The sequence below is a fragment of the Lontra canadensis genome, unplaced genomic scaffold (genome assembly GCF_010015895.1).
Source record: "Lontra canadensis isolate GAN:19392208 unplaced genomic scaffold, GSC_riverotter_1.0 scaffold38, whole genome shotgun sequence".
Taxonomy (NCBI): domain Eukaryota; kingdom Metazoa; phylum Chordata; class Mammalia; order Carnivora; family Mustelidae; genus Lontra; species Lontra canadensis.
In genome coordinates, this window is record NW_022631032.1 from 1,020,256 (window position 1) to 1,163,003 (window position 142,748).

Here is a 142,748-nt window from a genome sequence, read left to right on the forward strand (position 1 = left end):
CTTGGTCCCCGCTGTCACACTGCAAGAGGGCCTTCATGCGGGCAGACAGGAGCAGAGTTGGCGGCGGGGGTGGGGGGGGGGACCGACGGTGTCCAGTCTGCACGGGCCCTCCAGGCCTGGGGCCCATCACCGGTCTGAGTGATGGCTGAAAGCAAATAAGCTGCCATTACCCACTTTTTTCACAACACCAAGAAACTGGAAGAAACTCTGAGTCAGTCCCTATGTGTGTATTTCCACTTAACCCGCCAGGAATCTTCTGCCTCACTTTATGCAAGAAGCTATCATCGTCGTAATCAGGAATGATAATTTTAGCAATGATGGGTAGGAAAACCATGCTAATTATGTCAAAACAAAACCCACATTTTTCAGATTTTCCTCTTCTCATTCAGCAACCTCTTCTAAAAAGAATCAGAGAGTCAAATAACATTAGCTGGTTCTTCCTCATTTTTTAGGACCCCTCGACAGTTGGGGGGTGCCTGGAGGCCAGCCCCGGGGGCCTCTTCTAATCACCGTGTAGCCCCTCCCAAGGGGGCCATGGATCCAGCCCCCTGACTTTCCGGCTCGTCCTGTGATTGTTCCCAAATGCCTCTCCCAGATCCAGACCACCAAGTACCACTGACATCCATCACCACACGCACGTCTAAGAAGAAAGCCCTCCCTCACATTTCCCTCACCCTCCCTTCCTCAAAGCCTTTCCTCCTAGCCTCTTCATCGCCCTAAGTTAGAACTATTTCCAGCTGCTCAGGCCTCACACCCTGAATTCATCCTACATCCTTCTTCCACCCTCACTTCCTATCTAAACCATCAGCAAATCTTAGCTTGTTCTATTTCCAAAATATACATTCCTCTCCCCTCCCCCCTCTACCATCCTGGGGCCAGACGTCATTATCTCGATTCTGGAGGGTTCTGGGAGGTCCTGAGCTCACCTCCTCAAGTCTATGGGGATCCTTTTGTGACATGAGTCAGATCAGGGTGCTTCCCCTCCCCTGACCCTGGCCTTCTCCCTCTGCCCTGCCAGCCGGCCCCTATCCCTGACTCTGCTCCAGCAGCTCTGGCCTCTTCCTTGAACAAGGCGGACACATTCCAGCCTTGGCGGAAAACTGCTGGGCTGGAGCCCTTCACTTTCTTTCTCAGTGTCTCCACTGAGTATCACCTTATCAGAAAGACCTCCTGGTAAATCACGAAGCCCACACCCTTCAGATGTCTCCTGCTGCTTATCCTGTCATCCCTCAGCATTTTATCTATTCCTTTGTTTGCTGATTGTGTGTCAACGAAAACCCCAGCCCCAGCCCCAGAATATAAGCTCAGTGAGAGGGAGGTCTTTGTTTGCTGCTAAATCCCCAGAGCTTGGCACTTAGTAGGTGCTCAATAAACATGTGTTAAGGGGGATGGAAAGGCCCTGAGGTCACTGTGGCCAAATGGATCACTTTACACACGAAGATACCAAGACCAAAGAGGACACATGTCTAGAGAAGGCCACTTAAGGAGATTAATAGCTGTGTTGGAACAAAGGCCCAAGTGTCCTGATGAGGAGTCAGCTCTAGTATATTGAAGCTCACAGCCAAGAGGCATTCCTACACGAATAGCCAAAACACATGTGTCTGTGTGTATTGTGCGCTAGTTAACTTTAGTGTATAATAGACTCCCATGCTCATATTCTGTTCTTACTCCATTTTGTGAAATTTTGTGAAAAATGCTGACCATTAATTGAACTCCATGAACTATTTCTGGGTTGTGACCTGGACTTTGAAACTAGTACTCCATGCTGCAGAGTTTAAAAAAAAAAAAGAAAGAAAGAAAGAATGAAAGAAAAATCTACACCTTCTCCCATTTTTATAGTACTAAGATACATGACCAATGCACACACTCTTTAGTTTTAAAACTTTTAAAAGTGCTGTAGGAAAACGATCTGACAGTAATTCCATAGTGGATGTGGCCATGCAAAGCCATAAAAGAAACACCTAAGGTCTGGTGTCCTGGCTCTCCCAGCTCATGTATATTAATCTCAAAATGTCATCTGATTCCTGATTCTATCGCTGTCAGTTTACAGTTCTGAATTTCATGCTATGCCGTGTCATATTCATTTGCTTGGTTTTGTGTCTTGTTTTCTGCAGCAACTCAGGCTTGTAAATTGCTGCTTTGTGTTTGCAGTCAGAACAGTGCATTCCAAAAGGGAGCAGGCAGAATGGCGAGGGTTTTCACATAGCTGACTTTGTTTTGACAGTGATGGTATCTGACGGAGTGGGAACTGATTACAGCCCGACACCCAGTCGCATTGTACACGCCTAGTCACAGCTGCTGGGGGTGGGAGTTACACAGGAGTGTGGGGGCAAGAGACTGAGAAGCTGGTCAAGCCCAGGACAGGGAATACGCAGTTATTCAAGGCATGGAGGTCAAGGTCATGTTTAAAATCAAGTCTTTAAAATAATTGGCTCCGGCATAATAACACTCTGGTCTAAATTTATCCCCCTCCTAGCTCTCACAGGACTGACAGCAGCTAGTGTCACCAGTCAGGAAAAATGGAGAACAGGGTCCAAATCTGTGTCTAAAGGAAATCTCAAATGAAAGACGGAGAAGATTTGACCTGGCTCCTTCCATGTTGTGGGATGCCCCCTGTCATGGGATCTTACTGCAGGAGTACATGGTTATATAAGACTCAAGATAAAGTCATGATAAAGTCACCTTCATATTTATTGCTGTCCTCAGCCACGTGGCTGGGAATTTCCTTGGGAGTGTGCCCCCCTCCCACTCTGCTCCAGGCTCTTCTCACATTGTTGGGGAGAAAGACCATGTGAGATATGAGACCGGAGTCCTCGATATTCTCCACCTGTCTCCCCATCCGTTCCCTGCCCTGCTCTGTGCCCTCTGTTTGCTGTGTCCTCTGTTAACTGTCACACCGGGCTCCCTGTTCCTCTGGCTTCCTGTTGGGCTCAACCAATGGGAGGCACTGGCAAGACATTCCAGGTCAACTTGCTTCCCCCGCTGCCTCCCACCACATCCGCACTGCTTTGCTCCCCACTGGACTGCTCTTCCAACAACGGTCACGGCCTTTGCTGCTCTGGCTTCTGTGGGGAAGCCCTTCTGTCATGGCTAAAGCTGTCAGGCCTCAGGCACACCATCAGCTCCCCTGATCCTCTGGGTCTGGTCCTATTTCTGGGCACCTGGCTATTCTGTGTTAGTTCCTTCACTCTAGCCATACCTTTGTAAACAGTTCCTTCATGAAGCCCTTATTCTCCCCACTTCCTCTAGTTCAACACTTCTGAGTAGGCACCTGCTGCCCGCTGGGACCCTGATGGGATGGGCTTGCTCTCATATCCATGGATGCTCTGGGCCTTGCTCGTGCTCTGGATCTCACCGAGGTCCAATCAGGCAGAACACTTTGCGACCTTGAAATCTGACATATGCTCCCAGCACAGGCCTGTGGCTCTCCCTCTGTATCTATTCAGGTCCTGCTTTTTTTCGCTTTCTTTCTTTCTTTTTTGGATAGTTATCAGCTACTAAACACCCAGCTGAAGGAATCTCTTGATTTTGTCACACAACTTTGGGCAGGATCAGGTTGGGTCAAAGCTCACGGTGGTCATTCCAAGTTTTTCAGGCCTCGTTCCTTTCCAAGGGCTGGGGAGAGCTGGAAATGTGCTGGGTGCAAGCTAGTCCCTAAGGAGAAGTAGATTCTCGGGTCTGGAAAGAACAGGAAAGGTCATCTGGGCCAATCCACTCCCTCTGCAGCTGGGAAAGTAAGATCCAGGAAGAAGAGACACCCTTGAGAGAGACAGGATGGGAATTCAAAGCCCCTGAATATTCGTCATCAGATCTCAGAGTTGGAAGGAGGACTAAAGGTTGTACCACCTGGCCACAGTCAACAGCAAAGTTCAGGGCTCTGCTGGTTACAAAGGGGCACTGCCAGAGCCACAGTGGCCCCTGGCACCCTCCCAGACTGTCCCTAACCAAGGACAGTTCAGACAGCGCTCTGGGGTGCGATCTGCAGTGAAGACACACCAACCATGTCCCCTCTTCTGGCAGGGCCCTCTCCCTGCCTGCAGATCGGCCCCCCCAGTGCAGCTCAGGTGTGGGCAGCACAACCTCCAGTTGTGGGGACTCAACCCCAGGCTGTGCACTGGCTATGTTCCCGACCCAGACTCACTTCCTGGGTCCATTTCTAAACCAGCTTTCCCAGCTACTGGGGGATAGATGGGGCCTTGTAAATCATCCTTACCCACAGAAACAAGTGAAAGTGATGGATCACTGCCATCCGTGGTGGTGGGGACAAAACTTCACTTTCTCTTCTGTCCATCTGGCTGGAAGCAAAGGATTCCAAGATGGTGAAGTTAGCAGAGGGGTCCAGCCAGGATGCCGATTGAAGTCTCTGGAAGAGAGCTGTGTGGGAACCCTTCCCCAACAGCGCCACCCACAATTTACTGTTAGAGGAGTGGGAAATAAATAAGTCTTTGTCGCCCCTAATATTGACATGAGGGGTGGAGGAAGGGTGGGCGGCAGCTAGTGCCAAGAGCCCAGGCTAATACAGAAATTGAGTCACTTTCCCGGTAACCCCTCAGTTCCTCAGGCTTGATCTTTGAGAGACATCTTCAAACCCTCCTGTCTGCCCCTCATGGAAGTCTCATTCCGCGGTGTCTCCCTCCCACCTCTCCTCTCCCAGCTTCCCCTCTCCCCTGCCGCTACCACCTGGATGGCTCAAAGGGCCTTCTAGAGGGTGGTTTGCTTCCCTTGGAAGCTCCCTCGAACTCTGCCAGAACCATTTCTTTATGGGGCCCTCTGACCCTCTTCAGTCCTCAAACAACACACCTAGTTTGCTCTGGGAATTGCCTGGATCCCCATGGTCATCTCTCGGCCAATTTTCTTAAAGCAAAGTTGCTGGTGAACAGCAGTATTCTCTCGGCAAAAGCACACAGAAGGCTCCATTAGCTCCTTTATTGTTTTAAAGGGACAATCATTTAGGAGCACTATTTACAAGTTTTTGATAACAACAACAATAATAGCAGTGACAGAGATGATAACCCCACCTTTTTTTTTTCCATTGTAGAAACTTCCAGTCATTCACCCTATCAACCCCTTAAAATAGTCCTTCCTATCTCCACTCTTCCCTTTTGGGACATGACCTGGGTTTCTACGTCTAATCTCCAAGATCCTAGGGTGGTACCCATGTAGAGATTTTTTTTAATTGCTTCAGGCCATAGGGGAATTTTCTGCTGAGAAGACAATGAAATTTGTGCTTTTTCCCACCCTTCTGGAGGAAGAAACATTTCAGGGGGCACCCCACCTAAACATCCTGGGCATTTCCAGCAAATCTCAGCAGATGATGAGATGGGGCAGGGGGAGAAAATAGGACGGTTGAACCTGTAATATGGTAGGTTTGTTTTTTTTTTTTTTTTTTCAGTCATTGTAGGTGGCCAATTACAATAGATTAGCCTAGTCTTTTACTAGTTTCTCTTGACTAGCTCTTGAGTTCTTAAAAGGGCAAAAATCTTTAGCGAGATGATTATATATGATTATGGGATGGTGCCTTAGTGATGAGAGAGGGAAGGATGGAGTCAATTATTGACTAATTATCCACTGGCCTCATGGTCATGTTAGGGTCATAGAAAGCGGGCTTGCCAGAGTCAACAGACCCGGGCCTAAGCCTCAGCCCTGACATGTGGTGTCATCACTCATAAAATGAGGAGGTTGGTCTACACTGGGGCTTTTCACGCTTCTGTGTGGACATAGATGGCCTGGGGATCTTCTTGTTTGTTTTGTTTTTTAATTAAAAAAATTTTTTAAGATTCTATTTATTTATTTGATAGAGAGAGAGACAGCAAGAGATCGAACAAAAGCACAGGGAGTGGGAGAGGGAGAAGCAGGCTCCCCACTGAGCAGGGAGCTCGGTGCAGGGCTCAATGCCATGACCCCGGGGTCATGACCTGAGGTGGAGGCAGCCGCTTAACCACTGAGCCACCCAGGCGCCCCGAGATCTTGTTTTAAATGCAGATTCTGATTCAGCAGGTCTGGGATGAAGTCCAGGTTTCTTCACGTCTATCAAGCTCCATGTGACGCCAGTTCTTCTGGCCTGCAGGTCACACTTTGAGTAACAGAGGTCTCAATGGCCAAGGTCCCTTTCCTAATGTTCTGTTTTTGACACATGAGTAATCTATTTGTTCACCACTCAGCTGCCAAACTCCTTATAAAAGGTAAGTTTATTTGACCCTTCGGTGGCTTCCGTATAATTCAGAAAAAATCCAATTTTGGCAATGTAGGCCTACAAAGCCCTAGATGATATGATTCCCCCCACCTCATGACTTCTCTGACCCCATTTCCTATCATATCTTCCCTTCGTTTATATATATACATATATGGGCCAGCCACACTGGCTTCTTTGCTGGTCTGCTCTAGACTCAGAGTTATTGTTTTTTTTTCCCAAGATATTTAGAGAGAGAGGGACAGAGAGAGCAACAGTGGGCACAAGCAGGGAGGAAAGGGAGAAGGAGACTCACCACTGAGAGGGAGCCCGATGTGGGGCTTGATCCCAGGATCCTGGGATAATGACCGGAGCCAAAGGCAGACACTTAACCAACTGAGCCACCCAGGCACTGGGACTCAGAGCCTTTGCATGTACTGTTCCTTCCACCTGGAATACGTTTCCCCCAGTATCTGTATAGTCTGATCTTTGCTCAAATGTTGCCTTATTAGAAAGACCTTCCTGATCCCCCTACAAAAATTCCCCCCACCCTATCATTCTGTAACTCCTTACCTCACTTAATTTTTATTCATAGCAAATATGGCCTTCTAATATCTTGCATATAGGTTTTTCAGTCAGTCATTGTCTTATTTATTCATTGGCATATTTGCTTTGATTTTTGTGTATTTATTAGGCTATATGTCTATTGTTTTCCTCTCCCACTAGAATGTGAACTCCATGAGAGTAGGAATTTTATCTACTTTGCTCACTGCTGTCCCCCAGGACCTGAACAGACCCAACCATCACTTTTATTTTTTTTTTATTTTTTTTTTAAAGATTTTATTTATTTATTTGACAGAGAGAGATCACAAGTAGATGGAGAGGAAGGCAGAGAGAGAGAGAGAGATAGAGAGAGGGAAGCAGGCTCCCTGCTGAGCAGAGAGCCCGATGCAGGACTCGATCCCAGGACCCTGAGATCATGACCTGAGCCGAATGCAGCGGCTTAACCCACTGAGCCACCCAGGCGCCCCCAACCATCACTTTTAAATAAGTAAATGAATAGATGAAAAGTGAGATAAGGATAGGCTATTAAAAAAACTAGGGTCCTATGCTGTCATTTGATCCATCGGCTCCCTCTTTGTTTGCAAGAAAAGCTGTGAGTCCCCAAGACCCTGGAGACTGCCAGAAAGAAGAGAGCCGTCTATAAGGAGAAGGGCTTGGGGTTCACCTTAGCCACAGAGCCGTCTCTCACCTGACTTCCCTTTGCAACCCCTGTCACCTGAGACGGGTCCAGCACCCTGGTGTGGGAGTGACTGCAGCAGGCCCCCATTCAGATCATCAAACTAACTCTCATTACTCTATTCTAGGGGCACCATTAGCCTCCTGATTTCCATTTGACTTTGCAAGCAGACTCCCTAAGGTGAGAAAGAGCAGGCTGGTCAGGCTGACCCAAATGCCTGCTTCACCTGGCATTTATACGTCTCATTATAAATTAATCATTTGGCATTCTGCTTGATCCCCTCTGGTCTCCTCTGAGTGAGTCAGCTTTCCGAATCCCATGAACATTGGGCCCTGAAGAGATCAAGTTTCTCAACCTTCAAGGCCAGACCCTGGACAGCGGCTACTTCTACACTGGGTTTCTACCCTGTGAAGGTGCTCAGCAGTGGGCCAGCTGGGCCTTCCCAGGCACCACCCACTATTCCAACAAGATTTGTTTAGCATTTTTCCACAGACCCAGCACCTCCACCTAGAGGAGTTTGTGCCAAGGAGAGAGTTGGATAAGTTGGAAAAGGCATACACAGAACAATTGTATTGCCATCCGCCTTCTTCCTCAGCTACCGGTGATGGTGGTGGTGGTGGTGGTGGTAGTGGGGGTACATTTGCAGGCCACGCGGTCCCCAGAGTGCGGGTGGGTGCTGGAGCCCCCCAGTGCCTGCCTCAGAGAGCACCTGTGGGAGTTAGTGGATGTGGTGGTATCTCTCACTATAATTGTGAGGGGAAGAGTTCGTGACAGAGTGGCAGTTGTTTAAGTAATCCGTACCCCAAACCGGAAGTGAATGAAACTTTGGCTTCATTTAGTGAATTAAGGAATGAGGTAGCCACCTCGCTCGCTGGGGCTGGGAGCGGAGTCCCGATCATGCAACAACAGCTGGCCTGCCTGAGCTGAGTCCTGGGCCAGGCACTGGCACCGTCCTTGGTTCTGGCTGTGGCTCTGGCCATGGCGGGGGTGGGTTAGCAAAGTTAGATGGGCTCCAATCACTGCCCTCTCCTTGAGGCCCCCACCTGGAGCACGGTAGCTTCTCCAGCGGACCAAAAGCCCCCTTCTATTCCCCTTCCCGGTGGGGGGCTGAGGGGGAGACAGTAGCACCAATCCCCCTCACCCCCACCCCAGCCCTCACTCTCTGAGGAGCCTTAGTCCCACACTCACTCTCCTCACCACTGGAGAGGAAGCAAGCTACTTTTAGTTTCCAAACATGATTCACCCCCAAGGGTGACCAAGATGACCTCTCTCCCTGAAGGAGGAAATAACCCCCAAGTTAGCAAAAACCTGGGAACCACTAATCCCTCAGGCAGGGTCTGGTTCACTGTATTAAGGTGTATTCAAACAGCATATTAAGGTTTATCATGAAACCGTTAAAGTGAAAATAGAGATCTATACAAATCATGAACAAAAAAAGAATGTGACAGAACTGCACATTCTTAGATTCTCGTCCCAATTTTATAAAACTGTGGATATACAAGTGTAAACAGACGTGCTGGAGAAGTAATTGAATGATGCTTCTTAAAATGCTGACAATGGTTATCTCTGGGTGGTGAGATTTCTGGTAAGTCTTTTTTTATTCATCTGCATTATTTAAAATTTCATAATGAGCATGTTTATTTTATAAATAGGAAAACGACTCTCAGTTCACAAGAAAAAGCTTCCGTTCAATCTGGAATACTGTAACATTCAAAATGCTGGAGCAGCAGCTGGTATGTGGTACCCCGGAAACGGGGCTGAGGATGGCATTCGCCCTGCCCCATATTTGCAGGATCAGCGTGCACTGATCAGATGACCTCCATGGTAGGTCTTCCTATTTCAGGAATCTGTGATTTGAAGACGCCAAACAGTATCTCTAGATCAAAACTATTTATAAGAATCATTTCCTTCATAATGAGCTGGAACTTCCACAAACTGCTTGTATGTTTAGATGACATCATCTCTGAGATTTATGTGAAATGACTCTTTTTCCTTGATGTTATCAAGGAGCTTCAGCAGTTGAATTCCTTATATTTCTTTGTGTTTAAATGATATCCGAAGTAGCTGTCATTTGTCAGGGTTTAATTGTTTCCATGATTTTTTTTTCCTGGTAAGTTTCCAGATATTGCTGAAGAGATATTATGAGACCAGCAAAGATGTTGAGAGGTGGAAACTCCCTCCAGGTTCCAGGTTCCAGCCCAGCTCTTCCACTTTTTTTATTTATTTTTTTAAAAATTTTATTTATTTATTTGACAGAGAGAGAGAGATCGCAAGTAGGCAGAGAGGCAGGCGTGGGGGGTGGGGGTGGAGCAGGCTCCCCGCTGAGCAGAGAGCCCGATGTGGGGCTCGATTCCAAGACCCTGTGCTCATGACCTGAGCCGAAGGCAGAGGTTTAACCCACTGAGCCACCCAGGCACCTCAAGTTTATCCTTTCCTAGAAGGAAAGCATCAGCTGAAACCTTCAAGGCAAGCCACACAAAGCCACTTTCCTGGGCTGGACAAACTCTTTGCTTGCTACTCGTCTACCAGAGGCGTGGCGGCCGGATGTACTCTGTGACTTTAAGTGAATTTCGAGCTGAGTGGGAAGGGGTCGTGAAATCACAGAAGGGCTTCAGAAATGATTCTCCGCTGAGCAAAGCTAAAAAGAAATCTACATGACATCGTGGAGTGGGACGGAAATAGTCTTCTCGCTCTTTGTAAACAGCCATAAATACGCATGCGTGGTGATACGCCGAGGTCTGCAGGAGCCAGCATGACTTTGGAGGGTGGCAGGCTATAGTTCAATGCCAGGGCACCTCGCAGCTGTTCTGCTGACCTACAGGACAACTGAAGGCCTTAACGGTTTTCCTTCTCATCCCCTCCTACGCACCCCCCACCCAGAGGGAATGATGCGGGCGGGGGGCAGCTGGGAGAGCTCACATCTGAACACGGGGAAGGAGGCGCTCTCTCTTCTTCCTGGGACATCCAGGGGGGAAGGAGCCACGCAGGCAGGCATGCCCCTGTTCTCAGTGGAGCTCACAGCACCTGAGCCCTGCTGCTTCTCAATAGCTCAGTCAAGGTGAAAAGGAAAGAAACAAGGGCTTCTGTTTCATTGACGCAACCTTTGTTCTCATGGTGCCATATGACCAAGTCTACTTTCCACCTATAGCTTGTTCCTCTGTGATGATAACATCCAGCTTCTCTGGGGATTGGAAACATGGTTATTAAGTGCAAGAGTCTGTGGGCAGAAGTGTTATTTTAAAAGTGATGTCCCCTGGCTTCCTCCAGCATTGTGTGGCATTAAGGCAGGGTCAATGGCTTAGGGGCGGGACACCTGGACATCTGCTTCCTTGGCCTGGCTGTGTGCCTGGACCCATTGCTCCCCAGGGACTCTGCCCTTTAAAATAAGGGACTTGACCTCTGTACAGTGCTGTGTGCTCTTGTCTTTCATGACTGAGTCCAAAGGCTGGAGTGGCCCTGTGATGCATTGCAGAAAGTGAACCAAATGGACACCTGAGTTTTTACCCAGCTTTTCAGGGGAGCTCAGAAATGAACCTGTCCTCCTTCTTCACCCTGACTATATACGATAGATCTCCTGGGGGACCTTGTAAACAATACCACTTCTCAACCTCATGCGGACCAATTGATTAAGAATCTGAGGGTGAGGTCCCTGCTTAGGTATTGCTTAAAAAACCTCCCCAGTTGAGTTGAATGTCCATAGGAGCCTGAAACCACTTAACCCTTCATGACAACAGGCCTCAGCAGAGAGACCCAGTTCCCAGCACTGGACTGTTAGTTGGCAACAGAGCTGGGACTGGAGCTCGAAGCTTGTGAACCCCAATCCTTGAAAAGGACTGAGAAGTGATCAATGGAAATTTTTATATTCCCCATCTATTAAAACTCTTGGGTATCCTCAATAAACATCACTCCTAATCCTAAAGGTAGTGATGCAGGGACATCTTCACAGGGGGAGGGCAGCTGGACTTATTTTCTGAGTCACCTTACCTTTGGTGACCTCAGTAATCACAGGTGCTACTATCTCGCTGGACAGAGGAGCCCTAATTCCCAGTGAAGTAGAGCCCAGCTAAAAGCTGAGGGACAACGGATAGGAATTAGCCACGAGAAGCCACATCTTTTAAGAAAATCTGCTCCCGCTTCAGCGCACTTTTCTTCTGAGAGGGATGTTGCTTGCTTCCCTGCCTTAGGCCCAGGTGGAAGGCCAGCAAGTTTCTGAGGCCCGTGGGCAGTCGGTGGAGCTCAGAATCAGAGAGAAAGGCCAGCAGGCAGTGTAATGTCCATCCCCTACGTTTGAGCTGCTTCTCCTGCTAGCTGACACATGGAAGGGCCACCCAGCCTCCAGCCCCACATCTCCCACAGCTGTGAAGCCTCACCAGGGCCCCACCTCCCTGTCAGGAATAGGAAGCTGTGGGGTGGTTTGGATATCCTCCTTCATCTTTTCCAAGCTAAGAGACCCAAGATCCTGTCACGACAGAAGAACGGCTGGACCTATAGTCAGCAGGTCTGGTTGGGGTTTTGCGTATTTACTTTACCTGCTAAGACCTTGGGTTGACCCCTTCATTCTTCTGAGCTTTTGGCAACTCAACTTAAAAATGGTGATCTAGAGGAGCGGTGGGAGGAGGAGGAGGAGGAAGCGCACGGAGGAGGTGGGCACAATGTGACAGGGGAGGGTCATTAAAAAAAATGGGGACCTAGGGGCGCCTAAGGGGCTCTGTTGGTTAAATGTCTGCCTTTGGCTCAGGGGCTCAGGTCATTATCCTGGGGTCCTGAGATCAAGCCCAGCAGCTAGCTCCCTGTTCTGCGGGGAGTCTGCTTCTCCCTCTCCCTCTGCCCCTCTCCCTGCCCTCTGCTCCTGCCCATTGTGCATGCCCCCTCTCTGTCTCTCTCAAATAAATAGATAAATAAATAATCTTTTTAAAAAAATGGGTATCAAACTCTGCCCGACTTACCCCTCAGAATCAAGACAAAGATCAGCAACATCTTTAAGCTACAAAGACTGCTTGAGTGGGGGGCCTTTATTTGGGGGGAATCGAGGCTTGGATGGGAGTACAAATACTCAGAAGGGCTAATGTTGCAGAGAATGAGGCATTTCTGCCCAAACATCTGCAGTTGGAAAATGGCTTCAAAGGATCCTTGTTTAGGTCTGACCCCATCATCGTATTTATGGGCTCCCTGAGGGCACACCATGGGACTGACTGAGAGAGGCCCAGCACAGGCCCTGTTTTCTCCTAAATGTCCTAGAGCCAAGGCCCTCCAAAGGAAGGCTACACGCCCCTGTGCTGTTGCTAAGCAAATGTGATGCTCTTCACCCTATCATTATTGTGCCTGGTACATGGAAGATGCCAGACGTATTAATTGAGTGAACTGATCCCAATATAAGGTAAAGCCCATGCTCCTCCAATACTCTCTTGAGATCTGCAGCTTGTTAGGGCAGAAGTCACAGATATGACTGAAGATTAAATTAATTGGGGGAAAAAAAAAGATAGCCAGGGGCGCCTGGGTGGCTCAGTGGGTTAAAGCCTCTGCCTTCGGCTCAGGTCATGATCCCAGGGTCCTGGGATTGAGCCCCACATTGGGCTCTCTGTTCAGTGGGGAGCCTGCTTCCCCCCGCCTCTCTCTCTGCCTGCCTCTCTGCCTACTTGTGATCTCTGTCAGATAAATAAAAAAATAATCTTTAAAAAAATTAAATTAAAAAAAGGAGAAATAACCAAACAAACTGCTCCAATTATAGAATAATACGTATGTATCTATTGTGGCGAAGGAGTAGGTATTACAGGTATGTACTACACATGCACAACCAAAAGAAATAAGAACACAATTCCATTGCAGAAGACTTTGCTAGTGACAGTTATTAATATGTGCCTCAGACAACGCTGGCCTTGGCTGTAGGCAGGACAGAGAAAGAAATCATCCGCAGTGTTACAATTGGGGTGAAAGACAGGATGGTACCTGGGGAGACCGGAAAGGACTGGAGGAGGGGGAGGTGTTGGAGGAGGGAACTGGGAGAACAAGCAGGGAATCACGGGACAAACGGAAACTCTAGGGCACATGCGATTAAGTCCCGAGAGCCGCTGCTTAGCGAGACTTTGCTCTGTGTAAGGGCTAAACGCTCTGCATACACCATCTTATTTGCTCCTCATGGTAACTCCATGAGGAAGATATTTTTATTCCCATTGTACATGTGAAGGAACTGGAATTCAGGTGGTCACAAAGCTAGTAAATGGCAGGAACAGGATTCAGACTGGCCTGACTCCCCCCAGTCCTTGCCCTTCTGTAATCCAGCAAGAAGGAAGGAACTGCTGTTGCAACAACATAATGGGAGAAAAGACAGGATGAAAACAAATCAAGGAACGTTTTGTTTATGGATTCTGAGGTGCCATGAATTAACATAGAAGCTCAGGTAGGGGTGGGAGGGATAGAAGGAGGAAGAATGGAATTAGAATTGTGTCATTCTGGTGGCCGTCGGGAGGGTGGACAAGAGATCAGTCAGGAGGCTGTGGCCATGATCGGGCTCAGAGCGAGAGGCTCACTGCGGGCCCTCAGGCTTTGCCACTTAGTCATGTGGTCCGGGGGCCAGCAAACTCTGAGTCACATAGAGATGGTCAGAAATGCAGACTCTGAGCCCCACCCAGACCTAGTGGTTTAAGTATGTTTTAACCTGATACCAGCCAATTTTAATGCACATTGGAATCTGACCAGCATTGCCATGAAGGACAGGAGCTCCGCCCGGCCCTCACGCTCCTCCTAGAGGTACACATCTTTTTTGGATGGTAGATCCCTTTGAGAATCAGAGGAAAGTCAAGGATCCTCACCCTTGAAAAAAGTGCTGATGCATACCAACCGTAACCTACAACTTTAGTGGTGTCACAGAGCCTGGAAGAGAATGAGGACAGCTGCTGGTTTGTAAGGAATCTCTGATTCTTAATTCATTGATAATTTAGGAGTTTGCAGCTAAAAAAAATTCAAGTCTGAAGTTATGGGTTGTCATCTTAAGAGACCTCTCCAGAGCCTGGACCAGACTTCCGGCTCCACGGCTGGGGCCGAGACTCTGTTCCCATCATCCCCACCCCCCTGGCATTGTTCTCCAAATCCCACGGGTGATCTGAGCAGATACCCTGGAGCAATGAAACCAGGTCCACCCCGGCTTCCTCGAGCTGGATGGGGCCTGCCTGCCTCCTTTTCTTAAGTCCCAGAAAAGCCAAAATTAGCCTCACTTTTGTTTCTTTTCTCAGGAGCCTCTACATTGTATCTCAGGAAAGGATTATTGTGCTCTGGGGACCCTATCTTATCGTGGGGTGTGGGGGAGGTGATGAGTGAAAGGAAAATGGTCTTTGACAAATTGGTTCAGTGTGGCTAATCACGTGACTTTCTAGCACTACTGCTCCAGTGAGTGTATTGTTTTGGCTCCCAAATATTTAGCCAAGCAGGAGCCTGGGAAGGTTGGGGAGCGGTCAGAGGCTTGAGAGCACGATAATGCGGGGAAAGGACTGATTTGGGTGACCCTCTGGCATTATGTGGAGAACGGTGATACCCGGGAGGCTCTGGTCCCACAGCCCGAGTGCCTTATCACTCCCTGAGTTCTTCGGAAAGGTCACTGAGGGTCACTGCCTGAAGGCAGAGAGCTGGGGGAGACCCCTCCCGAGGAATCGGGCTCTGGAGGCTCCTCTGATTCAGTAATTAACCTGCTTCCTGGCTGGACAGGCTGCCCGGCTGACTCCTCTGGGGCCCGAGGAAAATACTCTTTTACCTCTCACAGTGCACAGGGCTCAGAAAAACAAAACCATGCCCAGCAAGGCAAGGAGCAAATGTGACTTGAGCTGTCAGAGCTAAAGGCTTCACGCAGAGAATTCAAGACCTGACCAGGCATTTGCCCTTGTACGACTTTTCCCCAAAAATGCCTGCGTCTCCAGGGAGAGAACGTTCCCGCTGACCTCACTCTGGCTCACTCAGCCTGACATCACGGGACTTTCAGGAGATGAGGCCACAGCAGCACGTGACAATGTGTGTTATCGATGGGGAACACTTTTCCCCCGTGCTCATGTGGTCATCTGTTTGATATGCCTATGGGTGGAGGTGGGCAGAGGGGAAGGGAGTGTCCGGTCACCGGCGACAGAAAAGAGCCATGAGGTCATCGGAGCCCAAGGCTTTCCTCACTGACCAGCGGCAGCAATTGTCTTCCTGGCTTGCTTTCCCAGGGGCTCACCTCCGCTCTCATGGAGGGTGCTGATATTGGGGTTCCTGCTTTGGACATACATTGTCTTCCATCTGAAAATATGCTCCAAAAGCCAGATAGGAGATATATTATTTGGCAAGAGATTTAAAATTTAGCTTGGAGAACTGCACTGTTGTTTCTAGGTCCTGATGCCCATACTCTGTTGGATTCTCCCTGGGATGCCCCCCTCCGGGGCCTCGCCCAGCACGGCTGAGTGGGAGCCTTCCACCCACTTTGTCCACACCCTCCTCTCACTAGGGGCCTCTCACTAGTTTGGGATTTCCCCCCAACTCCTCCACTCCCAGAGCCACGGACTCAGCAGAATGTGAGAATGTGTATGATAAGCAGACCCCCCCCCCCCCGATGATTCTGCTGTGCACTGAGTTTGGCCATCATGAAGTCGTCTGATCTCAAAGGACGGATTTAGCTCCGATATTTTAGTATCAAAATGTTCTGAGGAATGGCAGCCTTCAGGGAATAAGCACACAGCCATTGGCACGGGTGAGTTTTAATAACCATTAGGTGTCAGTCTTCCTATTTCAATGGTTCTCTACCTTGGCCGCATATTAGAAATACACGTGGGATTTTTAAAAACTACACATAATATGATTTTGAAGAAGAGATTCTTTTCTCTTCTCTAAGAAGCAAAAAAGCGCCTCAGGATCCCTGGCAGTATTTCTGGTAGAAGGGGGCCTGTTGGGCACCTGGTAATCTCTTGGGGAATCTTCCTCATGAGGGTGAATAGCTTGGGGCCACAGAGAACAGACAGGCTTCTGAACAAAATGGGGTGTGGGGACCCCAAGACTCACTCTGGTAACTTCTTTTGAAAGAGTAGCCTCAGGGGGCACCTGGTTGGCTCAGTGGGTTAAAGCCTCTGCCTTCAGCTCAGGTCATGATCCTGGGATCAAGCCCCACATCAGGCTCTCTGCTGAGCAGGGAGCCTGCTTCTTCCTCTCTCTCTTCCTGCTTCTCTGCCTACTTGTGATCTCTGTCTGCCAAATTAATAAATAAAATCTTAAAAAAATAAATAAAGAGTAACCTCGGGGCACTTGGGTGGCACAGTCAGTTGAACGTCGGACTCCCGGTGTCAGCTCAGTGTGTGATTTCATGGTCGTGAGATCAAGCCCCTCGTTGGGCTCATGCTCAGCACGGACTCTGCTTAAGATTCTCTCCCTCTGCCCCTCCTGCTCATGCGCATCCATTCTCTCTCTCTGATAAATAATTTATATATATATATATATTTTTTTTTAAGATTTTATTTATTGATTTGACAGGACAGAGAGATCACAAGTAGTGAGAGAGGCAGGCAGAGAGAGGAGGAAGCAGGCTCCCCACTGAGCAGAGAGCCCGATGCGGGGCTCGATCCCAGGACCCTGGGATCATGTCCTGAGCTGAAGGCAGAGGCTTTAACCCACTGAGCCACCCAGGCACCCCTATATATATTTTTAAAGATTTTATTTATTTACTTGTCAGAGAGAGAAAGAGGGAGAGAGAGCACAGCAGGGGGAGCAGCAGGCAGAGGGAGAAACAGGCTCCCCGCTGAGCAAGGAGCCCAATTCGGGACTCGATCTCAGGACCCCGGGATCATGACCTGAGCCGAAGGTAGATTCCCAACTGACTGAGCCACCTAGGCATCCCTAAATAAATATTTAAAGAAAAAAAAAAAAAAAAGAGAGTAGCTTCATTGGGGAAGGGGATAGGCTCGGATCCTTAGAGTCCAGGATGGTCACAGAAAAGCTGTGGGTGCAGATGGGTCTCCGTGGGGAAGAGGGTGGGAGAATGGAGAATCTGGAGCTGCCAGCTGCAGGGGCTGGATCCGGGTCTGACTCAGCACCATGAGGCCAGCCAGTCTCCTGGGAGGAGGCTGCGTAGGTGAGCTATTTTAGGAGACCAAGTCAGGGTACCCTCGGCCACTGGTAGCAAAGGGGGAGGCAGCTGACCCTTCTGGAAGGGCCACAGCTGGGCCTGAAAGGCTGCCAGGACCAGGGGGCAAGCAGCAGCGAAGTGAGAGGCTCGGTGTCCAACACTGACACCACGAGGCCACAAGAGGTCACGGCAGAAGTCACGACAACGGCTAGTCCTGTCTTTGGTGCTGTTTGCCCCGTGTTGATCTCACTGCCTTGCGCTTATTCATTCATTTAATAATAGCCAGGAACAGTTCTGGGAGAGAGTCACAACCACCCCTATTGTACAGAGAAGGAAACTGAGGCACGGAGGTTATACAGAGAGTAGCTGGCAGGCTGCGAACCCGAGAGTCTGGCTCCAGAGCCCACTCCCCTAACCGCAGGTAGCCATCATCACTGAGCCCTCACTGTGTGCCCTTATGTTCTCTGAGCTCCTTTAGCCTGGCTTACGAGGGAAGAACTGTTTTTATTCCCATTTCACAAATGAGGTTAAGTGAGGCACAGGAAAGTTAAGTGGTGGACAGTTCATTGCCCATCCTCTCCCTTCTGGGAATGAGGCCCGACTAGTGCCACCTAACCCTATCACAGCTCCTTCACTTTGGGGACCAGCTAAGCCTTTAGGGTTCTCGGCACCCCCAGGTGAGGTGGGAATCTTTTCTAGGCAATGCTGAGCTTCCCGCAATAAAACGTGTGCGGTCCTTAGGGAGAGAGTGGAAAAGCAAAGTGGGTGTGACGATATTTCCACCTCAGTTTTGTGAGAGCAGACTGTACCAATCTCAGGGCTCCTGTCCCGGATTTACTGAATCAGAAGATACAAAAGGTGGGGCCAGTAAACCTGGATTAAAAGAAAACCCAAACCAAACCCCAGGTGATTCTGGTGCATGGCCAGGTTTGAGAGTTACTGCCTTGATTTCATAGTAATATTTTACAACCCTTGGCAGCAGTGATTCTAGGATACGCTGCTAGTTTTCAGATCGTCTGGCTAGAAAGAAGCTGCCTGTAGAAACTGAAGAGAGGGGAGGAGCTGGTGAAGGATGGGGGAGCAGAGAATCAAAGTCCACGGGCCTCCAGACTAACCCACATAAGCGCGAGGTGGAAATCATCTGTTCTTCAAACATAGCCTCAAATATCTGGTTCTCAGTGAACACTTCCCCTGTCTGGGCCCCACTCTTCCAGCCTTGTCCCCAGCCAAAGGACTGCCACCCTGTGAGCCCACAGCTCAAGCTTCCCTGAGACCACTGCTCCCCTCATCCCTGTCCCCGCTCGGGGTTCTCCAGCCCCAGGCAAGACACACAGTCTCATGGCATGGGGTTCGCGCACTCCCCCAGCTGCCTGGCAAGATATCTGGGATGCAGAATCTCTCGGAAAGTGCTAGCTGAGGGAACACAAGGGAAGGAAGAAGGGCAGAGTAAAGACAGGAGATAGAAAAGACTCAAAGAGTCATAAGGGTCACCATAGAAGGACGATGGCTGGTGAAATCTGATTTAGTGTGCATCCCTTGAGCACGTGTGACCTTCGCTCTGACCCACCGCAGGCACTCAGCCTCTCCAGGCATTCGTCAGCCCAGAACTGGGGACAGAGTACACAGAGAGAGGGGAGTACATTCATGATTTCACCAGGAAGCTCATCTTAGGTCTGCAGATGCTTATAACAACTCTGTGGTAAGTTGGGTAAATGTTAATAATCCCATTTTACAGCTGAGAAAACTAAGGCTCACAAGGCTAACAAACATGTCCAAGGTCACATGGCTAGTGAGCAGAGGACGGGTTAGTAGATTCTTAAGTCTGGAGGAGCTCCGGCACATCTCCCGATCCAAATCTCTGGGCAATGGTGCATCTTCCCCAAAACATCTTCGAGGAGGGGTTGGAGTGGTGGTGGTGGAGCTGGGTTGTAGTCATTCTGGTGTCTGGGAGCTCTGCACGTATAGGACTCACTCAGCTCAATCCTTTCCCACTTAAGCCCAGTCAAAGGCTCTGCTCTCCCTCCCCCAGGAAGCCAAGGCCACATCTCCGACTTAGAGAAGGCCCGCTTGCCCTCCCTTGTAGCTCACAGAACCAGGGTCAGCTCAGCGGCTCCCTCTCTCCTCTCCCTCCCTCAGGCCAGCGTGGGAGAGTCACCACTTGCCGGCGGGGATCTATTTTCTGGTGAAGGGGTATCAAACGGGTGACATCTTCTGCTCCTCTTGGTTTGCTCCGGAGAAAGGGAGCATCTCAGAGTATCTCAATCCAGCCTCCGCAGAAGTTCAAAGAAACTTTACTCATACAATCTCAGAATAAAAGTGCAGTCAAGGCCTAACTTAAGACAGGTGAGGTGGACTCAAAAGGCAGGGGGCAGCGACAAAACGAATTGCTTCATGCCTACAAAGTCATGATGATAACTGATACTTCACTGGCCTTTAGGAGCTGAAAAGGCCATTCATGGTCAGTTTGCAGTGTGTGGCGCCCAACGAGGAGGCAGGTCAGAGAGGAGTGAACTTTCTTAAGAAGGAGAAGAGCAGGAATCAGTCTCACTGATGAAGGTTTAGAATAGAGGTGAGGTTCAGTGGGGTGAGGTCCGGAGCCGATGACCAAGAAAGAATTCCTGAGACATCTTTGGTGCCAGACAGCGGGTTATTAAAGCACCGGGACAGGACCCGTGGGCAGAAAGAGTTGCTGCTCAGGGGTTGGGAGGGGTGGCAGGTTATATACAATAGAGTTGGGGGAGGTAAGAAAAAAGGGAGGTTTCAATAGAACATTCATATGAGGACCTACAAGATACCCAAGGCCTTCAGGCCTTGCCATTGTCAGATTAAGGTTGTTTTCCCCTCTAGCAAGGTATTAATGTTAAGATAGTTGGGAGATTCTTAAGGAATGTCCCACTCAGGAGTGGGGGTGGGGAAGGTTGCAGGGTGTCCGCTTCTGCTTTGTCCTCAGCCAGCCTTCTGTTCCCTCATCATCACAGCCTGGGAGCGGTGGGACCAGGACGTGCCTGCGGGCCTTCTGTATCCGAGGTCAATGACTTTGCCCTGTGGCAGGCCAGGGCAAGCCCTACTGGGGACCTCCGCTCAGGCTGCTCCCGCTGGGATCGGGCGGCAGCACTTCTAGGCCTGGTCCTTTATTGTGTATTATCTTATCTCAATAGGAAAAGGCAATTCAGGGGAAGAATTTCCTTGTCACGGTGCTCAGGGCTTTCCATTGTCCAGCTTTCTTAGCTCCGGTTCATCCCCAGGGTCTGACAATTACTCATGTCCCTGGAGGCACCTTATCAGGGGTGTCGAAGATAGAAGACTTTTTTTTTTTTCTCAGGACCAGACAAACTAGAATCTGTCCATCCCCTGTGTCAGGACATCATCCCACAATTAGCGGGCTGTGACTCCAGCCACACAGGGAAGCTGCTTGAAAAACAGTCCCTAGGAATCCGCCTGGTTGCTTTGCAAAGCCCGGAGGCTTCAGGGTCCTCCACTGACTGGCAAGTGGGATGGACAGCTGGACAGCCGGACAGCCGGACAGCCATCTCTTGGTGGGGCTAACTATGAGAGGCTTTACTCCTGTACCCTCGCTGCCCAACTTTTGATGCAGGAAGACTTCAAACCTACAGAAAAGTTGAAAGAATCATACAACAAACATACACACTGTTCACCCCTATTCACTCGTTGTTCAGTTTATCTCCTTTACTGTATCTCTCTCTTTCCATATACATATACACCTGGAAATACATACTCCTCACTCCCCTCAAGCCATTGAAAAGTTGCTGAGTCATGATGCTTCTCTCCTAAACAGCTGGGCATGTGCATCCTAAGAATAAGAATTTCTACATACACACAGAGAGCAAGATAAAAATGCATGCACAGGTGTTTATCAACTTGGAATCTACAGCCAGGGAGTTAGATGTAGAAAGAATCAGCCTTTATTGAAAAAAAAAAAATGCATGCACAATATACAGTACAGTTACGTAGGGATTTCCCTTTTTCTAATGTTTATGCAGATTTTTAAATTTTTTATTTATTTTTTAAATTTCTTTTCAGTATTCCAGAATTCATTGTTTATGCACCACACCCAGTGCTCCACGCAATATGTGCCCTCCATAATACCCACCACCAGGTTCACCCAACCTCCCACCCCCCGCCCCTCCAAAACCCTCAGACCGTTTTTCAGAGTCCACGGTGTCTCATGGTTCGTCTCCCCTTCCAATTTCCCCCAACTCCCTCTCCTCTCCATCTATTTGGGGGACCAGATATGTATTTATAAGTTTCTTTATTTTGTCTAATTATATAATAAATATATACTAATTGAAAAAATGTAGAAAGCATTAAGAGTATAAAATTCATAAACATATCCATGACAAAGTTACTTATACATTTGTGAGAATGAGCAAGGCATTCAGGCAGTGAACTAGATGATTTTAAGGTAATTCAAGGTCTAATACTTCAGGCTGTGGTTCTCCAATCTTTCAAGTTTTTGTTGTTTTTTTTTTTATCTTTTAGATTTAATGGTGAAATATCATTGCTTCATTGAAGTTATGTCTAATCTGTCCCAACAGTGGGTACGGGGACTTGACAACTTTTTAATTTTTTTTCTGTTCTAAATAGTTTTATGAGAACACCTCATGCAAACAGATCCGTTTTAAAGTAATTTCCTTAGGGCAGTGTTTCTCAAAGAGTGGTGCTGGACCATCTGTAATGGATTCAGTCGCTTGTGGAGCTTGGTAAAGATTCCTAGGTCTTGCCGGGATCTAGGAAATCACAACGGGGTGGAGCCCAAGAGACTGTACTTGAACAGGTGCCACACATATCGGAGCCTTGGAATAGACATATTCACCACGTGCAATTACTAGTTAGAAGGAAAGGCCTATGGACAGCTCTTTTATGGCCAAGATATCTCTGGGAAAGGCCAAAATGGCTGCAGTAGGTGAGGGCCCTTTGTTCAGTTGTGCGTTTTGAAAATTCCTCAAACTTGCGCTGGAGATGCTTCAAGTGCTAAGTCAGGGATGGCCGGGGGAGGTGTAAGAGGATGAAGGGGAAAGGTCAAGTCCAGAGTACAGGAGTGGAACTTGCCAGCCTGCCTTGAAGGAACATGTGAATTGGCTCAGGCTGGATTCAGAAGCTGGAAGCTGGTTTAGGAATCACCACGTAACCAAAGAAGCTCTGGCACTGGAGGCTGATCCCATATCAACCCACAGGATGTGAAGACAGTTCTTTATACACAGTGCTCAGTACACACGTGAAGCTGCTCTTTCCTATTAGCCCGGAATTCGTGCAAACTGGAGATAATCCAGCTAAGAGAAAAAAGCATAATCTTAGAATCTGAGAGTCAAAAAGCGTGTTTGAAATCAAACCTAATGAGAAAACTACAAGCAGCAGGTTAAAACTGGTAGGAAGGGGCGCCTGGGTGGCTCAGTAGGTTAAGCCTGTGCCTTCCGCTCAGGTCATGATCTCAGGGTCCTGGAATCGATCCCCACATCGGGCTCTCTGCTCAGCAGGGAACCTGCTCCCCCCACCCCCTCCACCCCCGCCTGCCTCTCTGCCTACTTGCTATCTCTCTGTGTCAAATAAATAAAGTTAAAAAAAAAAAAACAAAACCCTGGTAGGAAGAGGGAGGGGGAAGAAGGAGGAGGGAGGGGAAGAACGGAAGGAGGGGAGGGAAAAGAACAGAAGAGAAAAAAGAAAAAGAGAAAGAAAAAGGACGGTTGCTTGAGAAGGAGGGCTGCTGAGGGCAGAGGGGAGGAGCAGGGCACTGTTCTTTTTCTTCATAAACATTTTGCTACAACCTGATTCTTTTTTGAAAACAAACATTACCTGCACTATCTTTATTTTTTTTTTAAATGTGTATTTAAAACACAAGACTGATCTACAGTATACCGTAAAGGATGTCAAGTGATGTCAACTACGTTAGTCACGGTAACATCTTCTCAGAACGATTCCCTTAAAACACCAGAATGGCGATCCTGACACCAGCAGCCCCTAGGCGACCCTCCCCAGTCCTCGCGCGGTCGCCGCGAGGCTGGAAACCGCGCGCGGCCGAGCCGGAGGGAGGCGGTGGCCGCGGAGTGCGCACGCGCTGAGCCGCGCCGCACCTCCCCTCCCGGAAGTGCCCGGCGGTGGTTTGAGCCGACCGCGGGACGCTGGGGTTTGGCAGCTTCTCCGGGAGGAGGTCGGCAGTAGGAGGCAGGATTCAGTTCTGATCGGGTCCGCAGGGGTTGAGGAGGGGCAAGCGCCCCTGACGGTCCCCCATAGGGGCTAAGCCCTGCTGTAATCGCAGCTGCAGACCCCGAGGACCCCGGAAGAGAAGAGCAGGGCTCTCGACCGCCAGTGCCGGCAGCCGGTAGAAAATGCCTGGCGGAGTCGGGAGACGGTGATGCGTTCGTTCTCCAAGGAACAGATCAGTTTGCAGTGAATCTGAAGGCACTTAAAAGCTAACGCGCTGTTGACGTGTCTGACCCAGAAGAAGCAGTGCCTGGTGCCTTGTTTAGCTTTCAGAGTTTGGTAAGGAAAAAGCAAAGCCGATGTTCTCCAAATCATTCGATTTAGCACCATTTCTTGAACTTCTTTCTTGTTTAAGAACGTCCCTCTCACCTGATGGTGACCTTTGGATTTCTACCGGCAGGATATGTAAGCTTGAAGAGATCTGCGTCAGCCTTGCGCCGTATCTGGGCTTGTTTCAAGGCCGAGGCTTCTCCGCCAAAGCATTGACCTGAACATGGGGCGGTGTGTGTGTGTGGGGGTAACATTGTAAAGTAGGAGAGAGTAGACCAATGCCCACATCGTTGGAAAGTGCCAAGAATGATCAAGTAGGCAAGGAAAAAGAAGTGGAGACAATCTTGAAAGTATTCTGAAGTCAGTCTTGAGACACTCCTAAGACATCAGTATCCTTTTTCTCAGTGATTGAGCCAGTTCCTTTTTCTCACACTGTGGAAAATATTTTTCATATTTCCTTCAATATAAGACATGGTTTAGCAAGAATGTGACTTCACCAAAATAAACTGCCAATAATAGAGCCTCTTAATAAACTAAATGAACTCACCAGAATCCCCAAGTTTGGAAGCAAGGTGGCATAGTTTTTGGTTTTCAGTATTGAAAGGAATCTGCAAAATTTTTAAATGTCAAATCCCATGATCCCTTCATGTTACAAAGACAAATTTTATCTTCATTGGATAGCAAAATCCAAACAGAACTATGGTTATATATTGAATCCCATTTTCTTTTTTCTTTTTTTTTTAAAAGATTTTATTTATTTATTTGAGAAAGAGACAGACAGACAGTGAGAGAGAGCATGAGAGGGGAGGTCAGAGGGGGAAGCAGACTCCCCACGGAGCTGGGAGCCCGATATGGGACTCGATCCCAGGACTCCAGGACCATGACCTGAGCCGAAGGCAGTCGCCCAACCACTGAGCCACCCAGGTGCCCCTTGAATCCCATTTTCAAAGTAAATCTGAAATTTGTCTTAAGAGAGTTTATAAAGATGTCCATCTTCTGTGGAAAACAAATTCACCAGCACATTCATAGAAGGGAAGAAAGCAAGCTGGCCTTTCATTTTACAGATGAGCAAACTGTGACCCAGAAAGAAAAATGACTTGACAAGGATCATGCCAAATCAGATTTGGGAGTTAGAGCCCAGTGACACGCCTTGCCGGAGTGCCTCTCCTTACTCTGTAGGGGCTCATATCCCATGGTAACAAACATGATGTGTGGCCTCAGATGTTGCTCACAGGAGATACGGAGACAGTGGTTTTTCAGGATCTAGACAGGATTTTAAGAAAGTCTTAGTGATCAGAACTCTCCCTAAAGGATACAGACATTAGAATATACAATAGTGAAATCTCTCTCTTTCTGGGAAGATCTTAAGTGGAGGCTACATAATCATTTATTAGGGTTGTCGAGGGGATTCAACCCTCTGAAGATCATTCTATTTGTGAGTCTGATATTTTTTGTTACTGACAGCCCTTTGAGCACCTAAGTGCCCAGCAGGTCTAGGGAGAATGGAAACTAATCCCTTTTCAAGGTTACTTTGAGAGTTAGGTATTGTGTTATGCAGTTCATGTATGTTGATTTACTTAGTCTTCACAACAGGCATTGTAGATAGGTATTGTTTCACTCAGTTCACAAAGGTTAGGTAGCATGCTCCAAGCCATGGAGATAGGCAGCACAACTGAGGCCACATTAAACCATCACTCACATCCAGATGAGTGGGCGAGAGAAGATGATGACAGTTTGTTTCCCAGCCTTTTCCCTTGTCCGTAACCCTTTCACTGCTCAGTGAGTCTTCAGGGCAAGTAACTCCCATTATCCTCCTGGTCCAACAGGGATGAGGCTGCAATGGAGGCCCAGGACAGGGACACTCCGACTAGGAGAAAAGAGTTTGGGTTGGCACCTCTTTACAAAGGCTCTGGAGTTCCAGAGCTTTGCATAACAGACAGGTTCTTATTGAACAAGGAGGCCAAAGTTTGCTTCCAAAATTTTCAGTTTAATAGTTCACTCTGGGTGAAGAGACTTCTTCAGGATTCAGCTTTGAGACAAGATTGGACCACAACATGAGGAACTGGTTTGTGAAGGAAGGCTGGGATGATGGGAACTAGGGAGACAGACAACATCTGGGACTCAGGTAGTTTGTGCTGCTTAAATCAGCGAGACTATTTGATGTTCTTGGGTAAATGGCCGTTTCATCAAGACTCGGGCAATTTCTGGTACCCCCCTGGGAGCATGGGCCAGCCTCCTCTTGAGAGGAGGATATGCGAAAGGTAAATTCCAGAGATGGCATCCTATCCCTGGGCCTTCTTGCCTTTCTAAAGATGAGCCCACCTTCTGCCCTGCTGCTATCGCTCCAGTTAAATATGTTCTCCATGTTCATACTGTGCCCATGACTACATTTCTGCTTCCTGAAAAGCTGTGGCCTACCAGAGGCATGTCAGTCACCTTCCTACTCTAGTACTGGTCACGGCTGCCAATGAGCCACAGTATTAAGTGCTAACTCCCTTGCCTGTGTGGTCTGATTCCTTGCCAGCCTCATTCACCACCTAGCCCAGATTGCGCCATCCATTCTGGCCACATCAGCTTCCTCTTTCCTGGACTGGATTCCATCCCTCCCTGGGTCCAGTCCTCTGCAGGATTTCTTCTGGAATGCACTCTCCAGCCCATCCCCCACTCAACTCTTATCTCCTCTCCAAGAACAGCTTCCACGGTTAAGAGCACAAAGCAAAACTGGCTTTGGCAAACTCCCATTTCAAGACACCAAGGGATCAGAGCAGTTGGATAAAAGGGATAAATAGGGTGGCTTTAAGTTCACTTCTAGCTCAGAGGCCACTCAAAAAATTGAGATCTCCGCTGAGGTCTGTGGAATCCCCTTGCTTTCCTGAGGCACCCCCTTCTTCATGCTGTTGGGATTTAAACTAACCCCTTTGGAGAAACTGGGTAAGTGCAACTAAGTCACACAGGCTCTGAGGGGCCAGCCAGGAGCAAAGCTATGTTTCTTGACATGCCTTCCAGTTCCCTTCATGGCTGGCTTTTGTGGCTGTGGTGGGATTCAGCCATCTCTGCACTCCACAGTGAGATGCTGCAACTCAGTCATGACTTACTCACTCCAGTAAATTTATTCAGTCCCACCTCGGTCCCATTCCCTCCAACCTTCCCTTCTCCCGTGATCATGGTATCAAAATAATGCTAAAATGAGAAGACTGTGCTTGAATTTAACACCTCCCACCGTGCCTCTTTCATGTTAGCTCCTGAAGCAGACAGGCCCGCTCACCTGCAAACCCTGCCCAGCACACACCTTGGCTGGTTGGAGCAGCTCCTGGTACCTAGAGCAATGAACTTAGCTTGCCCTTTCAATAACCATGATCTCACAAACTTCTGGCCGACCAAGCAGTCCCATCTCCAACTTCCAGCAGAAAACTCCAGAAGCAGAAAACTTTGATGGGAGCCAGGTCCCATCAGCACTGGTGAGGGTGTCCTAGATCTGCATATGGGCCCACCCTTCTCATCTCCTGGGGGTAGCCAGGACTTGCAGAATGGGGCTCCGTGAAGATCCAAACATAGGAGCTGCCTGTTAGATGAACTCGTTCCTGGCACCTAGCAGAGATGTGGAGGATAGCTGAATCGGAAGAGGGCCCAGTGACCTTTAGATGAAAGTTTCTACTTCAAAGAGTGGTCTGTGAACTTCTGATCTTCAGACCAAACTGCGCATGCCCAGGTCTGTCCACGGGACCGGGAGTCTTCGCTCTGTTCTGAGCCACAGCGCAGAGCAGCCAAGCTCAGTGACCACACCCAGCTCCTCACTTTCATGAGCCACCTCTGCAGAAGCTGAGATGCCTGCCATGGGGGTCACTGCAGGTTGATCCCTGCTCCGTTCCTGACAAACGTTTGGCTGAGGGCTCTGAGCTGATGGCCTTGCATTAGGTGTTCTTCGTCAGACATCAAGACCACTGGCCCCATGGAGCCCCTGTGTGCCTGGGATCCGAGCATGTCTACGTTGTCTTTTTTCCCTTCAAGGTTTACGTCTTCAGGGTCCCACTGTAGAGAAAAGACACAAATGGTACCTGGATGGAACAGGTGCTTCCCATCTCTTACAATGCGCCACGGCTAACAACAGCTCCAGTCCTAGTTCTCACAACCCAGGCACAGACAAGGAGAAACAGTAAGGGCAGGTTAATCAGGCCTGCGTTTCTAGGAACTCATGGGACACATACAACTTTAAAGCAAGGAGTTAACGGACAACCACCCAGAACGGACAGACCCACTCCCCACCCCCCTCTTTTCCATCTTTACTCTAGTGAGAATGAGTCATGTTCCTTTTATCCCAAGATTTCCCACCTCCATGCCTAAGTCATTCCTGGAATAGATCAGGCAAATTCAACCCATTCTTTATGGCCCAGATAGGTAACCTCCTCTTCCAGGAAGCCTACTCTGACTGCTTTTACCCATTGAGCTTGCACACCCTTATTTCTTTGTATTGCCTGTACAAGTCATTTGTAGCTGAACATGGGCACTGCCTTGTCCTTTTAGGTAGAGGATGAGTTCCTTATGAGCAGAGCACCAGTCTGCCCTTGCCACCTGGCCCTCCTCCCCACCACGCCATTTCCTCTAAACTTGAGGCTCAGCAGACTTGTCCAAAGCAAACACTTAAAACTTGATTGAGAAGGTGGTCACTGCCAGTGATTATTCTATTATTCTGACTCACACAAGTATGGAAAAGCTTAGGAGCAAAAGGCTGAGAAAAAGAAGCAAGTCATATAAGCATTGATGATACATGGTTTGCAAAGTCCTCCTCTTGTTCTCATGTGACCAAGGAGAGAGAGAACTTTGCGTGGGGCCAAGAGCAGGGAATTCTTGGGGAGTCCAGCCACGGAGGCAAGCGGGGGTTGGACTCAAGTCTTCCTTCTGCCACTAACTTGCTTTCTCTTCTTTGGGCCTCAGTTTCTCGATGGGTAAGCTGGGGTGTTGGATCAGCAACTAAATATGATCTCTTTAATTTCTGAGTTTCTATGACTGATAACTCGGGAGTGACAAGGTCACATTTGACAGTATCAAGAGACCCAGGAAACAACATAGGAAAAGATTGTGTCTGCCTAGGCCAGATGATCTAGCCAGGCAAGGAAACAGCCAGTCATGGCATGCCCTCCAAGAAAAACACTCTGCCAGCTGCTCAAACTTAAGTTCAATCCAACAGTCCAGTCCTAAGGGTCCTAGATAAGGTCTGTAGGGCTCCCTGAGCTACTGAGAGAAATGCCCGCAGCATGCCAGTTATAAAATACAAAATGTGGCTTTGTTTGAAATAGGAAGAGCCCAATTCAATTAGTGATTTACTGATAACTGAACTGAGTTCCACTACTTGGTGCCTAAAAAAGCATCGTGTTAAAAAGGCCACCTCCTCCCGTAACCCCGTGGGCCAAGGACTAAGCTGATTGGGTTGTTGCAGCTCGGCCCCCCACCCCCGCCCCGTACCTGTTTGGGACTGTGCCAGCCACTTCAAGCGCTAACTTATCGGACTGTGCCAGCCACTTCAAGCGCTAACTTATCTATGCTTGATTGCAGACATGGGCGGGAGATAACAAGCAAATCACCAAAGAGGATAGTGCCCAGGGGCGGAAGTAGGGGCCTGTTCCATTCTTTGAGGGTGGATGGTATGCTTTGTGATGAATGCTGATTTCAGGCTCAGGCCCACGTTCCAGATCACAGTTCTTGGAGCGGGCTGTGATCAACCTCAACCAAAGCGCCCAAGGTGCTCATTAAAAAAAAGACGGATGCCGGGCATCCACCCTCGCCCCTCTCTGGTTTGGGACCTAAGGTTTGACATTTTAACAAGTGCCTCGGGTGACTTTTAGCCGCCGCAATATTTCAGAATCACCGCTCCAGCTCCCGAAAGAGCTTCTCCAGAGTTGTTCTTTGTACTCTTGACCAACTCAGCGGCCACCAAACAGCCAGCCTCTTCGATCAAGTGCACTCTTTGAAGTGGGTGAAGCGTCTGAAACATTTTAAATCTCTTCCTTCCGAATTCCTGGAAGAATGCGTTTTGAAACCTCATCTTAAGCAATGAAAACATTGCTGGAATCCAGGCCAAAAGAAAATCTGAGCAAAAGATGATCTCCACCCTTACCAGAAAGAATCCTGGGAGATGAGCAGCACAGGTAGTTGTCATCAGACAAGCTCAGCTCTCCCCTGCAGGCCAGGGAGGCATGGACACAGCGCCAGCTGCCCAGGGTCCCAGAGGGACGGTGTGGGGGGATGCAGCCGGCCCCCAGCAGCACCACCACCACCACCGCTAACCTGCCGCTACTCGGCTTGTCCATGGGCTTGTCTGCCAAACCATGCTTCTTCTGGGGTTCCACATCTTCTGAGTCCCTACCTGATGATTTGGGGCACAGCAGAAAGTACTTGGAACTGAGAGAGGCTGGAAAATCCCCTGATCCTCAGACTTGCCTCTTGTTTTCTTTTTTCTTTTCTTTTTTTTTTTAACCTAAAGGAATGTGGCATGGCCCGGCCATCCAAGAAGGGCTCACAAAAACAGGAAATGGAATCAAGCCACAGGACGTCCCTTCTGGAATAGAGAGAGTATGATTATCCGTACCTGCTCCGAGTTTAGGGCTTCCCAATACTTCTGCTGCAGAATAAAAAGAAAGATGGAAACAAGTGTTGGCGAGATTTCGCCAGTGTCACAGAGCAGAGCAGAGCAGGGCTCAGCGCCAGCACGGTCTGCCCAGTGAGCGAGGCGGCAGGGCCCTGCAGTGATCTGGGGGCAGAGGAACAGAGGACTTGAGCAAGCAGAAAGGCAGCAGCTCCTGGTGGCTACAATCTAGCTAAATGATCAATAGGATAATTGTGATAATTACAAAGGGCTGCAGGTCCTTGGAAAAATTATAATCTGTACTAGATTTTAAAATTACTATTATTAGAAGTTATTATTATTATCAGGCATAATAATAAATCTTCCACTTATTAACCACGTGGCTGAGATGAGTCAACTCAAACCCATAAAACTAAGAAAGACGCAAATAAAATCCCCTTGAAAATACAGAGTATTTTCTAGCACCAAGATCCAGTTTTAATTAGCCTTTACTGCATGGGTGGTTCCACCCCAAGGCTCGAGTATGTCTGACTCAGGTTCTGGAAGTTTGCAGGATGGTCTGCTCTTGTTCATCCAGCACCTCATGCAGTGCCTGGGAGATACGTGTTTCCGACATAGAGTTATGAATCTGCAGGTGTCCGGCAGACTTCTCCGTCCGTCGAACAGCTGCCTATCTGCACAGTCCAGACGTTGTAGCTTTGTCACATTACAACAAAGCCTCTACTGTTCAATTCTTTTAAATTCCATTAAAAAAATTCTTTTTAGGAACATTTGTGTAGCTCAGTCGGTTAAGCATCTGCCTTCAGCTCAGGTCATGATCCCAGGGTCCTGGGATCGAGTCTGGCTTCAGGCTCCTTGTGCTGTAGGTGCCTGCTTCTCCCTCTGGCTGCAGCTCCCCATGCTTGTGCGTGCACACACTCTCTCTCTCTCTTTCTCTCTCTCAAACGAATAAAATAAAATCTTTAAAAATTTTTTTAAATTTAAATTATTTTTAAAATTATTATTTTTTTAAGTTGAAGGTCCAACAATTTTTTTTTAAAGATTTTATTTATTTGACAGACAGATCACAAGCAGGCAGAGAGGCAGGCAGAGAGAGAGGAGGAAGCAGGCTCCCTGTAGAGCAGAGAGCCCGATGCGGGGCTCGATTCCAGGACCCTGCGATCATGACCTGAGCCAAAGGCAGAGGCTTAAACCACTGAGCCACCCAGGCACACTAAACAACTCTTTAATTGTAGATTTTCAACCACATACCAATAAAAGAATACCTAATGAACACCCATGGACACACCCTGCTTTATCTGCTCTAGCTCTCCAATTTTTTATTTGCTTAAGTATTTTAAAATAATTTCATCTGTAAATATTTCAACATGTCTCTCATAAATAAGGACATTTTCTAAAAAATCCTAAGAACAGTGCATTATTAGACCTAACAAGATTCGTGATAATTCCTGCTGTGGGAGGGAGACATAAACTGAAAAAACAAAACAAACAAACAAAAAAACAAAACAGAATTTTAAAAAACCAGGGTGAATTGGAGAAGATATGAAATTACTAAAATGATAGTTCAACATACTGCAAATGAAAGAAATGTTGGGAGGACGCAGGGGTTGAAAAGTGAAACAACTTCTACAAATGAAACAGAAATAAAAAGAAATGAGAGGGGCTCCTGGGTAGCTCAGTCGGTTGAGCCTCTGCCTTCGGCTCAGGTTGTGGTCTTGGGGTCCTGGGACTGAGCCCCACATTGGGCTCTCTGCTCAGAGGAGAGCCTGCTTCCCCCCCCTTTCTGCCTCTCTGCCTACTTGTGATCTCTCTGTCAAATAAATAAATAAAATCTTAAAAAAAAAGAAATGAAAAGTTGCTAACTTTTACCTTTCCTTCGAAAATACAGTTGTTCATGCAAAGTAGCAATAGTAATCTGATTTTACACAGTGAGGGGCTGTGTTTGTTAAAAAAACATTATTAAATGCAGAAGAATCAAATGCAGAAGAAAATACGAATATTAATGGGAAAACTGGTAACCTCCAAATAAAAGTCTGTAGTTTACTTAATAGTAATGTACTAGTGTTAATTTCTCAGTTTTGACAAACAGCATTCTTGTGTAAGATGTTAACATTACAGGAAACTGGGCAGAGGCGCACAGGATCTTTCTGTACTACCTATTATTCCAAAATTTGAAAAGTTTATTTAAAGCCAAGCAAACAAACAGGACTAAGAGCCCCCCAACTGGATTGGTAAGAAAGCTTGAAATTTCCTTTCCCAAACTTCGCCATCACTGTCTAAAATTTAAGAAGAGTGCCCTCTAGTGGCAGTAGTAGTCGGGATTTCTTTTTAAAGTTCCTTCTTAAGCCGAAAATGACAGTGTGCCCAAGGATGCAATGAAACCCAGTGTCTCTGAGAACTCTCTCCACATCCCCAAAAGTGAAAATAAATCACATATTCTGGTGCTTTCCCCATTTCAAGAGCAAAATGTGTTAATTTCTGTGCAGGAATTTTTTTTTTCAAAAACAAGATAAATTAAAAAACAAACAAAATAAATTCTATCCCATAATTCTACTCCAAGAGCCTCATGAACAGTATTGAATAGCCCTCTGAAATACACACAAACACATACACCCACAAACCAAAATGTGCAAATGGCTTTTCTCCCTTATCGTCAGTGGGCATTACCACGGTCTTGAAATTGTCTTTAGGACCCTGATTTCATCACCTCCATGAACCACAGCAGGTAATATGTCAGTTCAGCTCCTTTCTAAAAGCACATTTTTTCGTGCTTCTGAAATCAAGAAGCAACACATAGCCCCCCACCTACAAGGCACGGGGCAACTTTTCCTTTGTTTTTGTAGGCTTTGAGGTGTGTCCTAACCATTGAGGAAACACGGTCACTTTCCAGGCTTACATTTTAGACTGCGTCCTCTTACATTTAGGGAGAAGTGACTTCTCCCAAGACTGGGGAGGTGACACGGTGTTGGACTCAGGACCAAAGATGATGAAAGTTTTTGTTTCTTCCAATTATAAAGTGCTAAGATTGGCCAGGTACCACACTAGCTACGATTTTCTCCCAGAATTCATTAAGTGAATTTTCTTTTGAACTGGAACCTTACAGACTTTTAAAATTTACACCATATGCTTCCAAATGGTACCCTTTCTATTTCTCTAGTTTGTTAAGCTGTTCTATAGCACCTACCCTAGATGGGGCAGGGTTTCACCTCGCCACACCTTCCTCTTCCACACCTGCCCAAACTCTTCCTGCCTCCTCCACAATACACGTTTACACTCAAGGTCATGGTGCTGCACGGGACCTTAAAGACGGCCTGGTCCAGAGCTGGGGTTTCAGAGTGAGCATTTATGGGAACAGTACATCCAGACCTTCGTGGAGCCTCACTGCCCTCCCCGAAATCATTGTCTCCACTTTCAGAGCAGGCCCAGAGAAAGGATGAGTGCTGCCAGACTGAGGCCACAGCCAGAAGCCCGGAGGGCATACCCAAGCCCGCCTCCAGCCTGCTTCCCACGACGCTGTGTGGGGCACACCAGCTGCCCCGACCTGATCCTCCTAGTTACTCTGTAATACATGTAGCGCAAGTCTCAGGATTCCTAGGTACAAAAGAAGCTGAAACTCAAGCAGTCCAGTGGGGGCCCAAGGCCGCCTGGCCGGTCAGCAAGAGCCCAGAGAAGCCCGAGTCTGTGCTGTGTCCTGCACAGCTCATTTCCCTCTGGGGTCCAGGGGAGCCTCTCTGCTCCCCCTGGGGGAACTAGCTGACTGGAAACACCTTTCTGGAAGTATTTTTTCTCATGGTCTCATTGCAAGTGGTGCCCGCTGTCTGGGTAGGACACAGTTCCCTGGAGGGCAGAAGGCATGTCCTGAACTTGATCTGGATCTTTGGTACTTATTGGAATGTCTGGCCTCCTTCTTCATACTTACATGTGTTTCCTTCTAAAATTAGCACTTTTATAGCCCATTAATACAAATACATATTTTTAAAAGGTATGTAATAAATGTATACATAAATATAAATTTTTATATAATAAATATGTATTTAAAATATATTTTATAACAATTTAAATATATTTTACATATGTGTGTACATATACACACATACACACACACACACACACACACACATAATTTTTTTCCTTAAAAGAATGATTTGGTCTTCAGAATAGCAAACATCCAAAGGAATCTATCTTGGTCTACTGGTGCTGAAAGCAGGGTTTGGAGAGGGAATGAGCCGTCTCGGTTGTCAACAACAGCCTTAGGCACAGAATTAGGAGGGACGCACAGGGACTTGACCCTCTTTAGACAGAGCAATCTGGCGTTCGGTACTGTTCTTGTCCCCCACACATGTACACACAAGTGTACACAAGACACAGACTTTGTTCCAAAGCCAGAAACAGCCTCTTCTAAAATTTCTACAAAGCTTCTTTCTCCAGATCGATGGCATCGCAAGGGAGCACAGAGGGAAAAATGACTAGACATTCTTTCGTCACAAAGCTGGATCTCAATATTTTCTTCTATCCTGGGGTGGGGGAGGAAGGAAAGGAGAGAGGAAAAAGGAGAGGAGAAAGGCACAGGAAGTTTCAACAACGGGGGAAAGTCAGATGCTGGCTACTCTAGAAAGGGAAAAGGCCACTCCCAAAAGCCCTGCTCCTTCAGGGCCACAGCCCCCACCGCAGACCACAGGGACATTCACCCTTCCTCAGCATCTGCTCAGTCTGCCCTCGGTGGCTCTGCAGGAGCGGGCTGCCTCGTGCTGAGTGGGCGAGTGAGCGAGCGAATGAACCCATGGATCCTACCTCTGTGCAGCGTGCCTCTCTTGTGGAGATGTCCAGAAGCCCACACGGTTCAAACACATGGCCTCCCTCCAGGGTCATGAGTCACACTGAAAGCTCTGGCATCATCCGTCGGGTGCCCTGACCAACCCAGCCCTGCACATTTGAGGAAAGGTGAAAATAATCCGAAGTCTCCCTCCACGTGAGCTCACCCGCCTTATCTGTCTCTGTCTTATCTGTATCTGTTCTGCTGTTACTGGATTTACTTGCAAGCCCCAGTGTTTTCTGGCCCTGAGCACCCAGGCGGAGCACAGGGTGGGTGGCAAGGGTCTTGTCTCCTCTATCAACTGGGAATGCTGGATAATAAGCCTGATCCTGCAGACCTCCCCAGTAGGAGTCCCGGCCAAGGCACTGCGGCAGTTAACAGCAGGGTTTCTGGGTCAGACAGAGCTGGGGCCGAACCCTTCGTCTGCTCCCTCTTATTTTTATCATTATTATTATCATTACTATTATTAAGAACGCTTTCTTGGGCAAGCTACTTAAACTCACTGAGTTCCAGTCCCCTCTTCTGGAAAACAAGAATAACAAAGATAGGGGCACCTGGGTGGCTCAGTCAAGCATCTGCCTTCGGCTCAGGTCATGATCTCAGGGTCCTGGGATGGAGCCCTGCGTGGGCCTCCCTGCTCAGTGGGGAGTCTGCTTCTCCCTCTCCCTCCACCCCTCCCCCCCAGCTTTCTCTCCTGTTTTCTCTCTCTCTCTCTAATAAATAAATAAAAACTCAAAAAAAAAAAGAATAACAAAGTACCTGCCTCAGGGCTATTGGGAGGATTACACGGAGCTTGTAAAGTACAGAGCACGCAGCCTCCGGCACGCGACTCGACTCGTGTGTCCTTGGGGTCAGCGATCACAACCATCATCCTGACTGATGGCGTGCAGGCACGGAGTGAACTAAGTGTTGTGGGGATGGCCCCTGCTCCCCTGCCTCCCCAACGCTGCGAGAAGTAGGTATTCACCATGGTTGGTATGTGCATGGTTGGTATGGACCTACAGCCACCCTCTGAGAGTTACAACATCATAAAGCACTACCAGAGAGATAAACACATCACCTTAACCACACAGAAGGGCTCCCAGGCCTCCACGGTAGGAGCTGGGATGCCATTCACTCAGGAGTATGAGGGGACAAGCAGAAGCCATCAAGACAGACACAGACAAGGTGAGGCAGCTGAGGGCACGGATCCCACAGCTGTTGCACTATCTCCCGCTCATCTACTGAACCATCTGTATTGGGAGTTTTCCAATACGTTTGATCTGTTAGCATATGTATCTAGTGAAATTCTAAGTTATTTCTTTACAGGACGCAGTCGCTTTGTCATTTGTGGTGTGTATGTGCTTTTGGGAGTGAAGCTAGAGGACTGTGCCATAGGCTGGGGTGGGGCAAGGGAGCTTCAGAAATTATATTCCTTTTAACATAGGCAAAAGCCTTCCTTGCCATTTGCTTAACTTAAAAGTGTGACCCTAACCCCTTTGTACTCAGATAGTTTCAAAAAATCAATGTCTAGAAAGATAGAGGTAATAGAATGGGGGAAGGACAAGGACCACAAATCACAGAATGGCCCAAACCTACCACCAAGACAAATTTCCCAATTTTTCAAGGTCAGTGTCCAGTCCTTACGTCAACTTTGGCTGCCTTTGTTTCCACAGAGCAAATACTGCTCCTGGGTCTCCCCAGCCCTTCCCTGACCCATTGACTTAACTGTCTTTTCCTCCTCACTGAACACACTTAGCCATCAGGCCCATTCTCCCCACCTCCCTACCCCTCAACCGCCCAGCCTTAGATTTCTGCCAAGACTGCTAGATCCAGGCTGCCAAGCCATGTGCTGTGGGTGTCCTACAAATTCTGAGACTGGAACCAGGAAATAAACAATACTGAATGACATGGGGATACATAGACCCCAAATGGTGCTCAGTCTGGTGCAGAACTCCTCACTCAAAACTCAGCCCTCAATGACCCGCTGTATTTTGGAATCAAGGGACAGAGAAATGTGAGTGCAGCTCAGGCCCTAGTCCCAAAAAACTCATGCCCAGCCTGTTGGGGAGACGAGCCCCTACAGCTCACCAGAGGACACAGCAACAATGGAAGTTGTGTAAGAGAGGTCTATGTTCTGGCATTCACAGGAAGGAGCCATTAATCTCGTGTGTGTGTTGGTGGGATGAACCGTCACCCAGCAGGTGACATCTGGGTAGGCTTCTGATACATGGGCCAGGAAGAACCCTAAGGAGAAAGGCCCAGAGGCCGGGGTACAGGGAACAGTCCATGGCCAGGGTGGACATTGAGGTAATAAGGGTGGAGGTCGAGTCCCATGAGGCTGGGGTAGCCGTGAAAGGTCTATAACCTCACACTGAGGAATCTGGACTGTATTCACAGATCAGTGACTCAGGCTCTGAGTCTTTTGGATTTTGGGGTCCACAACGAGTTCAAGTTTAGGGGATTTACCCAGGATGGCTAACTGAACTATTTGGCCAGATAAGGCCATTAAAAAAACCCAAACCCAAAACTCAACACAACTACCATTTGCATTATCATCATTTTATAAAAGGGCACTTTAACTCCCAGATCGTAGAAGACAAACGCCAGAGGAAAGACAGTCCTCCTTTCCCCAACCAAGACCTACCAAAGACGGCGGCCACTCTCCCGTTGCCATCACACGCCCACAACACTGCCCTTGTTCTCATTTTCCGTAGGCAAAGGGAAAACTTCCTCCTAGAACCGGGCTGGGAACCACAGCTGGGGGCCCGACAGTGACCGAACAGCTCGGACCCGAGAGTTACAGCCACTTTTGGCATCCAAAATATGACCTGTGTTTTGTTCACAGATCCAAAGACTCAAAATGAGGCGAAGTTTGCCAAAGTACCGGGCACGGTGCCCAGCAAGGGGCTCCTGTATGCGACCCTGATAGCGCCATGCGGGTAGCGGGTGCTCCTGCCGGGGAAGAGATGCTCCATGGTCAAATGAGATCGGGGAACACTCAGACTCTGAAAGTTAATCGATTACTTGTGCGTTTTAAGACTGGAACATGCAGATGACTCTAAGACAGCACTGCAACACGCCCTGAGGCCCTAACTCATCTGACGTGGGAAGCTCTCAGTCCCACCCGGCGTGCGCGCCTCCGGGGGCGGGAGCGCCATGCGTGCTCGCTCACCGCCCAGCCAGTGTGAGCTTAGCGTGGGCAGCCTCGAGAACAGCGGTGCAAGCCCCGTGGAGGCACCGGCAAGTGGCAGTGGGGACAGCCATGCGCCTGGCGGGTGGCAGCGTGTACCTCGAGGTCCGAGTTGATGGAGGAGACCTCGCAGGAGCTGCTGGAAGACACGCGGGCCCGGATGACCTGAACGGGAGGGTACGAGGGAGGCTCCTCTAGGGTGGCGTCTCCAGGGCTCATCTGTCCATCGCCGGGCAGCCTGGTGGTGCTGCAGCTTGCCTGCAAGTTGTATGGGGAAGGGCAGGCAGGGAGGCTTAGCTTGCTTTATGTTTGAATTGTCAAAGCATTCCAATACTCTAGTATTCAAAGGGGACAAGGGGCGCCTGGGTGGCTCCAAGGGTTAAGCGGCTGCTTTCAGCTCAGGTCATGATCTCAAGGTCCTGGGCGTTGAGCCCCGCATGGGGCTTCCTGCCCTGCGGGGAATCTACGTCTTCATCTGCCCCTCCCCCAATTCATGCACTCGCGCTCTCACTCAAATAAATAAAATCTTTTTTTTTTTTAAAGATTTTATTTATTTATTTATTTGACAGACAGAAATCACAAGGAGGCAGAGAGGCAGGCAGGGAGAGAGAGGGGGAAGCAGGCTCTCCACTGAGCAGAGAGCCCGATGCGGGGCTCGATCCCAAGACCCTGAGATCATGACCTGAGCCGAAGGCAGAGGCTTAACCCACTGAGCCACCCAGGCGGCCCCCAAATAAATAAAATCTTTTTAAAAAAGGTACAGAAGGGTGTAGAATGCAAGGTCGGCCCCCACCTGCATGCGGAGCCACCCAATTCTCCCCAGGAGCAGCCAGGCTCGGGTTCCTGATCTCTCCATATCCAAGCAAATGCAGTACACAGCTCCCTCGCTGACGCAAGGTGGCAACACATCTACACTCTCCTAGGCATCATGAGTTGTCTCACTTCACGATATGTCAGGGGGATCGTTCTACAGCAGTGGCTTTGTTGCTCTTTCTGTTCCTTTCGTGGCATCCTGTAGGTGTTCCCAAACTGCAAAACCGTCCTCTACTGACTGGACTTTGAAGGCATTTCCTATCTCTGGCTTTTACAACATTGGTTGCAGGAAATTCTATTGTACATCCAAGGTTTCAGGGTACTTAAAGGATACATTCCTAGAAGCAGAATTGTTGGATCAGAGAGTATGAGCTTTTGTGATTTGGAGAGCTACTACCAAAACGCACTGCATGGCCTCATACCCACCCAGCAGCTCCCGAGGGTAAAAGGAGGAAGAAACTTGCAAGATTTCTGTCTGTCCGTCGGTCCGTCCATCCATCCATCCATCTCAGGAGAGAGTTTCCCTCCATAGGGCTCCGGGGACTCTCCTGGAGATCCCCAAAGCCCTGCTGGCTGGGGTTTCAGAACCAGGTGGGATTTGGGTCGTTCCACTGACATACCACAGGGGAACAGCCTGCCTTCTAGAACCACTTCTTCCACAGTGAACCACACACCTTGGCAAGAAACGCATCCTCCTGGAGCCTCAGTTTCCTCATCCAGCAAAGGGGATAGTATTCCCTGCCTTGTCTCTTTTGAAGGGGGGCGGTCCACAGGGCTAAGATGTGAATGTCCCGGACACGTGAGATTGGCTACTCATACTGGGCCCCAAATCACACAGGGCTCCAGCCCCGGGTGGGTCACATGCATGATTTTATGTGAGAGTTGGCTAGACAGGTGCCCCAGGCAACAACAATGTTAGAGTCTGTAAATTCCTCAGGGCCCGATGACACCTGAACTGGGTTTTCAAATATTCCAAGTCACTGATCCCCATGACCCCACAGCATTCAGCCCCTGAACTCACCCTAAACTCGGCTGCATCTCCCGGGAAACCTCTCCCTGGGCCCAGTGCCAAGGAGGGACTGCTGGGAAGATAAGTGAGCATCCCTGTGGGCCTTGTCTACTCCCAGACAGCTGTGCAGACAGGACACACAGCGATGCCCATGGCAATAAGGGACCTAGTTCATCACAACCTTGCCCCCCAGGACATTGTCATGAAAAAAAGAAAAAAAATTGGCTAACTGAGCAGGGCATGAAATGAGCACAGAGAACATGTTCTCCTTCAAAAAGCTCAGGTCTGGGGTGCCTGGGTGGCTCAGTGGGTTAAGCCTCTGCCTTCAGCTCAGGTCATGATCTCAGGGTCTTAGGATCGAGCCTCGCATCAGGCTCCTAACTCAGGGAGCCTGCTTCCCCCTCTCTCTCTGCCTGCCTCTCTGCACCACCCCCCTGCCTACTTGTGATCTCTCTCTGTCAAATAAATAAAATCTTTAAAAATAAATAAATAAATAAAAATAAAAAAGCTCAGGTCCCAGGCTCAGGCAGGCTTAAAAGCCATTCCTATGCTTTCCTAAGTATGAGATCTTGGGCAAGTTACTTAACCCTCCCTGTGCCTCAATTTAAAATCATAATACAACAGTTATTCAATAATAACAATAGAAATAATAATAGTTATGAGAATTTGCATTAATAATAATTTGAAAGCCAACCATTGGGGTGCCTGGATGGCTCAGTAGGTTAAACAGCTCAGGTCATGATCCCAGGATCCTGGGACTGAGCCCTGCCTTGGGCTCCTTGCTCAGCGGGGAGTCTGCTTCTTCCTCTCCCTCTGTCTGCTGCTCCCCCTGCTTGTATGCTCTCTCTTTCTCAGTGTCGAATAAATAAAATCTTTAAAAAATAAATAAATAAAGCCAACCATTTATCAAATGCTTACTTGGTGTCAGACATTATGTCAAGTAAAAGGCAGTGTTGTCTGGGGGTCAAGGGCACAGACAGGTCTGAATCCTGGTTCTGCCATTGACAAACTGTGTGACACTGAGCAAGTTGCTTAACCTCTCTGTGCCCTTATCTATAAAATGAGGTTAGGGGTCAGCTGTGAGGTTTACATGAGTTCATGTACAGGAAGCACTTAGATCACAGGGATCACTTCTATGGCTGGTTACAAAGCACTTATTAGTCCAGTAATCTAAGCGCTATGACTAGCATAAGAAGCATCACGGAAGCGGTGGCTGTTACTACTGTCTCAAAGACTGGCAAGTAGTTAGCTTTCAATAAACACACTGGCAGTGGTGGCCCTAGAGCCCAGAGAAGCAGCGTCCTTCCCCAGGCTGGACCTCAGGGCTCAGGCTGGCTGCTGGGAGCCGCCTCAGTGACAGAGGGCAGTGGCCCTCTGGTGGACACAGAAGGAAGAAGCCAAGGGGGTGTATTTGCTCAAAAATGTGCCAGATGCCTCAGTAGAGGAGAATAAAGGAGGGACACACTTTTCTTTCACGGAGTCTGTTTTGCAGCAGGAATCCATTCAAGATTCAGGTGCTGGAAGGGTTAGACTGAATGTAAGCTTTGCACTATTATTTTTCAAAAGTTTGATAATTTAAAAGTTTCTTAGTGCCAGATGTTCCCAGATGCTGCCAGGTTCCCTGCTATCTCCCCAGACTTCCCATCCTAAGAAGGGTTTAACAGCCTAGGTGGGCTCTTAACTGTGAAAGCATGCTCTCTGAACAGTACTGGCATCCCGGAGTTACCTGTGCCCACTTTCCAAGGAGACAGAACAAAGAGTAAAACCCATCTTTCAGGCCCAAACTCTTTCTGAGCACCAGCCCATCCCACCGGGGCCACTACTACTGAGCTCCAAGCCTGCTCCAAAACGTCCAAACATCCTTTACCAAGGGCCACATGCACCAGTGGCTGGGCAAACAAGATAGAAGGAGGCAAAGTTTACATCTCAGAAGGAGACAGACAAAAACAAAAGTAAAAGATAGTGAGAAGTGCTTTGTAGAACATTTAAAAAGGCAATAAAATAGAGATATATTGGGGCGCCTGGGTGGCTCAGTGGGTTAAAGCCTCTGCCTTCAGCTCAGGTCATGATCCCAACGTCCTGGGATCAAGCCCAGTATCAGGCTTGCTGCTCAACAGAGAGCCTGCTTCCCCCTCAAAAAAAAAAAAAAAAAAAAAAAAAAAAAATAGAGATATATGACAGGTGGAGGCTACTTTTGAGTGTGTAGTCAGGGATGGCTTTTGAGAAGGTGACATTTATTATTATTATTATTTTTTAAGATTTCATTTGTTTGAGAGAGGGAGAGAGAGAGAGAGAAAGAGCACGAGCTCATGAGCGGGGGGGGGGGGGCAGAGGGAGAAGCAGACTTCCCGCCTGAGCAGGGAGCTCATGCGGGGCTCAATCCCAGGACATGACTTGAGCCAAAGGTAGACGCTCAACAGACTGAGTCCCCCAGAGAAGTCTGGAAGACCGGAAGGAGGCACCATATAAAAGCAACCTGGAGGAAGAGCATTCTAGGCACAGGAATGGAGAGAAATCCCAGGCAGCTAGGAGGAGTGAGTGAAGAGGGAAGAGAGTGGGGAGGGAGGGAGCGCTGGGCTCCAGGGTCTTAAATTTTCTTCTGTATGAGATGGGAAGCCAGGGCGTTTGGGACCAGGAAGGAGCACGATGTAATTGCCCCTTCTGACTGCTGACTACAGGTGGAGGGGGTGGGACAAGTCTGACCGTGGAGAAGGGAATGAGGTAGGAGGCTGCTGGCTCTATTTTAAAGGCGGTATTTAGGAGACTCACACATGGAGTGGACATGCAGTGAGGGGGAGAGAGGAGTCTGAGGCTAGACCAACTGCCAGGAAGAGGACGGGGGAGGGAGAGGACATGGCAATCCCAAGTTCTGTTTGGACATGGCAAGTGTGGGATGCCGTGTGGTGACACTGCTGGGACTGGGACTGAGGGAGGGGAAGGCATTAGGACGCACACCGGGGATGGCACAAGAGCTGGCAAGGAGAGCCAGTCTGCCCCCCAGCACTGCCTGAGTGACGCCTCTAAAAGGCACATATAACCCTGAGTCTCTGGTCCTGTTGCCTTCTGGACTCTTGCCCCTCGGGATGACAGGCTCCACAGTGGGACAATCTCTCCCTTGCCTCCTCTCCAGTCTTTCACCTGGCCTCCACTGAGGCCTTAGAGAGCTCCTTCCTCCTTTAACATGCTTTCTTGCCTCATTCTGCCCATCCCACAGCTAAAGTGTCACCTCCTCCAAGAAGCTTTCCACAACTATTTCCCCACCCTTCTCGTCCTTTGGCTGTAGGTCACAGCCATGTACCTGCTGCACCGGCTCGATGGTCAGCTCCAAGTAGCGACTGATGGCTGCCATTGTCCTGAGTGATTTGCAGGGTGGAAGTGTAGTGAGAGGCACCCAATCTGAATTCTTTTAAGGGGAGGTGGGGAGACAAAAACAGAATTCTTAGTCAGGAGACATTTTTTCAAAAACAAGGTCCCATTTTGTTCAAAAGAATCCCTAAAATATTTTTTCTGTCCTTTCATGCTACATTTCACTTTCTGCTTCCTAGAAGATGTTATCTTATCTCTTTCCTTTTTTTTTTTTTTTTTTAGGATTTTATTTGTTTGAGAGAGAGAGTGAGGAGGAGAGGGTAAAGAAGGAGAAGCAGACTCCCCGCTGAGCAGGGAGCCCAGTGTGGGGCTCCATCCCAGGCCCTGGGATCATGACCTGAGCAGAAGGCAGATGCTTAACTGACTGAGCCACCCAGGCATCCCCTCTTATCTCCTTCTTTGAGGTCACAGTAGGTCAGTGGTTCCCCAACTTTGTTGCACAGTAGAGTCACCCAAGCATCGTAAAACAAAAAACAAAAAAACAAGCTAATGTTTAGCTCTGCCCACCTCCAGCAGACATTTTGATCCATTGGTAGGGGTGTGACCTGGTGTTTCAAAGCCCCCCAGATGATTCTAAAGCATGGCAAAGTTTGGGAATCACTGCAGTAGGCACTAAATAAATACTTTTGTAAACCAGTGGTTCCCAGACATTAGTGTGCGTCAGAAGCATCCAATGGACGCATTAAGACACCCTCAGCACTTCAGAGTTGGCGGAGCTGGTGGAGCCCTAGAATTGCATCCCCAACGAGTCAGTGGGCAGTGCTGGTCCAGGGACCACATGTTGAGGACCACATGGAAAGAACTACAGAAGAGGGGCGCCTGGTGGCTCAGTCAGTTGAGCATCTGCTTTTGGCTCAGGTCATGATCCTGGGGTCCTGGGATCGAGCCGCACATTAGGTTCCCTGTTCAGTGGGGAATCTCCTTCTCCCTCTGACCCTCCCCCTCCCCCACCATGCTATCTCTTTCAAATAAATAAATAGAATCTAAAAAATAATAAAAAAAAAAACCTACAGAAGACATTGCAAAGGCTCTACTTCCTTCCTTCAGAACACCAAGACACACGGGGCTCTCTTTAAGCACATTGGCTCCCTTTGGGGATACAATTTCCTAAGTTTCTAGAAGGGAATGAAAATAATCTCCTGTTAGAACCTTGCTGGGAACATGGAGCTCTGGGCCGAGCACTTACAACAACTCCTCTACCTTGGCCATGCCCCACTACCTTCTGTTCCATGAACTGAGTCTGATTCCCTTGTTAAACCTAGAACATTCGAAGGAGTGGGCCAGTTTGCTCACAGTCTCATTTACGCTGTCTGAGAGAAAAACGAGGATAGTGAGGAGCCCAGGTAATAGGCAAGATTTCTTTCCTCAAGGAATTATCTTAGAAAATAAAATCCTGGGGTGCCTGGGTGGCTCAGTGGGTTAAAGCCTCTGCCTTCAGCTCAGGTCACGATCCCAGAGTCCTTGGGATTGAGCCTCACATCAGGCTCTCTGCTCAGCAGGGAGCCTGCCTCCCTTCTCTCTCTGCCTGCCTCTCTGCCTACTTGTGATCTCTGTCTGTCAAATAAATAAATAAAATCTTGTAAAAAATATATTTAAAAAAAGAAAAGAAAATCTTAAAAAAAAAAAGAAGTTATCTTAGAAAAGTGGGGGCTGCTTTGTTCCAGTCCTTATAAGCACTGCTGTATCATGAGGTGACTTCTCAGTTATTGGGAACCAAAGACTTTTGACAAAGGTAAACTGTCTCACTTAGAAGAGAAGCTCTGCCTACTTACAGAGGTCACCTTCTCGAGTCAGTAAAAGGGGACAAACACATGTGCTGGTTTGACGTAATTGTAAATGGCAGAACGACCATAAACAACACCTTGAAAGGCCAGCTTTTAGCAATACCAACTGAAAAAAGGCTGTGTTAGTGATGGCGATGATGCACACGTCACGGACGCATGTGAAAGTGGGAATACGTGTTTCTCCAAACTATGAGGGCAAAATCATATTATTTCTAATTTAACCTGTTAATTTACTCATATATATATATATATATATATATATATATATATGGATGTAAATTGCTAAAGAGCATACATGGACATTTGACTATTCCATCTACATTGCTAAAAATATATTAAAGTTATTAAATGATCAAAAAAAACTTAAAAAAATACATTGTAATTGGAAAAGCAGAGAATCCTATGGGCACCTTTAGTGTTGGGCAAAAACAGTTCGTTTTTTTTTTCTTTTTTTCCATAAACAGTAGTTTTTTAAAGTGCCCAAGTGTCGTAGTTCGAGGGACATCCAGCCCCCCGTGGGACCAGCAGGTTTCCAGCTGGCAAGACCTTGCCTCCTGGCTTTCTTCCTCTTTCTCTGCGCAGGTCAAGAGGGCTTGGGTGTCCGGGCTCTCTCTGGCTTCTGGGGCAAATCCCAAGGCCCGTCTCATCTTGCTCTTCATCACCCAGGAGAGGAATATGATCTGAGAGGGAGAGTTAAGGTCCAAGGAAGCAGAGCACTTCAGCCGCCCATGGCTGCCTTCACCTCTGCACCCCGAGGGCCCCCCCCCCATGCCCAGGCTCTCTCCCTCATGGGATGATTCTGCCAGGGTTGGCCCCAGAACAGACATGAGCTCATTTAAGAATGGAACCAGGTCAGGGCGTCTGGGTGGCTCTGTGGGTTAAACCTCTAAGTTCGGCTCAGGTCGTGGTCTCAGGGTCCTGGGATTGAGTCCCGTGTCAGGCTCTCTGCTCAGCGGGGAGCCTGCTTCCCTTCTCTCTCTGCCTGCCTCTCTGCCTACTTGTGATCTCTGTCTGTCAAATAAATAAATAAAATCTTAAAAAAAAAAAAATGGAACCGGGTCTGACTTTCTCTACGTATCCCTGGCAAGGACCCAGTAGCCAGCAAGACCCTGCCTCTAGAATTTAGTAAATACTCAGCAAATACTCATTAAACAAAAGCATTTTGAAAACATCTTCCTTGAAGGGCTTGGCTTACAGGGACAGTACACAGAATGGGTTGAATAGTGTCCCGCCGCCCAAATTCATATCCATCTGGAAATTCAGAAAGTGGCCTTATTTAAAAATAGGGTCTTGGAGGCCCTGGCTGGCTCAGTTGGGGAATGAGCCACTCTTGATCTGGGGTGGCGGGGGGAGGTTGAGTTCGAGCACTGTGCTGGGTATAGAGATTATTTAAAAATAAAATCTTTTTTTTTTTTTTCCCTTTAAAGGGTCTTTGCTGATATACTTAAGATGAGGTCATAGTGGGTTAGGATGGACCCTTTATCCCATGACTAGAGTCCTTATAAGAGCAGAGGACACACAGAGATAAACGAAGGGAAGAGGTTTTGTGAAGACTGAGGCAGGAGATAAAATTATGCTACCAGAGCCAAGGAGCATCAGGGGCTATCAGAAACTGGAAGAGGAAGGGAAGGTTCTCCCCCAGAGCCTCCAGGAGAGTGTGGCCCTGCGTGGACTTTGGACTTGTAGCCCGTGGAACTGTGAGAATACATTTCTTTTGTCTCAAGCCACCAACTTCGGGTAACTGAATATGGCAGCCCTAGAAAACAAATACAGTCCATGAGAAAAATCACCATTTTAAACTATTTCTAAACTATTTATGATGAATCCACACGTTTTCATACAGAAATTACCCACTGTCTACCTCTCTATCTGCCCACCATCTGTGCTTAGCTTGCCCTTGAAGCTCTCACGTCAAGGTCCCTGGGGTGTCCGTGAGTCACGTAACACCCTCTGGGGAACCAGAAGGGTGCTCAGCAGTCACTGACAAAGGGCAGCCCCTGTCAGTGTTTATCTCTGCGTCCCCAGCCCAGGCTCCAGTGCCAAAGACAAGAGAACGGGGATGCTTAGCCCTGCATGGCAGGTTGGCTTGCAAAGCCCATTGTGAGAAAGGGCAACGATGAGGAAAACGGGTCTCTGGGAGGGTGGGGCCCTGCCCAGGGGAGGAGCAGCAATGAGACTGGTGCATGGGTCTTCTGCTCCCAGGGCCAGGAACCTGCACACTCCCCCTTGCCGCTCCGCAGTGCTCCAGCCAAGAGATCATTCCTTTTCTTACTTGTACATCAAGGAAGCAAAATGCAAAATTGCAAATAATTGCAATTGCATCTATCTGCCCCAGGACTCAACCCTAGTCCCTGGCCCCTGGGAGAGAGCTCCATCTAGCAAAAGGGAAAGAGGGCACCACAGGGACAGGGAGGAGATGAGACACGAGCAGTCGAGCCTCCGAGGCCCCAGGTGGATACAGAGAGGTCCAGCGCAGCTCGACCGAGGGAGGTCAGGAACCAGGGCGTGGCCCGAAGCAGGTACTCGGGCCGCCGGTCATGGGCCACGATGGCCGAGGCATAGAGGAGGCCAGCCAGGGCCAACAGGAGCCGGGTCCACAGGTGGATGGAGGGAAACGCCTTACCTTGGCACTGGACAGAGAGAGGAGGGAGCTGGGCAGGGGGGAACACTGTCACTCCCCAGCTTCCTCAGAGCTGGGTTCTAAGACCTAGGCTCTTGGCATGGCAGCCCTCTCTCTGCCCATGGCTGGTTCCTAAAGGTGCTGCTTTAATTACACTTTTGCTCAAGCTGCTTCCTTTGCCTGGTGAACTCCTATTCATGCCTCAAACTTAACTTAAACTCAACTCTGAGAAAACTCTCATAGCACCTCCACCCTAACGGGGGTGAGAAACTCCCACTTCCAGGCCCCATGACACATGACGCATCCCAGCAGATAGAGGGCTCCTGAGAGCGTCCTTCCCATTTCAGCATCCCTGACACCCAGCACTGGGGAGGGGCTCATGAATGTCACCTGGGAGAATGGGAGGGAATTAGAAGAATTCTGAATAGCCAGGGACTGACGTCTCTTCCTGAGACTGTCAGTGCTGAATCTGGCCAGACAGGAAAGGCCAGGAACATTAGAGATAAGGTCCTCGAAGTTTTGAAGTCAGGGTTTATTTTTGGAGAATGAGTAATGACAATATTGATTAAAAAAAAAAAAGGCAAATAGCCCATATTCAATATTCATTTGTTAAATACCCTTTACAGGTATGAAGTTACTTTATATATACATTTATATGGGTATATACAAATACTACATATTTATAATTATATATAATCACATGGTATATTTAAATTTACATAAATATAGATTACATATAATTTATTTCACTTATTAAATAACTGAATTTAGAGATATACAGGCTATGATTAGAGAATAAAAAAAAAAAAACCCAGAGGAAAAAGCAAGGTTTGGATGATTTTCCCCATTTTATTTTAACTCTGGAAAAGACTGCTTGAGAATGTTCCGTTTCCCTCTGCATTTATTCAAGTTTGGCTCCCCAGGGCTCCCTGGTTTTTTTTTTTTTTTTTTTTTTTTTGGCCATGCCCGGAAGACTGGTTCATAGAGACTGCCAGTGCTCTGGCTGGGGCAGGGGGTCCCTGACCCTCCAGCCGCCCCTGACTCAGCCCAGGAAGCAGCAGTCTGCACTGCTGTGATGAGAACTTCTGGGGGATCCCCCAGCCTGCCCAGCTCCATTTACTGCGGATACTGAGGGCTTGAGAGAGGAGGTGACTTGCAGGGCCAGCGCTGGGACCTGCCTTCTGCCCCTTGACCTTGCACCTGCTGCTGTTTAGGTTGACCCCAAGCCAGGTGAGCTCTCTGCTGTCACTCATGTGTCCACCCACTCCTGGCTCCCACTGACCTCAAAACTCAGTCTCTCTTCTCTGTCAGCACAAGAGCCTGTGGGGCTCTATTTGCTGGCACGCTGGACACACCGTGGGTGCTGAGCACCCACTCGAGGTTGGGGTAGGCTTGGTGACTCGGGATGTGGCAGGTTCAGCACCTGTAGGCTTTGTCTGGCTGGTCACAGAGAACCCAGGGGCATTGTCCAGCCCCGTGCCTTCCTGGCAAACCCGCGCTAGGGGTTGGAAGCAGGTGGGGCATCCTGCAACGGCGACACTCCCAGTGCTGCCGCAGAGGCCATACTGGTCAGGGGGTGTGTCACTTCCGGAAGAATGGGAAACTCTTCCACCGAAGCCACCCAACCATTCTGTTCCTCAGCACCCCTACCAGGGGTAAATTAGAAGCAGCTTATAGGGGATCTAGCATTCACAGCCATGCTGGCTAGGCTTCCCAGAACACCCAAACCCTGCTGAGTTTCTCCCTCACAAGGGCTCCTTAGCACTGGGCTCTTCTGCCTGGGACCAGAGACGGTGCCTCCGAGACTGCCCAATCTAATCCCTAATATGACCTAACTCTATCTGCCTGCCAAGGGCTATCAGGCTTGAATGCCTTTAGTGATGGGGAGCCCACTACCTCCTAAAACAGGAATAACGATACTGATCACTTTCTACATTCCAGAAACTATGCGAAGCATCTAAATTATAAATGGGATGCCCCTCCAACCCATAATCTCTTTCCAGTCTTGCTTTTGGTTCTTTTCCCCAAGACCACAGAGAACAGCACTGCTCTTTCTGCCCCGAGAAAGCCCTTCTAATTCCTGCTTCCACAAGCTTCCTTTTTCCCAGACCAGATTAGGTCAATCATTAACAAGTGTCTTCTGGCACCTACCACGGGTGGGCTCCAAGCACCTGCAATACAGAGGGAATGAAACAGACCAGACCACTGCCCTCAGGGCGCTTGTGTTCTACTGGGGACCAACAACTTGGTTAATAACTGAAGGAGCTAACTTCAGGCTGTGACAAATGCTGTGAATAAAATGAACAACAGGAAGGACACAGTCATGGGGCTATGTTAGGTGCCTGATGCAGGGATTGACTTGTTTTCCCCTCACAAAAAATGCTCCCAACCTCCAGAACCAGTGAACGTGGCCTTGCAGATGACCATGTTCAGATGAGGCCATTAGAGTGGACCCTCGCTCAGTATGACCATGTCTATATAATAGGGAAACTGAGGCACAGATACGTACAGAGGGAAGGCCGCATGAGGACACACACAGGGAGAAAGAACACCGTGAGAACCCTGGAGTTATGGAGCCATCAGCCAAGAACTTTCCAGAAACTTGGGAAGAGGCCTGAAAGAACTCCTTCCCTAGCACCTCCAGAGGGAGCTCGGGCCTGTGACACCTTGACACTGGTCTACAGGCCTCTAGAACCTTGAAGTCTGTTGTCCCAAGTTTGTGACCCTTTCTTACGGTGGCCCCAGGGCACTGATACAGGCAGGCACTGCACCCGTCCCTCTGAAGGTCTTCGAGCCCCACGTCCCAGGGGTTCCCACACTTCCCTCCCCTGATCTGGAGTCGGCATGCCCGGGGGATTCCCAGCCAGCCCCGCAGGCTTCTGCTTTCCACAAATGACCAATGAAGCAGCTGCCATCCCCGAATCCTGTTCTCCTGGAACTGCTATTAAATGATGTTCTGGGGAAAGTGATTTTTTTTAGAGGCAGTGAGGAGCCCGTTACGCTCACCTTTGCCTCCTCCAGGCTTCCCTTTGGTTTGGAGCCACGCTGAGGCAGCCCTGGCATCGCCCTCTGCCCCCAACTCCCACCCCCACCCCCACCTGGTCTTGTGACGTTTCACCCTCACTCATTGGAGCGGTGTGGGAGCCCTCTCTCCTTCTGAAACCCCAAACATTTGATTCTTTCTCTGAACGTTAAAATATCCTGCTTTGCATTTCTGTGTCTTTCCACGAGACTGTGAGTTTCCCAAGGGCGAGCACAGCATCTCAAGTCACGGCTGTGTCTCCTCCAGAACCGGCCAACACAGGGCTTCCCTCAGCCTAGATGCCCGGGAAGTTTCTGTGGTGAGATGCTCCCGGAAATCCAGAAGCCTGGTGGCTGTGTGATGCTCTCCTCTGAAACCTTCTCATTTTCCTAATGGGATGTCTGTTTACTGAACCCCAGTGCCTTTTCCCTGACAGCCTGCTTTTCTTAGCTATGGAGAGAACACAATGGGTTCTCCCGTGAGAGGTCCTAGCAGGCCTCATGAGCTCCCCTGCGTTGGCTGACCAGCCCCTGCACGTGTGGAAATGCACACATATACACACAAAATACACAAGTGACACAAGCCTTCACCCCAGGACCTAGAGCTTGGAAGAGGCTCCCAAGGGCCCTAAGACCTGCCACGGTAACCCACAGTCCCAGCCCCGACCCAGCCTCACGATTCTGGAGAGCGGGGGGATCCGGGAAGCCCAGGAGCCAAAGACAGCAATGCCACCCAGCAGGTAGCCGAGGACTTCAGTATTGTCCTGTGGGAACAGGTGACACACTCAGTGGCCTAAGGAGACAGCCCATACATCCCAGACCCATCCTTTCCCAATTTTAGTGGTTTCCTCCCAATGACGGCAAGCCTGAACCCTACCCCTACCCAGAGCATTTGTTGGGACCATGAGGAGGGAAGGGACACACCCACCCCCATGTCCTCCTGGGCTCAGCCTCACCTGCAGCAGGCTTTCCAGAAGCCTCCGCTGGGACCCACGGACAGGGCCTGAGGCCTTTGGGGTGGTGGCCCAGAGAGCCCAGCCTGGTCCCAGGCTCAGCGGCAGGGCCAGAGCAAATACACTGGCCCTGAGCCGCTGCCTCCTCGTCCTCTCCTGGGAGCCCCGACCTGCAACAAACAGCAAAATGCCACAGGCTCCTGGGCTCTAGAACTCGACGGACAGCGACATGTGCAAACCAGCTGTCAGCCCAGCCCTGATGCCAGAATGGGTTCCCAAGTTGTTCTGTGGGCCAGATCCTCCCCACCCTTCAAGGCCCCACGGCTGTGCCTCCTCTTTGGAGAAATCCCTCCTCCCTACCACCCCAGGCCATGCACCCTCACGACTGGTGCTCTTCTCCTTGCTCGGCCCTCTCATAGCGTTCTGTGTTTCACATGTATCTGTGCACAGAGTAGCCTCCGCAAGACTAGAAGCCCCGAGGGCAGGGCCCATGCCCCAGCAGCTTCTGGAATCTCCACAGAGCCTGGCACAGAGCAGAACTGGCCCAACCTTAGGGAAAGTACCACCATGCTGGTGCTGGGGCCCAAAACCGAGCAAAAAAGGAGCACGGTCTTGGAAGTCTCCTTGAAATATAAGACAGATAGTCCTCCGAAAATTCTTTTTTTTTTTTTTTAGATTTTATTTATTTATTTGTCAGAGAGAGGAGAGAGCTCAAGCAGGGAGAGTGGCAAACAGAGGGAGAAGCAGACTCCCCACTGAGCAAGGAGCCCGATGTAGGACACGATCCCAGGACCCTGGGATCTTGACCTGAGCCGAAGGCAGACACTTGACTGACTGAGCCACCCAGATGCCCCAGTTCTCTGAACATTCTAGTAAGAACATGTCCCTTCTGGGCAGTGCTGAGCAACTGGAGACATCTTACCTCACCCCACTGAGGCAAGCACTCCCTTTCTGGACACAGGTCTGGGCTCCCTGCTGCCCCTTCTCAGGAAGGCCCAAACCCACAGAGTCAGGGTGACCCATTCCCGCTCAGTGACTTGCAGTCCCCCCTCGGCCAAGGTGGCCCACGCCCACTCCTGGCATCCATTTCCGGAAGTTACGTGGCTTTGTTTGGCCATCCTGGACTTGCCCGTGAGATAGCACTGTACCTCCCCCCAGCCTTGTCCCATCCCACCTCCTGGCCTTTGCTCATATGATCCTTTTCACCTGGATTATCTTTCCCTGCGGCCCCCGTTCCACGGTCACGTCCTTTCCTGACGCCTACGGGCCCCGCCTTCCCTCTGGTTGCTCGTGGCGTGTGCACACCGCCTCACCAGTGGCACGGATGGTTCTATAGGGCCGTGCCTCCTCTCTGACTGGGGTCGAGGAGCTCATTCTTTTGTCTGCGCCCAGCAGAGGCCCAGCTCAGGCACGACGAGGAGCACAGGACCCACTGATGAGAGAGCGGATGAACACACAGGAGCGAGGCCCACACACTCACCGCGATGAGACTTCCACTGGCAGCCGCAGATGGGGAAAAGGATGAAGACAAAGTTCACCAAGTCAGCAGCGGCGAGGTAGGCACCTGTGAATACCTGGGAGAAAAGGAGACAGACTCTTGGTGCTCAAACGTTCTCCAGCTTCCGCAGCCCTTCTCATCCTGGGTCTCCTCTCCCACTACTGTGGTGATCCCAACGAAGCCACCTACTGACCCCAGGAAAGGCTGGTTATCAACTCCACTGGACTGACGAGGAGCGGGGCACGGGGGGTGGCGTGTGAGTGACCGATCCCTCGGGCAGAGGCCCACCAGCAGAACCAGCCCTGCCCTTCTCACTCCACGTTCTTCCCAGTACATGGCCAGTCTCTGCTGTGGGACTTTGGCCCAACCACTGGCTTTCTTTGGGCCTCAGTTTCCTCCTCTGTAAAATAGGGATAGTAACAGTGCCTTCCTCAATGCTAAGCAGATTACATGAAGCAATACATGGAAAATGCTTAGACCAGCACCGCGAGGAACGGACAAGTCTCCTACCTACCAAGGCACCAGCTACCCTGACAGTGGAGTCACTGGTTCACAGCAGACTCTGCAGTGGCTTAGTGAGGTAAGCGTCCACCTCTTGATTTTAGCTCAGGTCCTGATCTCAGGGTCATGAGACTGAGCCCCAAGTTGGGCTCCTTGCTCAGCTTGGAGCTTCTTTCCCTGCTTGGGATTCTTTCCCCTTTCCCCTCACTTTGCCCCCACCCCCCACTCATGTGTGCATGTGTGCTCTCTTCTCAAAATAAATAAATAAAATCTCAAAAAAATAAAATAAATAAAAGAGTAGATTCTGGAGTTTGACTCTGCTGTTTAGTGGACCTTGTAAAAGTTATTCAACCTCTAAGCCTGAGGATCCACGTGTGTAAAACAGGGATAAGGAGAGAGCCCAGGTCATAAGATAATTTGAGGATTAAATGAAGTAATATGAGACAAGCCCACAGTGCCAAGTACACAGTGAAGTATTTATTTATTTATTTATTTATTTTTTAAAAAGATTATTTATTTATTTATTTGACAGACAGAGATCACAAGTAGGCAGAGAGGCAGGCAGAGAGAGAGAGGGAAACAGGCTCCCTGCTGAGCAGAGAGCCCGATGCGGGGCTCTATCCCAGAACCCTGGGATCACAACCCGAGCCGAAGGAAGAGGCTTTAACCCACTGAGCCACCCAGGTGCCCCTACTTATTTATTTTTAAAAGATTTTACTTAGGGGCTCCTGGGTGGGTCAGTTGGTTAAGCGTCTGCCTTTGGCTCAGGTCATAATCGATGGGTTCTAGGATCAAGTCCCACATTGGGTTCCCAGCTCAGCAGGGAGTCTGCTTCTGTCTCTCCCCCTGCTTGTGCTTTCTCTCTCTCTCTCTCTCAAATGAATAAATAAAATAAAAATTTAAAAATTTTTATTTTATTTATTTGAGAGAGAGAGAGCCGGCACACATGAGTTGGGGGGAGGGGCAGAGGAAGAAGCTGGCTCCCGGCTGAGCAAGGGCTTGATCCCAGAACCCTGAGACCATGAATTGAGCTGAAGGCAGACGCTTAACTGACTGAGCCACTCAGGGGCCCCTCACAGTGAAATATTTAATAAATGTCAGCTATTATGACCCGGATGGAGCTGGGCCTCCCTGTATTCCATCAGCGAATGAGAATGGGCACCAGAAACAAAAGGTTGTTTGTGACACAGTATTATTCGAAGAAGGTTAGAACTCTCCCAGTGTGTGTTGCAGCCATGAGGCTGCCTTCCGTCATATCCACCTGGGTGGGCACCAGCCTATTGGGATAGGTCCTGTTTACACAGCTTCCAAGGGCTTAGACCTTGGGCAAGCTTGACATTGTTTATCACTTGCCCCAAAGCCTGCATCACTGCTTGGGAAAAGCATTCAGCCGCCCCTGTTGAGCTGAGGCTCTGAACACAATCACCACAACCATCCCTATTTACTGAGCATCTGCTCCGTCCCAGCTGCTGTTTGAAGTGACAGGGATAAAGTAGTGAGTACAAACTCTTGCCCCTGGGGAGCTGACCCTCTAGTAGGGGTTAGCATACCATAAAGCAACAAGCACAGGAAGTAAGGAAAGCAGAGGGTGTATTGAGGGTCAGCTATGGGAAAAAACAGAGCGGGGTGAAGGGGCTGGGGTCCCTGTGGTGGAGGTAGGGCATGGGTCTGCACGAGTGCTCAGGGGAGGCCTCACCGAGAAGCTGACCTCTAGCAAAGCCTCGAAGGAGTTGAACAGTGAGCCACGTGGTCATCAGGGCAAGAGCCCTGGACAGGGGCAGAAAGACCAACAGGGCACAGGTCTGAGGCAAAAGTGATGGAACCAGATAGAAGCCACTGTCACCTGTGGGCCTGACGCACCTGGATCGTGAGCTGTCTGGCCAGAATGGCCCCGATGGTGTCACACAGGCTGCTGAGGAGGCAGCAGGCAGCGCACAGCACTGACTGGTCCCGTCTGGATTTCTTCGCACACTTCAGATAGAGAAGCCTGTAGCGACAAATAGGGGAGTGGATGGGTATGGACAGGACACAGCAGCCAAGAGTGGATTCCCAAAGCAGGTGTCTGAAAAGGGCACTTGTGACTTTGTGTCCCTGTGAAGCACTCTCTCCCCCAGGGATTCAGCAGGTATTTTTGAACTTGGTTCACAGATGGGAAAATCAAGGATCAAAGACTGCAGCACAAACCCACGGCAGGAGCCAGACCTGCCTCTCTAATGAAGAGGAATTTCTTCCCTCCTACAAATCAGGCCAACTCAAGTTCATGACCTACCACTCAGTGCTGACAAACTGTCAGGTTTGATTACTGAAAGGAAACATGCCGGTTATAAAAGTAATTGCCCAAATTAAAAAGGCAACTTGTTCCTTTCAAATTCAAGTGAAATCCTTCAAAGCTGTCTGTCCGTGCAGAGGGGAGGCCTGGCTTCTGCCAGCCCTTGCCTAACTTAAGCATGTTCTTTACACACACACACAGAACAAAACTTCTTAAAGATGCCATGACACTTTGGGCTGACTTCTCCCTAGGGGCCCCCACTGCTGTCTTCTCTCCCTTACTCCCCTTTTCCTGCCCTGCCCTGCCCCTTTCCCCCGGAATCAGCACAGAAAGGCACAACAGCCTGGAAGGGGTGAGAGATCTCTCAGAAACACTTTGTTCTAGAAGTTTCCGCGCTACATTTTACGGAGAAACTGAGGCACCCCTGCAGCTCTTGTTTCATTTCCTTCAACCACAAGGTGTAACTCACTCCACGTCATCAGGACTGTTTGGCTGGTTCTGAGGGCCTGCCCTGGGGAACAATGGAGGAGGAGAGAAGGCTGCTGGGTGCCCAGTGGTTTCCTGATCTGCCAGCAAAGCCCAAAGCTCGAAGTGAGAACAGAAACCTTCCATTTGGGCTCTGGGCTCCTGACACCAATTCAAAGTCTAAGAGCAAAGACTCTAGAGACCCTCGGACTCAGATGAGAAGCATTGATTTCAACCCTCACATTGGAGAGCTGAGAAAAGATGGGTCTATGCTGACTAGGTGAGTTCATGGTGGACCCTCAGGCTTCACAGGTGGAGGCTTTGCTCCCTGCTGTCAGGGGAGGGGGATCCCGGGGGACCCTACCCCAGGCCACACCCAGCTTGGAGGACATACAATCCCTGAAGACAAGACTGGGCTCAGGGAGGATGGTGTCCAGACAGGAGGCGGGCTGAAAAAGCAGAGGGGGCATTTGCGGGGGTCAGGGGGAGGGCGGCGGTTACCTAACCTCTCCCAACCCGAGCTTCCAGGTCAGGAAAATGTCTAATAAAGCACGTAGGCTGCCTCATTAGTGTCCGCTGCACAGTTTAATCCTCACAAGTCTGCCCCTTTCTATAAGGGTCTGGGGGTTCCATTCTTTCCATTCACTTGCGCAAGTTAGTTAACCTGTCAGAACCTCCAGAACCCTGAGTGCATGGGAGTAATAACAGAATGAAGTGAGTTAATAAACTGGGCCCACAGTAAATGTTCTAAGGTTGGTTTGTTTGTTTTGCATTCCAGTGACTGGGTAGGGGCGCTGCCAAATTTCCACAGCAATATCACACGAGGGAGTGGAATGTCCACGGGGTGCTCAAGCTGAGTGGCTGACGGTCTCCCTTGGGGTGCTGCTCCTTTCTTCTCTGCCAGGGAATACTTGGGTAGCACCAGCTGGGGACAGGGTGGCCCGAGACCTGGAGGCCATCCTGGGCCAGACTTCAGCCAGCTTAGGACCCAGGTTACGGTGACTACCTGGCCAACGGGCTCCAGATGCTGGACAGGGCAAAGGCTGTGGTTAGAGTCAGATCCTCGCCCGTCCCCCTTGCAGATCAGAGGGCCTGGGGCAAAGGGAGGCCAGAAACGCCGAGAGCCTTCGTCCTAGGTCCTTGCCTCTGCCAAAGGCCGGTGGCAGGGCGGGAGCAGTAATAAGGATGTTTAATGAGCGCTAATGATACTAAGAGCTTTACCAGGACTAACTCATCTAATCCTGCCATCCGACCCATGAGTTATCAACCCCATCTACGTGAGGAAATCGAGGCTCAGACAGCTTGCCCAGCTCACACCGCCAGTCGGCGAGGAGACGCTGACAATAGAACCCCCGACTCTCGGCTGCCGCCCCGGGCCCCACGCACTGCACCACCCAGCCTCCTCCCGCGGGCCCCGCGCCAGCCTCTCCGTGCGCGGAATCCGGAAAGAAGTCCTGTCCGACTCCAGTCCGCCCCCGAAGGCTCCTTTAGATCGCGGAGCTCCGCTGCCTCCTGCCTCCTCCCTCTCTGCCCCCTTCCCTCCAGGTTTCCAGGAGGGAGCTGATGGGGGAGGGGGGAGGTTAGCGCCCCGCGCCCCCCGCGGCCGACCCAGCCCCCACCCCCGCGCCGCCCGGTCCAGTCCCTGTTACAGCGTGTGGGCGGCGATCCAGCAGGAGGAGGAGCAGATCCACAGGCCGAAGGAGATGCAGACGCGGTGGCGGGCGAAGCAGCGGTCCAGGTAGTCCCAGTCCCAGAGCGCGGACGCGGGCGCGGGGCTGGCCGCCTCCCCCATGGCTCTCCCGCTCCGCCCGGCCCGGGCCCCGGCCTCCCGCGCGGCCGCCCCGCGCCCCCTTCCTCCGGCACGGTGCCCCCTGCGGCGGCGGCGGTCCCGGCTGAGCACACGGCCGCGGCCGGGAGATGGGCGCTGGCGGCGGCGGCGGCGCGAGGGAAAAGTTTCCGGGACCGCGCGGCTCCCCACCCCGCGCGCTATTGTCGGGGGTCGGCGGGCCGGAGGCCGCCCCCCAGCGGCGGGAGCCGGCAGCAGCCTCCGCACAAAGGCTGCGGCCCCCGGCGCCCGACAGCCGCGCCCGGACGGAGCCCTCGCGGTCTCCCCCCGCCCCCCGCCCCGGCGGCCAGAGCCGAGGGGGGTCACGGTAAGGCACTCTGTCCGCTCACTAATGCACTCCATTTTCTGAGCCGAACAATACACCTTACTTCGCGCCTGCTGCAGCGCTTGGGTGCTGCGGCTCCGGGCGGGAGCGGCAGGTCTGATCCTAGGGTATAATGGACCGGGGGTGGTGGGGGGCCAGGTAGAGGGACACAACGCACTCCTGCCCCGCAGTCCCCAAGCCAGACTTCCAGTCACCCTGGAAGGTGCCCCAGCGAGCCGAGGAGGGCGGTGGTCTTGGCCATCCTGCTGTCCCCTCCAGCCACATTGCCACACAATCAATGCTGGTACACACAGAGCTGTACTTGAAAACAAGCTATGATCATCTTAAAATTTCCTCGTTGATTTTAGTAAATTTGCTTAAACAAGGAGGTGACCCTATCATTTAGGGTTTTTTTTTTTTTTCGTTTTTTTTTTTTGTTTTTTTTGTTTTGGTTCTTTTTGTTTGTTTTTTTAAATAGCAGCCTTACGGACATCTCATTCATATACCACAAAATTCACCCTGTTAAAGTTTACAATTCAGTGGTTATTAGGGTGTCCACAGGGTTGTGCAACCACCACCACTATCTCATTTTACAACATTTTCATCACTTGCCAAGAAGCCAGTACTCTTAGAAATTACCATCCCCTCCACAATGGCAGCCTTAGGCAACCACAAATCTACTTGCTGTCTCTACAATTTTTGTGTTCTGGAAATTCTATTATTTATTTAGTTAGTGAAAGGTTTTATTTATTTGTGTGTGTGTGTGAGAGAGAGAGAGAGAACTCGCAAGCAGGGGGAGCAGCAGGCAGAGGGAAAAACAGGCTCCCTGCTGAGCAAGGATTCCCCATGTGGGGCTCCATCCCAGAACCCTGGGATCATAACCTGAGCCAAAGGCAGATGCTTAACAGACTGAGCCACCCAGGTGTTTCTGTTCTGGAAATTCTATCTCTTCTTTCACTCCACATAATGTTTTTAAGGTTAATCCATGCTATAACCTGTGTCAGAACTTCCTTCCTTTTTATGGCTGAATAATATTCTATTGTGTCGATACATCACATTTTATTTATCCGTTCATCAGTTGACGGACGCTTGGGTTGTTTGCTCGTTTTGGTTATTATGAATAATGCCTCTGTGAACATTCATGTAAAAGGTTTTCAGTTCTCTTGGGCGTGTCCCTAGGAGTGGAACTGCTGGGGCTCCTGGTAACTATGTTTGAGGTTTTGAGGAACTGCCAGAGGTTTTGCAAAGTGGCTACATTATTTTACAGATTAATTTATGTTTAAAGTTCTGACCACTCACAGGAGAAATGAAACACTATTTGTCAGGTATGTCAGGCTAGAAGCTGAGGACACAGGTTTTTTGTTGTTGTTGTTGTTGTTGTTGTTGTTGTTGTTTTAAAGATCTTATTTATTTATTTGACAGACAGAGATCACGAAGAGGCAGAGAAGTAGGCAGAGAGAGAGGAGGAAGCAGGCTCCCTGCTGAGCAGAGAGCCAGATGCGGGTCTCAGTCCCAGGACCCTGAGACCATGACCTGAGCTGAAGGCAGAGGCTTTAACCCACTGAGCCACCCAGGTGCCCGTGTTGTTGTTGTTTTTAAAGATTTTATTTATTTGAGAGAGAGTGCAAAAGAGAACATGAGCAGGATAGGGGGAGGGGCAGAGGGAGAGGCGGACTCCCCACTGAGCAGGGTGCCGGACACCAGCTCGATTCCAGGACCTGTGCGGAAGGCAGACACTTATCTAACTGCCCACCCAGGTGTCTCTGAGGACACGTTTTTAAGAAAAACAATCAAGTCCCTACATTCATGGTGCTTACAGTCCAGTAGGAGAGAGAGAGACATTAAAGAAGCAATAGAATAGGGGCGCCTGGGTGGCTCAGTGGGTTAAAGCCTCTGCCTTCGGCTCAGGTCATGGTCTCGGGGTCCTGGGATCGAGCCCCACATCATGCTCTCTGCTTGGCAGGGAGCCTGCTTCCCCCTCTCTCTCTGCCTGCCTCTGCCTACTTGTAATCCCTCTCCCTATGTCAAATAAATAAATAAAATCTTAAAAAAAAAAAGAAGCAATAGAATAAGTAGAAGTCAAATGAAAATATGTTATTCAACAGAAGGGGCCAAAATCAAAATATGGAAATGATTAAGACAACTAAGGCAAGATTAAAAGTTTAAGTTAAGGGGTGCCTGAGTGGCTGAATGGGTTAAAGCCTCTGCCTTCAGCTCAGGTCATGATCTCGGGGTCCTGGGATCGAGCCCTGCATCGAGCCCTGCATCGGGCTCTCTGCTTGGCAGGGAGCCTGCTTCTCTCTCTCTCTCTCTGCCTGCCTCTCTGCCTACTTGTGATCTCTGTCAAATAAATAAATAAAAAATCTTAAAAAAAAAGAAAAGGTTAAGTCAAAAGGAAAAATCTCCCTCGCTTTTTCTCAAATACATAACATCTTTAAAAAATAAAGGAAAAAGAAAAAATATAGTAGCCGAGTTTCTCGTAGGCTATAAAAAACACCCACAGTCTGCAGGCCCGGCCTGCTGGTTCTTTGTGGGTTCTTCTGGCGTACGTGTGGATACTGACCTGCGATTGCCTGGATCCCGGGTTCTTCTGGTCACGTGGCCTACCTACTGTTCCCAAAAGAGAATCTGTTCCACGCACTATCTCGCTGAAATGAGGACATACCCTGCCTATGTCCTGTCACCCTCTCACAGGGCTCCTGTAGGGTAGGGGCTGCCTTGGGCTCTGCCTTGTTGAGGCTTGAAGACATCAGAATTTAATCAGTTTGCTTCTTATGAAGACTTCTCTGTCCTTCAGGCTCAGTATAAACCTTTGGAGGCTGGGCCCGGTTGGAGAAATTGCTTCATTCCTCCCCACCCCACCCTGGACCGAGTTTGGACCCCTCAGTAGTTCTTCGTTCAGGCAGTTAGTTCTCAGCCTTTTCAGTAAACTCTGAGAATTTGGAGAAAACCTCATCCGCAAAAAATAAGAACATGTGTGCACACCCACACGGTTGTTCATACGATCTTGGGAATTTGTGGAAGTCCTGAAATGCAACTATGGATTTCGTGAAGGATGAGTCCCCAGACTAAAAACCCTTCATTTGAGGGGTTAAGCTCTGAGTCCCCTCTCCAGTCCGTGGGAGCAGTGAGGTGTGGGGATCCCTCAGCTGCCCGTCAGAAAGCACCCCTGCTGAGTCCAGCTCTCTGGGCAAGAGTGCTTGGAATCGGCACTGATCCATTTCCTGTCGCTTTAACAGATGAGCACAAACTGAGTGGCTTAAAATAACAGAAATATATTCCCTCCTGGTTCTGAAAGCAGGTTCCGGGGACCACAATCAAGGGGACTCTAGGAAGGGAATCCATTCATTGTCTCGCTTTATCCAGCGGCTGGTGGCTGCCAGTGCTCCTTGCTTGAGGCCTCAGCACTTAACTCCATCTCTCCTTCTGCGCTCACATCACCCTCTTTGTTCTGCATCAGATCTCCTCCCTCTGCCTCTTTCCCAGAAAGACTGCATTTGTGACCTGCTCAGATCATCCACGCTACTCCCCATCTCAAGATCCTTAACTGAATCACGTCTGTGGACTCTTTTCCCATATAAGGTGACATTTACAGGTTCCAGGGATTAGGACCTGGTATTTTGGGGGGCCACTATTTAGCCTATGACGCTGCCTTCCCACAGGCTTCCTGTGAGATTCTTATGAGAAACTCCGGCTTGTGGAGATGGCCCTCAGTGGGGGCGGACAGACCATGGGGAGCTCTTGCCAGTCCCTCACAGGAAAACGCAATGGGAAGAGTGTGGGCTTCGGAGCCTCCCGAGGCAGTCTTCCCTGCCCAGGCTGCTCTGAGTCCTGATCCTGTAGGGACACGAGCCACTGGGCCTGTACTCCTCCAGTAGTTACTGAATGAATGAATGCATTTTTAAAAAAAAGATTTATCTATTTTAGACCGGGGGTGGGGGTGGGCAGAGAGAGAGGGAGAGTCTCAAGCAGACTCCCCAGTGAGGGCATAGCCCAGTTCAGGGCTCAAGCCCAGCACCCCAAGATCATGGCCTGAAACCAATATCATGGAGCTGAAACCAAGAGTCGGATGCTTAACCGACTGCACTGCCCAGTCAATTGATTTTTATTTATTAAAGATTGCATTTATTTATTTGACAGAGCAAGAGAAGGGGCGAGAGAGCACAAGTACGGGGAGAGGCAGAAGGAGTGGGAGAGGGAGAAGCAGACTCCCTACTGAGCAGGGAGCCCAACCTGGGGCTCGATCCCAGGACTACAAGATCATGATCTGAGCCGAAGGCAGACCCTTAACCGACTGAGCCTCCCAGGTGGCCCTAACTGAATGGGTTTTTAAACAGCCCATACTAATGGGGTAGATACTGTAGTTAGAGGGTGTTTAAGATCCTTTTGTGCCCCTACCATTGTGCGTGCGGGTGTGTTGGGAGGGCTTTTAAGAACCCCACGAGGGGGCGGGGCGCCTGGGTGGCTCAGTGGGTTAAGCCACTGCCTTCGGCTCGGGTCATGATCTCGGAGTCCTGGGATCGAGCCCCGCATCGGGCTCTCTGCTCGGCAGGGAGCCTGCTTCCTCCTCTCTCTCTGCCTGCCTCTCTGCCTGCTTGTGATCTCTCTATCAAATAAATAAATAAAATCTTTAAAAAAAAAAAAAAAAAAAAAAAAAAAGAACCCCACGAGGGGGGCTTTGGGGAGTAAGCTTGCTTTTGGCACTAGGAGACAGGCCGGATGGTGGGCGAGCCACCCAGCCGTCAGGGAAGTGGGACTTCATCCGTTGCAACACTTGGGATTATATAGGCTAACCCATGCCCTCCCTGCTGTGCAGACCCCTCCCAAATTTGGCCAGGACCTTCTAAAAGGATTTTCACTCGGTGGGCCCTCAGGAAGTGGATCAGTTCCCTTCCTGGGCTCCTTGGAGGCCCTGCAGCGGCCCCGCCTAGAAGCTAAAGCTCCTGTTTCTTTGGCCATTGTCCAGAGCTTGCCAAAAAGAAAAGCTAACACAAGGACCAGAACACAGGTCCTCCCTCCCCCTCTTAGAGGCATTTCCTGTTGGCAGGAGCGGTGAGCCCACGGGCTTTGTCCTGGACAGGGAGGGGCTGCAGCAGCCTGGACTTTGTCCTGCAGGGGCTGGGGCCACGCATGCCTGGAGGTCCCAGCCACCAGGCGGGGTGAGGGAGGGGACACACACAGGCCCGCAGCTCAGCTGCTTTCCCTTCTGAGGTCATGCTAACCCCCCTGCCAGGGTTCCTGTAGGGCGTACTATTTAGAGGAAAGGCTTGTGGCTGCTACTCAAGCAGCAACACTAAAAAAGGCTCTCTGCCAGTGTGACTTACCTGTTAGGAAGACAGAGAAGCCACTGCTCAGAGGATGCATTTTGAAATAATGGCATTTCCAAATCTCAGTCAGGCCCACTGTGGACACAGTGGAGTGTCATGAGGGAAGCAGGTGGTAGGACTCCTGGGGCCCAGGGTTCTACTTAAAACTCTATCATCAACTCACTGCTGGGTCTTGTGAAAATTGTGCTTTTTCTTCCACTTCAAGTTCTTTATTAATAACATCCTGTTGCTTAAAGTCACTTACTTCACAAAGTTTAGAAGCTAGGCAGGGGCTAATGGAACTCATGGATGTTGAAACATTACATCAAGGAAAGCCTTACCTTTTTTTTCTTTTTTTTTTTTAAGTAATTTCTACCCCCAATGCAGGGCTCAAACTCACGCACCAAGACTCAAGTCTCACACTCTACCAACTGAGCCAGCTGGGTTACTCACCTTTTTAAAGAGCCAACTAAATAGAATTCAGTACTTGAATATTTGCAACTCTTGCAAATCTTGCTACTTTAGAAGTAGCCAAGATGTACAAATTATAAATGTGAAATCCACCCTTTTCCTCCCCTACTCTCCTGAAAAAATTCTTACCATTCTGACCTTTGATTATTGGGCTGGGCAAGAGTTAAGAGTCATTACTGTTAGCAGTTAACTTCTGAAGTTGTTACGAGTCACATTTTAAGTGCCTACTAGTCAACACTGGATGTGGTTACCTATAGAATAGCCCTGGATTATAGAACATTTATTTGCATTGTTGCCAGAAAGTTCTATTTGACAACCCCTGTATTACAACATCTACAGCAGCACTACTTTTAAAAATCAGAACCCTCTGGAGAATAATGATGTGTCTGTGTAGGTTCCCTGTTAACAGATGTACCACTGGAGTGTGGGGTATTGAGGGTGGGGGAGGTTGTGCCTACATGAGGACTGTCAAATATGGGAACTCTGTACTTACTGCCTAATATTGCTGTGACCCAAACACTGTTCTAGAAAATAAATTAAAAATTTAAAAAAACACAAGCCTGCAAAAACATCTTCATGTCCATCAATAATAGAACCATAAACTACAGCAATGACAGAATTATTACTTATATATAAGACTTTGGCCACATCTCACAATGTTGGACTGAAGAAGCCAGAGAGAGGAGGACACACTGTAGATTGTGTGTGTGCGTCATACAAAATCTGGTGAAAAGGTCAGAACAGCAGTTACCCTGGGGAAGGTCAGTTTGTGGCTGAAAGGAAGCACGAAATGCTGACCCTTCCGTGTCTTCATCAAGGTGCTGGTTGCATCAATGTGTTGTTTGTGAAAAGTCAGTTTACCTATACTCTCACAATTGTGCACTTTCTGTATACATATTACACTTCAATACAACATTTACAAGATGTATTCAGAGTCTACTGTGTCCTGGGCACTTTTCACTTACATGATGCCTTTCACTTCTAGATTGTTTAAAATTGTTTTCCCTTCATATCACAGTCTTTTTTTTTTTTAAGATTTTATTTATTTGACAGAGAAAGAGATCACAAGTAGGCAGAGAGGCAGGCAGAGAGAGAGTGGAGGAAGCAGGCTCCCCGCTGAGCAGAGAGCCTGATGCGGGATTCCATGGGGCTCGATCCCAGCACCCTGAGACCATGACCTGAGCTGAAGGCAGAGGCTTAACCCACTGAGCCACCCAGGCACCCCATATCAGTCTTTTAAAAGCAAAATCTTTCCTTTCTGTAGGGCCCTCAACTGGTCAATAGTATGAGGAACGCACAGACAACGAATGGCTAAGGGTGGGTATTTTGAATGATTTTCCTCACTTCTCCCCACAAAGAAGTTAGAGGCGTGGCATTAAGCAGATTTCTGGCTTGCCGCCACATTTTCCAGTTTACCTTCAAAGAAAGCATACGTGGCAACTGGCATCTTGACCAAAACATTAACTTCCTTCTCATTTCCTGAAAAGTAAGCAGATGACAGATGTATAGCAGGTTCTACTTTAAAAGGGTGGTGTATTTCTTGTAATAAAATGCTGGGAAAAAATTCAAAACAATAGAGATAATGTTAATGGCTGGAATTCTTAAGTGGACAGTACTAACTGCTACAGCGTGGGTGAGAATACCTAAAAAAGTTGAAAGGATGCTCAATGAGACACACTGTTGGCAGAAGCCAAGATGAAAACAGAAAGGCCCTTGCAGGGTGTCCTAGTTTTGGTTCTTCAGACTCTAAGCAGAGGACCTAGGTTTAGCTAATTTTCTTGACTGGAGCCCAGTGTGGGGCTTGAACTCAACCTACGCTGAGATCTCCTTTGGACGCTTAACTGAGTCACCCAGGCATCCCTCAGGTTTAGTTTATTTGGGAGGCAATCCTGCACTTCTGCATGAAGCAGAAATGAGGGAGTGGAGAAAGTGAGGGACGGGAGAAAGGCCACGGGTGAGTTAGTGAGAGGATGTTGGCTGTGGGCAGGCAGGGCTCAGTTCCCCTGAGGACACGGTAAGGCACGCGTATGGTGTGTGCACCAAGTGACAGACGCCGGGGCACTTACTAACCAGCCCCCGTTCTTTACCAGTTGGTGGTGGTTCTGGGGGTGTTACAGCCCCAGCCCTTCTAGACTGCCCTGTGTGCAGGCTGACCAAGCCCTGTGGTGCAGGAGAAAGGAAAGCAGGGAATACAGGGCTTGTGGTGGAAAGACCTGCACAGGAACTGCCCACTGGGGCTGCAGGTGACCCCACCGTGGGCTAAGGGATGTGTAGTGGTGTGGGGCATCCACACAAACATCTCTTACTAGGAAGACTTGCTAGAAAATTGAGTCAGATGCTCTTCACAATTGTTCCACACTCACGAAGTTATATACCAAAGGGTATAACATCCAGAAATAAGCCCTCATGTTTATGTTCAATTCTTGACAAGAGTGCCAAAACAATTCAATGGGTAAACACTAGTCTTTTCAACAAATGGTGTTGGGACTACTGGATACCACATGTCAAAGAATGAAGCTGGTCTATCTACTTCATACCATATACAATAACACAAAATGGACCACAGACGTAAATCCAAGAGCTAAAACTATTAAACTCTATGTAAAAACTATGTAAGAACATACGGGGTAAATCTTAGTAAACCTTGGATTTGTCAACAGTTTCTTAAACTTAACACAAGAAACATAGCAACAAAAGAAAAAAATGGATACATTTGGAATTCAGCAAAATTAAAACTGTGTTCCAAAAGACACTGTAAGAAAATGAAAAGACAACCTATTGAATGGCAGAAAACATTTGCAAATGACAGATCTGATAAGTGACTTACACCTACAATGTACAAAGAACTTTTGTAACTCAATAACAAGATAACTCAATTAAAGAATGGGCAAAGGATCTATCTTAATTGACATTTTTCCGAAGATGATATATAAGTGGCCAGTATGCACATGAGAGGATGCTCAACATCATTAAGTCATTAAGAGACTGCACATCAAAACCAGGAGATACCACTTTGTACCCACTAGGATGGCAGTAACAAGTGTTGACAAGGATATATAGAAATTAGGGGCGCCTGGGTGGCTCAGTCGGTTAAGCATCTGCTTTCGGCTCAGATCATGATCCCAAGGGTCCTGGGATAGAGCTCTGCATCGGGCTCCCTGCTAGACGGGAAATCTGCTTCTTCCTCCCCCTCCTGCTCCCCCTGCTTGTGCTAATAATTTTTTTTTTTTTAAAGATTTTATTTATTATTTGACAGAGATCACAAGTAGGCAGAGACAGAGGGGGGGAAGCAGGCTCCCTGCTGAGCAGAGCCTGATGCAGGGCTTGATCCCAGGGTCCTGGGATCATGACCTGAGCTGATGGCAGAGGCTTTAACCCACTGAGCCACCCAGGCGCCCCTCTAATAAAATCTTAAAAAAAAAAAAAAAAAAGGATATGGAGAAATTAGAACCTGTTGATGGGAAATGTAAAATGGTGCAGCCATTCTGAATAGTAGTTGTTCAAAAGGTTAAATGTAGGGCAGGTCCACTCCTAGATATATACCTGATTTAAAAACCTGTGTCCACACAAAAACTTGCACACAAATGTTCAAAGCAGCATTACTCATATAACAGAAAGTGGAAACCCACATATCTTTATTAATGATTTGAGAGAGAGAGAGAGAGCACAAGTGGAGGGAGCAGCAGACCCCTCGCTGTGTGCAGAGCCTGATGTGGGGCTGAATCACAGGAACCCAGAACCCCAGGATCATGAGCTGAGCTGAAACAGACCCTTAACTGACTGAAGCCACCCAGATGCCCCTGGCAACCCAAATGTCTTTTAAGTGATAAATGGATAAACAAGATGTGGTATATACATCCAATGGAATGTATTATTTGGCAATTAAAAGCAATAAAGTACTGAGAGGTGTTAAAGTACATATAAACCTTGAAGACATGGGCTAAGTGAAAGCCAGTCACAGGTCACTTAGCTTATGATTCCATTTATAGGAATGTATAGAAGAGGTAAATCCATATAAAGTAGATTAGTGGTTGCTTGGGGCTGAGGGGATGAGAAGATTGGGACCCAATAGCTAAAGGGTCCTGGGTTTCCTTTTGTGGCAATAATGTAGAATTGATTATGGTGGTTAAGTTACACAACTCTGAATATACTAAAAACCATTACACTGTATACGTTAAATTGTGATTTTGTACAGTATATGAATCTCAGTAAAACTGTTACAAAAATAAGAGCATGGAAGCATATGTACCTACTTTTTCTGTAAAGTCTCATGTTTTAGCTATTACATTATCATTAAAGCAAAACTTATTCTAAATCTGTACATGCTTTGTTCATTCAGTATGGAAGTTTTCTCCCACACAACTGTGCCCGTTCTTCAGTAAATGGAACAAAGTATACATACCATATATATATATATCTTTTTTTTTAAAAAGACTTTATTTATTTATTTGACAGAGACACAGCAAGAGAGGGAACATAGGCAGGGGGAGTGGGAGAGGGAGTAGGCTCCCCGCTGAACGGGAGCCCCACGTGGGGTTTTGAGTGGATCACGACCTAAGCCGAAAGCAGATGCAGAATGACTGAGCCACCCAGGCGCCCCGGCACAAAGTATAATTTAACATGCCAATGCTGTTCCTGTCATGAGCTTTTTTTTACTAATTCTGTCTTATTTTTCTCAGATTAAAATGACGACTAGAAGTAGATTATTGCAGATGGACCAATACCATTTTAGAACCTTCTTAGCTTTGCCTCCTCTCAGTCTGCCTCAACCTTGGTCTCGAGTAACTTCTCACTCCACATTTAAAGAAGAAGAAAACAGTAATCCCACTTATAAACCCTTCCTTGGCTTATCTAGTACTTTTGAGAAAACATCCAGAATCCCACCATAAGCTCGAAGGCCCTGTGTGGCGGCTCTTGCTAACGTCCTTCCTCCTTCAGGCCCTTCTCCTGCTGTGGCCATTTTCTAGTGCCCTTTCCCGCCACACAGGAGGGTTTGTTAAATGAACAAGTACACTTTTTTATTCTCTAGGTGGAAGACATTTTCAAATAGATCTAAAAATCCTTATGGCCACACAGGGCAAGGCTTAACTGCGAATTCATAGATGAGCTTTGAGTGCCTGTGTTTTTTATGGAAATGTGCATTTTTCTGGAGAAAGCATCCATAACTTCCATTAGAGTTTCAAAAATACCTATCACACAAAACAAGCAGGTCCTATACAGGGTGGGTTTCTGATTTAAGGGAATAATGAGGCTCACAGAAAAACGGAGACAAAAATAAAGTGAGAGGCTGAAGCAGCCATTGTGTATTTATCACACACAATGGCACTACAAAACGTAAACTGCCTTTGTCGTTCTTTTTTAATAAATATTTTATTTATTTGACAGAGAGAGACATACACACACAGCAAGAGAGGGAACTCAAGTAGGGGGAATGGGAGAGAAAGAGGAAGAGGGAAAAGCAAGCTTCCTGCAAAGCAGGGAGCCTGACATGGACCCTGGGATCATGACCTGAGGCAAAGGCAGACATTTGACTGAGCCACCCAGGTGCCCCTGCCTTTGTCATTCTTGATGGTTATAAGTACGAAGGTGATCAGGAATCCCTAGGACTAAAACAAAAACTAGCTGCCTGTCCCCCGATTTTCTCACCCCTGCAGTTAGCCACAGAAAACCCCTTGCTTCCTTCTGTAGTAGCGGCTCCTGTTGATGGTGATTTTCCATGGAAGGTCGTGCTCTCCAGAAGTTTCTGGAAACTACACACGCCAGTCCCCTATTCCAAGATCTGATATGCCTTCTGACATCCCAGGGGTGTGCTGGGTATGTGTGAGGTTGAGAATCATTAACCTAAATAATGTTCCCCCAAGAAGCCATCTAAAATCCCAGTCACGTCTTGCAAATTCAAACTGTTTAAAGAACGTGAAATGTCCAAATGGCAGTGTATCTACATAAACCAATAAAACATCTGTCAGTGGCAATTTAATTTTAGTACTTTTCAAAAAAACCTTCAACTTACAAATTGGTATGCATAGGTGTATCTGTTCTTGCACACATACACTCATTCGTTCCCTCATCTTAAGTTCAGCCTTCTACAGGACAAGGTTTCTGGGCTCCAAGATGACCGTGTGAGAGTCTGTGCCCCAAGGAGCCTCTCTGTCTAGATACAGACTGTTTGGTGTGGCCACGGCATCGCAGGCCAGAACAGCTCCTCTTCTATTCTGGATGCACAAGGCAGATGCCATTTCTGTCACAGCCCAAATTCACGTATCCAGGTGCTTGTAGAGTCGGCGACTTTTCTCTTTTTTATTTCTGTTGCCATGTTTTTTCCAGGCCTTCCCAGCCCTGCTCTCAGAGCTCATTGTAGCTGCAGTCACCAGGCCACTCCCTGGCTTGTAGCCCATCACAGTCTGGACTCCTTTGGTCAAAGCTCTCACATTTTCCTAGGAAGTAAGACAGCATTATTCGAAATGTGAGCACAGAATTACTTATGGAGAACTCTAAGCAGACTTCCACTTCCTTCACTGCTCCTTTCCTCTTTTTTTTTAAAATAAGATTTTATTTATTTTTCAGAAAGAGAGAGTGAGCGCACAAGCAGGAATAGCGGCAGGCAAAGGGAGAAGCAGGGTCCCCTCCTGAGATCATGACCTGAGCTGAAGGCAGACGCTTAACCGACTGAGCCACCCAGGCGCCTCTCTCTCCCCATTCTTTTTTTTTTTTTTAGATTTTATTTATTTATTTGACAGACAGAGATCACAAGTAGGCAGAGAGGCAGGCAGAGAGAGAGAGGAGGAAGCAGGCTCCCTGCTGAGCAGAGAGCCCAACTCGGGGCTCGATCCCAGGACCCTGGGATCATGACCTGAGCCGAAGGCAGAGGCTTTAACCCACTGAGCCACCCAGGCGCCCCTCTCTCCCCATTCTTAAATAAGTTTCTCAGCATTCTGTCTTCAGTGCATTCTTTGTCCTCAACTTTGCTTAGTCCCAGAGCTTCAAATACCATCTCTCACTAGCCACAACAGAGCACTCCCATTGCCTCCCTCGTGTATTGCATACACCCAGCCACTGAGTTCTCTGGATCGCAGGCTCTAGGATTTGGTGCATCTATCCCCTCCTCTCCACCACCTGGCTCTAAGCCTGGTATTCACTGACTTTCACTGCAAGTGAGAGGAGTCTGCAAGACTCCTCTCATCCAGGCTCCAGGCTTCCACTAGACTTCTCCAATCACATATTCCTCTTCCTGTCCTCACAAGCCCCTGGTGGCTCCCTGCAGCCTGGGGAATCGAGTTCCTATTCCTTCACATGGTGCACAGGCTACTGACAACATGGACTGTTTACTCAGAGAACCCACACCCCCATCTCTTCATGCCTTTGTTCAGACTACTCCCCCTGCCCGAGGCGTGCCCTCACTACTCCCTGCACCTGGCACATTTCTAGCTGTCTGTCAGAGTCCAGCTGAGGTCTTACCACCCCTCTGTAGCTTCACTCGCCTACTCTCCTCCCAGCCCCAGGAGGAACTGCTCCCTAGTCTGGGTTCACAAAGTACTTGACTTACACCTCTGCCCTAGACCTGGTATGTTATGTTATTTGTTAACTTGCCCATCTCCCCTTAGCTAGAATGTGATCTCCTTGAAAACAGTGTCTTATTCATTTTGGTATCCTAGGTCCTAGCACAGTAGGCACACATAGAAAGTGCTCAAAAAAGTTTCTGTAAACCTGTGACTTAAGTGGAACACAAACAAAAAGAACTAAAGAAATTTTAAGCTTACTGAGTTAAAAAAAAAATAAATCCCACATGATTCTGGAAATGCAAAGCAGTATTTCATGATCTTATAATAGTAAAATGTTACTCTGAGGCTAAAGCTTTGGTATCTGTGAGTTTTTAGCTTTCTTGCACATGACCTTCAGAAACATTGTGTAAACACTTAAAACTTCCATTTACATGTCTTGCATGACAATAGTAGGCCCAAGGAAGAACCTGTAATCTTTCTGCATATCATTAAATTTCCTTCTAAATATTGGCAAGACTGAAAATAATTCAAACCAGGAGCCACAACAATCTAAGTTCTATCTCAGCTTTGCCATTTAAGACAAGTGTCCTTGAATAAGTCATTTAAATTCCGTGGGCTTTCAATGTCCTCAATGGTAGATAATAATGGGGACAATACTATCTGCTTGGCCCACCTTAACAAACGGTGTGAGGGACACAAATAAAGCATCATATAAATACAGTAAGACTCATTCTCTGGATACAGATGACCCCTGCCCCACCCCAACTTTTCTGGCTGTAGCAGTCACAAAAGCATTTAATAAATATATTAAATACAGTTAACAGGATTTAACTGCTCTACATATATATTTATTCTTTAAAATTAATATGTATTGGCTCAGAAAACCCACTTAATGGTAAACAATATTTGCATATTATGATAAAGGCTTATATTGGAACATATAAAGAACTCTTATAACTCAACAGTAGAAGTGTTCTCCAAAGAAGACATACATGTGCTCATGAGCACATGAGAAGATTATCGATATCATTTATCCTTAGGGAAATACAAATCAAAATCATGACATATCACTTCACATATACTAGAATGGCTAAAATGAAAAAGATGGAAAAGAAATGCTGGTAAGGGGGCGCCTGGGTGGCTCAGATGGTTCAACATCTGCCTTTGGCTCAGGTCATGATCTCCAGGTCCTGGGATCGACGTTGGGCTGCCAGCTCAACAGGGAGTTTGCTTCTCCCCTTCCCTCTGCCTCTCCCCCTGCTTGTGCTCTCTCTGTCTCTGTATCTCTCTCAAATGAATTAAAAAGAAACAAAAAAATCTAAAAAAAATTAAATAAAAAAATTAAAAAATATATAGATATAAAAGAAATACTGGTAAGGATGTAAAAATTAGAGCCCTCATACACTGCTGGTGGGAATGTATAATGGCACAGCCACTTTGGAAAGTTTGGTGGTAAATCAAATGTTAAACATGGAGTTACCATTGGACCCAGAAATCCCACTCCTAATTATATACCCCAAAGAACTGAAAAATCTTATGTTCAAACAAAAGCTTGTACATGAATGTTCACAGTAGCACAGAAGAACAGCCAAATTCCATCTACTGATAAATAAACAAAATGTGGTCTATCGATTCAATGGAATATTATTTGACAATAAAAAAGAAGTACTGATACACGGATGAACCTTGATGTCATGATGCCAAGTTAAAGAGGCAAGTCATAAAAGACCACAGAATGGGTGATTCTATTCCATCTGGATAGGCCAATCTATCTAGGAGAAAGTAGATGAGGGATTGGCAGGGGTTGGGGGGAGGGGGGAATGTTGAGTCACTACTAATGGGTATAGTATTTCTTTCTAGGGTGAAAAAATGTTCTAAAATTATGGTGATAGTTGCACAACTCTGAATATAGAACAAACTACTGAACTGTATTTGAAAAGAGTGAATTTTGTGCTATGTGAATGAGTATTTCAACAAAACTGCTATATAAAATGTGTTGGATCAGAAGGTAAAGAAAAACTTTAAAACTTACTTGATGAAAAAAAGTTTTATCAACTATATTTTCAATCTGTATTACTTTTTTACTTCTGCCTGAATGGATTTTCAGTCCGCCACCATTTGTTCTGTTCTCTAGGAGCCGCTGGTGTTGCTGCTGAAAGGTCACAGGGTCTCTTCCAGGTGGAGGATGACAGTACAGAAGTTTACCCTACAAAGACAACAAGAAGCGTAACAGCACGTCACAGGTGCCATGTGCGTGATCCCAGAAGAAAAAGTTCTCCGAGAAGCGATCTCGCCAGGCACCCTCTGGCAAGCTTCCTGCTTTTTGCTGCAGAGAGCTGAGCAGAATTCTGTCACCTATAACCACAGCCCTAATGAACACACGACTGTGCTCCTTCTTACCTTGTTTGCATTTTCTACAGAAGTGTTTTTCAGTACACTAACATGAGTAGACTTAGGATAAAAATTTTCCAAAACAAAACAAAAACCAGGACACAACTGGACAGTGGGACGATACTAATGGGGACGTTGGGCTGGCCACGGTTGCTCACTGGGCGCAGATTTTCCACTTCCCACTGTAAGCACTCTATAAACTGTGGTTGGTTTTAACTCATCTTCCACGGTTTTATAAATGGTGAATCAATACATAATTTATCCATACGAATATTCTACTAACTTCTTTCTTCCAGAACTGAAGGCGAGAGGGTATGCTGCCCAATCTGACTCCTGTGCTTGCCAGAGCTCTGCTGACATGGCACTGAGAAGGCCGAACAAAGCCAAATCCTCATAGCCAGTTATTACTGGAGATCCAAAATGCTTGTTTGTGAAAAGAATTCAGCTTAACCCATAAATACTATTGGGGGTTAATTATGTGTGAGGCCCTGAGCTTAGTGGTGTGTGTGTCTCCACATATCTATATTTTTCTCATTTATTTCGCATAATAATCTCATGAGATAGGTACTATTCATTCTTATTTTACTTACAAGGGAAGCCCCAAACTTGGCACATGTTCATTTGTAACATGAGAATAATAACCTCAGAGACTCGCTGTGTATTTTTAGCGAGGTGACACAAAGAAAACATTTCGCACTGCCCTCAGTAGGGCTCACTGGGAGTGCTGCTGTTATGAGGGCAAGCGCAGGGAGAAAGGCTCATGACCAGCTTACACTGCGGGGAGGGTTGGGACACAGCTGTCAAAGGAACTAGCAAGGGCTGCGGGAGATGGAAAAACCAGAGGCACCATTTTCTCACTTTCACCGATGACACGTGCAGCGCCCTCTGCCTTGCATTACACTGCTCGTGACATGCCAGGTCCAGATGACGCTAGCTGCCCCGGTCAAGAATGCCTGGCCAAGGCTGTGGATCCCCTTACCCAGAAAAGCCGCAAGAACCTTGCCCATGTGGCCTCTCTGACAACACAACCTCAGTGAGGAAGTATCTCCTTTCTAATAGGTTGCCGGCATCTAAAAGCACAGTGTGAGAATGAAGGCCTATCTACTCCAGAGCAACAAGGAGCCTGGCTCACTTACGCTGACGTAGTCCTTCAGGATATAGCGAGCAGACCGAGGCTGGTCTGGCTGCCCATGCGCTGTCATGAATCCTCGCATGTCTGTGAGGCAAATAATAGTGCAAAACCGAAGTCACAACAAAGACAACCAAGGTGATGGAAATTTAGTGTGTTACCCCACTAACTGTGCATCCTGACTTGTTAGCTTTATTTTTTAAAAGATTTTCATTCATTTGGCCAGGGGTAGGGGAGCAGGGGGGAAGGGGGAGCATAAGCAGTGGGGAGAGGCAGAGGGAGAAGCAGACCCCCCCGCTGAGCTGGGAGTCCAACATGGGGCTCAATCCTGGGACCTGGAGATCACGACCTGAGCCGAAGGCAGACACTTAACCATTTGAGCCACCTAGGCACCCTTGAGTCACTAGCTTTCAAAAAGCAACCATCACTGTAGAAAATAATCTGGTTAGCACTATAAAGACATCTGACAATCCAGGTAAACAGACGATATTGTTCTGATATCCTAGCACCAAGTGGTAACAGAGATATTCAATTTCTCTCTACTCCAGTTATTTCATTCATCTCTTCATTTTATGAACATTTAATCATGGAGGCTACCTGTAGAATGCTATGTTGTCACTATTATTAGCAACACCAAAAGTAATACAGTAAGTCTCTTCTTGTTTAGTGATCTAGCTATGCTTTTTCCAGCTTCTCAAACATACTGCAAAGATCCCTCTAATACTGACTCAACTAGAGGGAGTAGCAGAGCATAGTGGTTAAGAATATAGGCTTTGGCAGACAGGTGGGGTTCAAAACTTGGCTTCCTCACCTACTAGCTGTGTAGCAGGCTCTGCCACTTTGGAAGAAAATAAAACTCTAGTTCACATAATATTAAAAAATACATTTAGGCAGATTAAAAATCTAAAAGTATTAAAAAAAAGATAGAGGGAAACAATTTTCTCCTTAGATAGGGAAGACTCTCCCCAAGTAACACACCAAACCCCATCAATCCAAAAAGGGGAGGAAAAAAAAAAAAAGGCTATTAAAATTGTTCAGGTTGGGAGTCTGGGTGGCTCAGTGGGTTAAGCCTCTGCCTTCAGCTCAGCTCAGGTCATGATCTCAGGGTCCTGGGATTGAGCCCCGCATCGCATCGGGCTCTCTGCTCAGCAGGGGGCCTGCTTCCCCCATCTCTCTCTGCCTGCCTCTCTGCCTACTTGTGATCTCTGTCAAATAAATAAATAAAATCTTAAAAAAAAAATTGTTAACGTCTATAGGACCAAAGAAACCATGAAGAACTCCTACAAATCATTAAGAGAACAAAAGATGCTTAGAAAAAGGGGATTCCCAAAAGAAACAGAAATGGCTAACATACGGACAGAGGTCCCATTTCACTAGTATTTAAAGAAATGCAAATTAAAATTTAGCAACATCTTTTAAAATGAACTGTCAGAAACTATTCTGCAGATGATCTCAGAAACTGTACATATGTGGTCATCCGTTTTTATTCTGATTTTATCATATTTAGATGATAAATCTTAAAAAACTCAAACTCAATTTCTTTTCTTTCTATCTGAAGTCAAACTAAATGGAAGGTCCAGTGGAGGTCCACCTTTCCCCATCTTTCAGGCTCTGGTCCCAGACAGAGGTCGGGATTAGGAATCAGGTTCTCATCCAGGCTTTATCACTGACCAGACACCATCGTGGGCAAGTCATTTCATGCCCTTGATTTCAGACTACTTGTCTTAAGAAAAGGAGGTGAAAGGTGGTGTGATCTTTAAGGTCTTTTCTAGCTCTATGATTTTGTGACTACACCAGTCTCATCAAAACTGCTTAGTATTCATTCTCTTTAAAGTCTCCCAATTAGGGGTGCCTGGGTGGCTCAGTCATTAAGACTCTGCCTTCAGCTAGGGTCATGATTTCAGGGTCCTAGGATCGAGCCTCGCATCAGGCTCCCTGCTCAGCGCCGGAGGCCTGCTTCTCCCTCTCCCACTCCCCATGTTTGTGTTCCTTCTCTCTCTGTCAAATAAATAAATAAAACCTTCAAAAAGTAAAAGTCTCTCAACCTAAGTTCAAGTTCTGGTTTAAGTGTGTTTCATATCAAATCACCATTCTCTGTGAGAAAAATACATGTTTTTTCTCTTTGTATCAAATCACTCAAATAACCTGAACTCCTTCCCCGCTGGTGGCAGTTCCTTTAAAGGCATGTATGCCACAGATGTATGGAAATGTTTCTAACACTGCTATCTCTTTAGGTAGACAAAGGTTCCTCCAGACCACCTTTAAAGTTTCTATTTAAGGTAAATAAACCACAATTAGCTGAAGAATGATAGGCAGCTAGCTCCCACATAGCACTAGGTTAAGACACAGAGGTGGGAGAGTGGCTGACTCATTTTAAAGTCAAACAAGGTTTTCAAGGGACCAATGGAAGGAAGGGAGACTGTTTTGTGTCCGCTTCCTGACCATGCTCCACTCTGTCCCAATTTCTGAGGACTTTCCTTTTCCATGCTGCCCTCACAACTCTCCTATCCTGCTATCACAGCATATTCATTTTCTTCCCAACATTCCTTCACTTCTGTTTGGGAGAAGACTCCAGAAAAAGCCAACATGGCTTCAGTCAGAATGCAGGTCTACACCAGAGTACCAATAAACCAGTGAATGCCCTAAGGGCCTTTTCTTCAACACATGTGACAGCTGCTGGCATGCCCCCAGAGCTTTTGACACTGTCTGCATGTAGGCCTCCTACAGGGAGGGGCCGGACACCAGGAGGGCAGGGGAAATCATGTCTCCCCTGGAGTGGGACTGATTGCTACTGTCAAGGTCCACAAAGGGCAGACCTGAAGAAGAGTCCAGGGACTCAAATGATCTCCTTCTCTAGCTCCAGGAAGCGCTTAACACGATAAAGTAATCTACTACTCAGGCAGTGGTCAGCTCTCCCTTCCTCACTGTTGCACTCTGAACCCACCTGCAGGGTAGCTTGTCGGCAAGGCTAACAGAGACAACAGAAGTACCAACAATGTAAAGTACATGGCAAATACTAAGGAATAATGTGAATTTGTATCTTTGCTGGAGTAACTCTCTCATTAACTATGTTACTTTTTCATTCATATTTTAAAATAAATCACAACTCACATCCATAAGCTGTCAATAGTTCCTCTGATGTTGGAGGTCGATGCGGATCTTCATCCTCTCTAGGCTTTATGATATTAATGCCATAGGTAGCTTCTAAGACATGTCTTGGAATATTCTGACAAACATAGGCTTGTCAAGGAATCCATTCCCTTGAACTGAACCCCTCCCCACCACAGCTTCACACACATTCTTCCTAATTCAGCACTTCCAGGACAGAAACTTTTTTACCTCTCCAGAAAAGAAGGGTAGTTACTCACTAATTTCTGAATACTTTTTCTTCCTTTAAACCCCATGCTTCCTTGTACCAGTTATTCATGGACATGCTCCATCTGACCCCCCCCCCCCCCCGCAGCTGAATCTGTCAAGGGCAGGATCCACGGCTGATTGATGCCTGTAGCCTCCATGGAACCCAACCTAACCTGGCTTGTGATAAGTACTCAGTACACACCTGATTACTAATTCACAGAGAAGTTGAAAATATACAGAGAAGCATTTAGTGTAACATGAGTTCCCAACTATCAAGAGGTAGTAACAATGTCATCTATTAAAACACTGTACTGAAGGGGAGCCTGGGTGGCTCAGTGGGTTAAAGACTCTACCTTCGGCTCAGGTCATGATCTTAGGGTCCTGGGATCGAGTCCTGCATCAGGCTCTCTGCTCAGCAGGGAGCCTGCATCCCTGCCCCCTCCCACCCGCCTGCCTCTCTGCCTACTTGTGATGTCTGTCAAATAAATAAATTAAAAAAAAAAAATCTTAAAAAAAAAAAGTGCTGAAAATGCAAACCTTTCGAACACTGTACCAGCCCCACCTCGCCCCCTGGAAGTATGTGAGTCTGTGTGTAGTCACCAGGCCACTTTACAGACTTTGACCTTCACCAGTATCTATTAATTCAAAGTATGGTTCTGCAAGATGACAGTTTTTACAGAAATGGTGTCAGATCGTATGTGTAATGTTTTCAGATTTACCCGGGTCACTACAGGTAGACTTAGTGCAGTCTTTTCAAATACTGTGTACTATTCTATTTTAGCAATACACTATATTTTACATATCCTAAATGAATTCTTTCTTCCTCATTTCTTACAGAAACAGAAATTAAACTGGGGCGCATGAAAAGCTGTGGCCTTCAGGGAGGTCATGAAGGATCATGTCAAGAACTATAACTTACCCTACCTAGGAACTAACAGATTGGTGTGCTGGTCTTAGGGAGTGGCCTGTCTCCAGCCAGCACACACAGCATAGTAAACAGGCTAACATGTTGGCTTATAAGGACGGTAAAACCTTAAGACACCATGGTTCTTAAAAGGTTTGTCTCTGAGTACTTTTTTCATGTTAGGCACTATTCTAGATGCTTCACAGAAGGTAACTCATTATGCTGGGAGGTGACAGAGTTCTAATCAGCTGCTTACTAGCTGCTAGATCTTGGCAAATTGTTTAAGTTCTCTGTGCCTGACTTTCCACAAGCTTGAAAAAATGAGAACAGCAGCAGTACCCACATCAAGGGTACATTAATTTACTTTAATTCTTTAAGAATTAAATGAGATTACTGGGTAAGTGTTGTGTGGAGCACACAGTAAGCATGCAATAAATATTGGCTAAAATGATTACAATTCTCACTGTGAGATCATCAACTGTGAAGTAGTTTTTCGGAATTTTTCAGAAAAGGAATGTTTCTGGAAGGTTAAGCAAGCTTACAAAGGTAACAGAAATAGTCGAACACCAGTGTCAGGATTCAACTGGGAGCCGAGATCCGAAGCCCAGGCTCTCCCATTGATAACAGGCGACACAGTTGCCATCGGGACATGAGGTCTTCCTCCCACAGTCCTGAGGCTACTTCACTGTATAAACTTGGAAAGATCACTAGCCAGTATTTCAGGTTTTTCCATTCAGTAGCATTTGTGAATTTATCCAATGCAAAGCAATGTCCCAAACAAACATGAAGCCCTAATATACACAAGAATAACCAATTTTTACAAAGCAGAAAGGATATTAGTGACACAGGGGGGACGTGGTCTCTCATTTGGTCAATTGGGAGGATTCCACTGCAAATCATCTCTGCCTTAGTAGAGACGAAGGATGGCATCACCAGGCCGGGGCAGTCACACAAGCAGAGGCCAGGTTCCACGTAGAGGGTCTGAAAGATGAGTGAGAAGTTTACGCTGGGCACACAGCAGAGGAAGGGAAAAGACCAGCACACAAGTAGCAAAGACCTTCAAAGAAGCACCCAGAGGGAGGAATCTGAGAAGTCGATGCTGCAGAAATACCTGGAAATGCTTGGTGTGGCCAGGTGTGGCAGACACAGACACTTTCTTGTCACCCATGATGGTGTTGATTGTGGAACTCTTACCAACATTTGGGTAGCCCACCTGCGAGAGACACCTCAGTTACTGAAGAGTCAAACACTACCTCCGTCGAACCCAAAGTAAATACACACAAAGCACAACAGTAGTGTAAGTGTTTGGGGGCTTTAAAACATTTGAAATAGATGCTGCTTGTTGACAATTTTCTCCCCGGTGGTATGGGTGTATTTATTCAGACAAGTTTCCTGGTGAATAAATTCTTCCTCATCACTGTCTACAGTGATGAACAGTCAAGCTAAGTACATTTTACTTTTATAGGTCTTGCTGTAACAGCTGATGTTACGATAAACCTCAGCCCTCTGTTCCCAGCTTTCCCCAGGATGTCCCATCTCACAGGCATTTCACTGTTTCTGCTGTGTTTTTCACACTGTGGGTGAAGTCAAGCATCAGACAGGCATTTTAACCACCACCACATACAATTAATCTTTAATTTTTAATAACTTGTTAGGAAGTTTCTGTCTTATTGGTTAAAAAAAATTTTTTTAATTGGTTAAAAATTTGAAGTGGCACATTGACTTGATACGGGTTAGCAAGCTCTTAAAGCTCTTCAATTACTCCTAGCAGGATCATATAAAGGTTCTCATGGCAGCCTTACTCCAGGCTTTTCCTCAGGCTTCCCCCTGTACCTCCAAATCCAATTCCCTCTTACTTCTAAGAATCCTTTATCAGTGTGACTGGAAGATTATAAATACCAATTCCGTTAAACATAAAACCTAAATCTTCCACCTCTATTCTAGGCCTCATTACAGACAATATCCATTGTCCCAGTCTTTGCTCTCGCTCCTCTCCACACTTAGCCAAACTGTTATCTGCTGTTCCATGAACACATTTCCATTCCTGTGGCTTTGCTTAAGCATTTACCTTCTGTCTGTCTGGAAGGCCCTCCCATGGTCTCTTTGTCAAAACCTCACATTATACTTTCAGGTGAGAAACCTCTTACATAAAGATTTCAGATGACTGCTCATCGTTCTCAATATTCTCATGTTTTGTGTTTGTTTATATCTTGATTACATGACTTATTACTATTTGTTTCGATGGCATTCGTTGGGGGAGGGCACTGTTGTGGCTGTTCTCTCCCCCACCTTCTGTAGATCAAGCTCCTTCACTACACACTCCTACAGGCTGCAGGATGTATTCTCACACGCACCACAGCTGGAACGCCAAGCTCTGGGAGGGTGAGGACTGGGTCTGTCTGCTCCCAATATACTGCTAGGGACCAACAGGATGCCTGGCCTGTGGCACGTGACCAGTAAATGTTCGTAGACTGAGGAAATTAACCTATTCTTGGGATTTCTAGAGTAAAACATTCAGAAAGTAGAGGGGCTGCTTAGTACTTCCCTAAGTGTGAGAAAGAAACTAGCATTTAGGGAAGCTGGTTTCTGGTAGCATGAAGAAAATGAATTTTTAGCAATCATATTAAAAGAAAAGAAGCTGAAGCTCTGAAGCTGAGGGAAATGACCTAAGTTCTCCAAGTTTCACAGCAAGTGAGTCCATCCCACTGGAACTGGGCAGTGTACTAGGTCTGCCCAGCTCTAGGGGCAATTCCTTTAACTAGCACTCTGAAGTGAAACGTTGACGTGCTACAATCATTGTAAGTAGGCTTGTGGGGGGGGTGGGAGCACACTTCAAAACAATTAGGATTAGCTATACTTGGTATGTAACTTAAGAGTTAGAAGATTTTAAACCTGTCATGATCTATTTTCCCTCATGCTTTTGTTCTCTTGGACGAGAGACCTTTACAATAACCTTCTCTGACATCTAACATCTCCTTAACTAAAGATGGGGCCTCTGGAGCTGTGCTGTACATCTTTGAGGTAGCACTTCTCACAGCCACCTCTAGAACTAGTGTATATGTAGCTAAGGATGGGAGCTCCTTTCCCTTGTTCTTTTTGTTGTTTTTTTTTTCCTTAAAGATTTTATTTATTTGACAGAGATCACAAGTAGGCAGAACGGCAGGTAGAGAGAGAGGGGTAAGCAGGCCCCCTGCTGAGTAGAGCCCGATGAGGGGCTGGATCACAGAACCCTGAGACCATGACCTGAGTCGAAGGCAGAGGCTTAACCCACTGAGCCACTCAGGTGCCCCTCCCTTGTTCTTATGCAACTAAAGCAGCAGTCACATTTTACTTGGCCCAAAGATGCTGGGATTTTCCCTAAAATACACCTGGACTATTTACAGTACAAGTTGGCAAGGATCACATAACACGAATATGAGGTAAGATTATTGAACTGGAAGTCTGAAGACAACCTTAAAGGCGTTCTCATTCTGCTACCTCTTTGTAAGTCACAGGACTGGTAGGGCTGAAATGGAAGACGAGAGAAGATAACTGATATAAACAGGTTTATATCAGTTATAATATCAGAAGATATATAAAATATATAAAATAAGATATATAAAATATATATGATATATAAAATATGTAAAATATATAAAAAAATATAAAATCAGAAGATAACTGATATAACCAATATAAGTCTTGAGAGCGTTCAGTCTTTTGAGCTGGACTTTAGCTATTCCCACAATGCCAGTAGGCAACAAGAAGGCAATAATGTTCCCTATGATGCCAAAAGGTTGGTTGGTCTCTTGGGTTCCAGTGTAGCTACCAAAGGATCAGAAATAAAGGCACCCATGTGGTGGGGCAGGTGGGTGGTACAACCGGTTGGGCATCCAGCTTCAGGTTTTGGCTCAGGTCGTGATTTCAGGATCCCGAGATCAAGCCCTACTTTGGGCTCCATGCTCAGTGTACAGTCTGCCTGGGATTCTCTCTCCCTCTGCCCCTTCCACTTCTACTCTCTCTCTCTCTCCAGTAAAAAAACTTTTTAAAAAAGATTTTATTTATTTGTCAGAGAGAGAGAAAGAGGGAGGGAGGGAGGTGGAGAGAGAGCATGAGCACAAGCAGGGGGAACAGGAGACAGAGGGAGAAGCTGGGTCCCTGCTGAGCAAGGAGCCCGATGTGAGACTCAATCCCAGGGCCTCAGGAAAAGGCAGATGCTCAACCAGCTAAGCCATCCAGGCAGCCCTCAAATAACAAAATCTTAGAAAGAAAGAAAGAAGAAAGTACCCATGCAGTAACAATCTGAGGAACTATTTCATCTTACCAGTCCAACTGTAAGTTGTCCGTCTTTCACCTTCTTCCCAGTGTGCAGCTGCTTAAAGATCTCCAACAATTCCTGCCTCGATACCAGGTGGGTAAAATTGTGTGTGCACTCCTTCCGCAGGGTCTTCCTACCCTGAGCCTCAGAATCCACAGGACAGCTTCCCTGCCAGTCCAGGCCACAGGCCTCTTCGTCAGGATTGCTATCCTCTTCCGAGCATGTCTGCCAAACCTCTTCCTCCTCCTCCGGACAGTCCTCATACTCACTGGAGTCTTCATCGCTAGGGGCAACGTCACTGAGTGCGAGGGAACTGGTGTCTGGGAGATGTCTGGGCTCACTGCATGAGACCGCAGCCTCATCACAACTGGACTTTTCGGACTCGGCTGTGTTGGTTTCTCCAGCATCCCTTTTCACCTGCTCCTGAAGAGAGGACAGAAACCACCAAAGCTCAGAAATGTGTGACAATGGCACCTTCCACCCCAGTGAATGTACTCAGAGCTGGTTATCTCAGATGAAGACAGGACAGGACAAGTTATGAAGGAGACCAGAAAAGATGACAACAAGGAGACAAGGTAAACTTTTTGGTGAAAGGACACAACAAACTAGCAGAAGTGGTGCTCTCTGGAGACGGGAGGAGCAGTGGACCTTCACTTTACACATTATGTTTTTAACAGATACATCTTTTAAAAAAGCAAGAGTTTAGAAAAAGCTGGTGTCAAGCTGACTTCTTTAGCAGTACGTTATTTTACACCAGGCTGTAGAACAAAGCATTTCTCATTAATGATAAAATATTTAACATCCTCTTCTTTGCACAAAACAAGAAGGGCATGGTTTATAATTTGAGTTTCTTTTTACATTTCCATTTTTAAAGACCATGATTTGCATGTTACAGGGAACTGCTATTCCTTTGTAATTGCCTTTAATAAATCAAAGCACTGTGGAGCATAGCTCCTTCTGGATGAAATGCAGAAGCAACAAAACTCAACTCCACATGTGAAACTTATTCACATAAGCAAAGAGAAAGATACGAATCATTTACTCTTCAAGGATGTGTTAATTCTTCTGAATTCCTACTGATAATAAAGCAAAAGCAAAACAATATACAGTATTATTAATGTGAATTAACAAGAGGAGTGGGTTTGGATTTAGAAGTGATGCAACTTTAAATCATTTCTAAATTACCTAGTGTTAGAATGAGTAGCCATCACAGAAGAGGACACTATGAACTCAGTTAAACAAGTATCCTAAATTTTAGGAAAGTAGAGATATAAACAAAATGTTAGGGAAAATAGGCATGATTTCATGCTCAGGTCTGGCAGGTCAAAAAGAAACATGGCAGCATGGCTTATAATAGAACTACAGAACTAGAAGCAATTTCTATGAGAGCAATGAATATAAAGACTGTATGTCTTCATTGTAAGCTCTTCTGGATCGTTTAAAATATTAAAGAAACAGAAAACAATAATGTGAACTGAATGTGGATGTATATTAAAAAAACTACTAAAACTAGAAGCAGTTTAGGTTCAGAAAAAATGATAAAGACAACAAAAGAACTTTGTGCCAGTTATATTAAAAATAAAAAGAAGGGAAAAGTCAATCCCTTGGTGGGGGGAAAAGAGTGCAATTTAACAGATAGCCAAGAGAAAACAAAAGTACTCATCTTGAAATCTGAAATTTTTTGTTTTCCCAAGTAAGAAGGGGTCAAACAATTGCAAAGGAAGAACCAAATTTCATATAGGTGAGAAAACAGTGACTATCTATTTCCAATAAATTCATGTTTGACAGTCAAATGACAGATGTGATGCTAGCTTTGATATCACAACAGTAGCTGGTTATTGGTCTGAGGAGATCATGAAAAACGGCAGCACTTCAGAAGACTTGGGAGAAGTAAATGATGGCTAACTTAAAAAGGGAGAAACAGTATCTTCCATAACCATGCTCTGCCAACTCAGAATTGGGTATGGAAGCAAGTCTACAAGGCAGCTGGGAGCCCTAGAAAGACAGTCACCAAGGTACTACTTGGTTAACAGTTCAGGGAATACCACTGATATAGAAACTATCTTTTTTCCATTTTTGATAGTTATGGGGTTGATACATCAGGGCTAAGTAATACAGTGATAAATATTTAAAAAAATTTCCATAAAACACTGATCTCAACAGAAAAGAGTTGAAACACAGAAATAATCGTTAAGAAGACAACCCAAGAAGCCAGACGGACTGCCTGAGGATAATAAGCACTTACACTTATTGCTGAGATGATTAAATGAATACAATGTGTAAAGTGCTTAGGACAACAGTACCTGGCACAGAATAAGCTTTCTATGGTTTAGTTTTTTTTTTTTTAAAGATTTTATTTATTTATTTGACAGACAGATTACAAGTCGGCAGAGAGGCAGGCAGAGAGAGAGGAGGAAGCAGGCTCCCTGCCGAGCAGAGAGCCCAATGCAAGGCTTGATCCCAGAACCCTGGGATAGTGATCTGAGCAGAAGGCAGAGGCTTTAACCCACGAGCCACCCAGGTGCCCCTATGGTTTAGTTTTTATTAATAGTAACAATGGAATAATTATTATTGTTACATCCTTGTGAACACATCTGTATTCAACACATCAAAATGCTTACAGGGGGGCTCAGTAAGTTCACAAAAGGTTACGGAGTTCTTGGCTTGGTCTTAATCCATTTAACAATGTTATTAATGACTGGAAAGAATACAGAGGACAAACACACAAAACTTGTAGATTCAAAGCTAGGAGGAGAGAAAAGCAAACTGTACAACCAAAATGAATTCTCTTAGCCCTAAATCGCTAACAATATTTCAGAGTAATTATATGTCCTAAATTGAGGTAAACACAAAATGAAAAACAACTTCCACATGAAATATACGATCAGATTTGCATAAGGTTTTTTCTTTTTTAAAAAATATTTGAGGGATTTTGTTGTTCATAGGTTAAATGAGCCACAAGCTTCAGGTCCTCTGAAATGGGGTGAACTAACAAAAACAAAAACGGAATTACCGGGAGTATTCTGATCACAGGACATAGTCATCCCTCTGAATATTAACACATACAATTAGGTGCCACCAACTTTGTTTCCTGACACAGGGAGACAGGCACTTGAGATGAACAGTGTCCCAGATACTGTGTCCATGATGAGTAGGACACCAGAAAATATACACAGAGAGGACTAAGGGGACAAAGAAGAGTCCACAGATCAAAGGCTAGGGAGGCTGCCTTGACTTCACTGAACTGAAGAACTTTCTAAAGGTAGACAGAAAGAGTGAGCTACCTAGTCTCTATCATTTAACACAGATAAATAACAGAGATTATATGACTGTCTGCCATGAAGGTGAGGGAAGGAATTCATGGAGCTACCTGTGAGTTCATCAAGGGGAGGGCATTTTGTTCACTGGCACTCAGCTCAACATACAAAATAGCCTACAGATGGTTGACAGAGATGAAAGGAAAAGGCCAGGGGAAAAGGCATCACTTTAAGTCTCTTTCAGCTCTAAGATTCTACTACTAATAGTACTTCATAGCTATTACTAGCTAATAGTTATGTTTTTTATTAGAAAATACACCCCAGGGGTGCCTGGCTGGCTCAGTTGGTGGCGCATGTGACTCTAGATCTTGGGGTTGTGAGCTCAAGCCCCAAACTGCGTGCAGAAATTACTTAAACAAAAACAAAAACACTCCAAACTGTTTCTGTAAAATTTAGGTTAAAAAATAACATTGTATATTGGGGCGCCTGGGTGGCTCAGTGAGTTAAGGCCTCAGCCTTCAGCTCGGGTCATGATCCTGGGGTCCTGAGATCAAGACCCGTATTGGGCTCTGTGCTCAAGAGGGAGCCTGCTTCCCCCTGCCCCTGGCCTGCCTCTCTGCCTGTCAAATAAATAGATAAAATCTTTAAAAACAACAACAACAACAAAAACAAAAAAACCATGGCATAGGGTGCCTGGGTAGCTCAGTTAAGCATCTGCCTTTGGCTCAGGTCATGACGCCAGGGGCCTGGGATGGAGCCCCGCATCGAATGGGGCTCCCTGCTCAGCAGGAAGTCTGCTTCTCCTTTTCCCTCTCCTTCTGCCCCTCCCCCTGCTTGTGCTCTCTATCTCTCTGTCTCAAAAAATAAATAAAATCTTAAAGAAAAAAAAAAACAAGATAACATGGTATATCTTTAGGATTACTTCATTCGTTTGTTTTGAAAATAATGTCAAAAGAGATTCTAATCAAGTCCTGAGAAGTAGAGTTAAACCCTTCGGTTGTACCGCCTTCTATTAAAAACAATTACAAAGTCATTATTAGACTTCCTATACAATTTCCTGTAAAAAATCTAAAAAAAATAGGGGCGCCTGGGTGGCTCAGTGGGTAAAGCCTCTGCCTTCGGCTTGGGTCAAGATCCCAGGACCTGGGATCAAGCCCCCCATTGGGCTCTCTGCTCAACAGGAGAAAGTCTGCTTTCTCCTCTCTCTCTCTGCCTGCCTACTTGTGATCTCTGTCAAATAAATAAATAAAATCTTAAAAAAAAAATCTAAAAAAATAAAAAAATTATAGCTAGTGTCAGTGTGTACCATACAGCCCCAGAGACATCAGATTATTTGACAACCAGGGAAAGTAACCTTGTGGCTCATTTTTCTATACGTCACCCTACTATCAGAGCATTTGGATTACCATTAATCTTCAATAAGAGAAAACAAAGCTTACAAACCAGAAACTGAAATCTTCTTCCCAGAAACGCAACCTCAAACAGTCTCCCAGGGTTACCTCAGAGTCACCAATTAGTTGAATGGCTTCAGCCAAAGCTGACCAGAAGATAATCTTCACATTTTCTTGTTCAAAGTATGTGGCCCAGGCACTCCGCTGCTCAGCAGTCAACAAATCGGCCTTATTTATCAGAATGACGTTTTCCTTATTATCATCTATTTCCTTCACATAACATTCCTAGGCAAGACAAAGGTATTTAGAAAGGCCTCTTCAAATAAGTGAAAACTGGGCTAATTATACTGAAAGCCCCCATAGAGTACTAAAGGTTTTTACTGCCCTCAGTTTTAAGTCAATCCTAATTTAAAGATTTTCTATCCGGTACTTTTCTACTGATCCTTCTCAAGAAGCTCTGAAAAAGTTAGATAATATATACCTAAAAATACCCTCAACATTAGCAACTGGAAAGGATAAAAGGAAATGCTGTCCTACCCTGTTGAAGTATAATAGATTATTTTTCTTTAAAGATTGTAGCTCCTCTCTTTAATAGTGCTGAGTTGTTTCTTTTTTAGAAAAGTTTAAGAAATGCAAAATTAGGACATTTCCCAGCCAGCAGGGATTATTTTTCAGCCAAGTGATGACAGCCAATATAATCTCATCTTTTCACGTAAAAAATACTTTTTGAAGACTAAAAGAAAAACAAGACCCAGTAACTGAAATTAATTCACAACCACAGCTCTTCATTAGGAAACAAGATATAAAAGCAGACTTCATAAGAGTTTTAGCATTCTGATTTTTGTCCCTCACCAGTGAATTTAAAAATATTCTGCAGCAGGGTGCCTGGGTGACTCAGCTGTTTGGGCATCTGCCTTCAGCTAGGGTCATGATCTTGGGGTCCTGAGATTGAGCCCTACACTGGGCTCTCTGCTCAGCGGGGAGCCTGCTTCTCCCTCTCCCTCTGCCTGCTGTTCCCTGCAGCTTGTGCGCTATCAAATAAATACGTAATACCTTTTTTTTTTTTTAAAGATTTTGTCTATTTATTTGTCAAAGAGAGAGAGAGCACACAAGCAGGAGGAGCAGCATGTAGAAGGAGAAGCAGGCTCCTTGCTGAGAAAGAAGCCCCGTGTGGGGCTTGATCTCAGGACCCTGGGATCATGACCTGAGCCGAAGGCAGATGCTCAACCAACTGAGCTACGCAGGTGTCCCATAAACAAAATCTGTAAAAAAAATATTCTGGACTATTACTATTATGGACTCAAACACTAACAGGAATACTTCACATGTGTACAGTGTTTTATTAATTTAAAACCTGCATTTCATTTCATGTAGCCTTCACTCCTTAATTGTTACTCCTGCTGGTGTTTTACAAACTTAGTTTGCTTGTAAAATATCACAAGAGGTAATAACTAAGGTGTGAAGAGAGAGAACTTAATAGTATGGGTAAGCTGTGACTAGTAAGTACAATGCCAGTTCAACTGATGTCTCTTAAAAAATGAGAAACACTGGCAAATGTCTATTAATAAACTGGCTTCTAAACTAAAAGCTAGAAAAGTCAGGTGTTTGTCCTTCCTGCAGATGGTAATACTAGTTTCTGATGGAAGACACCTGTCTAAGGAGCAGCAGTACACATGAGGAGGCCTCCTTGAACACAGCTAGAGGACAGAACTGAACGCTTGCCAGCAGGGACTGCTACCAGTGATGCGGTCCTCCCGCTGCGGCTCCAAGAACTTCACATCTGAATTGTCACACTTCACTTACCAAATCCTCACATCTAAACAGGAGTGGGTTTCGAGCATCTACTATCTGGACCACGATATCACTGAAAAAGAAAGGGGAGATACTCTAATCACTGTGAAGCGCAACAGTAACCATATAACAACAATAGCAGTTTCCGCACATTAAGCATTTGACACATTTAACGTTTTAAGGTACAATTACCCCCAGTTTATCTGTGAGGAAACAGGCATAGGACAGTGAAGTCACTTGTCTAAGGTTACCAGCTGCTAAGTGATGGAGCTGGAATGGGAAGTCAATCTGGACCAGAGGACATGCTTGTAATCATAACATTCTCTTGCTGTTCCACGTCCTAGAGAGCCTCTGATGTTTCATTCTAAAGCTTCAACTGTATCTTCTAGTAAACTCTTCTGGTGAGGCAAGAGTATTCCAAATACTTCAGTCCAAGGGGAGGTCTACTGTGTACTCAGTACCTAATCTACACTGGTGTTCAGGCCTCAAAAGAAAATGAATAAATCACTTGCTGACAGCTGCCACTATCAAAGCCTGTATCTTAGTTAAGCCCAGGGCTGAAGAGAAAAAAATCTAGCAACTAATCATCCACCAGTTTCAACAACGAAGCATTTAAATGGCTAAAATACAAAACGGGAAAATATCAACTTAAGATGGCACACTGAAACAGGACCAAGGAGTCCAACTTCTGCATCACACAGAAGATGCAGCAATAAGAAAACTTTCTGTAGCCGAGAGCAAGCTCCTCAGAGCCCTCACAAATGCAGTAGGGACTAGAGTAGCCGAGTGCTTTGAGAATAAATCTCCCACTTCTCTGGGAGGATCCTCCTTTCATTCTGCCTCCATGGCTAGAAGAGATGCTCTAGTGGCCAGCTGCCACCAGAAGGAAACAAGCTGCAGGCATGCTCACAGCGGTCTCCTAAAAAGCCGGGTTTGGTTAGCCTGTTCTGAGGTAATGTTTATGCAACTAGGCTGGACACGGAGGAAATGTATTAAATCAAACTTACCATTTAAGGCAGGGCTTTAACAATCCAAGTGCATGTTCTTTCAGAATAAATTTCCAGCATAATATTGTGATTCCAAGAACTCACAGACTTGCTAATTAATGACAAATTGTTAAGTTCTTTAATTAAGTGGGTCCCGGTATTTCTTCCTTAAGGTATTACCTATCACTTTCAAACTGTGAGGATTTAACAGAAAATGCAACAATGACTGCAAAACATGGACAAAGCCTAATAAACTAAAACTGCAAGGTCCACCAACATCAGGTCTACCCGCAAACAAGCAGACACCGGGAAGAGAAGACAAACTTCAGACCGCTTGCTTCGTGCTGCCTGAGGCTGCAGAGCAAAGTGCTGACCGTGTACCAGGAAAGGCTTCCACAGTACAATAGTGCTTTATCCTCCTAAATACGGAGTTCTGCCCTCAGTGCCCCAGCAGCTTCCTGCATTTCAGTGACAGGGTATACATCAAATCTTTTCCAATAACTATGCTTGAAATTAAAGAGGCAGATGGCTTAGCTACCCTGTTACCAAACAGGAGACATCTGTTGTACCAAACACATCAATAAATATTTCCTGTTAAAAAATGTGGCAGTAGTCACTTCAGTAATATTTCTATGTCAATCAGAACTACTTCCATGTGATAAAAACTATATACCGCAAGTTACAAACATGCTCTTTTATAAAAAGAGAACTACCTCATAATGAAAGTAACAGAGCAAGTAACGCTGTAAAATAACTGAAGTGAGGAGTTTCAACAAGTACAGGCTCCCTCTCAGGAAACCAGGTGCTTATTGAGGGACATAAAACATGGGTAAAGGGCCATTCTGTCAAGTGTGAAAGAATGAACACCTATGCTTCCCTCTCAAAACCTCTAAGAATGAAAGTAAACTCTGAAGCGTATTAGGACAAAGAGAAAGAACAGCAACAATTGAGACATGGTAGCCCAGTCAAGAAGCAAGTCTGTTCATACTCCCCAGCCCTGAGGGAGCAGGTAAGAAGCGGCTGATGCAAGGTCTCTAGGCAAGGGTGAAGTGCAGAACTGCAATCAATCTGAATGAGGAGCTCTTAGGTCGGCTCCCCTGTGCCATCGAGGTAGGCAACTATACCTCCTCAATCTCCTATCCCAATGGCAGAAGGCTAGGGTCTATTATGGAGAAAATGAACCTGAGAAGCTGAAGACTTGGGACCTCAAGCACAGAAGGTGGGAAAAAGGTGCGATACTGAAGAAGAGGGGATTAAACAAGTCTACGCAGCAAATAGTGGAAATGCACAACTTCTTTGCATCCTACCACCCACCATCTTTAGCCATGCTCTTGGCAGGAGACCATTTTTTTTTTTAAGAAACTGACTGGCTCTAGGGAAAACCCCTACAATCCCAACATCTTAGGGGTATTCCAACAGAATAAAATTGACCCCTACTTGGTCCTGTACAGTGAAGTCCACAGTCGGCAAATTCTAACCAAACAGGTGGTCTTGTCAATCATGTTTATAATGCTGCTTTTTTTTTTTTTTAAATACTTTATTTATTGGGGTGCCTGGGTGGCTCAGTGGGTTAAAGCCTCTGCCTTCAGCTCAGGTCATGATCCCAGGCTCCTGGAAACGAGCCCCGCATCCGGCTCTCTGCTCCACGGGGAGCCTGCTTCCTCCTCTCTCTACCTGCCTGTCTGCCTACTTGTGATCTCTCTCTCTCTTTGTGTCAAATAAATAAATAAAATCTTTAAAAAAAAAAAAAGATTTTAAAATACTTTATTTATTTGTCAGACAGAGTGAGCAAGAGAGAGCACAAGCAGGGGGAGCGCCAGGCAGAGTGAGAAGCAGGCTCCCTGCTGAGGAAGGAGCCCGATGCAGAACTCGATCCCAGAACCCTGAGATTATGACCTGAGCCTGAAGCAGACGCTTAACTCACTGAGCCCCCCCTAGGTGCCCTAAGAATGCTTCATTCCTAAATATAATCACACTGGGGTGCCTGGGTGGCTCAGTGGATTAAACATCTGTCTTCAGCTCAGGTCACGCATGATCCCAGGGTCCTGGGATCAAGCCCTGTGTTGGGATCCCTGCTCAGTGGGGAGTGTGCTTCTCCCTCTCCCGCTGCCCTACCCTCCGCACTGCTCCCCGCACCGCTTGTGCTCTCTCTATCCCCCAAATAAATAAACATCTTTAAAAAAAGTCACTTGATACCTGAGGGAGGCCTCTTACATAAAAGTCAGAAACCAGAATAAATAAAAAAAAGGAATAGGGAGTAAAGTCAGACAATGTAGAAAGTAGGAGAAAACCTAAAATCAAAAAAACAAGCAGAAAAACAAAACAATACTGTTAAATATGCAGATGGAGGCATTCCAAGGCCAGGTTTCCATATGTTAAACCTTGTTACCATTTTTCTTTGGAAGCAGCAGTACACATCTTTAACTGCTCAAGAGGTCCTGAAGAAGAAATCCACTGTGCTCCACAGAAGTTCCCCAGGAGATCAGTGGGTCTTCTTGAGCCTCGTTCAAGCCTAACTGAATCAAAGGGGCCTGCACAGAGTCTGTGAATCAGTAGCAAGCTTCTACTTTCTAGACTCTTTAGAGATTTGCCTTGTTACCCTGACTTCCCTATATTCCAGCCCAACAGCCTTCTCTCTGTCCCTGCAGGAGGAGGATGGAGAAGGTATGCAAGTGACTTAAAAAAAAAAAGGGGGGGTGGTGGTGCCTGGGTGGCTCAGTGGTTAAGCCTCTGCCTTCGGCTCAGGTCATGAGCCCAGGGTCCCGGGATCGAGCCCCACATTGGGCTCTCTGCTCAGCGGGGAGCCTGCTTCCTCCTCACTCTGCCTGGCTCTCTGCCTACTTGTGATCTCTGTCAAATAAATAAAATAAATAAAATCTTAAAAAAAAAATTAAGATATAATCCATACATCATAAAATTAACCCTTTTATTTTGTTATTTTTTTAAAGATTTCATTTATTTATTTGACAGAGAGAGATCACAAGTAGCCAGAGAGGCAGGCAGAGAGATTTGGGCCAGGTGCCCCAAAATTAAACCTTTTAAAAGTTTACGATTCAGAGGTGCGTGGGTGGCTCAGTGGCTCAGGTCATGATCCCAGGGTCCTGGGATGTAGCCCCACGTGGGGCTCTCTGCTCAGCAGGTAGCCTGCTTTTCCCACTCTCTCTCTCTCTGCCTGCCTCTCTGCCTACCTGTGATCTCTGTCTGTCAAATAAATAAATAAAATCTTAAAAAAAAAAAAAAGTTTACAATTCAGTAGTGTTTAGTATATTTGCAAAGTTGTGCGACCATCACTACTAATTCCAATTAAAACAAATCACTCCTTGAGTCCCACAATCCTTACCAGGTGCTCCTTCCTCTGTTTTAACTTGGCCCACTGCCTTTCTATCTGTAACACAGCAGGAATCACACTCTGGATTTACCATGTACTGATCATCTGAGGAAAGACTGCACTTCATTCCTGTGCCCCCCGATCCCCCCCAACACAACATATTTTCTCTTTGCAAGCAGACATCTACCCCTTTCACACCCATATTTCCAATAGGAATCAACAGACATTTGTTGAAATAACTGTAGGTACTTCAGAACTCATCTTAGAGAAAACACCATTCTCACACGCTTATCAACATGTTTACTTAATTAAAAAAAAATCTATACTTGAAAGAAATATAGCATTACACTTTCAGTTTTTATAATAATTCTCAATAGCCATTCGCATAGCTTAATCCCTGAGCACCTTGGCTCCCGGGGTCTATGAGCATTTACCAACATCTGAATCTAATCTAATACCATTAATGTCTTAGTTACACAAAAGGAAAATGGTAACTTACCTTCTCTCAATCACCCTCCAGAGCTGGCGCCAGAAGTCCAAATTTCTTTCAAATGGAGTCAACAGCAATTTTTGTTCCTCTTCTAGCCTGGCTTTAGAATGAAAAGTTTTTATCTTTGCCAGATTATAATCGAAGGTTTCAAATAGTAAAAACCACTCAAATTCACTGCATTGCAAATATTAACTATCAAACTGTTATTAATTTCTGCTGAGCCAAAAAAAAAAATCAAACTTGAAATTTTATACTTAATTTATTTAAGCCCTAGACATTCAAAATAACATTTCTCCCACACACCTCCTTCTGGAAGAATGCTTAAGAGAGCAGTGATCAACTCCAGGGTGACTAACGGCTAGAAAAGAGTATGAGGGAGCGAAGGCCAGGAATGGAGTGGAGTAATCAATTTATCATCTTTGTGCAAAGATGCAGTTGTACCCAGTAACGCTGGTCACACACAGAATTTGCACTTGAAAGAAGAAATCTACCATTTCCTTTTTAAAAGAATCAGGCCTTCAAAATGCAAAGACCAATGCAAACACACCAAAATGCTAGGCTCAGAATTTCAAGACCAATCTTTCTATATTCCAACACTCACCGGACAAGTTGACGTCTCCATTCTAGAAAGTTATCTTTCTCTGCCTGTTTGAGTTCTTCTGGACTAGTGTTTTTGTCCCACTTTGGTCTGAAACAATCACAGAGAAAAAAAAATTCCATGTGAATTACCAAAATAAAACAGGGGATTTGGATTTAATAATGGCAGTGATAAAAGGAAACAGGAAAAGAAAGAACATCAAATGAAAAATTTTATACTCAGGATGCCTTATAATGTCCTACATTTCTGCTCAACTCACCTCCGTGGCACACTCAAGAACTGTTTGTTTTCTTCGTGGAGTTTCTTAATTCTCTGGCTCTCCTCAAAAGATAGCAGTCCAGTTCTAGCCTCAGGATGCACAAACTTGATATTAAGCTTCTCTGTTTATAGAAGAAAAGAAAGCATTGTAACTGAAGTGGCAATCTATTGAGTGGATATTAGTCATTACCTTAAAATGAAAAAATATAGCATCTAAAACAGAATTTGAGCTTTCTTGATGTAGATGCCTCCAGCCTTGGATAAATAATTTCCAAGTGAAGTTATCTACCAAAAAAGGAATGAAAGAGACAAATCTTTACTAAAGCTTTCAAAAGGCCAATCATTTTTTCAAATACTCATTTTATAAAACTCCATATACTGAATGCATTTCAAGGAAACAGAAACAGTAAGAGTGGGAAGGGATTGCAAAGATTGAGTACAACCCATCTCATTTTACTTATGGGGAATAATTATCACCCAATGGGGGAGGTGGGGAAGTAAAGATTCAGCAAGGAGACTCACTCCAGTTAAAACTGGTGAACTATCACACAGCCATCATTTATGTAGGATGTTTTATGATGAATGCCCAATTCACAATTACTACTATATAACAATTCAAAGGAATAATAATAATAAAAAAAAGCCATGTCCATGTATAAACTACAGAGACCTCTGCTCTAGGGCTCTGGGTCTCTATTTCACACACAGCCACCTCGTCTCCATGGGCAGGTGATTCACTGAGAGAAGCCAGTTAAGCTTCTTACCAAATTGCTAAGGGAAGATCCTATTCAAAGATAACAGAACATCTTCAGCAATGTTTCTCTTGATCTTTAAGCAGATTACAGTCTGCTACCCTTGTCAGACCATCAACACCATCTAGGAGCTCCATCTGCACAGTCCAGTAACCTACAGTACAGCCCACCCAACCACTATTTTCATTCATGCATCCTCAACCAAGAGTCAAAAAACACACCCCTCAAGCCCCGTATCTGGTAATTCTTTCACAGAATTCCTCCTTCCAAGGGTGATCTTCCAGCGGATGTTCCCAGTCTGCTTTGTCTAATCTCTACATGCCTCTAGCCCCTTGAATCTTTCCTTGTCTCCTAGTCCCTCGTCCGGCTCAAAGATTCATTTCTTTTCCTATTTGGCCAAAACCATATAGTACAACCAGTCTCCAACTAAACATCAAAGTTCCTTACTCCACTGCACCCACTGTCTCATCTCCCAACCCTCAGATAAAGCCAACTATCCATTCTCGTTCCCATTTCAGCAGCACTGCTCTGACGGCTACGGCAAGTAGCATAACAATGCAGCCACTTGGCTGTGAACTCTTTACTCAGAATACTCCTGACGCCCAATGTGTCTTTTCCCACACCAGGAACGAGCTCTCCATCTCTCAGGACAACAACTGCATGTCCTACAATTCCATTATATTCTGACACTATCAAGAGTTGTATGAGCCTCCACAGGTTTAAAGGCTCAGTCCCCCAAAACTGTTGCACTTCAGATGCCAAGTCTCTGAATGGGCTTTTATGGAGGCTTTATTGCACAGGCACAACTGATTCAATCACTGGTTACTGGTGGCGAGCTCAATTCTAGCACCTCTACTGAGGTCCTCAGAACTCCAACCCTCTAAAAACAGGGTTGGTTCCTTGTGCAATCAGCCCCCTGCAGAAACTACCTAGGGTCCACAAGTAACCCCATTAACATAAACTCTGGAAGAGCTGTAAGGGGATGATAATGAATAACAAGACACTCTTCTCACCCCCAACTCAGGAAGTTACAAACAAAGGTTTTAGAAGCTCCAGTTATTGGAACCAGGGGTGAAGACAAAACAGCACAACATCACACTTACTTATTTGCTGAAAATAAAGAGTACTACCTGTGTCATCTTTTAAAAGTAGAGTTCCCAAAGAACATTTAGCATTTCTTATTATTCTGCCCTCCTTGGTTAGGCCAGGGGCCCATATAAAAATTTATTTAAAAACCAATGACCCATCCAAAACCACGCATTTTCTCTCTCTCACATGCGCACGCACACACACACAAATTTGGCATGCCATTTGCAGGGTTCACACAGACAAGTGAAATATGTACTTTCCAGATTAAGAACCCCTAACTCTGTATGTCCAGTAGGATCTTCAGACTGTAGAAAACTGACAGAATTCTATCACCTCTGCATTACTAAGGGAAAGGATGAGAAGGTATGAAACAATGAGGTATTAATGGATTTTTGAAAGGTTTATGAAGGTTTCACTGTGTAGGCATGATTGATTAAATCATCAGTCCTTCGTGATTAACTTGGTAGTGCCGAAAAATTCCAATCCTCTAATTACCAACTAGGTCTGTTTAGAGACCAACCCTCATCCTGAAGCTATCTTGAGATTCCTCAAGCACCAATTATCTTACCAGCATACAGAAGGACATTCTTATCATTGTAGAGATTCCAAAGATATATAAAATATATATTAATTATATGACAATTCAGTGTCACTACAAATGTTATGGGCTCAACATTAGGTAAGTCCTAGGACTTGACCTAGAAGAAAGACAATCTCTCTATATTCTTGGTTCTTCCATTCCCTGAACTCTAACTACATTCCCTTCAGATGATCTTCTACCTTAGTTGAAAAATTGAAACTATTAGATACCCACCATTTCACCTTCTCATCTACACATTTCTTAATGCGTGCACCAACCTTCAGCTTGCTTTTGACACTATTCTATTCCCATCTCCTTCCAGACTTAGACTTTGTTCCATTTCCTCATTAAACTCTATTTCCCCTCATGTTTCTAAAAATTAAAAATTTTTTAACTACGTAATACATAAACTCTTTTTTTTTTTTTTAAGATTTTATTTATTTATTTGACAGAGAGAGATCACAAGTAGGCAAAGAGGCAGGCAGAGAGACAGGAGGAAGCAGACTCCCTGCCAAGCAGAGAGCCTGATGTGGGACTCGATCCCAGGACCCTGACATCATGACCCGAGCCGAAGGCAGAGGCTTAACCCACTGACCCACCCAGGCACACCCATAAACTCTTTTAAAAAAACTCAACCATAAAGGCAAACATTCTCTTTGACCCACCCCTAACCTTCTTCTGCCCACCCCTGCAATCTCTGTTCTCTCCCTGGAGATTATTGATTAAATGAGTAGGCCTCTAAGTTTTTTCCTAATATACACATAGATATACAGATTGGTCAGATTATTTCCTTTTCCTTTTTTTTGGAGGAGGGGGGAGAGAATCTTGAGCAGACACCCCAATGCAGGACCCGACGTGAGGCTTGATCACAAGGCCCTGAGCCAAAATCAAGAGTCAGATGCTTAACTGACTGAGCCACCCAGGTGACCCAGTCAGATTATTTTCTTAATGCAAATGGTACCATACCATGTATACTATTCCACAACTTGGTCTTTACATATGGTAACAGGACATGGACATCCTTCACTTAAGTATCCACATATTTACCTCATTCCTTTTACCTGCCACATAGTATTCCATAGCATGTCTATGCCACAGTTTATCCATTTTCCCACCTATTGAACACTTAGGTTGTTTTCAAGTATTCACTGTTTAAATACAGCATTATCTGGGAACTTGTCAGAAATGCAAATTCTCAGGCTCAACCCACACCTATTGAATCTCCAGAGAAGGGGCCCAGGAATCTGCTTTCCAGGTAATTCTGATGCTAACCCCTGAGAACCACTGATCTAGTGTAGATATTGTGGAAACACCAGGTCATAAAATATGCACTTTAAATTTTTGATACTGTGAAATCAGATGCTGTATTTTCAACCTCTCCATCTCTGCTGGCTCTTACCCCATAACCTACTGGTGTTAACCTGGATTCCACAGATAAGCTCACACGCACACACACACACTTCTCCCTGCCATAGTCAACTATCTCAAAAGAATAAAACGTGCTCACGAACTCTACTTCCTCACCTTCCTCTCTTTCTATGCCCTTTTCTCTCTCCTCCAATGCTGGCTCTACCACTCCTCACTCTTTTGCACTTACTCCACGCCTTTCTGCAACATCTGGTTTATTCCATCTCCCTATTAATCTTGTTCTGATTCTTTGTGCCATTCTTCCATTACTACTGTTTCAGTATGGCCTACTTCTCTTGCTGGACTAACGTAACTGGTCATTCCTCCTCAAAATCCATCAGTGATCTTTCAAAACAATGAAATCTAAAATCATGTTTGACACCTGCTTAAACCTGTCGAAAGATTCCTTTAAAGCCCTTATTCTCTCAGGCTCTAGCCCTTGCCCACCCCCTAGTGTTTGCACATCACATCCTGTCCCTGTGTACTTCAAGTACCCGCAAGGCCAACTTACAACCATTTTCTGAGCAAGGTAAGCTACTGCTCACATACTAGCTTGAGTCCTCCACCTGCCTGGATACGTCGTCCTGTGTCACCTCACCTGTCTTAACACCTACTCATCCTTTGAGACTCAGCCCCAGCGTAAAGCTTTCCTTGCTTGGCCCTAGTTGTCCTTCAGACAGAATGAATACTAACTACACCTTTTATGATCCCATTGTTTGCTACAGACTTCTTTCATAGCCCCTAAAACAAAATTCTGCAGAAACAAAAGTTATCTTATTCAACACTGTACTCTCGGTAGCCAGTACAATTCCTGAGAGCAGCTGGAGCCCAATAAGAACATTTAAATAAATGAATGAATTCGCTGAAGAGCACAATAAGGTTTACAACAAAAGAGCAACAGAAATAGTTTATAATGCTACCTGTGCCAGGTACTTTTCTACGTGCTCAGAAGACACATACAGAAAAACATGGGAGAGCAGTGATTAAAACAGATTACACGCATGGAAAATTCACTACAGTGCGTCAACAAGTGCTTTAAAATACAATTCAAACTGCCTACTTAACAAGAGCAGGCCCAGGGAGTTGGCTTCTAACAATGGTATCAGAAAACATTTTCTGGAAAATTCTGGTACTGCCCGCCACAATGCTGGTCATTTTTCTACAAAGACTGAGTTTCTTGAACTCGATACAATGTATAATATGAAGGTTTTTAAGAGCTTAATTTTAAAACTGTGGCACATTCTGAATGTCACAGCTTGGTTCTACTTGATTAGACAGACCTTCCAACACTCTTCTGGGATATCTGCCTTTGGGTTAAAGACTACCCATTTCTGAGTTTAGTAGGGTCCACAAAACACTTCCAAGTAGACAAATTTGCATCGAGTCAGCAAAGCTGGAAGAATGACCAGTGTCTTATGTACTCAGGAATAAACAACTTACCAGCTACAAACTCTGTTCCTGCAAGTTCCGCAGTCGCAAGGAAATCATCCAGGGAGCTCTGTTCAGTCACTGACTGAAGATTAAGACGACCCCAATCATAGCCATCATTGAGCTCACTTGTGTGCAACTATGAATAAAACACAGGGTAATAACACAGCTGTTCTCTTCTGCTTCTGACATCTGAACAAACGCTAACCTCCCAGGGAACTGTTCTGTGGTCCTGAGAGTGGTGTCAGCCCCTTTAGAGTCAAAGCTAATGCCAGTTAACATTTAAGGAGTGTAAACATTTAGATACGACAGGCACTTTCCATTCATTATTTCATTTAATTTTCAAACCTTTTGAAATAAATTTTACTGTATCTCTATTTTGCCGACAAGGAAACAGTTTCAAATAGATAAAAATAATTTGCCTATAGGTGCTGCTAATAAATGGTAGAGAGAAAATCTGAATCCAGACTCTCTGATCCTGGCAGACTTAACTGAAATTTTTTATGGAGACCCACAGTAAAAAATGCAGATTACATAGTGACTCAGATGCTGTGATACACACAACGATGCAATTCTGTGCCAAGCAGCAGAATATGGGGGGGAAAAAAAAAAAGAATGCTGAAACAAAGTTACCTTATCGCATGTAATACACTCTGCTATTTTGAGTTCTATCCTGCTGGGTTAAAAAACCACTAGTTGGTACCTACTTAACTGATTTCCCAGGTGCAATCCCGAGTTTGATAAACACTATTCTAGCTACATGCTCATTACAGGAACAAATAAATTAAAAAACCAGAAGATTAAAAGAGTAGATGGTGGGTTCAAGGCCACAGGTCAGCAAAAAAATCAGAGTAAGAATCAAAATCCGATTCGTAAGAATTCATATTCAATCTTCCTACCACTTCCTAAAGGTTATACTGTAACAAGTTCCCTCAAAACCAACTAAAAATGATCAGTGATCTAATGTCTAGAGTAACTTGGACCTGATGACTACGGAAGAGCCCCGGATGCCTCTACTCTGCGTACAAACTGGCGGGACATCAGATGGTATTACAGTGGCGCGCACACACAGTTAGCACAGCGAATCTCAAATACCTAGGGGGTAGGTTAGAAAAACAAGCATCGAACTACTTCATCCGTTGTTCTAGGATCCTGAAATTGTGTTCATCCGTAGGTCCAGGGAAGTACTGGGCCAGCTCACCACGGTTTGGAGATGCAGTGTTCATCATCCACCGAAACCGTTAGGGAATAAAAAGGATGCAGCAAGCATCTGAGTTATTTTGTATTTCTGGCGGCAACTGGAGCCGCTCCTGGAGGAGTCATTCTTCGAACAATACCAAAAGAAGTAGCTTTTATGTGTTTTCTGCTCCGAAACTTTCAAACGCTCCCTGCATTCACCACGCTTCAAGCTCTCCCAACAGCCTCATCATCACACTAGCCCTCCTTTCCCGCCTCGACCTCTGCGCCCTGTGCCTCAATGGAAAGGGGGCCTGCTGATCCGCCTGAGGGGAACTTAAACGTACTCCGCTCTCCGAGCCCTCCTTAGGCGTCCTTTTCCCTACAAAATTTTCCTGTGACTTTTGACCCCGCGGCTTCGCAGCATGCAAACTCTCATAGCTAGAAAAAAAGGCCAAGAAACACGATAAACTGTCTTACCCAGAAGTCGCTGTGACGGTGGTTACGGCTTCGCTGAGTCTTCTGGCGGATAAGGGCCCGGCCGAGGGTCTCGGGACCTGCCGCTCTCCGCCGGCCCATGGCAGCACAGAGCTGGCAAGAACGCTCCCGGCAACGCACGCGCGTTTTCCGGTATTCAAGAGCTCGGTCCCCGGAAGTGACGTAAAGCGAGCCCAAGTAGCGGAAGCCCGAGTTGAAAAGAAGGCGGAATGACTTACTCCAAGCTACCCTTCGTATACCTCTCATTGCCACTGCTACAGAATATAAATATGAATATGTCCAAGGAACTTAATTTCTATAGCTATGTCCACGAATATTCGAGTTTGGATAGAATGATTGAATCAAAATAATGGTACCTTCCAGATTCGTGCGTCGATCTTTAACGTCCGGTGAGGAACTAGGAGACCTGAAAAACATGGCCGAGCGTATTCCGCGTCTTAGCCCCGCCTCCGGCTGCTTTTGTCACCAAAGGGCGGAGACACGGGTGAAGGACACTTCTGGCGCCAAGTGGCGTCGCTGGCTGGCGCTGGTTTTCGCCTGCGCCTCAAGGTGTGGCCCCAATGCCGTCAAGCCCAGAATCTAAATAGTTTTTGTTTACTTAGTCTTTACTAGCTGTGAACTGGGGAGAAAAGTTCCGGCCTGGATGGGAGCTCAGAAAGGAAGCGTCAGGAATGTTTCCAGAGCTTGGCAAGGTTGCAAGGAAAGCCAACCGGATGACTTAAATGCTTTATTTAAACAACAACAACTCCACTTAGAGTTGCACTAACATTTCCTATTGTTAAAGTGGAAACAGTGAGCCGGCTCGCTCTGCGACCTGGGCTTTTGGGGCTCACTCCATCGTGAATGGCCCAGCGACGGGCAGATGGAAAGCTGGGTGAGGGTTGTGGGGTGCTGCGCGTTTTGCTTACATTGTGAGAATCACCGCAGTGTTACCGCGTTCAGAGAGGAAGAAGCTTGCTCACGTCATAGATGGAATTTGTAAGGCGTCAGGTATCAAACTCCAGATCTCATCAGCTATCTCGTATGTTGCTGGGAAAAGGGAAGCATGAGGGTTGTTAGCGTGCGTTTCAGAACCCAGTGCTTCTCCGACTTGGTCATGCCTGTGAATCCTCCGTGGAATGGCGTCAAAATGCAGATCTGCACTTCTAACAAGTTTCCAGGTGACATGGAATGCTCTGGCCCAAGGGCCACCACGGTTTGGGTAGCAAGAGGAGTCCACTCCCTTCGGTGTCGGGGAAGGCACTGGACTGGCTAAAAGGTCAACCACCGCGAATTAGGGGCATGACCAGCTGGGACCATATCACCCACCATCTCTGGATTCCCTGCCTAACCCACCAAGAGCTAACTCTTAACTGAGTTGGAGTGAACTTCGGGAAACAGCCAAGGGTTTGCTGAAAAGCAATGTAGTAGTTGGCAAAGCTTCCGGAAATCAGTGACCACAGATTAGTGAAGGAATGAATCGGAATGTGTTTCCCTCCCATTTCCTAACATAGAAATGGTGTATCTTTAAATACTGCATAATCTCCATGGTAAGATATGGGAAGGATCCATGGAAGAGAGTAAATTGACAGTTCCTGGAATTCTCTTGAAGCTGAGTGGTTAAAAATAAAGCTTAACTCTGGGGCACTTGGGTGGCTCAGTGGGTTAAAGACTGCTTTCGACTCAGGTCATGATCCCAGGGTCCTGGGTTCGAGCCCTGCATAGGGCTCTCTGCTCAGCAGGGAGCCTGCTTCCCCTCCTCTCTCTCTCTGCCTGCCTCTCTGCCTACTTGTGATTTCTGTCAAATAAATAAATAAAATCTTTAAAAAAAATAAAGCTTAACTCATAAAGTAAGATTGCATGGATTCTGCAACAGTAGGTGAGAGAAAGAAGCCTGTCATCTCATTCCTAGAGCTCAGTCAGGAACTTGGGATTGCACCCTTGTTTCCTTTTCCAGATTTTGTCATCTCCAGAGATTTAGAGAGAGCAAGCACTTTGGGGTTCTATTGTCATTATCCACAGGCTCCGAAAAATCTTAACAAATAAAGTGAAAATTTAATCGAGACTAGCAGAGAGTCAAACAGACACTGACATTGTAAGATCACAATAGCAGCAACTATTCTTAGCTGACAAGTAAGACAAAAATAATTCTAATATTTCCTAATTTTTTTCTAATATTTTCTAATATTTCTGTCACTGTGGAAAAAGAACTATCTGAGCCTCAGTTTTCTTATTTGTTTATTGGGGTAAGAATAATCCCTATCCTGCAGAAGTAGCAAATCAGATAATGCTGAAAGATCATTGCCTAGTAGTTCATGGGGTACCAATTTTCACAGCTGAACAGTTTCCCAAACAATTGGATGATGCAGGTAAAAATCCACATGTGGGATTATGAGACTAGTTCATTAAGAAGAAGGAGGAAGGCAATTGAGGGTCCTGATGAGATAAGATTATGGGATCCAAACTGAGAGGAAAGTGACATTGAGTCAGTAGTGGTGGTAGTGGTGGTGAGGGTAGAGCACGGTGCTGGCTCCGGACCAAGTGGAAGGTGTTGCAAAGACGAATCAGCCCAGGTTCCTGCCCTCCCACCGTAGAAGCCATTCTACCCACACACTTTGGGGAACAACACAACCCAGCCAAACTCCTCTCATCATTTTGACACGACAGTGGAAATGCTCATCTACCAAGTCCATGTTGGAAAACTGGTCAGATCCTCCTGATTCTCCACATAGCTGAGATCTTCTGTTGAAGCCGAGATTCTCTGCACAGCTGACCTCTGGAGGAGGTTGTGTTGATATTGATTCATATCCAGCTTCCAAAGAGCAACAGAGAGTGAGTGTTCCTCACTGACGGTGTTGCATAATCCTTGATTTACCTCAGCTAAACAAATGTAGTTGCAAACCCTGACCACCCACACCCAAGAACAAATTTTGGAGTGGCTTTGTGCTCACCATCTCCACACTCCTGTGCCTCCCTGGGCCCCACATCTGTCTGGGGAGGGAGAAAGGAGAGTGGGTGGGTTTCCGTTTTTTCTTTTCACCCTTTGGCCAAAAACAGGTTAGTGGCAGAAACCTTGTTCCAAGGCAAGTTTGCAGCCCTGCTCCTCCCTCTCACCCATTCTCTACAGCACCTCGTTCCATCGGGACAGTAAAGCTGTTTGCATGAGGCTGAGGGTCGTGAAAATGGAAGTCTGGCAGTGTCTGCAGTCATTCAGTCAGTAAGGAAAACTCCCTTTGATCATCTGCCATTCTCAATTTATCCCTGTAAAAAGTGGGTGGATTCTTAGCAGCCCTTAATTGTGGTTCTTGTAAGCGACTAACTTAAATCGCTTCAATCAAACATTGATTGCCTGCTGGTGCAAGTCATTCTGTGTGCAATGAAAAGTGTAAAATACCTTTTGCTTTGGTGATAAAGGCTACAAGAGCCTATGTATATTATATTAGAACCTATGGATTTTTCCCAAACTCCTATAGTTTCCTTTTTTAAGATTTTATATATATATATGTGTGTGTATATATATATATATATATATATATATATATATATATATATATATTTGTATATATATATATACATATATATGTGTGTATATATATTTATTTATTTGAGAGAGAGAAAGAGAGAGCAAGAGCAGGGGAGGAGCAGAGGGAGAGGGACAAGCAGACTGCTAAGCATGGAACACAACATGGGGCTCAATTCCTCGAACCTGAGATCATGACCTGAGCCAAAATCAAGAGTCAGACACTCAAGTGACTGAGTCACCCAGGCGACCCCGAAAACCCTTGTAGTTTTATGTGGAATAGCCAGGGATTTTTACTCACAGATGACTTTGTAATTATTTTTGTCCTTACAGTAGTCAAGTGAGAAAGGGAACTTCTATTTTTCTGAACTTTTTTCCCTGTACCCATTAAACAACAACTTCTCATTCCCACCCTATGCATTTGTTTTTCTTTTCTGGGGTGGGAAAGTAGCAGAGGGAGAGAGAGAATCTTAAGCAGACTCCACGCTCAGTGCGGAGCCCAACTCGGGGCTCCATCTCACAATCCTGAGGTCAGAAACTGAGTCGAAATAAAAAAATTAGACACTTAACCAACTGAGCCACCCAGGCGCCCCTATTTTTCTGAACATTTAGTTGCACAAATTGAGGCCCAATAAAGTGAAGCAAAGTAAAGGAGAGTAGATGTAGAATTACTAATGACCAACTCTAAAATCTGCAGCTAGGAAGTGCCAGGTTTCCCCCATTCATTCATTCATTCATTCACTTGTTCATCGCTAGGCCCAGGGATTCAGCATTGGACAAACACCCTGTCCCTATGAGCTTAAATTTTAGTGGTTGTCCTGCAGCCAACCACTGCAGAGGGACTCATCCAAGGTTAAATAGCTCAGGTCAGTGGTGGAGCCATGACCTACACTGCCAGTTAGACCCTACTCAACCAGAATGGACTTCCGACCACTCCCCTTGAATTACTCTAATATGCTAACAAGTGTTAGCATGTCAACTTGGAATGTGAGGGAATGAGAAAAAGGTGAAGGAAGTGTGACTAGCCTCGGGAGTGGGGACTCCAAGGATATGTGGGGGCCATTTCTATTTATGTGAAGGACTGTTACAGGGAAGGGAGAGAAATTGCTCTGAGTAGACACAAGGCAGCCAGAACTAGATCAAATGGGTTGAAGCTACAGAGTGGCAATTTTAGGTTTAATTTCTTTGAACCTTCTTATAATCAGAGTGGTTCAAAAATGGAGTGGACAGCTTTATAAGATAGTGAGCTCCCTGCCACCAGGGGTATTCAAGCAAGCATCAGGATGTTCTAAAGCAGGTTCATGCTCCAAAGTGGGGGTTGGAATAGATGATCATTAAGGTGCTTAACAGACTTCTTACCCTGGGAGTTTCCCTTCCTCTTCTCACTACCCTATGTCATCCCAGTATTTGACATAACAGGGTGGTCTCAGAAAAGGTGCTCAGGCTGGCAATTGCAGGGCATGACTTCATCGTGTAGCCTGGGGAGAAGACGACATCCCACAGTGCTTGTCTTGGGAAGGCTGAGGGCACCGTGTACCACCATCTACCAAATTCAGTCAACGTTCGTTACAAATGCTATTATCACAAGTGAAAATGTTAAGGGGCTAGGTTTTGTGTGTTTTAAAGCTAACCATGCAGGGGCTAACGATTTCTCCTCCCTCCAACTCCAGAGGGGACAAACCAACTGGGTTCCTGCCTCTGGTGGCACTGATGAGAAAGGCTCTCTCATAAGGCTCAAGGTTTTGCTTCTTTTGACTTGTTATGCCTTTGCTTTTCTGGCTGGGTGCTGTCTGGGCGGCAGACACTGTAGGCCACAGTCCATGAAAGGAGAGGCGTCATGGCCAACATGGGCCCCAGGGTGACTTGGGGAGTTTGTAGGTGTCTGACTTGTTAATTTCCTCTCTCATTCCTGCAATTTCCTGTCATGGCGTCTGTTTTGAGTTGAATGGTGTATCTCAAAAAGATAGATTATCATCCTAACCCTAGATACTTGTGAATGTGGCCTTATTTGGAAAGAGGGTCTTTACAGATGTAATCAAGTGAAGAGGAGGTCATACTGAATCAGGGTGGGTCCTAATGCAATAATGTGTTTTTATAAGAAGATACAAATTTGGACACACACAGAGAAAGCACGGGGGTGGGGGGCGGGGACTGTGAGGATAGAGACAGAGATTCTTAAGTTCAGGAGTACAGGAATTGCTGGCTAGAGCCCGAAGCTAGTAGGCAAGGAAAATGCTTCTTTCTTCTGGCCTCCAGAATTGTGAGAGAAAAAAGTTTCTGTTGTTTTAAGCCACCTGTTTATGGTAATTATGGTGGCCCTAGGAAACCAATACAGCCTCCTGCAACTAAGGACTAGAAGGGAATTTTCTCAGCTCACACACTGGGAGGACAGGGCTCAGAGAGGGGCAGGACCTGGGACCCTCAGTGAGTCAGGGTGGGGATGTGGGTGTCTGAGCTATGGCTCTGATCACAGCAATTCCCTGCTCAGATGCCTAGTGACTCACCACAGCTTGGGAAATGCCTCCACCTGCCATTCAAGGCCCTCCAGGGTGAGGTCCTCACCTGACTCACACCCAGAGAGCTGGGCAATCTTAGGCCAGTTTCTGAACTCCTCCAAACCTCAGTCCTTTCCCTCTAGTGAAGAGAACATCACGGACCTCACCATACTCTTAGGAGAATGAAACATCTGGAAGGATCCAAAGCATTTAACACAGAGCCTGACACCTAGTAAGTGCTCAGTATGCTTGAGTTCCCTGCTTTTGGCCTAGTTGTTTAGTGTTCAACACTAACCACCGTCTACATGGGCCATTTTCTCCCTCTGAATTCCTTTCCTCTGTCTCTGTCCATAGCAACCTGCTTGTCTTTCAGTGGAGCGTGAAGCCTTCCCCCTCCCTGATGAGTGTCTTCAATGTCTGAGCAGATTGTTTTTCCCTCTGAGCCAGTGTTTTGTGTTCAGCTCAGCCTGTGTTAGCTCAGATCACATTATTTGCACCTGTATCTCCTCTCCTACAGCATACCAAAAGTACCTCCTCAATTTCTTTCAGAAACAACAGATACTGGATTAGAACCTTCAAGGTGAGGCCTTGAGCATCTCCCCAGCACCTAGTGGGGCGAGGCCAGTAGCCTTACCGTTTGTGACGGAATAGTTGTAACTTTGCCAGCTCATTTGCATAGGCTCGCTAAAGATGCACCAGGTCAACATGCCCAGAGAGACGTTCCAAAACAAGAGACAAATGAAAACACAAGTTGCATAATATCCTTTTTCAATGTGAAAACCTCCAAGCATTTACCATGCACATTTAATTTCATTGGTCCTTCTTTATGCCATTTCCTGTAAGATAAGAACTGCTACAACTCTCATTGTTTTTGAAGTGAAAACCCCAGAGAAATTAAGGGTCACCGGGCAGAGCAGAGGAGCCCAGTGGGCCACCAGACTCTCATGGACCTGGACGTGATCTTGACTGCTAGAGAGAACAAAGTCTCACTGTGTAAATCCCATGACAGTCATGCTTGACTCCAGCTTCTTTGGTGGCAGCGACAGCTAGTAACAAGGGGAATTTCCATTAAGGGGCCCGGCAAATGGCAGCTTAGGTTATGGGGAGAAGTGTTTGGTTGATGAGGGCTGAGTCTGCCCATTCAACCAAATAAAGCCATGAACCCCCCACCCCCAGATATAGCCCTTCATAGAAGGAGGGAGCAGGAAATGTGCTCTGCATATTTGTGTATTTAAAAGTCTCTGGCTGGGATGCCTGGGTGGCTCAGTGAGTTAAGCCTCTGCCTTCAGCTCAGGTCATGATCTCAGGGTCCTGGGATCGAGCCCCGCATCGGGCTCTCTGCTCAGCAGGGAGCCTGCTTCTTCCTCTCTCTCTGCCTGCCTCTCTGCCTACTTGTGATCTCTCTCTCCATCAAATAAATAAATAAAATCTTTAAAAAAAAAAAGTCTCTGGCTTTATGTTTAGCTGAAGGAAAAAGCCTTGAATGGAGATACAGGCCACGTGGGTCCTACTTGATTTGGGCTTGGCTGCTGAATAATGGTACAGCCATGCATGTGCACTCTTGGGACCTCAGTTTCCTCATCTGTGGAACCAAGAGAGGGGGGACTAGATTGTCCTTGAAGGGGTTACCTGGGTGGCTCAGTCGGTTGAGCATCCAACCCTTGATTTCAGCTCAAGTTCTGATCTCAGGGGGTAGAATCGAGCCCTGTGTCAGGCTTCATGCTCAGCATAGGGTCAGTTTGTCCTTCTCCCTCCCCTCACTCTCTCAAATAAATAGAGGAATAAAATCTTAAACAAAACAAAACAAAAAAGAATGTCCTGAAGAGCTCTGCCAGTTCTGACAGCCTGTGCTTGTGATAGTTCGCTTGCTGTGAAAATAAACACAGCGTTAATGTTTGTTCATTGTACACTGTTTATCGCGTGCTGACTTGGTGGCAGGTATTGTGCTAAGAGCTGAGGACAGAAAGATGAATTCAGTGTAGTTGCTGCTCTCCAAGAGCTCACAGTCCAGTGAGGGAGGCAGAATTAAAGACAATAACATTACAAAAGGCAAGTGCAGAGGTAGAGATACAAGGAGCATGGAGAAAGAGTTAGGGAGGCCTGGGCCCCTTTTCTCGACAAGATGGTGCCTGAGCTGGCTTTTTAAAAGTGAGAAGGGGTCAGCCAGGGGAAGTCGGCGAAGGAAGCTGGAGAGGTAGGCAGGTGCCAGACCTGAAAATTCTCATGTACTCTGCTGAGAAGCTGAGTCTGCAACCTATGTTGGTAGGAAACCACCAAGTGGTTATAGTGGGAGGAGGTACAAGTCAAATCTGTGGCTTGGTATCAGTGTGGGGGGTCGATTTGAGAGGGACAGGTTCAAAGGAAAAGAGACTTCTTTTAGAAAAAGATTTTATTTACTTACTTATTTGAGAACAGAGTAAGCAGCAGAGTGGGAGGGAGAGGGAGGGGGAAACAATCTTCAGCAGACCCGGTGCTGAGCATAGAGCCCCACGTGGTGCTCCATCTCACGACCCTGAAACCATAATCTGAGCTCAAGCCAAGAGCTGGTTGCTCCAACGACTGAGCCACCCATGCGTCCCAGGGTGCCTGGAGGAAAGGGGTGGGAGAAGGTATGGATGTGGCTGAGCAAGTGGGTTAGTTGGGGTTGGCACACCATGAACGTTGCTCTTACTGCCTTGGTTTTCTTGAAGAAGCTCTAGGTCCTGAACTTGGCTCTGCTAGGGAGTGGGCAGCTTTGGAAGCGTGGTGAGGATGGAGGGTGCTCACTGAGGTGAGTGGGGGAGGAAATGGAATTAGAAGAGATGAGATGGCTGGCAGGGAGGAGTATGACCACTGTGACAGATGACCATACGCTTGGTGTAAGTCAACGGGAGCTTGACAATTTTGTGGGTTAAAAGCCCAACCCAGGTCTCAGTGGGCTGCAATCAAAGTGTCACAGGGTCCCCTTTGTGGATGCTCTGGGGGAGAATTTGTCTTGACCCTTTCCAGTTTCTAGAGGCTGCCTGCCTTCTTTGGCATGTGGCCTCTCCCTCCACCTTCAAAGCCTACAAGGGAGCATTGGCTCCTCACATCACATCGCTCTAACCTCTCTCTGCCTCCTTCCTCCATTTTAGAAAAAATGTTGAGATAAGGTGCGTATACCATAAAATTAACCATTTTGAGGTCAACAACGAAGCAATAATTAATGTTCACAACGTTGTACGGCCACCACTCCTATGTAGTTCCAAGACATTTTCATCATCCCAGAAGGAAGCCCCATATCCACTAAGCAGCTGTTCCCAGTTCCTTCCTCTCTCCAGCCCCTGGCAAACATCCACCTGTGTTCTGTCACTATGCATTCACCTAATGCCTACAGTTGCTATGAATGGACTTTTATGTCTGGCTTCTCTCACTTAGCACACTCTCCTTGAGGGTTCCACCTCCACTTTGAGGGAGCCTAGAAAGGGGGAAAGGGAAGGATAAGAGGCTAGGAAAGTCGGTAGTGGAAGACATGAGGTGGGCCAGGGCAGGGGGCTCCCCAAACTTCAGGATGTGTTCAACCACAGAGGTGTTTCAGTGGAGATTCTGATTTAAAGGACCCAGAAATTGGCCCAGGGGCTCCTGGTGTGGCCTGCGGGTGAGTTCACCCTGTAACAGATGCTGATGTCAATCCTGGAGGTCTTAAGGAGAGTAAAGAATTGATAAAATAGGAGTTAGAAATGAAGAGGGCTGAAAGGCCAGAGGCCGTCATCACACAGTAGGATTTTTGAAGCTGGGGAGTCCTTGAACCCCCTGAGCTCATTCCCACCTTTAGGCCTGCATGGTAGCCTCGTATAATGCTCCCCAGATCTATAGCTGTGAGTGTTCTAGAACCCACAATAAACAGGTAAAAGGGAACAGGCAAGATTAATTTTAAAAATATGGTGTATTTAACTCAACAAAGCCAAAATATTATCATTCCACATATAATTATTATGAGATGATTGAGACATTTTCATTTTTTCTAAGTCTGAAAAATTCAGCATGTGTTTCACACCTGCATCACACTTCAGTTTGGACCAACTATTTCATGTGTGCAATGGCCACACGTGCCTTGTGACCTCCTTACTCATCAGCACAGGCTAGAATGTTCCTGCATGGCTGACTCCGTCTCCTTGAGATTACTGCCCAGAGACCCCTTTCCTGGCCATGTGGTCTCAACCAGCCACCTTCTGCTCCTAGCCCTGAATTTTTGTGTGTGTTGAGACTTACCACTGTTTGAGATTTTATTATTTGTTTGCGTGTTATCTGCCTCCCTGTGGGATATAAATCCCATGAGGGCAAAGACCTGTCTGTCTGCTTTCATACGGTATCCCCAGCAACTACATCACAACCACCGTAGACTCACAACAAATGTTTATTGGATGACTTCGAGGATCCTAGAGTAGTCATTTGTTATCTCCAAAGCCAACAGGCATTCCATGGGGTGTTGGGGGAGGAAGCCTGAGAGGGAGGACCATGATGTAAGAAATAAGGTGGGAGAGAGCGGGCCTGAATGCTTTCTGTGAGCTCAAAGGATGTCAGGTCTGAGGCCAGGCTTCTAGCCTGCTGTGACTTGGCTGTGAGTTGATTCAACCACTGTCTTACGGGCGTAGGAAGAGAAACCAGCCCACGAAACAGCACTTCTGCCTGGCACCAGTAGATGGGGCAGCATCACACACAAAAAGCCCAGTCCAAGGTCTGCTGCAGATGCTGACCTGTTTCCCAACTGCCTTGGCTCCTGTTCTGTTCTGGAAATACCCTGTGTCTCAGGTCCATGGTGTGGGCTCATAGATAGTGCTACCAGTTTTCCCGGCTGAAGAAACCCCGCCAGCCAGCCCAGGCTCAGGCCCAGGTCCAGGCCCTGGGCCCAGGCTAGCAAGAGACAGCCTGGCCCTCCTCCTCCTGGGTCTGTGAGTCCCAGCACAGACTGTGACTCACACCTCAGACTGTTCACGTTTACCTAGAACCTCTCTGCCCTCCCAGGGTTGAAAACAAACTTATTGAGAAGGCAGCCCAGGCGTGGCAGAGACCAGCCCAGAGGAGCAGCTCTGTGGGCCTCTGCCCCCAGAACTGACGTCCTCGCTGCCTCAGAGAAGTCAGGCCAGCCAGTGGAACCCTCCCTGCCCTTGTAGTCCCCAGCGCTCCCTGCTACCACCTGATGCCAAAGGGGGTGCCCTTGTGGAAGCTGAGACCAGCCTTAGCTCCCACCACTGGCCTTTCCTTGTCTTCCCCAAGCCCTTCTGACCCTGGACCTCTGAGCAACTTGGAAATGGTACCCGAACATGACATCTACTTGTAGAGTTTAGACTTCGAGATTATGGACCAGCTAAGGGTCACTTAACACAGGTGAATCTGGTGTGCTTTTTTACCAGACTTTTGAGTTTGGAGCCCATGCAGTCTACCCGATTGCCTTTGCAAGATTTTCCAGGAATTCAAGCAGAAGAGGATTTCACCTTGACTTAAGTGGCTTATTATTGTTCTAACTAATTCATTCCAGCACCAGGTCTGGTGTCCCTCCATTAGTCCATTAGTGCAGCTGGGAAGTAAGGCATCACACCCTGGGGCAAGACTTAGCCATGAAAAGGCTGTTCCTTTCCCTTTCCTTCGACAAATGGCTGGAGGGCCTGAAAAGCACCACCGGGAAACTTTCTTCTCTCCTTGTTATAATCATTAAACTCCACCCTCATCTGCATGTGTGCATGCATTTTCACATTCTAGAATTCTGCTGTCCTCTATATCCAGAAAGCCCTTTAATTCTTTCCTGCTTGGAGAAAGCCTGCTCATTCCTCACACATCACCTTCCGTAGAGCCTGTTCCGATTTTCCCACTCAAAACGAACTTTCTCTTCTTCCCGCTTTTCATAGTACATTGGGTCTTTCTTAGGCACATAGCCTGCTCTGTCTTCCTGTTCACGCGCACATCTCATTCATTAATTCAGCAATCAATTAGTGCCTATTTGTGTACCAGGCACTAGAGGACACAGGGTGCTCTCCTAGATTCAGTGGAAGCCTGAGCTGGGTGCAGTTTGCATCCTTTGTTGGACTGGGAGCTCCTTGTAGACAGGAACTGGGTCTGCTCCTAGCTCAGGGCCTGGCACCAAAAAGTACTCAGGAAAGTTACGTTGAAACTCAGCACCAATGAGTCTGAGAAAATTGGGTTAGAATTTTAAGAAAGGTTATTTAAATTTAAAAGAAAGGCTAAAAGTTGGCAAAAGTAGGGCTCCAGAGAATTTCCAAGAGGGGCTGCAGGGGTTCTAAAATCAGTGGTTTTGGCATGGAAGCCAAAGATATCCAAGATCCTCAGGGGATGAGGCTGATGGGGTAAGGGGTTCCATTGTCCTCCTCTGGGACAAACTTGGCAGTTTGATGTAGGATCATCTGGACATTTATCCCACACTCCAGCTGAAGTCTTTTTGCTTTCACTGAGCAGACCACTGAGGCAAGCTTGTTGTTTGAGGATCCCAGAAATGAGTTACCAGCCAAGGGTCAAGCTGGTCAGAGGACTAAGGCTATGCTGTTCAGGCAGCCCAGGAGAAAAGGATAATAATGTGATCGTCATTCCTAGTGGATGGTGGCTGAGCATTATTAGTGAAATAAAAAACGTCATTTGGATTTTTTACTAGGAATTCTCACCCAAAATGTGTCAATGATGTAATAAAATGGAATGACTGGCCTGCCAAAACAAAATGAGTTCTAACCACACATAAGCATTACTTAGGAATGGTATAGGTCTCCGAAAACTAGTCTTCTTTGAGGCCTGAGAGCAGGAAGGGCCACTGCTAGGGATTAGGGACAGAAACACTTTATTTGTGGACTCTGTACAATATTGTTCACCCCTATCAGGGCGTTACGCTCATCTCACTTCTCACTATCTGCTTGTCTGTAGAGAAAGGGCTCCAAGACCCTAAAAGATAAGTCTCGTTGTTTTCCTTGCTTTGGGCTTTCCTTGCTTCCTTTAATGAAAAATAAATTGTGAAAAAATACATTATTAAACAACACCAGTCATTCTCAGAGAGCTGTCACACAAGGAAAGAACCACTCTTTCCCCAACCTCTTTACATAGTAAATTAGTCTAAATCCCATCTTCCACCACTTCCCCCAGAAGTTTCGATGTAGACACACATTTATTTAGTGAGTTGCAATTCAGCCCGAGGGTGGAGTGTCAGAATTCAAGTCGCCCTTCCCGAGGGGGTAACCCCGGGTCTTGGCGATACCTGTAGATAAATGAGATGCTAGTAAATTTGAGATGTAATTGCGGGATTGGACCGGTTTTCCCTTTCCTTCGACAAATGGCTGCAACTAGGTCCCTTTAAGAGACCAGGAACCCGCCGGGCGTCCGGGCCCGAAACGCATCCTCTTCTGTGCACCTCCCCTGTCCCCGCGCGGCGAATGGTTCGCGCCGGCCTATATTTACCCGAGATCTTGCTCCCGGACCGCAAGGATGTGAGGCTGGCGAGCCAGCTACCGCTTGCAGCACCGGACCCGCGCGCCGCAAGGGCGGGCAGCAGACCTTGGGGACCTCGGGAGCGGAGTCGGACCCCCCCGGAGGGAAGAAATGAGGTAGCGACCGTCCCCGGAGCCGATCATGCGCGCGCCCCGCCCTCGGCGCCCCACGCTGCCCCGGCGGAGCCAGCCGGGACAGTGAGCCCGCCGAGCCCAAGTCCCCACGTCCGGCCGGAGCGAAGATGCAGTGAGCCACCGCCGGAGTGCTGCGCCGGGCCCGCCGCGGCCAGCCGGGGCAGCATCTGACCGCACTCGGGTCAAGCCGCACATTCTGGGATCAGCCCCGCGGAGAGGCTCTCGGTTTCCAGCACCCCCTGGGGGCGGGAGCCCGGACCCCTGGGCACACTCGCTATCGAGTTTCCGCTCTTTCTAGTTCCAGCCCTGGGCAGTGTGTGTGTGTGTGAGCGCGGGGACCCTTTCCAGGCTCACCGAGGAGTTCCTGCCTATTCTCGTCCCGTCCCGGCTGCTTTGGCTGGGGCTCCCTCTGTTTGCGCGCGCGCATCTCTTTTTAACGTTCCACTCTGATTTCGTCTTTCTCTCAATTTGCTTGCCTAAGATCCCGTCCTTGCCCTGGCTGGGGTAAATCTGTGCGCGCTCCTCCCCCCCCCACCCCCGCCCCCAACTCGCAGCTGACTATTTTCTTCTCTTTTAAAATTTTAACCCGTACCCACTTCGGCGGGGTCCCTGAGGACGATACTCCCTAAGCCCCTATCTACCAGTGGGCCACTCCCAGCTGAGTTTTATTTTTCTGTCTTGCCCGGGCCAAGCCCGGCCAGGGCGGGTGGCTCAGCGGGGCTCGTACCCGGCGCTCCGCCGCCGCCGCCCAGCTGCGCGGGGGCGCCCTCCGGAGATGCTGCCGTGGAAGAAACACAAGTTCGAGCTGCTGGCCGAGGCACCGCCACGGCAGGCGTCCAAGCCCAAGGGCTACGCGGTGAGCCTGCACTACTCGGCGCTCAGCTCGCTGGCGCGGGCGTGCCCCGAAGGCGCGCTCAGCCGGGTGGGCAGCATGTTCCGCTCCAAGCGCAAGAAACTGCACATCACCAGCGAGGACCCCACTTACACTGTGCTCTACCTGGGCAATGCCACCACCATCCAGGCGCGCGGCGACGGCTGCACTGACCTAGCGGTGGGCAAGATCTGGAGCAAGAGCGAGGCGGGTCGTCAGGGCACCAAGATGAAGCTGACTGTGAGCGCGCAGGGTATCCGCATGGTGCACGCTGAGGAGCGCGCCCTGCGCCGCCCGGGCCACCTCTACCTGCTGCACCGCGTTACCTATTGCGTGGCAGACGCGCGGCTGCCCAAGGTCTTCGCCTGGGTATACCGGCACGAGCTTAAGCACAAGGCGGTAATGCTGCGCTGCCACGCGGTGCTGGTGTCCAAGCCCGAGAAGGCTCAGGCTATGGCCCTGCTGCTGTACCAGACGTCGGCCAACGCGCTGGCGGAATTTAAACGGCTCAAGCGGAGGGACGATGCGCGTCACCAGCAGCAGGAGCTGGTGGGCGCGCACACCATCCCGCTAGTGCCTCTGCGCAAGCTGCTCCTGCACGGACCCTGCTGTTATAAGCCACCGGTGGAACGCAGCCGCAGCGCGCCTAAGCTGGGCTCCATCACCGAGGACTTGCTCGGTGAACAGCAGGAGCAGGAGCTGCAGGAGGAAGAGGAAGAGGAGCACACGGAGAGCTGCCTGGAGGAGGAGGAGGAGGAGGAGGCGGCGGACGGTGCCGAGGAGGGGGACGCGGCGGCGGAAGAGGCCGAGGCGCAGCGAGCGCTGGTGGTGGCTATGCACTTGGAATGCGGGGACTTGCTGGACACGCTGGAAAGTGGCCGCGAGGAGGCACTAGGGGGCGGCGGGGTCTCCCTGGGCCCTGGGGCTGGGCCGCCGCCTCTGCTGCTGGGCAGCGCCTCGGACATGAAGGCCGAGCTGTCTCAGCTTATTAACGACCTGGGAGAACTCAGCTTCGGCAACGACGTGCGCAGCCTGCAGGCCGACTTGCGGGTGACGCGCCTGTTGTCCGGCGAGAGTACCGGCAGCGAGAGCTCCATCGAAGGCGGGGGCCCGGACGCCACCTCCCCTGCTACCGCAGCGGACCTGTCAGGCCCTAACGACGGCGCCAACCCAGAGGAGCCCCACTCGGGTTGAGATCTCAGCAGCCCCCTGTGCGCACCCCTCGCGCCCCACCATGACTCCTCACCTGTCTTTTGGACCACACCCATCTCCTCCGTCCCCCGCCCGTCCCCAGGAAAGGGGAAATGGGACACTTGAGGCCCAGAGTTGCCCTGGCCCTCTCCTTCAGCACACTTGGCTCTGTTTGAAGCGGGGCTCAGGTTGCGTGTGGAGATGTGCGAGGGGTCAGACTGCACCGAGGGAGAGAGAGACAGGGCTGGGGGCGTGGGGGTGGGGGGCGGGCGGACGGTGAGAAAAGGGCCCGCTGGTTAGCAAGGGATGCCTGCCGGCTGGCCAGTTTCCTGTTTGTGGGGCAGCTGGGGCCTGAGGAAGAGTTAATTTCCTCCCCCGACCGGACCCAGTAACAGGGAGCGGCCTAGCGCTGTCATTGACATGTCATTAAAAAACATGGTTTTTTTTTTTTTTTCTATCTTGCAACGTTTGAGGCTGTAATGCCACCTCCTTGCCCCCAGTCTTTTTGGTGCGAGAGCTTGGGTTGTTTACCTCACACTCAGACCCTTGAAATTCTGCCAAATTCCTCAAATAATTGTTTGGGGATGGTGGTGGGGGGAAATGGAAGAAAGTTGCATTTTGTTTACAGTTAAAGACGTCTAATATCTTTAAAACAACAAAAAAGGAGTTTTCCTTTAAAAACACACACACCTTCTGCTCAAAAGATCTCCCTCCATGATACTGTGTAAAGTATTTTGCACTGTTGTGAAGTATTTTTGACATTTTTTTTTGTACATAACTGTGTTCTCAGAGCTAAATGTTTATATTTTTTGCTGTGCAAAAGGGACATGTAAAATGTTGTTCAGCTGTATATACAGAAATGGGTATAAAACATTTTGTTATTTTTTAAGAGTAGCACTGCTCTGGTTGTGTTTGCACGCCAGTGGGGAGAGAATAAAGAGGACAATGTCACAGAACAGGTGAGCGTCTGGAAGTGCTGCTAAAAATGCTGGGGGGCCACGGGGCTGGAAGAGGGCCTGGCCATCGGTGCCATGGCACGGTAGGACGGGGTTTGGCCTTCACAGTGCTTGGAGGTGATTCCAGAAGGGGAACCTGCTGTTTGTGTAGTCCAGGGCTTCTGTCGCTCTCCAGCAGGGTGGGCGCCGGGGCTGGGGCCAGCCCTTGCCTTCTCTTTGAGCCTATCCTCCCATATTCTTCATGCAGTAAACTGGGGTGGTGTGGACCTTTTCTGGTCTCTCGGAGTTAATTCTTGGAGGTACAGGGTGAGTTCTGTTCCTCACTCCCAGACTTGTGAGGTAATTTAGGAAGGAGTGACTTTCAAGGTCTTCTGAGTTTTTACCACCTTCTTCTGTGGGTCACCTTTTCCCTTACAAATAGTTCAAGGGGCTTTAAATATCAACTGGAGACCTCAAGAAAAGTGTCTTTGGGGCTCTGTGAGGAGTGGGGCTATCTCTGTTTTTCCTGGAGGAAAATCAAGAGAGAGAAAGGTTGGTAAGTTCTGATCATGGCGCGAATGAGTCATGGCGCAGGTGGGGCCGGTGGGGAGGCCGGCGGAAGAACCTATTTCCTTCCCTTCTACAACCCAGTGTGACCCAGTGGGGGAATAGTGTGGAGGTCAAGGCAGACACGAACTGGTAGAGCTTAGGGTGTGTGTGTGTGTGTGTGTGTGTTTTCAGGCTTTCTGTGAGCTTGTTTCTGTTGTAAACTCCAAACAGATGTCTCTGGTTTGGCTATACCCGATCAGCCGGAAGTTGTAATGAGACGCTGCCAAAACTGTGCCTTCCTCAAATTATTTTCTTCCCTTTACCCCTTTGGGCTCCATTTCCTGTGTTGCAGAAATGATCCCACTTCTGGCCTTCCATGCTGTCCTGAGGCTGCTCTATTTTGTTTTCGTCGTAATTATGTTTTAGACAGCTAGACCCACAGATCCTGAGGAGTCTGGAATTTGTTAGAACCATAGAGGGACGGTGAAAGATTGTCTTCCTAATTAACAGAGTTGGTTTGGGCATAAGATTAACTTGAGAAACGTGGGGCACTTGGGTGTCTCAGTTGGTTAAGCAACTGCCTTAGGCTCAGGTCAGGATCCTGGAGTCCCGGGATCGAGTCCAGCATCGGACTCCCAGCTCCACCGAGAGTCTGCTTCTCCCTCTGACCTTCTCCCCTCTCATGCTCTCTCTCACTTGCTCTCTCAAATGGATAAATAAGATCTTTAAAAATAAAGAAAAGATTACCTTGAGAAACAAAAAGCAATGTGTAAGTGGGTGGGAAATAACTAAAAAAATACTCAGAATCACTTTTTAAGGGCATTAAGACAAGGTCCAGGCTTTTGAGTCTTATATTTTGGTTTGGTTGAGAGTCCCTACCCCTCTGCCCAAATACCTCAGATATACATCATTGCATGAGCTTTAAAACCCCCATGTAGAGAGAGGTCAGGAGAGTCCAGTCCTCCCTTCCCCAGATACTCACACCATGTGCTTTCCGTACAGCACTCACCAGCCTGGCAGACAGCTGTGTGGCCCATCACTATCTTGCATGACTGGATTTCACATCTGAAATTATTTTCACACATTGCCAAGTTCCTCTGCTCTTTGAAACGGATAAGAACATTAAAGAGGGTGAAGATCACGTGGCTGGTACATGGTGGTGGGGCAGGGTCTTTGTGTCTTCATTCCTTTTTTTTGTTTGTTTTAAGATTTATTTGAGAGAGAGTGTGTATGTGTGTGTGAGAGAGAGAGAGAGAGAGTGGGGGGAGGGGCAGAAGGAGAGAGAATCTCAAGCAGACCCCACTGAGCATGGAGCGTGATGCAGGGCTCCATCTCACGCCCCTGAGATTATGACGTGAGCCGAAATCAAGAGTTGTGCACGTAACCAACTGAACCACCCAGGTGCCCCTGTGTGTTTTCATTCTTAACCAGTTAATGGTCTAATGCCAATGCCAAGGTAGGCTTTTATCTGTGACTGATGGGGGTAGGGCGATTGGTCAGAAAGTGCAGACAAATGACATTTAAACCAACACCATCAATAAATGGAAGGCAACTGTTTCTTTAAGTCTGATTTTTCCAGTTATTTGATTTATAAATAGGGAAGGGGGGGGTCTAGGGGTTGAGGAAGGAGGAAGAAGAAAATAAGCAGCCTGCAAAAGAACCAGTTCCCTCCCTCCCTCCTGTTGCCCTCCCTTTCCCTCCTTCCTCCCCTCTGCCTTTTGGCTTTTATCCCCACTGCACCCATAGCACTCTGGCTGCTGTAATTCTAGAAGAGATCCGAAGGTGATACACGATTCACCTCTTCTTACATCTCAGTCTTCCAGGGCTGATATCACTAGCATAAGAAGAGAAGTCTGAATGAAAAAACAAAAAAACAAAAGTGGAACACTGCTTTGCTCCTGACACTTGGATGGAAAAGAGTGGTGCCCAAAGCAAAACTAAGCCCTTAGATGAAATATGCCTTCCAGAGAGCACTGAGATCTGGCTTACTCATCCCATCTAGCTTTACCTTCCTGTGAGCTGGGGTTCAGGTTCCTCCTTTGCATAACCTGATGGTACTTTAAATGCTGCGAGACACTTTCCACATTTTCCCCCACCTAAGTAAACCTTTGTGTCCAACAACGCACCACGGACTGCGTGAAAAACGAAGTGACTTCCGTGGCAAGAGAGGTCTTGTCAGGTGGCAGCGTGAGTCCCCGGAGGACGCGTTTCTTTGACCGCAAAAACATCCTCCTCTATTCGTTTGTACCATGTGTGGTGTGCGTTGATGGGGAGCGAGGGAAAGGTGGGACAGCATGAAATAAACAGTAGTATTACAGACCTTCTCAGTACGGAGAGTTGCAGAGAACACCCACTCCACGCACTTGCACGCTGGTGCCTAAAGCAAACCTCCCACCCACTGCCCCCAGAGTCAGCAGAACAGATTTTAAACAAATGAGAAAGGTTCTGTTAGACTGAGAAAGCACAATTCCCTCCCAGAGACAGAGCTGCTTTTCAAGGGCCCTGCTCTTGAAAGGAGAGGGAACGGGCTGGTAAAACCCACCCCTGGCACCATACTCGAGACAGAAAAAACCGCATGGGAGTCCACCAAGGATCACGAGAAACATACAAATTCTGTTAGGAGCCAGTTGCCCTCATTTTTAGCAGGATTTAGTAATTTAATAAGCAGAACACTTTCCTCCACATGGTATGCATCAGTGGTCCTCGCATCTGCTGGGAAGTGATGCACGACGGAGCGAGAAGTGTGTGTGCAACGGGCGCCTGGGAATCACGTGTGACATGCGGGAAACTACTCCAGGCTCGGGGAGGGCTGGGAGGCTGGAGGGCTGGGAGGCTACAGGTCAGGGCACTCTGGACCCCCAGTACCAGGTTTTCCTGCATATGGCCATATCTGGATCTGGCTTTATTGTCAGCTGGGGCCTTTTCTGCTCCTGCTGGCCCATCCCAGGCCACAGGCTGCCTGGGGACACCCGCCCCCACCATGAGCCGCTGTGAGGTGATCCCATTTTGAGCAGCCCTGAATAACCACCACGTTGGTGGCTGGAATGGCTAGGTGGCCCTGGCACTTGGCACACATTCCCTCCCCTCTCTAGGTCTGTTCGGTGGCACCAGCAAGGGTCATGTTTCTAACCCCCCCAGACGGTGGCCCTTCTGACAGCCCCCTCTTCTACATCTCCTCTTCAGCTCTGTCTCATCCCATTTCCTCCTGTAAGGCCTCGTTCCCTCTGGCTTCTCTAACTGCCCAGCTTCCCACCTGATCCTGTCTTCATGTCTCCTCCTTCCTGCAAGCCTAGCTCAGACCTGAAACCAAACCTAAAAGAAAAGGCAGCCCAAACTTTAAAGGACAAACACACAGTCATTAGTTGGCTCTGGTCCTGCAATCTCTGGGCTCTGTCCCTCATTTACAGATGAGCAAACTGAGCCCTAGAGGGGAGATGTCGTGTCCAAGGTTACAAAGGAGGGACCAAGACCCAAGGGTCCAAACTCTGAAACCCATGCTCTTTTCACATTCCTCCCATTCTCATGGCTTATAACCAAATTTTTCACTTTGGGATGGCAGAAACTGGCAGTGGAATTTTTCTGTGATCCGCCCCCCCCTTCTTTGATACCTCTACATTTCATGCCTGGTAGATGCTTGATGATAAATACTTGTCAAGTCATTGTTAAACATGCCATTCTTGTCACCAGGTGTGAATGAGTATCTGCTGGCTGCCTAATGTTGGAGGTGGAAAGGGCAGGTGGTGTCTTCCTGGCAAGAATGCTCCTGGTGGGTGGGGTGGCAGCCCCCAGAGGAACCTGGTCTCCTCTTGCTCCTACCCTGAGATCTGGTCTGGTGAGATCTCACCCTAGAAGAGCAGGTCTAGTTTGAGGGTGGGGGAGCTCTTCCCATTGCATCATGATTATTAATCATCTGTATCTTTCCTGGTTGGCTGAACACTCCAAGGACAGGCATGTGTCTCCAGGCATCTCTGATTCACCAAACTTAACACAGAGCCTTGCACCTAGTTGGTACTCAGGCAACAGCAGTGAAGGAGTAAAGGAACCATTCTATTTCAGCCTAGGAGAATAGGCCTGATAAAGTTCAAGGGCATTACCTAGATGGAGGAGTCAAGGTTTTTTTGTTTTTTGTAGTTGTTGTTGTTTTTTGTTTTTAGAGGGAGAGTGTGTGTGTGCTTGAGGTGGGAGGGAGGGAGGAGCAGAGGGAGAGGGAGAAAGAAAGTCTTAAGCAGGTTCCAGGCCCAGCAAGGAGCCTGATGCGGGGCTCAATCTCACAACCATGTGATCATGACCTTGAGATCATGACCTGAGCTGAAATCAAGAGTCAGATGCTTAACTGACTGAGCCACGCAGGTGCCCCTTAAGGTTTTGAGGACCCATGTTTGGGAAGGAGGGAAGATTGGGGTTCAACTGACTCCTCATCTCTACACGAGGTAGATTCAATTCTCAAGAGTTTCCTTGGAACTTCCCTGAACTTCCTAGGGAGGGGTGATTCTGGTCTAGAGAAGGGTAGTTTATTTGGAATTGGCTCTGGATGGAGTTGGAGTTCCATTCCTGCTCATCTCAACCCCAAGGTTATGGCCCCAATCCCTTTAATTTGAGTCAAATGAAGGCTCAGATAATGTGGTATGGCAGAAGCCTTCAGGAAGAGCCTTGGATGCAGGCCTTGAAGTGACCTGGACTCCCTTCGCATTAACCTAATCAAGTCACTAATCCCCCTCTAGCCTCAGGACCTCATGAGTAAAATGGATGTGTTGGATTATGTAATAGCAAGACTTTTAGCATTAATGTTCTGAATTGAAAAAGGAGTAAATCATAAGTTCAAGTGTATTTCTGCCTTCCTCCATCCCTTAGTGGGACAGAATAGAAGAAACCTCTGTCCTGGGGCTCTAGGGACCAGGGCTCATCATTGGGACCCCCCTGTGGCCTGGACCCCCCCCCCCCACTGGAGTTTAATGCGGAGGTTTTCTCGACCAAGCCAGAGCAAGACTTGCTTGTTAAGCAGCCCTTTCACTACCTCAAAGCTTGGAGTCCACAGTGGGTCCTAAAATGGGGACCCACATTGAATCTAAGGACCAGGTTAGGGCCAGGTAATGGACCATAAAAGGACTTGCCTAAGTTTGATCACTCAGCAAGATGGGGCCGGAATTCAGGTCTCCTGACTCTAAGTCCTATACTCTTTTCCCTGTGTCTTTTGGGTTGAGATCAGTTAAGTTTGGAAGCAACCCAGCCACTATCAAGAGAAACTTGGCAGAGCCCAGGCATCTGATGAAAGGCCCTGAGGGCACCAGGCAGCAGGGTGTTTGTTCTCCTAACGATGGAGACCAGGACCCACTTGCGGCAAGTCTGGGAATAAGAGGAGGTTGATAACCTGGGGCATGCTTTCCTACCTCCCCTTGTGGCAGGCTACTCCCCGCTCCAGGACCCACCCCAATTCCAGATCCTTCTCCTAGGAGAATTTCTTCTTAGCTGCTTGTCAGGGATTCTCCCTCTGCTCTGTTCCAGGACTAGCTAACCTTCAACTCAAAGGGTCACCAGCTGACTTCAAGATCTCCTCCCCTCCCTAGCACTGAGACCCTGAGAGCCAGACAGAACATTAGCACTCCTCCAGCTCAGTCCCTTCCCTCTACAGATGAGGAGACTGAGGCCCAGGAGAGGGAAAGACAGGTGTCACAGGGATCAGAGCTTGTAGCAGTCTTCTACTTTCCCCTCCTCTCTTTCCTAGACACCACATTGCCCTCTTTTAGAAACACTCAACAGTAATGTGGGGAGTCCTTCTTCCTTGGTGCCATGGGCCCATGGTGTGTGTCTGAAGTGTAGGGCTCCCCTTCTCTCTGCAAAAGGTAAGGTCTGCAATTTTGTCTTCTCAAGATATTGTTCCTCAGCCTACAGTGGCTCTCCCTTACCTAAAGGGCCTTTTTAAGGAATTAACATTCTAATAGGGGACTCTTAAATATTCAAAACCTTTGAGATATAAGATGCCAAATAGGAAGGATGTTTTGGGCACCATGATGGAAGGAGGCAGGAAGAAATATTCACATTACAGATGTTCTGACCCCATAAGCCATATTCCTGAAGGTTCCACTCTTGCAGCTGAATGGCTATATAGAAAAAGAGAAAGTGATAGTTCCAAGGTCATGTGAGTTGAAGGAGGATGGGTGGGGAGGGCCACAGGGTCCTGCATCAGCACACTCTCAGTTCTGTGTTCCAGTTCAGGGCTTGCAAATGATTCCCAAGTACCATCTACCGAATGGCAAAACCACCAGCACTTCCTTATTTATGGCTGCTGTCTGTCTTCCCCCAAGTCCTCCTCTGTGGAGGAATACATCTTAGCCTTTGCATGTCCAATTGCCCCCAGTGTCCCTGATTCTCAGGGAAAACTGTTCACCACCTGGTTTCCAGCAGAGGAGCTCATCTCTTTAAGAGAGCATCACGTGATTTGCTGCTCCCATCTGTGCTTTGACCAAACCACATAATGGTTGTCCAACAGTGATATGTAAACATACCAAGGTGTGGGGGACCCTTCCTCTCATATCTACAGCAGTTGTTGCCACGGAAGAAAGCTCCCAGAGACCACGGTTGGTCAGACCTGTTTGGAGATGTTCACACTGCTGAAGTCAAAAGAGGTATTAGTCTTATGCTGTATCTCTGCCATTCCTTTCCTTGACTCAGGTCTTAGCAAATGTCCCATATTAACTGAAAGATGTAGGACTGGGTAGCTATGGTGGATGGCAGGCAGTATTCCTGTGGACAAGGCTATAAGGGATGGCTGAAAGAGAACTGGACTTGAGATTCAGTTCCAGCCCTGGTTTTCCTGTACAGTAGCTCCTTGACCTTGAGCAAGTCTCCTTGGGTGCCAGTTCTTTCTGTGAAATGGAAATAGTCATATTTAAACTTTCTCTCAAATTGTTTTGAGGTTCAAAAATCTAAAACTTGGATGAGCAGGTGTTTTGTCAAGGGTAGTACAGGAAAGGAGTGGTTGCTACTGAAATATCCCGATTGAAATAACACAGTTGGGATGAGTGAGCCTCGGTGGGGCTCCCCCATAGTGCAAATGTGTCATGGGCAGGAACATTTTCCATAAAACATATTCCCAGGACTGAAGGAAGGAAAACAAGGCAAAACGAGAAGTAATCTATTAAGAATAGGAAACAGTAGGTGGGTCTCTAAATGGGGTGCTTTATGTGGAAAGATTAGGGGCTAACTTTCCATCTGAAGCTCTAGATACCCACATGTACCATGTGGCTCTGTGTCCAGCCCAATCTCTTCCAACAGGCGTGGCAGGAGAGCATGGCACCTGTTTGTGCTCTCTGGAGGGATTTTTATTTGTTCTTTGTAATGGGATTCATTTCATCAGCATGAGATTATCAGCCCAGATCAGTAATTCCACTATGGTTAGTACTCTATACTCAGGCACATGTGGGGGCACACACACACACACACACACACACACACACACACACACCTTTCCCCAAAGCGTTCCACAAATATTTGCAGTCATAATTTAATTCACCTCTCAGATAGATGTTTATGACTAGGACAGAGTCCTCTTAAAGTAATTCTATACACTGTTTTGTACAAATGTGGAGGTTCAGGCACCTGGGTGGCTGAGTCTGTTAAGTGCCCACCTTCAGCTCAGGTCATGATTCCAGGGTCCTGGGATCGAGCCTCGCACCAGGCTGCCTGCTCAGCAGCGGAGTCTTCTTCCCCCTCTCCCTCTGCCTCTACTCATGTTTTCTCTCAATCACTCTCTCAAATAAATAAATAAAATCCTAAAAAAAAAAAAAGAAATGGGGACGTTCTAGGTTTTTATCGGAAACCCTCTATATAGTTAGAGTACACACAGGAAAATTTAGGGTCCTCTTGTCCTGATGGAACTGGGGTGTGTGTGTGTGTGTGTGTGTGTGTGTGTGTGTGTGTATGTGTGTTCCTGTGGGTATGCCTGGGACTGTGCTCAAGGGTGAATATGAGCTGTACTGTAAACTCAAGCTGTTGTGGTTGGCATTAGTGTGAAATGATCAGTGAAAACTCATAGCGCAATGAGAGAGCTATGTTGATCCTCCCACATTTCTGCCAAGAAAAACTTCAAATCACATCACCCTTTCCTTTCCATTGTACCCTGAGTTTTCTTTTTTCTTTATTTTTAAGCTTAAAAAAAGTCCTTAACCTAACAGAAATCACCAAATTCCTTTAAGAATGCTCGGTATCACTGGAGACCTTGATCCAAAGAAGCCTACTGCTGGGGTGGCCATTGATTCTGGTTTGCTCAGGACGGTCCCAGTTATGCCCAAGGTCATCACATAATTATAACAGAGACACCCTTCACTCTCAAAGTGTCCTAGTTTGGATGATAAATGATGTAGTTTCCCAATCTATAACTCAGGTAATATTGACCTTAACTTTCACAGGTCTCCATCCATTCATTCCTGTTCTCTCCCTCACTGAAGAAACATTTATAATGCATCTACTGTCTGTCTGTCTGTATTTATTTATTTATTTATTTTAAAAGATTTTTTTTTTATTTTAAAAGATTTTTATTTATATTTTTGACAGAAGGAGACACAGCAAGAGAGGGAACACAAGCAGGGGAAGTAGGAGAGGGAGAAAAAGTTTCCCATGGGGCAGGGAGCCTGGTACAGGGCTCGATCCCAGGACCCTGGGATCATGACCTGAGTGCAAGGCAGACGTTTAACGACTGAGCCACCTGGGCACCCCATACTGTGTGCATTTATAATGCACCTATTTGTGTGCTGAGCACTGTGCTAGTTGTGGGGGAGAGATGGGGGGCAGTGTGAGTTGGGGGGTTGGAGGTGGGAAACAAGAAGGAAACAAGGATGGAAACCACAAGCAGTCCTTGCCCTCATGAAGCTCATAATCCAGAGGGAAAGACCAAAATCTGTGATATCCATCCAACATCAAAAGGGGTATAGTAAATTTATGTGTAAAGTGCTGAGGGAACACAGAGGAAGGGCAGCCCCACCACCCCAATCCATCCACGGGAGGGGGTGTAGTTGTAGAGGGCTTCACATAAGAGATGATTATCCTGTTCAACTGTCAAAGTGGTCTCCTCAAAGGCTCTGATGGAGTCATCAAACCTTGCCTGATCTAGGTTCTAGAAGAAGCATAGTTTTCTAGAACTTTTTTTTTTTTTTTGATGGGGGAGGTGGTTGGAGGATGTGTTTGAAGATCTCCTACCTGCAACCTCTCTCCAGCCCTGTACTTCTGAAGGCCAGAATAATATTTGGGATTTCTTGGCAGTCCGAACCGCCAAGTTCTGACCCATGAACTTGGCAACCAGAAGTAATAGAATATGATGGGTATAATTAAATAGGATAAAGAATTCTAGCTGCTTTAACAGGTCCCTCACTCACTGGCTTAACATAGGAAGAGTTTATTTCTCACCTATGAATGAATGAAGAGTCTTGGTTGTCAAACCATCAGTCAGGGCCCAGGCTCTATCTGTATTGTGACTCCACCACTTTCTAGAATAGGAGTTGGCTAAATTGGGCCTGCTGGCTGTTTCTGTATCTGGAGTTTTATTGGAACACAATCTCGCTCATTCATTTACGTATTCTCTATGGCGGCTTTGCCTTACCCAGTTGAGTAGTTGCAACAAAGATCATAACCCACAGGCCTAAAATATTTACTATCTGGCCCATTACAGAAAACATGTGCTGACCCCTACCCCAGTGTCTCAGAAGTCTCTCTGGGTCACCTGCTCCTACCAGACAATGTCTTCCAGTGGACAGAGAAAGAGAGTGCATGATCTTTTGGAGATTTTAATGGGCATGCCTAGCAGTGATGCACACAACTTCTGTGTGTATGGCCAGGACTCAGCCCCTAGCTACACATACCTGCAAGAACAGCTGGGAAATGCAGTCTAGCTCAGGTTTATTTGAGCAAAGACCTTAGGAGGATCAAGAGGAAATTGCTATTTATAAGAGTTTATGAAGGGAAGCATCATTCAGTTGACACCTGGTCCTAAGGGTTGCTTTGAATAGCTCAGGACCCAGAACTCAAGTAACTTTTCAGACACAGAGGCTGCAAACATCTGTTCAAGACTAAAGGAAACATTTGAGGTGGGGTCTCTCCTCCGTAGGGCGTCTGGGAATTCCTGCCATCTTTGGGAGCAGACTTCTCTCCTGATACAGCCCCGCACCTGGAGGGGCAGCTGTGGTTCTTGAAAAGTTCTTCTAAGTTTTGCCTTCCTGCTGTCTGTCACACTTTTCTGTGAGACTGCAGAGTGGGTGGGCTCATTCTTCCCCAGTGTGCCGGGCAGAGCAGAAGCCCTACAAGGAGGTTCCTTCTTCACTCACTTCCGGCCACCTGAGGGGAGATGCTTGTGCTCTTCTCTTCCACTGAGGGCTCAGCTCCTCCCCCCATGGAGCCCAGACACTGGGGAAGAGGGACAGCTCTGCTTTCCAGGTGAGAGGGGGACCTGGCCAGGTGTGTGAGTGGTTGCTGAGTGCTCCTGGAAGGGCTGACATGAATTCCAAGCTCCACCCAGTGGTCTGATAGAGGTCCTGCTGTCTCCTGTCAGAAACATCTCTACCAGCCAGCCAAGACTGCACACTGGCCCAGGGGGTAGGCAGGATAGGGGAACTTTTACTTTATACTTCATACTGTACTGTACCGGTGGGGTTATTTTTTTTATTAGCGTGTTATATTTATAATAACCTAATCTAATTTATTTTATTTTTTTAATGATTCTGTTTATTTGTGAGAGAGAGAGAGAACGCACATGAGCTGGAGGGCAGAAGGGGACGGAGAGAGAATCTGAAGCAGACTCCTTGTTGAACACAGAGCCTGACCCAGGGCTTGATCTCGTGACCCTGAGATCACAACCTGAGCTGAAACCAGAAGTTGGAGGCTTAACCAACTGCATCATCCAGGCACACTTAATCTAATTTTATTTTTAATTTTAAGATTTATTTATTTTAGACAGAAAGAGAAAGCACGAGTAGGGGGAGGGGCAGTGGGAGAGAGAAAGAACCCTCGAGCAGACTTCCCGCTGAGTGCAGAGCTGGACGCAGGGCTTGATCCCAGGACTCTGAGATGATGACCAGAGCTGAAATCAAGAGCCAGATGCTTAACCAACCGAGCTACCCAGGTGCCCTCCCAATCTAATTTTAAAAGAAAGAACTGTATAAAGCATTTTAGAAATGCTTTCATTCAAAATGGTATTTTAAAAAAGGCTTGTGGGATCTAACAGAATTTTCTGGAAATTTACCGTTACACGTGCCAATCGAATATGACATTAGCTTCTCAGTCATTATCCTTTGATAAGTTTAGGGATAAGCCTGCAAATAGTAGAAATAAATGTACTATTATCAAGGCAGGAAAAAGAAGGAAGGAAGGAAGGAAGAAAGAAAGGAAGGGAGAGGGAAGGAAGGAAAGAGGGAGAAAGACAAAGTGGTGTCTTTTCTGAAGGTCACCACCACTGGGGAGAAGCACAGGATTCCAACTCTGAGGCCTGGGATTGAACCCCTTTCTACAAGGCTCACTGTGTGACCTGGCACAAAGAAGTTCAGTTCCTTGAGGTCTAGTGACCTTATTTGTAAATAGAGATTCTTATGCTACCTTATGCCATTGTGCAATTCAAAGAATACCAAGACTATGAGCCACTTTTTATGGAAAACTGTGATACAGATGTGAAGCATTTTCTCTGCTGTCCTCTTGGAGGGACTTGAAGGGCAGGCTTGGGCTGGGTCTCGGGCGGGTTGGGCCACATGGTGGCCAAGCCTGCTCTGTCCTTCTCTTGTTACTTCCTGGGAGTGCTGCTTCTCCAACCTTTTTGGGGCTGGAGATCAAATATTTCCTCAGGATCTGCACTATGGGAGGCCAGAACCTGACCTGGAGTGGCTCCACCAGGAACCAGCCCTGTGTGAGGCCTGTCTGGCCATGACCGAACCCCCTCTCCTTCCGAGGAGGCTGGCTTTCTGTATCGGTGGTACTTAAAAACTTAACATAAGGAAGTTTTCAGCCACTTTCTTTCCTGATGCTTGTAGCCACCCAGGGAGGCAGGCACGGGAAGCAGCAATAACTCAGTTTTCAGATGAGAGATCTGGGGATTAAAGAGTAGAATGGAGGAGAAAGGAGGACTGCTGACAAGCTTTAGCACCTACTGAGTGCAAAGCAAAGGGCTGGGCACTTCAAGTGCAGGTATCTCATGGTGGGGATTAAGTCATGGGCAGATCTGGGACTGCTGTCCCGGTCTCCACATCCCCAGCGCTCTCTCAGCACAGAATGGCACAGGAGAGAGGGATTAAGGGCAAGGGATCCTGAGGGCCTGGGGGTAGATAGGCAGCAGAGAAATAGAGAGGGCTGTTTGGGGGGTTGCAAAAGGGAGGTGGGCAGCTGGCAAGGGAGAGGATGTGGGTGGGGTTGGGGCCACAGCTCCCATTATGAGGCTGTCATCAAAGTGCCCAGATAAATAAAGGTTTGCAATTACAGGGAGACGTGGGTTTGGGAATCTCCCAGCAGCGGGCCCAGATGTTAATTAAACCGAAGATAGGTTATTATCTCTCTCCATTGGATTGAACAGAGGGAAATGGATGCAGATGGCAGGTTGGGGACTTGCCCATGTGGCTGTGATGTGTTATTATTTCTGGTTTTTAAGAGGCACCCAACCCGGGGCTTTGGGGCACTGTGGAGGGGGAAGGCCACTTTTAAGTGCTAGTCACTGCGGACATTTCCCACTCCTCCCTTGCAGTTAAAGAAAGGCCTGGCCAGGTACTCAGCATTTGCCCCGTAGCTTTCTGGAGCCACCTGACTTGTGTTCCCAGACTGGGGCTGCCACCAAGCCAAAGAGCAGAGCATAGGGTGCAGAGTACAAGAACCCTGAAGGCTGGTCCGTTGGAAACATCTCAGTGCAGATAGGCAGGGGAGGCATTAAAATATTTAACAACTGGTGTGGTGGGTTCACCCACTCATCTGAATGGCTATGGGCCATGGCACTGGCCCAGGACATGTCCTGGGGGCCCCTTTTGGGCCAGCCGTGAACTCTGATTGCCGGGTCTTGGCCAGGTGTGTGTTTCAAGGGGATTCCGGAGGAAGGGGCTGGATGGCCAGGGTGACACAAGGAGGAGGAGCACAGTGAAGAAGCTTGGTTCAGTGGCTGTTTACCAACAGATACGGACACAATTCCACATTTCACCGACCTGCACGGCTGTATTAGCAGGATGTCAATCTTGAGAACGGCTTGTTTTTCAATCTGTAAATTGACAAATATCAAAACTTTTATAATCATAATAATAACATTTTCTTGTTAATAATGATATTTCATCCAATCACAGAAGCACCAGTGGGATCTGCTGTCATGCCTCTTGTCTAATGAGCTGCTTTCCTAATCCCAAGAGGAGGTTTCTGATCTGCTTATCAAGGGACTGCGGGCCTTGGCTAACTCTTGCTTTGGGGGTGGTGGGGAGACATAAGGCAGTCTTTCCTGCTCAGTGTCTTACACCCGCAGGGATTTTCGCACTGTTGCAAGATAAGATGGTCACCTGTAGCTAGGTCATCTGGCTGTCCATTCCCGTCTACCTTTCTAGATTGAGTAAGCGTACATTGATGAAAAAGAAAGCTGCTTAGAATTCACCTTTTTATTCTGAACATCAGTTGGAATGACTGTAACAGAAACTGTACTCCCCGTGTCATGGGTATAGTGGCAGGAGGATTCCAGAGGGAGGGCCTGGGTGGCCAGGGGCCCAGGGAGGCATGAGCCAAGGGTGATTTACTCACAGATGTTTACTCAAAAGAGCTTCCCTGCCTATCTACAGAGCAAAATGAAAGGGAGCGGCCTTCTTTGGTTGGCAGCTTGGGACAGTGGTCAGCAGTAATTTTCAGGCCGAAGCTGTGGAGTGACATGGTGTCATTCCTGCTGTCCCTGGCTTCAGCCACTCCAAGAGTACTAGTTCTCAAGGACATTATAGAGATTTCCTAATTAGACTTTTATTGTGCTTGGAGACCGGGAGACAAAGGACATGCTGCTGGACAGAGTGTGACCATGATCGTGAAGATCAAAGTGAGTCCTGGCTTACTTCTGAACCTTGACCTTGCTTCCCAAGGGCTGAATAATGACACCACCTGCAATAAAACCACGGTGATGGAAAGAGGACGTTCTGGAATACCAGAGTGACCTAGTTATGCTCTACCTGGGAAAGGCAAACAGGCATGAGTTACTTTAATTCTCTCTAGCAGATCTGTTAAAAGGCCGACTGAACATTTGGGACAAGCCTTAGAATAAACAGGCCTGCCTGGATTCTAATGGCCAGTCCTCTGTGTAGATCTTGGGAATAAAATTGCAGGAATGAAGCTATGGGCTTGGTCTGCAGTTTCTGCCATAGCTCACCCAGTTGAAGTTTCATCTCTGCATTTGTCCAAGGATGAGAAGAGTTCTCACTTGGGAAACTTTAATGTATTCTTGTATTTCTTCTAAATTAACATTTCTGAGATGCCTATGATCGTGTTAAAGTTTAGTTAAATCACCTAGGAATGTTTCTAAAGGACTTTCAGCACAATAATTAACTTTCACAAGTAATGACTAATAGATATAATTACGGTGGTATTTTATTTATTTTTATTTTATTTTTTATTTTGTTTTATTATTTATTTATTTGAAAGGGAGGGAGAGAGTGGGGGATGGGTAGAAGGAGAGGGAGAGAGAGAATCTTAGGCAGGCTCCCCTCCCAGGGTGAAGCCCAACACGGGACTCAATCTCACAACACTGAGATCATGACCTAAACTGAAATCAAGAGTCCAGATGCTTGGGGCACCTGGATGGCTCAGTCGTTAAGCGTCTGCCTTCGGCTCAAGTCATGATCCCGGGGTCCTGGGATCGAGCCCCACATCGGGCTCCCTGCCCTGCGGGAAGCCTGCTTCTCCCTCTCCCACTCCCCCTGCTTGTGTTCCCTCTCTCACTATGTCTCTCTCTGTCAAATAAATAAATAAATAAAATCTTAAAAAAAAAAAAAAAGAGTCCGGATGCTTAACGTACTGAGCCACCCAGGCATCCCAACAATGGTATTAATTAATTAATTTTTAAAAAGATTTTATTTATTTATTTGACAGACAGAGATCACAAGTAGTCAGAGAGGCAGGCAGAGAGAGAGAGGAGGAAACAGGCTCCCTGCTGAACAGAGAGCCCGATGCGGGGCTCGATCCCAGCACCCTGGGATCATGACCTGAGCCGAAGACAGAGGCTTATCCCACTGAGCCACCCAGGCATCCCCCTACAATGGTATTTTTATAGCCATTATCTCATTTGATCTTCAATAGCCTTCCAAGATGGGTAGATACTATTAGTTCCATTTTACAGATGAGAAAAGGCACAGAGAGGGGGAACTGACTTAGAACCACGGTGTCAGAGGTTTTAGTGATCAGCTGGTCACTAACTTCCTTTTTCAGATGGAAAACCAGCTGGAGTGAAGAAACTGGTCTCTCAGTAAATGGAGCAGAACTGACATGCCAAGGGTGGTTCTTTTGTAATTATTTTAAGGAAACTACCTAAACTCTGAGATACTGTCTAGGTGATCCATGACCTAGGTTTGAATATTTTGGGGGGAAAGGGGAGAGGCTGCCCTTCACCCTTGGGCTCAGGCCTGGACCAGAGCCTTTAACATATGGTCCAGTAGCTATTTTGAACCCATAATTATTCAATTTAAAGCAACAGAAAAAACACAGAGCCTAAGAGATGGGGTTTTAACTAGGAAGAGTAGGGTCCCTGTCCAGCCAGGGAGAGGGATAGGGAGAACAGATAGGCCTGGGGTTTTGGGAGCTTCAGCCGCTATAGAGTTCTCAGTCCCTTCCTTCTACAACCCCTGTCCTCAGCAACCTACATCTCTGTTTGTTGGGGTCCATCCTAGGCTTTAGTGGGAGCGTTCCTTGGCTCTGCCCTTTCCTACTGCCTCACCCCATTGACTTCCTGGTGCCACTCTCCTCCAGACCCAGAGAGGCTTTTCCATCAGGCCATGACACAGTGCCAGGCACTGAAGAATAGGGACTTGCTCTAGGGTTCTGCCCTCCAGGAGCTTGTGGCTTTGAGAGGGGAGAGAAAGGCAGTGGGCCACAGAATCGGCTGTGATTTCCCATGGTAGTTTCCTCCACTGAGTTCTCAACAAAACACTATGGGAATGTGGAGACACAGGGGCTAGAGGAAGAGGGTGAAGCTGACGAGCCCAGAGTGGGGAGTGGGATTTGTGACTGGAGAGAAGCCAGAAGGCTGTAGGAATATCGGGGGCATGAAGAGTGCCATGGTTCCTCAGAGAAGTGCTTTGGGTATTGTGCGCATGTGTGTGTGTGTGTGTGTGTGTGTGTGTGTGTGTGTGTGTGTATGAGAAGATGGAGAAGTGGACAGAGGTCAGGTCGTAGAGGGCTTGCCTACTCAACAACCTTGACCTTCCCCTTGAAACTCATGGTTTTGAAGGACTTCGAGGATGGGCAACATGGGGTCATGAGGTGACGGTAGAGGAAGGCTCCCTCAGTGGTGTCAGTGGGGAGGGATGGGAGTGAGGAGGGTGTGCAGGCAGAGAGAACAGGGAGGAGGCTGTCCTAGTAGTCCAGGCAGGAGATGAAGAAGGCCTGGGCTGAGGGGGAAATGCTGGGGATGGGAGAGGGAGACAGGTCCCAGGGACATTCCAAAATGATGAAGAGGATAGTCAGGGAAGGTGAGGTGTCCAAAATGCAGGGGTGCCCTGGGACCTGCCCGTACCGGCAGAGTAACCTGACCGTGCGTGTCCCCTCCCAAGTCTGCGCTGAGGGGTGCCCTGTTGGGAGCTTCAAACCGGCTGTGGGAGGAGGGTCAATACCACAGAAATCAAGAAAGATGGCAAATCCGAACCTTTTCTCCCCAGAGAGCTGGTTGTTCCACATTTACCAGCCCACCATTGCAGAGATGCCTGCTGCTTCTCCTGCTGTGGTGGTCCCGAGTCACAGGGTCCAAGGCGTCTGAGATGGGCCTTCGGCAGGGGAGAGGTTTGGGGAGATGGAGGGCTGGGAAGGCATTTTCAGTGAACCACAGTGTGAGCAAAGGCTCACCTGTTTTTGGAGAGCCTCAGCACAGAGCAGGGGAGTAAAGAGAGGCTCAGGGACTGTGTGCGGGTGATTGCTAGCAGAGTCTTGAATTAGATCTCTATGAGTTGATAGATCAGATGCACACATGAAATGTCCCTTAAATACAGTGTATGAGGACATTGGTCATGAACTGGCCTCTTTGTGCCAGAAGTTCATCTTGATAGCATTCCCTGAGTCCCTGTAATGGTTGGTTAGTTACCTTAAGAATGACTCAGAAATTCTCCTAGATTATTATTTAGCAGGGAGGAAACTGAGTCCAAGTGTGTGTTTCAAAGACTTTCTCAAGATCACAGCTGGTTAGTGACCCTCATCAGAGTAGAGTTTTGGAGTTAAAACCTGGATTAGTTACGGTGAGCTGTAGAACAAATTTCCCCCAAACTTAAAAAAAAAACAAAAATAAAACCACAGTTAAAAATGGCTTACAACAACAAAAAACATTTATTATCTCATATTAATCTTCTTTTTTAAAAAAAGATTTTATTTATGTATTTGAGAGGGACAGAGCAAGAGAGAGTACCAGCAGGGTAAGGGGCAGAGGGAGAAGCAGGCTCCCTGTTGACCTGGGAGCCTGAGGTGGCTCCCAGGACCCTGGGATCATGACCTGAGCCCAAGGCAGATGTTCCACCAACTGAGCCACCTAGGCACTCCTTTCTCATGGGAGTTCAGGAGTCATTTAGCCAGGTGGATTTGGCCTGAGGTCTGTACTAGTCAGGGTTTCCCAGAGAAACAGAACCAATAGTAAACATATGCTGTATGAATATAGCACAGAATGAATATCACCACCTATGAATATAGTATATAAATAAACAGTTTATTATGAGGAATCAGCTCACACTATTATGGAGGCTAAGAAGTCCCACAGTCTGTTGTCTATAGGCTAGAGACCCAGGAAGACTGGTGGTGTAGTTCAGTCTGAGTCTGAAGGCTTGAGCATCGGGGAGCCGATGGTGTAAATCCCAGTGTGAGGGCAGGAGAAGAAGAGATGTTCTGGCTCAAGCAGTGAGGCAGGAGAAAAAGGGGTGAGCTCCTCCTCTCTCCATCTTTTGTTCTATTCTGGCCCTCAGTGGGTTGGATAATGCCACCCGCACAGGGGAGAGCAGTCTATTCTACTAAGCCCACCAATCCAAATGCTAATTCCATCAGAAACACCATCATAGACACCCCTAGAAATAATGTTTAATCGGGTACCCCATGGCTAGTCAAACTGATGTGTACAATAGTCAACACAGGGTCTCATGAAACTGCGGTGAAGATGTCAGCCGGGGCCATGCTCAGCTGGCCAGAGCTAAAGGCTCCCCTTCCATCGGGCTCACTCACATGGTGGGCACATTCGTGCTGCTGTGGGCAGGAAGCACCACGTCCTCGCTGGGGACCCCTCTCTGAGGCTGCTGGAGCATCCCCACGACGCAGCCGCTGCTTCCTCCTGAGTGAGTGGTTCAGAGAGATCAGAGCAGAAACTCCAACGTCTTTCATGACTTGAGTTCGGAAGTCAGCCCCATTTCCACAACATCCTAGTGGTCACACAGTGGAGTCTCGTTCAGTACGGGCGAGGACAACGCGAGAGGTAGGGATTGTCGGGGACCATCTTGGATGTTGGCTACCATAGAACCCAACACGGGAAATGAGTTAAGCCCATGAGACTCTCGACTTAGAGGGCTTGGTTTGGCCACTTGGTAGATAAGCATGTGGGTAGAGGCTCAGCTTCCTCATCTATAAGTGGAACTCTAGTTTCTGCCTGGTTTGCCATAATGGCTTGTGATGAGGACCAAACCGCAAAGAACAATACAGATGTTGGTGATGGTGATTGTTGCTATGCCACCTGTGTTAAAACAAAAGCAAGCAAGATAGAAGAACCCTAAAATCCTGTTTATTGATGGCCATTCAGCCAAACCCAGGTACCTGGGCCTCTGGCCCCGGGGTGGGAAGGGCTGGAGGGGGCAGCTGCAGTGTGGTGGGTGTGAGTTTGCACTCTAGAGTGAGGTTTTCTGGGCTCAAAGCTCAGCTCCTCTTGCTCACCAACGGGCCAGAAACTGAATCCTTGTGTGCCTTGTTTCCTCCCCTATTCCCTTAGGAAGGATCGAAAGTACCCATTTTGCATGGGTTTTGTGAGAATTAAATTAGCTAATTCAGGTGAAGCATTTAGAACAGCACCTTCTGACATTAGGTCCTGCTTGATACAAGTACTGGTTTTGGCTATTTTATCATGCATTATACGATAAAATCAATCAATGCCATTATAATATCATATCAACCCATTGATTATATATTTGCCTTTGTTTCCAGACTAGAGGTGGCCAGCTGATCGCTCCAGTGGCTTTCTCTGTCCTTTAGTTGTGCTGGTAATCCAGCTGGATGATCTGGGATAAGATTCTAATCTCTTCTTAAAGAGAAGGCCTTCATTATACTTATTAATATGGGCCCCACCTCCAAGCTTCCCCAGATGTAGGGTGTTGTTAATGCTGCTCTCAGGTGTGTTGCTCACCCCAGTGGGGTCCTTTATTACACAAGCACACGGGGTAGGACAGGGGCTGCATGCTATTAAGTTGATTTTGCAAACCACAGTGACTAGTCATGTAATGGCATAAAGATACGCCTTACCTCGAAGAAGGCTGTGTGCTAGACATCACATAGAAAGGGTTGCAAACAACCAGGGAGAGAGTACCTTGGGAAAGGAATGTTCCAGAGAAGGAGGGTCTGGCATTGCAGAGATGTACCCCAAGTTAATAAGGTCGAGCGTACAAAACTCTGAGCTTACAAACTGGTAACCAGGATGGTGTGTAACTTCTGTTACAAAATGACTCTTTGCAAATAATTTACAGTGACTGTAAATACCCAGCTGTCTAGTTTGTTTAAAAGTTCTTTTCTTTTCTTTCTTTTTTTTAAGGATTTGAGTCACATCTTTCTGGAGACTATCTGTCATCTAGAAGCACTTTCCCAAAACGTGTTCTTGAAACACTAAATCATGGGGTGTTATTGGATGTTATGTTAAAAAAGTTCTCAGTGGTCAAATGAGCTCAGGAAACACTGCATTAAACACAGTTAAATAGGTTTCCTTCTTGCAGGACTTCTCAGAGCCTTTAATATACTAACATGTCTTCTAAATTTCTGTGAGGGTGCTGAAATCTGTAGTTTTTCCCACACTTAATTGTTTATCAGCCCTTTTTATGGAGGGAAATACATTTCAGAAGAATGCAGTAGAATACAGAAAAAGGAAAACATAGACCAAATAGTTGGAAACCGACTGTTTTATCTGCCTGGCACACGCACTTATTTTTGGTAACACTGAACCCCTCTTCTAAAGACTGCTCCCAGCACCATTTGTCTGATCCCCAAAGGAGCTGGTATTTTCTTATGTGTCTTACCCTTTGGCCACAAATGACACAGCTTGTAGCTGTAGGAGTGAGCTCTAGGCCCAGGCTAGGCCACTAAGCCTCTTCTCTGGAATTTTTTGATTTGAGGCCAAATAATTCTTTCTCTGGTGGTTGAAGCTTTAAGACATAAAATGTAAAGAGCTCTTAGTTGGTATGCGTGCTACCATCTGGAGAAAGTCATTCTGCAGTGAGGTTTAATAGTACCAACAGGCAGAGAGAAAACCATGTGGAGAATGGGAGAATGACTTCCCGGTTCTATTTGTTCTGGACTTCTCATTCCATTCCATTTCTCTGCATTTGGGTGATCTATGTCAGTACTACCCTCAAAGTGTAATCAAAGTGTGGTTTGTGGGCCAGTGTTGCTTCCCAAACTATGTTTCCCAAACTAACGTGACGTAAATTCAGACATTCAGAAACTGAGCATTTAGGAACTTCTATAGTAATTGACACTACTGAGACACCAAATGGTATTTCATTTTTGTAGTAATTTACATTTATTTAATTTACCCAAGTATTGATCTACAATGGATTTTGACAACAACAACAATAATAAACCTGGTCCTTCAGCACAGATGATTTGAGAAATAACTGTTTTATCAGACATTCCAGCAGGGCTGTTGAATACGGTTGTGTAGGCAGTGAACTGTACAACCCTAGGAAGTGCCATTCACACAGATGACGTGAATGATTCCCCATGGCCTGAGTTGTGCAGTGCACAACATACCCAACAGCCCTTTGATCCCAGTATCCTTCCAGCAAAGTCCTTTCTGTTTTGTTTAAATTAGCCAGAGTCTTTTTATTGTTGTTGTTGCTTTCAACCTAAGGAAATTTAAATAGCATTATCTTCTGTCCCCAGGGGCCTCTTTCAATTGTCTACTATATATAAGGTACCTGGTTCTGGAGTCTGACTTTCCCACAGTATGATTCATCCATTTTGCTGTCTTGTTGGTTCTCATGGAAGGAAGCAGCTTGCTACACACTGCTGGGGACAATGCCAAATGTTCTTCTCCACCAAACCTGGGAGCATTTAAAGGTTCCCTTTCCTTCCATGTGTGAGCCCTGGTGTAAGAAGAGCTTACAGTTAGTGGACTGGGTGAAGGTAGGCCAGCTCAGTGTTCTGAACGCTTTGTCAGCGGGCCTGTAATATGGTGTCTCTAGAATAGTTTAGTAATGTTTATCAAAACCTTAAAAAAATGCTCTTTGCCCTTCTAAGAATTACATCTAGATTTTCTCTTAAGGGTCCAAAAGGCCATCAACTATTTATCCCCAAAGATGGTCACTGCATTTATAATTGTGAAAATATAAATTAAGAATAACTTGAATATCCACTATATAAGAATTCTTAGGTAGATAATAAAACACAAAGTAAAAGATAAAATAATCTGAATAAATTCAAATTATGTTTATAGTCTGTTAGTAATATGGAAATTAATAATATGGAAGATAATAATATGGAAGTTATATACTATTAGGCTAAAAATCCAAGTACAGTAGAATATATATGCAAGGGAAAAATACTAAAAAATGATGAGAGAAGTAGGCTAAAATGCTAATCATGAATGTCTCTGAAGAGTGAAATTTTACATGATTAACACAAAAATATTTTTCTAAAATTTCTAAGGTCTTTGTCAAGAGTACATATTACTTTGATGATCAGGAGGAAATGAAGTTAAATATTTAAAAGGAAAAAAAAAAAACAAAGGCAGGGCAGCTGTCTGTTTCAGGTTGAACCCCAAGCCCAGCTGGTGGGAATGCTACAGACTTCCATCTCTGAGGAGCAGCTTGCCTTCCTCAGCTCCCAGAGATCATCTGAGCTGGAGGATCCC

The 142,748-nt window shown here is 47.1% G+C and overlaps 3 protein-coding genes across 11 annotated transcripts; 1 reads left to right on the top strand and 2 right to left on the bottom strand.

Annotated features, from left to right (window-relative positions):
- Positions 1-27,600: 27,600 nt before the first annotated feature.
- Positions 27,601-58,700, bottom strand: TMEM44 (transmembrane protein 44). 7 transcript variants are annotated; one of them, XM_032869285.1, is made up of 11 exons: positions 58,487-58,698; positions 55,964-56,090; positions 53,585-53,678; positions 52,108-52,274; positions 51,829-51,915; positions 47,970-48,140; positions 46,062-46,190; positions 43,659-43,763; positions 38,638-38,796; positions 30,557-30,586; positions 27,601-28,002 (listed from the first exon to the last, which is right to left on the bottom strand). In XM_032869285.1, exons 1-11 carry the CDS (start codon positions 58,627-58,629, stop codon positions 27,814-27,816), a joined length of 1,401 nt encoding a protein of 466 aa, XP_032725176.1. In that variant the 5' UTR covers positions 58,630-58,698; the 3' UTR covers positions 27,601-27,813. The 7 variants fall into 7 exon arrangements, with proteins under 7 accessions (XP_032725176.1, XP_032725179.1, XP_032725180.1 ...); XM_032869284.1 differs by having other exon boundaries at positions 27,602-28,002; positions 30,557-30,589; positions 58,487-58,697; XM_032869288.1 differs by lacking the exon at positions 47,970-48,140 and having other exon boundaries at positions 30,557-30,589; positions 58,487-58,697.
- An 11,938-nt stretch (positions 58,701-70,638) lies between these two features.
- LSG1 (large 60S subunit nuclear export GTPase 1) lies at positions 70,639-103,477 on the bottom strand. Of its 3 annotated transcripts, none has more exons than XM_032869281.1 (14): positions 103,353-103,477; positions 101,709-101,835; positions 96,442-96,562; positions 96,186-96,272; positions 95,594-95,680; positions 90,793-90,853; positions 89,098-89,274; positions 84,348-84,764; positions 81,156-81,257; positions 80,882-81,025; positions 78,895-79,009; positions 75,791-75,870; positions 74,296-74,469; positions 70,639-71,198 (listed from the first exon to the last, which is right to left on the bottom strand). In XM_032869281.1, exons 1-14 carry the CDS (start codon positions 103,449-103,451, stop codon positions 71,019-71,021), a joined length of 1,971 nt encoding a protein of 656 aa, XP_032725172.1. In that variant the 5' UTR covers positions 103,452-103,477; the 3' UTR covers positions 70,639-71,018. The 3 variants fall into 3 exon arrangements, with proteins under 3 accessions (XP_032725172.1, XP_032725171.1, XP_032725173.1); XM_032869280.1 differs by having other exon boundaries at positions 78,895-79,018; XM_032869282.1 differs by lacking the exon at positions 84,348-84,764 and having other exon boundaries at positions 78,895-79,018.
- Positions 103,478-117,455: 13,978 nt separating this feature from the next.
- Positions 117,456-119,450, top strand: FAM43A (family with sequence similarity 43 member A). Its single transcript, XM_032869291.1, has one exon. It carries the CDS (start codon positions 117,717-117,719, stop codon positions 119,004-119,006), a length of 1,290 nt encoding a protein of 429 aa, XP_032725182.1. The 5' UTR covers positions 117,456-117,716; the 3' UTR covers positions 119,007-119,450.
- The last annotated feature ends 23,298 nt before the right edge of the window (positions 119,451-142,748 follow it).

What these genes read in the sequence shown, in the direction of transcription:
- FAM43A (XM_032869291.1), top strand. Translation starts at nt 117,717, where the DNA reads ATGCTGCCGTGGAAGAAACACAAGTTCGAGCTGCTGGCCGAGGCACCG.
- LSG1 (XM_032869280.1), bottom strand. Translation starts at nt 103,451, where the DNA reads ATGGGCCGGCGGAGAGCGGCAGGTCCCGAGACCCTCGGCCGGGCCCTT. An exon ending in ACGTCCCCCCTGTGTCACTA is followed by an intron (nt 79,019 to 80,881) that starts ATATCCTTTCTG and finishes TGACAAGCCTAT; the next exon opens with GTTTGTCAGAATATTCCAAG. An exon ending in ACTATTGACAGCTTATGGAT is followed by an intron (nt 75,871 to 78,894) that starts GTGAGTTGTGAT and finishes TTTGCCTCACAG; the next exon opens with ACATGCGAGGATTCATGACA.
- TMEM44 (XM_032869284.1), bottom strand. Translation starts at nt 58,629, where the DNA reads ATGGGGGAGGCGGCCAGCCCCGCGCCCGCGTCCGCGCTCTGGGACTGG. An exon ending in TGGATCGCCGCCCACACGCT is followed by an intron (nt 56,091 to 58,486) that starts GTAACAGGGACT and finishes TTGTCGCTACAG; the next exon opens with GCTTCTCTATCTGAAGTGTG. An exon ending in AAGCCCTAAACTCGGAGCAG is followed by an intron (nt 28,003 to 30,556) that starts GTACGGATAATC and finishes TTTTCTCTACAG; the next exon opens with TGGGACCCTGAAGACGTAAA.